The following is a 144179-nucleotide window of genomic DNA, read 5'->3' as shown; positions in this document are numbered from 1 at the left end:
AACTTGAGTTCTGGTAAAAAAAAGAAAATGAATTCTCACAGAATCTAACGAAACTTACACTGAATGTTCAAGATTACAAATAAATGTCATGTGCCAAAATATTTTTGAAGAAAATGTATACTGGCTGAGTAATGAGCATAGAAAGATAAGGAGATCAGGGTAGTACTAGCCCCGACACCATGTGTGTTGTCCCATATACATCTTTCTGTGTAAGTAATTGTTACTTTACCAAGACTCTGCCAAATTTATGATGATTTTGATGACTCCAGAACCTTGCATTACACACCATTACTTACATGCTATATGATCAACTTTTCTGATCCATTCCACACCTTTTCTTTCACAATGCAATCGCATTACCAGTATTAAAGTTTATCTTTAAATGGTCTAAATCGCCAATGACCACCGAAATGTTCTAATTCGAGCATGCATGATTCAGCGGGGCATTCAATACGGTATTGAAGTTGTCTTTGAGTTGATTTATATAAACATAAACGTATTTACCATGCATTCATTCCAAACCAATAGAAAAAGATAACACTCGAATGTATTCCTAAACTCATCAAGGGTGTATTTCATAATTATAGTGCCAAATTGTCGTCGCAATCCACAATAAATTCATCACAATAATTATATCAATTACATATAAACTGTTCATCATACTGTTTGTACTGTTCATTAAACTGTCCATTATACTGTCTATGTTTAACCTGAAGAAGGAAGATGCCTTTCGGAAATATGTGTATTTGAATAATAAACAGTTTGATAATATTAGCAAGAAACTTGCCATAATTCTTATGTCCATTTAATATGATTGATATAAAATATAAATATAAGTGCGTTAATATATACATATACTATCTATATAGCTAACAACCACATGTATAATATGTACATTATTAAGGAAACACATATTGGTGAATTATTTACATTTCAATTTTTGTAGTACTGGCATTAAGGTACATGATTTATACAAATAGTATGATAATAATATGAATGATCCGAAACGCAATACATGACTAATGATACAATAATAATACAAAATACTTTTTTTTTTCGTTCTGAGGGCATTCTCCTTGACAAAGGTTAAACAAAAGTAAACAAAGCAACTGAAATATTGCAGAAATAGAACAATTAATGTTTCTATGTACATTATACATTTAATAACTACCACCATTGTAATTTGTTTTCACTTTTCTTTCTTTTTCTTCTTGTTCTTCTTCTCTTGCTTCTTTTTATCATTATCATAATCATTATCATTGGTATTTTTTTTTCTGCTTCTACTGCAACTCCTACAATTGCTACTACTACTATTACCAATGTTTCTGTGATGGCACTATAATAATCATAATATATTATGATGTCATATTAGGTCTGGGTTTAGAAGTCAATCCCGCTTGAGTTCTACTTTCCTTTTACTGCGAAGCTAGGATATATGTTCTATCACTTTTACAAAAGGAGGAAAAAGGAAATTGCTTTGTTTGGTATTCCTGTGGATCTCACGTCTCCATTATTTTAACATTATTATAGTTTCCAATGCGATTTGTTGTTGAAATGTATGTGGTAAGTTCTAATAACACGGGTTTTAACAGATCTGCTTATTTCTAAAACCATATTTGACCACAGTGAACATTATTTTAAATGTAACATTTAGGATAATCCTTCGTTTTGTTATTTTTTCCTTCTTTTTTATAGTATTACACAGCCGGCGAAATGAGAGTTGTGCTCAAACATTCCTACTGTTTGTCTCACACGTATATTATATTCATTACCTCAATAGACGATTTCCTTAAGGTTCCCGGCTAAATTTGTATCATCACGTATTAGTCGAAATATATTCTTTCACATGATTGGTAATGAGAGCTTCCATTTCATTTTTTTTTGAGGGCCGTTTCCAAAACTGGTCTTTACCTTTAAGCGCTATATAAAAGCTGAATATTAATATGATTATTATTATTATTATTATTATTATTATTGTTATTATTATTATTATTTGTGTTCACTACATTGACTATCATTACACCTAATTTTACGAGAACATATATCTGTTTTTAGATAATTGTTACTATATCTTTGTTTATGCGAGAAGAACTTTGACGTTTAAAGTTGTTCATGCGTGGGCATATATAGTCGTTCATAAATATATGATAGAAACAACTGTATACACTCCTAAAATTATCGACCACATATTTTTAATATAATGCATATCAATAAAGAATAAAATAATGACAAATAATAATGTTACCTGAGTTTCGTATGCAGCTGTTAAGATTAACATAATTGAATTATCACTTACAAAAGCAATTACTATTAGACACAATAACCTAATCTTCAAACACATATTTCATTCTTTTGTATGAACTTCCTGAATGTTTTCGTCACACAAGCCTATTTCCAATACAATAAAAAGTGTTATTCTAATAGCAATCCAAGAAATAGTTCTCCGACGGAATAATGAATAGTATAATGTATATATACATATGATATATACTTATAAAAGGATATACAGTGCGTCCCAGAATAAACGAAACCGAGAATTATCGATGTTTTATCCTAACTAAATCGCAATTATAATTGATTGAGGTGTCATATGAAAGGGCAGAAATTGACTTTCTATAAATGTGATTTTCTCTTTGAAATTCAGATACCGCCCGCCAAATGACTTTTTGGTTTCCTCTCTTCAAATTGTTTTGAATCACTCATGCGTGAAATATGCATCATATGAGTTGCATCAAATGAAAGAGGAGGATCTAAGCTTTCCAAATATGTCTCATTTATTAATTATAATTGCGATTAAGTTATGATGAAACATTGATAATTCTCGGTTTCGTTTTTTCTGGGACGCACTATATAGTACATATAATACAATAGGGGGTTCATAAACAAATTTATTTACAAATTAATAACAAGTACATTAATTAGCTATATGCATTACATAGGTCTCAGTGAGTATAATCTCTCAAACTTAACGGTGATGTGAAGTACTGACGCAATTGCATTACTTTTATATTAATGCTCCGAGAATATAATGAATAATCTCAAACTTAATGCAAGGCCATTAACAAATAGATCGTTCTATAACCATGTTACCTGACTGGACTAAAACCAAAAAAAATAAGACAAATGTACAAACATAAATATTGCACTAAAATACCTCAAAATATTGAACTAAAACAAACATATTCTGTTCTGCAATAACAAAAGCTTACTCCGGTATGATAAAAATATAATTTTAAACCAGGGTGGCCGAGCGACTTTCAAAGTGGGGGTCATCAACAAAAAAGGGCACTTTCTGGAAAAAAGGGCACCTACAGTGGGAAATCTCAAAGCGAAAATATACAATTTTTAGACATTGGTATATACCCCTACATTGTGATTACATTATCAGGGATGATTTCAATATTTGTTTCTCTTCATACATCATACAAGATATCGCTTAAGTATCAAACTTTACAGTTGGGTGTGATGTCTGAATATGCATTTACGAGCGAGCGAAGCGAGCGAGAAAATTTTTAAAGATCTGTGAGGTCGCAGTGCGAAAAATTACATCTTATAAAGAGGAAAAAAGCCAATCGTGATGGGGTTATAAGCACATTCTCATAACGGAAGACTGAAAAGACCTTTGATAAGTAACATAATTATATAATCTTTAAATGCGAGCGAGCATAGCGAGCGAACTTTGGGGGAAACTGCTCTTAGTCGCTTTAAATAAGGGGCACGTTTAATGATTACATGAAAAGGGGACAATTATCGAAAGGGATAAGACACCTATTAGAAAAGAAAAGGAGCACGTGTATAAGTACAAAGGATAATTATAAGAGGTGAAAATGAGGCATTTTTTCACTTGAAAAGAGGCACTCACCAGTGATGAAAAGGAGGCGTTTACGAAAATGGGAAATAGGAATTTGTTGACGGAAAAGGGGCACCCATCAGATTTTAATAGGGTCATTTATAAGAGGTGAAAAGGGGATAGGTCCCTTATTAGAAAGGAAAAGGGGCACGTATCATTATTAAAAGGGGAATTATCAGAGTTGCAAAGGGGCACTGACCAGATATGAAACGGGGCACTTATAATAAAGGAAAATGTGCATTTGTTGAATGAAAAGGGGGCACCGTTCAGATGTTTAAAGGGGCAGTTATGAGAAGGGGAAGGGGAAGTTATGAGAAGGGGAAGGAGCTCTCTCTTTTTAATGGGGGCACTTATCATAAGGAAAAGGGGCACTTATTAGAAAGGGAAAGGGGAAGTTATGAGAAGGGGAAGGAGCTCTCTCTTTTTAATGGGGGCACTTATCATAAGGAAAAGGGGCACTTATTAGAAAATAAGAGGGGCACATGTTAAAATGAAAGGTGCGCTCATCCGAGTTAAAAAAGGGGTAGTTATTAAAAGGAGAAAGGGCACTTCTTACAAAGGAAAAAAGGGGAAGTTGTCAAAGTAAAAAGAGCACCTCTCAGTTTTGAATAGGGCAATCATCAGAGGTGAAGGGGCACTTATTAAAAGTGAAAAGGGGCACTTCTCGTACCTGAAAAGAGGCACTTACTAGAGATTAAAAAGGGCACTTATTCAAGATAATTTCAAGATTCATGAGAATGGAAAATGAACATTTATTGCAAAGGAAAATGGGAACATGTCGAAGGAAAAGGGGCACGTGTCAAAAATAAAAAGGGCACTCGTCAGAGGTGAAAAGGGGAAAGGGGCACTTTTACTAAGTAATAGGGGCACTTGTCAAAGTAAAAGGGGCACCTTTCCTATGTAAAAGGGGCACTTCTTACAAAATAAAAGGGGCACTTTTCCTATGTAAAAAGGGGCATTTCGGGGGTATCTGAAAAAGTGTGGGGGGGGGGCACTGTGCCCCCCCCCCTGCCCCCCGGGAGGGCCGCCTCTGTTTGAAACTGAAAAATGTAAGAATGATTTAAAACGGAAAGGGGGCGCTTCAATAAAGTGGGGAGGGTTTTATAATAGGAACTGAAGTGTATGATGAGAAATCGCATAGCAAATGATTACAGAATCTTGGTACACTTTGGTATTCTCTTCAGACAATATACTCATGTTGAAAAAAAAAGTTGCATTTCACAGCTTTATTACAAGGGTCAACTCCCATTTAATCCGATTTTGTGTTTTTTAAATATTTTTTAATATCACTTGCTTCCAAGATATTCGAAGCTAGAAAACGTATATAAATTTGTAATCTCTGTATGGACATTGTACTGTAGATGTTTTAAGTGAACAAAAGAAGAGAAATTTGCATTTACAACTAATAATTATAGGGATTCAAACATATCCTATTTTATACGCCCTCTACGATGAGTATCATAATTAGTTATCTGCGCTTTGTATTTTGTGCACATTGGTTCATTGTTTTATACAGACTATCACTTTTTGCATTATAAGACAGATTTATTGAAAAAGCTTGATGGAAGGGACCAGTTCTCATGTAAAGCATAATGCTAGCATCGACTGACAGAGACCATTATGTAGGTAGGGTTGCATATTAATTCTCACTTGTAACAATTATACCTGTGTTACTTTTTGCTATACCACTCAATTTATCGATACATTTCTCAAATAAAGTTTATGATGGATTAAACAATATATCAAGAATTTGCCACTCATGCACATTTCGATCAAGGTCAAAGACTACATCGAAAATTTCCATAAGCGTAGATCCACAACAGCTACCAACATGTATTTTCTACATTACATCGTCATCAAAATAATCCCATGTAATATCATGTCTGTATACAAACATTGGGAAGTTCAGTTATTTTATTTTTTTAAATCAAAATACCTTCGAGAACATCAAATAACGATTTTGAAACGGCTGAAAAGTTTACAAAGACCAATAGGAAACGTTGGAAACAATGTGCACATGTAATATGTAATTCTGAAAATCCTCCAAAAAAAAAATCCCAAAACAGTTGGTTTCTTTTACCGAACTGACATCATCGCTCATCAGAAGACTTGATTTATGAAAGTACAAACGACATGACTCTTCATAAGTGTTTATATATCTGAATGTAAAACATCCCGCTGCTTTGAAAACCTTTAATAAGGAGTGGAATTATTCCAATTATGATGATGAAAGTGAAGCATGAGTTACGTTCAATAAATGACAATGTATAAAGCTGGTTGGCAGGAACCAACATTATCTAAACATGAAGATACAATAATTCATTTGATTTCTTCTGGAAGTTAACATGTTGACAGCTGAATTATCATTTTACTCATAGGTTTAATACTGAAATAACCAGGTTTCAGTAGACGATGGGTTAATAGACATACCGCGAGGTATAACAGATATGCAACATGTCATTTTGACCAGATAGTGTATACCGTAGTCATCACTGATACTCAACTAATGTGAGGAAAAAAAATGATGTCAGGTACAATGCAATGCACTGTGTCAGCTGCAGCTATACTGTGGCTCAATCAATGTGGTTAATTGGGTAATACCCCGAATGCGTATCATCAATACCCTGAAAAAGACAACGATAAGATGAATTATATTAGACAAACATAGAAATGTCTTGTTTACACATTCACTGGATTTTCGATATAAATGATGAAATATACATTTTTTCATAGCTCAGGGTTATAATACCGAGAGCTTCAGTCTCTTTAATATTGAAAAGGTTATACTAGGAATACGTCTGGCTCTACTGACCGCCTTGACAAATGTTAGTTTAATTAAAGAAATCATGTTCTTTTTCATATTTCTGTCTAGGTAATGACGTATATTATCGTAAAAGATAAGAAATTCTTCCCCTAAATGCATCATAGCATTCAATTATCATATAGCTGGAGACTCTTGATTAATTATAGATAAATCGGGAAACACTACGCCCCTGCCTGTTATTCATTTTGCTGAATTAAGAGTGTCTTATAAAAGAATGCTCAGGGTGATAAAGGTTTGTTTCATCAGACAATCAACGACTATATAATCTAAGTTTACTAATATAAGAACTTGATATTCATTTTAAGACATCAGTTTACTAAATGTAATGGTTTAAATGCAAGTCCAGGAGGGACATAAGCGGAGGGCCAACGACAGAAAAGAGGGTTTTGCCTGCTACTACCGCACGCAATCCTCACACTACATTAGCCCAGAAATCAATCAGACACAGAGGTCCAGATGTATGGAATTCTTTACCTAATGATATTCGAAATATAAAATCAACAAACTCCTTTAAAAGAGCACTCAAATGTATTATCATTTCACAGATGTAAGATTTTACTTACATTATAATCTATTTATCAGTTTTAATTAAATCTAACATAATTTTGTTGCTAGGCTTAACGAAATTCTTTTTTTTTTCTTTCTTTTTTTAACTTTGTAAATAGTGTAAATAGTTCACTAAAAAACTTTAGGAATTTTATTTGTCATATATTATATATTTGAAAGGTGTTGTAACGATTCAAGCTCTATTTGCTTATGTTTCATCACCTTTGTGTGTTCATTCTTCAAACTGTATATAAGTTGCAACTTGTCTTTGATAAAACAATGTTATATTCTTTTTCACGTGAAGTTAATTCAAATGTATTGTAGAATTGAAAATGATTTGTTATATTGTATTAATTTTTCATGTGATGTTAACTTCAATGAATTGTGAAATTGTGAACATGCATAAATAAATAAATAAATAAATAAATAAAAATAACTAGGCACACCTTGTTTATTCTAAATATTTTATCATAATACACAGTATTTCAGAGTTGTGGTAGATGTTTTTTTTGATGGTCTCCCCGAAATCGGAAATCCCAAAAAGCGGCCCTTTTGACGTAAAATAGTATTTTGTAAATAATGTTTTAAGGAAACCTTAAACAAGCATGAGTTTGGTGTGTTATGAATGAAAAGAAAATTACAGAATCTGTATTTGGATACCAATGTTAACAGAATTAGGGTTAACCCATAGCCTGCCATGAGGCTGCATGCACGCTACCTATTGAGTGCCATGTGCGTGCAAGGGCGCATTCGTAGTAGCAGTTAATTTTCATGATCATTGGGCTGTGCTGTGTGTTTTGCACTCGCCATTCATAGAACCATCGCGTTAATCAGATTATCTGCAAAACAACCTGGCACAGTGGGGATTAGCCCTGTGGCACTATAAGAGTTAATTAACATCGTGATTTTAAGTAAGAAACATATTTTCCATAATATATCAAAGTTGCAGATGTATCTTTATTCGTGAATTTTTATGAATCTGCCCATGTACAAGGAAAAATCTCGTGCGAAAGGAGAGGCTTATATCTCTCTTCAGTGAAAAGTTGTAAAATCCCAAAGTTATTGACTTGTTTTCTACAAAAACGATATTTTCGCCCATATGTGTATCAACTGTATGCATATATCTGTATTGGTGATTTGAGGACGTGTGTGGTGTGTTTAAATCAAGTTGTATTGATTACTTTTTTAGTATAACCTCAATTCACCATTGGTTTAGTGTCATATGACAGATAATTAAAAAACCTTCAAGGTGATTTCAGTTTCATTGAGTTTTGTCAAAGAGTGTGTAAACTATAGATTTTGAGCTGAAGATGTTTTTGGTGGATATCCCCCTAGTACCTTGGTATATTAAAGGTACTATGTCCCATTTGCAGGCCCAAAAAAAAATGAAAAGGTTAATTTCCAACGGTATTTGAAAGATAATACTAATTTATAACTTTTAGAAAATAACGACTATTAGTTGTTGAATCGACTTAGGAGCTTTAGAGCCAGTAAGTAATGGTCTGATTTTCAGACCATTGTTCCGAATGGTCGTACGTGTTATGCTGCGCAAAGATTCAATCAGTTTAATTATGGCCATTACAAGAAAAGGGTTATTGATGTAGACAAATGCTCATGTACCCTTTACAGCTCATGTACCCTTTACAGCTCATTTTATGTTTCAGGGGTGATAGTGAGCACTAAAAAAAAAATAGGTTTTTTGTTTTCCCCTTAACCACGCCCCCTTTGAATAAAAAAAAAAAAGAGGATTCGCAGGAAAAAATGGCATCTAACAACATTCCCCCCTTTCGAGTAAGAAAATTGGGGGGAAAATATGTCAAAATATGGAAGAATAGAAAAAATCAGGGGGAATCGGGAAAATCAGGATAAATAGGGAAGAAAAAAAAAATCTGGTAAAAAAAAAAAAAAATCTGGATTTTTTTTTTTTTTTTTTTTTAATCGGGAAGAAAAAAAAATTCGGATTTTTTTCTTTTCTCGGGAAACCGATTTAAATTGGGTTTTTATCTTCTCTCTGGATTTGCTTTTCATTATTGTCGTTATCATATAAAATACTTCTGGCTTTTCTGAGTGTTATTATAACACTCAGAAAAAAGCATCTTATATGATAACGACAATAATGAAAAGCAAATCCAGACAGAAGAAACAAAATGAACTAAATATGACACCTGAAGAAGAATATATTTTAGAGAAGAAACATGCTTATAAAAAATATGTTATTAAGCCATGTTTCTCTTTTCCGACGAGAATTCGGTTGCAGACAATGGTATCAAATAGAAAATAAAGGAATAAAGGACACAAAATGAGAATGTAAGGGAAAGAGAAAGATTTGAAAACATAATGGAGCAGAAGAAGATACTATTGAAGAAAAGGTAACTCAAAAATGTATGGACTATGGACCAACGAAAATTTAGAATTTGTTTTCGTCTAGAACAAATGGAAAGATAAATGAAAAAATAAACGATAATCAGAAGAAGGTTAGCATCATTTAATACACATGGAATTACAAACACTGACCCAACTTGGAACAACAATAACTTACATGCATGAGAAACACATTGAGTGTGCCGGTATGAAGTCTCGTCAGATGACTTTCCAGTCTACCGCCCGCTGTACTCCCACACCCTTCGAGGCTATGTTTAGAAAAGAAAGTGATGGGAGTAAAAGTAAATGAGTTGAGAGAGAGACAGAGAGAGGGGAGAGATAAACTAGTGAAACTCGTGAAAAGTAATCATTTCCACCAGTATTGTATTGTTTAAACATTGTTAATGAACAAATGATGAGTCATAGATTTATAAGCTGACGGGGGGCGGGGGGGGGGGGGGGGGGTGCCTGCCACCTCCTGAAACTGCCACTGTTAATTGACATGTTCTTTAGCCGATGCACCCGAAAAACAATTGAGAATAGAAAGGGCAGTTTGCCTTTAACGATTTATTGCAGAGCACACAATTTTCAAATGCTCTGTATTTGATGATACTTCATGCAAATACCTTAAAGTTGCAAATTTTAAAGGTAGACTAAAATGTTCAACATGGCACTAGAAATAATGATACCGATTATTAACATGATAGGGACAGTGATAAAAATGATAATAATAATAACAAGTCAAAGCAAAGCGTAGCATCCCTTCGCCGGGTACAAATGGCCTGGGTGGACGGCGCGCCGAGGGTTGACGTGATGGCAACGGAGCAACTTTCCCGCGAGCCAGTATAGAAACAGCCAGTCCTCGAGTATTAAAGCAGTCGATGTGACTTTTATATGCCGATCGTACGAATTAAAACAAAAATCTACCAAGAATTCTTACCTTAGCCTTTTATTGAGTAAAGATTAGTTAAAACATCACAGAAAATCTGAGACACTGTCTGTTAATCTTTGCTAGCAAAATGACTGAAAGTTTCAATCATTTGGGAATCCCAGAAAAAACTGTATGGTGTCCGCGCTCGCACAAAGACAATTTTAACACGTAAACCGATGGGGATCGCAGGAGGATGAGGGCACAAATTAATGGATATTTCCTGTGAGTGGGGCATGGCTTAAATTCACGACTCCAATTTCGACCAATCAGATGGCTAGATTTCTAAAGTGAGGTATATGAAATCATCTAATAGTATTTCAATCTCTTTTATAGAATATTTGAACAAGAATTTACCACACTTTTGACATCGTCTTCACATATCTGCAGCTCCCGATGAGGTGATTCAAGTCTTCCTCGTCTGTGCACTTCACCCCGGACACATATAACTGCTGCATGTTCTTGGTTTGTGCTCTGATCAGAAGACCCAGTCCTCTCATCGTCTCTCTCGATACACTGTTCATCTCTGGTGGGAGTGATGAAGGTGCTCTAATGGTCATTCGTGTGAGCTGCTGTCCTCCAGTCCGACCAAGATCAGCCGTGATCTGAGATATGTCTCTCTCTGCATCACCAATAGTGATATCGATATCTCTCAAGCCAGGAAGCGATGAGAGCAGCCCTTCATTGCTTTGTAACGTCGCTCTCTTTACTAATAATAGCTTTGTGACGGATGTAAGCTCAGGAGGAGATGGAGGGAAACTTAGAGAAGAGTCTGAGATGGTGAGATGTTTCAGTGAGGTGAAGGATCTGAGACAAGACCACATCCTGGTAGTCATCTCAGAAGATAATTGGAATTTCTCTACGACGAGTTGACCGTCATCCTGGAATAAGAAATTTATTTAATACGTTAGCCTTATAATAAACAACAAAAATGGGAAATGGGCAAAATTTAAAGGAAGGCACCCTGTCGATATTATAATGTGGGAATGTGGACTAGTTTATATTAGGGACTTTTAGATTCGCACGAAGACAATGGGGATTGCTACGATCGACGTCCTTTTAATGCACTGCCTTGAATGGACGTCACACCTATCAGTCCATGGAAATCCGAAAGTCCCTATTTCATGTACATCGCGGACTTGTCCGATTATGCAAATTAGTAACACATGGTTTCGCAACACATGGTTGAGGGCTTCAGTGGGTAAATTATTTGCTGTAGACTTTGGGTACGTTTTGATCACATTCTGTTAGAAGTTTGTAACAGACTTAATTGTGTAACTTTACTGATCGACTCTAATAGTGCAGAGTGTTTACATTGAACAGGTATATATTCTGATGTTGTGGGACAATGGGGCAGATTGATCCAGCGTATTATAAATACTTCCGATTAATGCATGCATTTCTTGATTGTCTGATACAAGTATAATCGATGCTCTGATTACCAGATTTACCTTACTGTTTAATGAGATTCTTACAGCTGATTTGATGTTTAGATTTAATTATGTCATTCAAGTAAATGACTATAATATTTGATTTCAGTGATTATACAAGAGAATCAAGATGAAAGAGATTTGATTTGGAGATCAATTTGTAATTACTTTATATGATATTTAATCAAGAGGATAACAATATCTCTGTTTAGTAATTACTTTGTTTTATTTTCATCAAGATAATCCTGTGTTTGTGAAGATGACTTTTATAATTGTTTGAAATACTGAGACATATTTTGTTTTATTATTCTGCCAATTGCAGGGTTTTCGTTTCTGCGTGTGGATACCGAGAAGCAATTGTTTTTTAATAAAGCATCAGTTACACTAACAAATGTCCCTTGGGCTTCATTTACTGTCTCACCACGTACTACAACAATAATTCATATATCTGTTTGGAAAATTGAACTAGTTAAAACTCCTGATACCAGAGAATACTGCCATTATTCCGGAATGTCATATCTACTCTCGCTTTTCTGTCTCGGATATATCTTCATATAGTTCTTATTTGTAACTGCGGTCCATCTATATTTTATCGTTGTGAAATACTTTTCATATCGGACATTATAGGCCTGTTCGCTGTACAAATGTTCAATTCACTTTTACTGTGTATGTGCAGTGAAGCCCTCGGGGACAATCACTTCTTTGTTCTCGTACTTGCCCAGGGAGCTCTTTTGTTGAAGTACTGTGTCCATCCATATGCCTTTCGTGTACTGTGTTAAGTTGTGACGTATATATACGGTATATTATACATTTTTTCCTATTCCAATTATGAACTCTACTGTGCCAGAAACTAGAAATACTTCACAAATGACTATGACTACTCAGGCCACTCAAGAATATGATCATGGTAGCATATTCAAGTACCCATATACAAGATTAATTTCAGGCCTTATAATGTAAAACATACATTTAAAAAGTGGCAGGTTCACAAATTGAGCGAAGTTTACAAATATGTTAAAGATACTATGTCCCTTTTGCAGCCAACATCAAATTCTGTAGAACTTTGCAGGAATTATGAATAGGTCATGTGTCCTATCTGTGAAATTTAAATATTAGCAGTGTCCTGGTATTAAAATTATGCAAGGAAACCTGTTTATACTTTCTATACTTCTCTGTCAGACACTAGCTATTGAGTGACTGACTGACATCTTTTTATCTTGATTAATAACATTCATACACAGAGCTGTAACAGGTACATGAGCATTTGTCTACATCAATAACTACTTGTAATGGCCAAAATTAAACTGATTGAATCTTTGTGCAGCACAAAACATACGACCATTCAGTACAAGGGTCTGAAAATCAGACTATTTACTTAAGTGAGTGCAATCACTTAAGTCGATTTGACAACTTTATGATGGTCATTATTTTCCAACAAAAAGCCATTTTCAAGCCCTTTCGTTTCGATCGGCTTGTAAAAGTCATGGACTTTTCTGAATGACCTAAAGGTTATCATTATGATTGCAGCATGAGCTAATTCCAGGATTTTGTTTCAGAATCTGAGACAAAGTTACTGAGTCACTTAAATGGAATGCCAACCCAGTATTTATGCCAATGTTTAACCGTATATAGCCTGGGGGAGGCTTTAGAAGCCCCCCCCCCCCCTGCATTTTTTCGCGAATATTTGTTTACGCTTAGGGATCTTGCGCTGAAATCTTATGACTTTTTTCTTTCGAATCTTGCGCATCTTTTGAAACATTTCCGAAATCGGACCTACCGTTATAAAGTCACATGACCTTTTGTTTTTGCATGAATGTAAGCCCGAAAATCACTCATTTTCGTGATTTGTGTACAAATCATATGGAAATATCTTTTTTCTAAAAAAGAGATAAAACATTGGTTATTTGGTCTTCTTTATAGTTTGGGTGTTTGTTTTTGGGGTCAAAATAGTTGGAAAAAAAAAAAGAAATACATCAAAAAAATATCAAAAAAAAACATAACACGGAATAACGTTGCTCTTCCAAATTGTTTTGTTTCTACATGTACCTCTCTTCCATTTTATCTGTGTATTCTATAGCCTACATGTACACTTTTCTAGGACATCCGGCCATTTTAGCTGACTCTTGTTTCCTGTATTGAATACCCACGTACTCCATTGTCCCCCCCCCCCCCCTTCCTCTCTTTCTCTCTCTTCCTCTCTCGCTCTATCTTTATCAGCTTTCTTTGCTCTCCCTCAATTTATCCCTATTTAATATTCTCCTATGTAACTCATTTTGCTTTCAACGGCTGTGATCAGTATATGAAAAATTTCATAATTTATTGACTGTAGTCTATGTTTTGTCCATACTACATGTTGGTGGATCCGATGGCTCTTAACATACTGGTCATTCATGTTTTTTGTTTGTGTTAATTTCAAATTTTATTTTCAATATTTAGAAAATGTAGGGTCATCGGCAGTGTAATATTATAATCTGGTAATTAATAAAAGCCCTTACATCCAATATAATATATCAATAAAAGGGATGCCACTATATTTTTTACAAATATGCTATACACACGCTATACATTAAATAAATGTTTGTTATTTCGTTACACTGTCCAAAGATATACTTGCATACTTGTAGCAATCGATACTTAGAGGGTAACTTACATGCAAGGCAATCACCCTGAGTGACTTATTTGACATGTGAAGACCAGTGATGTGAAGTACTAGTCTACCGTCTATGTTTGTACCACAGCCAAGAAGCCTGCCAAATATAAATGAAATATACATTAAGTAAACAAGAGGGAACTTCGACTGCGCGCAGTCGAAAATGATGACGCCGCCATAGAGCGATTTTACAAACCAAAACAGAAGCAATTTTTAATATTCAAGTTTGATAGTAATCCATTAGCGGGTTCTCAGAATATCGTGATTACAAGTTTTTTTTCATATACATGTACATGGCTCTGCAAGATAATTACATGTCCTGAAATTGATAGTAATCCATCTGTCGGTTCTAATTAAAATGCGTTCACAAGCTATTTATATGCTTACATAATGAGCCCCATGACCTTTGACCTAAAACCTTAAAATCTAATCCGTTCATTGGCTCTGCAAGATACATAAACATGTCTTGAGTTTGATGGTCATCCGTCTATTGGTTCTCAAGATAATGCGATCACAATTTTTGTATACATAATAAGCCCCACGATGTTTGACCTTTGACCCTAAAATTTAATCAGTTCTTTGCTCTGCAAAGTCTTGAGTTAATTGTCTTAAGTTTGATGGTAATCTGTCCACCGGTTCTAATGATAGTGTGATCACAAGCTGTTCTTGCATACATAATGAGCCCTGTGACCTAACCTCGTGACCCCAAAATCTCATCAGTTCATTGTCTCTGCAAGATACATACATGCCCTAAGTTTGGCGGGAATCCATTAATCGGTTCTTTAGATAACGCAATCATGAGCTATTTTTGCATACATAATGAGCCCTGTGAACTTTTACCTTGTGACCCTAAAATCTAATCAGTTCATTGGCTTTGCAAGATACATACATGACCCAAGTTTGGTGGTAATCATTCAATCAGTTCTTGTGATAACGTGTTCACGAGCTATTTTTTCGTACATAATTAGCCCTTTGACCTCGTGACCCCAAAATCTAAGCAGTCCATTGGCTTTGCAAGATACATACATGACCCAAGTACAGATTTCAGTAGTCAAAAGTAACAAGAAACTATCATAATATAACGGGGCACTTATTACAAAGGAAATGGCACTGTCCCCCCCCCCCCCCCCCCTCCTAGTTCAAAATAACATTACCATGGTAACTATATTAGACGTATAATTATTATTATTATTATTATTATTATTATTATTATCACCATAATCAATTTTTGTAGAAAAAAAACTCACATAAAATGACGCAGTGTCTTCGCCTGTCCGCAAGACTCTACGAGTTCAACCAAGTCTTTTTCGTCTGTGCATTTAACTCTGGACAGACAAAGCCACTGCAGGTTCTTTGTTTGTTCTCTGATCAGAATACCCAGTCTTCTCATCGTCTCTTTCGATACACTGTTCTTCTCTGGTGGGAGTGATGGCGGTGCTGTAATGGTGATGTGTGTGAGCTCCTGTCTTCCAGACCGACGAAGACAAGCCGTGATCTGAGATATGTCCCTCTCTGCATCATCGATAGTGATGTCGATATCTATCAAGCCAGGAAGCGATGAGAGCAGACCTTCATAGCTATGTGATGTCACTCTCTCGGCTGCTAGCTTTGTGACGGATGGAAGCTCAGGAGGAGATGGAGGGAAACTGAGAGAAGAGTCTGAGATGGTGAGATGTTTCAGTGAGGTAAAGGACCTGAGACAGGACCACATCCTGGCAGTCATCTCAGTAGAAAGCTGACATTTTTTTATCTGCAGGACATATAGCAAAATGAAGAGAGACTAGGTTGTTACACCTACCTATTAAATGATGTTAGGCGAAACCAGGGAGATAACGAGTTACAAGAAATTGAGGATAATTGTGATCTCATGCATAGTGTTTTTTCTTGAGCTGTCCTGCCATCGTGTAAAATGCATGCTGCTATGAATATGCATAGAATGGATACGTTTAGGTTTCCTTGGATAGGGTATGACACATAATAATCTAATTTGACCATAAGGTAGATAAAACCATTGACATATAACTGGAAGTAAAATATGCCAATTAAATTCCTCGCAATTAATTGACATCACGTGATGAGCTGTGGACCAATCACACATTTGTATCTGTAAGAACTATCTATGATTCGATTGCTTGATCCTCAGGAAGAACCATATTAATGATGATGAGGCTACCTGGGTAAAAATGATTATTATCTCTATATATAACCCTATCCCACATACATGTACACATTAGGGCTAGAAAGTATAATGTCTCATTGTCCTTGAGTACCTACAAACATAACACCAATTAACGCCAAGTATAGGTATACATGCCTTTTTGAGTGGTTTTGGGTAGAAGGGATTTTGGAATGTTGAAATTCCATCTCAATTTCCCAATACTTTAGTACACAGAGGAAAGAACAGGTTACTACATGAACAATTTGATGAGGTCATGGGGGGGGGGATTTTTAAACTGAATAATTGGACATAGTTGCACCCAAAAAAAATGTCACAGACCTTTGCGATGTACAAAAGTGATTTGTAATGACTTCCATTTGGTTTTAATCTAACAATCCTACAGATTATAATGCATATTATTTTCATAACTAACAATTCACTGAAATGTATTGGTTCTAAAGATGAAATATTGGCCTACTACATGGATATAATATTGCCAGGATGTGTACAGGATGTATTGATTATAAAAGTTTCAATGCAGTCCTACATTTATCATTAGGGATGTGTTGGAAATTGAATTGAATTGACTTTTAAAAAATTAAAATGTTCTTTCCCACTCCCTATTTCAAAGGTGGTATATATGTTTACTTGATATTAATGTAGCTTTTACATAGTTTGAAAGCCATAGTGTTCCCAATTATAATTTCAAGCAGTTGTATGGGCCGCTATCATGACTAAAGTAATCTTGTTATTGTATTTATGCATTAAATGTTTATTGTTGCTCAATAATCTAAACATTCCAGATTATATAGTATTCAAGAAATTTTTTTGGAGTAAAGTTCCCTGTATTTCCAGTTTTTGTCAAAATTAGCTAGGCGGCAGTATTTAACCGCCTGGATTTCCCGGCCCACCTTGCGTATGGTATACGTTTCAAATATCTTCTTACCTGAACATCTGATTGTCTATCGTAGTCAAAAGACCCACAATCAAGAGACCTATAGTATTTGAAAAAGAGATATGAATGCGAAAGACACTCAAAAAAGAAACCTTCATGACATACCCTTAATATCCGTCTCTGCCTGTTAGTAGCTCATAGTGCAGAAGTTGGTAATAGATTTAAGATTTTGAGTTAAGGCTCTGCCATGTAAAATGATAAGCCTAAAAATATGCCATATAGTTTCAATTTAAAAACTTTTCACTTTGTATATTGATAGGGGATATATATATATATATATATGATTAGGGCTATACACCGATTCGGGCGACTTCTGGTGGAAGTGCGCCCTCATAAGGTGACGCCATAACTGGGGGGCGTCTGACTGCAGCTAGCTAGCTTACATTGCAACGGGTATGCTATACCTATACCGAACCTCGCCCAGGCCGGCCAGGGTCGCTGCTCCGCTAGCTAGTAACCGCTCTCGAGCTCTCTGTACTGTCAGCTGGATCGGAGAAGCCCCCCAGTTATAGCGCCGCCACCGGCGGGAAGGTACATAAAACCCCCAAACCGAATCGGTGTATAGGAAAATAGTATAATGATAAGACACCCACTTCTGTGAAAGGACATAGAACGGGCTGGAGATGAAGGATCAGAGGATTCCCATGTGAACATTATTACATTGACTCTTCCATGTTTCTCGCTCCATCGTTCCTCTAAGCAATTTCCTTCTTTTCTTTTTTCTTTTTCTAGCACATTATATTTTACACACGTTACTTATCTTAAATTAATATTTTTACTGTAATACACAGGCAACGCCCTTTTTGCTCTGATAACCATATATTTTAATTTTTTCGATTTCACAGTTTAACTTTTCTGTTGAGTTTTGTAAATTTTCTGTATATCCAAACTCACTGTAAATGCAGACTATCCAATGACTTTGAATATGCCGACGACTCGACGAGGTCAACCAAGTCTTCTTCGTCAAAGCACCTCATCCCGGAAAGAGAAAGCCGCTGCAGGTTCTTGGTTTGTTCTCTGACCAGAAGACCCACTTCTCTCATCGTCTGTCTAGATACACTGTTCTTCTCTGATGGGAGTGATGGCGGTGCTGTAATGGTGATGTGTGTGAGCTCCTGTCTTACAGACCGACGAAGACCAGCCGTGATCTGAGGTATGTCCCTCTCTGCATCATCGATAGTGATGTCGATATCTCTCAAACCAGGAAGCGATGAGAGCAGCCCTTCATAGCTATGTGTCGTCACTCTCTCGGCTGATAGCTTTAGAACGGATGGAAGCTCAGGAGGAGATGGAGGGAAACTGAGAGAAGAGTCTGAGATGGTGAGATGCTTCAGTGAGGTAAAGGACCTGAGACAGGACCACATCCTGGCAGTCATCTCAGTAGAAAGCTGACATTTTTTTATCTGCAGGACATATAGCAAAATAAAGAGAGACTAGGTTGTTACACCTACCTATTAAATGATGTTAGGCGAAACCAGGGAGATAACGAGTTACAAGAAATCGAGGATAGTTGTGATCTCATGCCTAGTGTTTTTTCTCGAGCTGTCCTGCCTTCTTGTAAAATGCATGCTGCTATGAATATGCGTAGCAAGGATACGTTTAGGTTTCCTTGGATAGGGTATGACACAAAATAATTTAATTTGACCATAAGGTAGATATAACCATTAACATATAACTGGAAGTGAAATATGCCAATTACAATCCTCGCAATTAATTGACATCACGTGATGAGCTGTGGACCAATCACACATTTGTATCTGTGAGAACTATCAATGATTTGATTGCTTGATCCTCAGGAAGAACCATATTAATGATGATGAGGCTACCTGGGTAAAAATGATTATTATCTCTATAATCCTATCCCACATACATGTACACATTAGGGCTAGAAAGCATAATGTCTCATTGTCCTTGAGTAGGACCTACAAACATAACACCGATTAACGCCAAATACAGGTATACATGCCTTTTTGAGTGGTTTTGGGTAGAAGGGATTTTGGAATGTTGAAATTCCATCTCAATTTCCCAATACTTAGTACACAGAGGAAAGAACAGATCACTACATGAACAATTTGATGAGTTCATGGGGGGGGGGGTTGGATTTTTAAACTGAATTGGACATAGTTGCACCAAAAAAAATTGTCACAGACCATTGCGATGTACAAAAGTGATTTGTAATGACTTCCATTTTGTTTTTAATCTAACAATCCCACAGATTATAATGCATATTATTTTCATAACTAACAATTCACTGAAATGTATTAGTTCTAAAGATGAAATATTGGCCTACTACATGGATATAATATTGCCAGGATGTGTACAGGATGTATTGATTATAAAAGTTTCAATGCAGTCCTACATTTCTCATTAGGGATGTGTTGGAAATTGAATTGAATTGACTTTTAAAAAATTTAAATGTTATTTCCCACTCCCTATTTCAAAGGTGGTATAGTATGTTTACTTGATATCAATGTAGCTTTAACATAGTTTGAAAGCCACAGTGTTCCCAATTATAATTTCAAACAGTTGCATGGGCCACTATCATGACTACAGTAATCTTGTTATTGTATTTATGCGTTAAATGTTTATTGTTACTCAATAATCTAAACATTCCAGATTATATAGTATTCAAGAATTTTTTTTGATTATTTCCCTGTATTTTCAGTTTTTGTCAAAATTAGCTAGGCGGCAGTTTTTAACCGCCTGGATTTCCCGGCCCACCTTGCGTATGGTATACGTTTCAAATATCTTCTTACCTGAACATCTGATTGTCTATCGTAGTCGAAAGACCCACAATCAAGAGACCTATAGTATTTGAAAAAGAGATATGAATGCGAAAGACACTCAAAAAAGAAACCTTCATGACATACCCTTAATATCAGTCCCTGCCTGTTAGTAGCTCATCGTGCAGAAGTTGGTAGTAGATTTAAGATTTTGAGTTAATTAAGGCTCTGCCATGTAAAATGATAAGCCTAAAAATATGCCATATAGTTTCAATTTAAAAACTGTTCACTTTGTATATTGATAAGGGATATATATATTTATGATTAGGGCTATAGGAAAATAGTATAATGATAATGACACCCACTTCTGTGAAAGGACATAGAACGGGCTGGAGATGAAGGATCAGAGGATTCCCATGTGAACATTATTACATTGACTCTTCCATGTTTCTCGCTCCATCGTTCCTCTAAGCAATTTCCTTCTTTTCTTTTTTCTTTTTCTAGCACATTATATTTTACACACGTTACTTATCTTAAATTAATATTTTTACTGTAATACACAGGCGACGCCCTTTTTGCTCTGATAACCATATATTTTAATTTTTTCGATTTCACAGTTTAACTTTTCTGTTGAGTTTTGTAAATTTTCTGTATATCCAAACTCACTGTAAATGCAGACTATCCAATGACTTTGAATATGCCGACGACTCGACGAGGTCAATCAAGTCTTCTTCGTCAAAGCACCTCATCCCGGAAAGAGAAAGCCGCTGCAGGTTCTTGGTTTGTTCTCTGACCAGAAGACCCACTTCTCTCATCGTCTGTCTAGATACACTGTTCTTCTCTGATGGGAGTGATGGCGGTGCTGTAATGGTGATGTGTGTGAGCTCCTGTCTTCCAGACCGACGAAGACCAGCCGTGATCTGAGGTATGTCCCTCTCTGCATCATCGATAGTGATGTCGATATCTCTCAAGCCAGGAAGCGATGAGAACAGACCTTCATAGATATGTGTTGCCACTCTCTCGGCTGATAGCTTTTTGACGGATGGAAGCTCAGGAGGAGATGGAGGGAAACTGAGAGAGGAGTCTGAGATGCTGAGCTGATTCAGTGGGGTGAAGGGTCTGAGGCAGGACCACAACTTGTCGGTCATCTCAGTAGATAGCTGGCACTGTTGTATCTCAAGCCTAGCATTCTGCAATGAATAGCACACATAATTGTTTAGGATAAAAGAGGGGAAGATAAAAATCCATATCAGTGAAGTTGAAAATACAAGCTTAACCCTTACTGTACTGTATGTTGAGTATCTCTTTGACTGGGGGGGGGGGCGGGAGAATGTCCGATGAACAAGGAAATTTGCACATTTGTAGATATTCACGTAAGAAACAAGATGGTATAATTAGTTTTTTCCTAATATGCAATTTTATGCAAAATTCTAATTTTGTGCATTTCAGAGAAAACTCTACATATTTGTCTCTAGACTTGTGAAGAATCTTGAAAATGTATTGAATAAATGTTTCCTTCATTTCAAATTCATGAAGTTTCATTATTTTTCTGATATTTGAAATGCATACAGTAAGTTAATTTTCATTAATTATGAATACGCAAATTACGTGATTTTGTTTTTGGTTTTTTGGAAGTATGTTTAGCACTGTGGGGGAAGCCAAAAGCAATAATTTGACCCACTTTCTCATTTTGGAATAATATTTATCCACTACCATCTGCACATCACTACCCATATCCGAAGACAAAAAATTCAAAATTCATCATTTTTATTTCTTATGTACTTTATTATTTAGCTTCCTTATTATATATATTGTTTTATTTTTAATGTATTCTTTTGTTCAGGAATACATCAAATTACTTTGAGAAAACATATCAAAGTAATTTGATACTATTCATATCTCCCACTTATGAAGAAATACCTCTAGACCTGTATTCACACTCATTTCTCCTTGTACATGAATTATGTATGCAATTATAGCACTTTTTGATGACATGTGCATACTAATTGTTATGTAACACCTTACAGGTATATCCGATTTCAACGAAAATGATGTCAAAATGTGCATTAGACTCGAGATAAAAAGTCATAAAACAACAAATTAAAATTCCAAGCGGTTGCAGCACAATCTCCGAAAATGTGGAGGGGGGGCCTCCCAGCCTCCCCCCCCCCCCCCAGTACAGTAAGGGTTAAATTGCACAACTGAAATTCATAATCCGCTAAATGATTTAATACTTTAATATAAAGAAACTATAAATGCAATCGTGTCACAACGATGTGCGTGCAATGACGCCATGTTTCTACGTGTCAAACGAAAGAGCTTCTCCCGGACTATCCAGAGCAATTTGTACGAAGTCGGTAGCTTCTGTGATATTGGAAATAGGTAGGGCGAAAGAAAGGCCTCAACAGTGACCTTGATGGAATGGTAGTGACTATGCCTACGAAGTTTGAAAAAAATTGGGATAGGGGAAAGAACCTAGAAAGGGCTCGCAAGCACTGCTTGCAAAAACCAATGGGATTTGGTGCATGTTCGTCATTGCAATAAAGATCGTTCTGGGGGCCAAAAGCGTGAACCCGATATGCCCCATAGACAATGCGTGTAATGCATGGGCGGAAAGCGTACAGGATCTGTATTATGACCGGAGTTAAATTGTTTTTTTCTCTCTCTCTTTCTGTCTCTTTATGGGCCGTATTTGGTATCATTAGAAAGATAATTTCATGGTTGGTATTGTGAACCACTCTTTTTTTTTCTTTGATAATCCTATCGAAACACGTGATGTAAAATAGATTTATAGGACAAAATGGCGTCTTAAATGGCCCCCTTGACCAATTTCAAAAATCAGGCCAAGAGGTGCCCTGCGTATTGGAACTCGGCATGTCACTGCCAATTTTCAAGGAAAAAAAAGGACGTTTAGGGGGCGAAAAGCAGTCTGAAAAAATGACGCCATAGCCGATATGTGTTATAATATTGGGCGGAAACTCGGCGGAATTCGTATAATGTCCGTTGTTCAAATGTGAGTTACTCAAAATTTTCTGTTTGAACATATACCATACTTGGTATCATTCGAAAGGGCACTTCATTGCGGTTAGTTTGAAACCATTGTCATCTGCGCGCAATGTACTGCACGCATTAAAGGTGCTATTACGTAATGCATAGCAAATTCATCAATTTTGGCGATAACTTTGCGCTGACGTTATTAAAATTTACCAAACTTGGCAGACAGTTGTCACGTATACGGATACATGTGTCTGCCAAGTTTCATTGACGTAGGTATAACGATCGCCATTGTAGAGCAAGCTGAAGTTATTTCTCAATTTTCTTGAAAACTGCATATTTTAAGGGCATTTTTCGCAAAGTCAGTCAGTGTTAGGGTAAATAATTTTGTATATGGCTGGAAAGGGCATATGTTCAAGTATCTAAAACCAAAAAAGGGTACGGGTCTGCCAAGCCATAATGGAGATACGGCCAAAGAAAGAAAGCCAATTCCCAGAACTTTAGAGGGCGCTATTTATGTTTTGCATAGCCATTGGAGCGTAAAATTTGGCATGGCTATGTGCAATTATAAAATAAAGATACTGCGAGAAGATGAGATGGAACGGAATTAGTTAAAGAAAGTTATTGCAATTTTTAGATTTTTAGGGGTCCAGAGGTGCCCTGCGTATTGGAACTCGGCATGTCACTGCCAATTTTCAAGGAAAAAAAAGGACGTTTAGGGGGCGAAAAGCAGTCTGAAAAAATGACGCCATAGCCGATATGTGTTATAATATTGGGCGGAAACTCGGCGGAATTCGTATAATGTCCGTTGTTCAAATGTGAGTTACTCAAAATTTTCTGTTTGAACATATACCATACTTGGTATCATTCGAAAGGGCACTTCATTGCGGTTAGTTTGAAACCATTGTCATCTGCGTGCAATGTACTGCACGCATTAAAGGTGCTATTACGTAATGCATAGCAAATTCATCAATTTTGGCGATAACTTTGCGCTGACGTTATTAAAATTTACCAAACTTGGCAGACAGTTGTCACGTATACGGATACATGTGTCTGCCAAGTTTCATTGACGTAGGTATAACGATCGCCATTGTAGAGCAAGCTGAAGTTATTTCTCAATTTTCTTGAAAACTGCATATTTTAAGGGCATTTTTCGCAAAGTCAGTCAGTGTTAGGGTAAATAATTTTGTATATGGCTGGAAAGGGCATATGTTCAAGTATCTAAAACCAAAAAAGGGTACGGGTCTGCCAAGCCATAATGGAGATACGGCCAAAGAAAGAAAGCCAATTCCCAGAACTTTAGAGGGCGCTATTTATGTTTTGCATAGCCATTGGAGCGTAAAATTTGGCATGGCTATGTGCAATTATAAAATAAAGATACTGCGAGAAGATGAGATGGAACGGAATTAGTTAAAGAAAGTTATTGCAATTTTTAGATTTTTAGGGGTCCATTTTTCAAGAATTTGAGAGATTGTTGACGGAGTCGGTTTAAGATTTGAATTTTGAGTACGAAGATGGCATTTTGAAGGTCAAGTCATCCGTCGCAGATGAAAGAACATCTCTCAGACTATCTAGAGGAATTTGTTAGAAGTTTGTAGGATCTAGGATAGTGGAGATAGGAAGGAAGAAAAAAAGGCCTTAAAATGGACCAGAAACGGACCAAATGGCGCCTGGACGGTTATGCATGAGTGATTTCGAAAATCGAAGAATGTAGTGACCTTGATGAGATGTTAGAGATTATGCCTATGAAATTTGAAAGGAAAAGGACACGAGCAAAGCACCTTACTAGGAATAACAAGCACTACGTGCAAAACGAATGCGATTTTTGGACGATAAGGAAAAGGAGGAAAAGGAGAATATTAATGGGGCAGAATGTGAACGAAAACAAGGCAATGAAGAAGGTCGTCATTGCAACAATGCTTCTTTGCTACAATTTCCTCAGTTCACGGCAGAGGGATGCCCCTATATCGAATATTTGAAAGCGAAATGCATGCACCTATATTACAAAACCTACTCACCCTGACGGCATACTTGTTGTTTAGAGAAACACCTCCACTCCTACATAATTTTGAAAAACGAAATGAGGGTAAGAATGTGATTCAATAAATTCTTGGGAAATGATATGACATCAATAAAGAAAATAAGTGAACTGTTATGTCCCTTCTGAACAGGGGTAATGATCATGATTATGAATAACAACAATAACAATACTGATAATAATAATAATAATGATACCAATAATAATAAGAACATCAATAGTAATTTATTGTAATAATTATTTTGTCTTCACAAGCGACATACAAGGACAAAGTCTGTATTAAGATCTAGATCTACATACCCCAAATTCAAGGACGTTAGTTGCTTAGTCTTGACAAACAGGTCAACCAAGGCTTCCTCGTTTCCGCCCTTTGCTCTTGACACATGCAGCCGCTGTTGGTTTTTGGTTTGGTTTTCAAATAGAAGACTAAGCCCTGTAATTGACTTTGCTGAATCAATCTTTCTGTCTGTGGTGAGTGCTGGCCAGGCGTGTAGTCTGATATGAACAAAGAACTGTTCATCCCTAGCCCTGGTCTGACCCATAGGCACTGATGCTGTGGTGATCTCAAAAGTGTTGCTCGTCTCTAGCTCTGCAACATCGATAGAGACCTCGATCTCTCTCACACCAGGCACCGATGAGAGCACTCGTTCGTAACTCTGTGATGTCAATCTCTCGGCTGATAGCTTTTTGATGGTTGGAAGCTCAGGAGGAGACGGTGAGAAACTTAGAGAGGAGTCTGAGATGCTGAGCTGATTCAGTGGGGTGAAGGATCTGAGGCAGGACCACAACTTGTCGGTCATCTCAGTAGATAGCTGGCACTGCTGTATCTCAAGCCTAGTATTCTGCAATGAAATGCACACATAAATATTGAGGCTGAATGTGGGAAGATATAATTCCACATTGGTAGAGTTAAAAACACGATGATTATATTCACCACCTGAATTCACAATCCGGTAACTGATTGGATTCGTTTATAAAAAGAAACAATGCTACTTTGTTGTAATTTCCTTAGTTTAAGGCAGAGGATATCCCCTTCTTGAATATTCATAAGCGAAGTGATTGCACCCGTATTACAAAATTCTACTCACCTGGACGGCGTCTCCGTCGATTACAGAACCACCTCCACTCCTACATATAATGTTAACAAAAGTAATGAGGGAAAAATATGAATTAATAAATTCTTGGGAAAGTAATTTACATTAATAAAGAATATAAGTGAACTGTACATGTATCCCCTCTTCACAGAGGTAATCATTATGAAAACAACAATAATGATAATGATTATCTCATAAAAGTGATGATATTAATGAAAATAAGAACATCAATAGCAATGCATTTTATATATAGTTTGTGTTCATGTCGTCTTAAAAGACGACATGAACACCAATATCTGTACATGAATTAAGATCAAGATCTAGATCTACATGTACACTGTACGTACCCCAAATTCGAGGGTGTTAGTTGTTTAGTCTTGACAAACAGGTCGACCAAGGTTTCTTCGTCTCTGCCCTTCACCCCGTACACATGCAGCCGCTGTTGGTTCCTGGTTTGGTCTCCAAATAGAAGATTAAGCCTTGCAATTGACTCTCCTGAATCAATCTTCCTGTCTGTGGTGAGTGCTGGCCAGGCGTGTAGTCTGATATGAACAAAGAACTGTTCATCCCTAGCCCTGGTCTGACCCATAGGCCTGGAGGCGGTGGTGATCTCAAAAGTGTTGCTCGTCTCTAGCTCTGCAACATCGATAGAGACCTCGATCTCTCTCACACCAGGTACCGATGAGAGCACTCGTTCGTAACTCTGTGATGTCAATCTCTCGGCTGATAGCTTTTTGATGGTTGGAAGCTTAGGGGGAGATGGAGGGAAACTGAGAGAGGAGTCTGAGATGCTGAGCTGATTCAGTGGGGTGAAGGATCTGAGGCAGGACCACAACTTGTCGGTCATCTCAGTAGATAGCTGGCACTGCTGTATCTCAAGCCTAGTATTCTGCAATGAAATGCACACATAAATATTGAGGCTGAATGTGGGAAGATATAATTCCACATTGGTAGAGTTAAAAACACAATGATTATATTCACCACCTGAATTCACAATCCGGTAACTGATTGGATTCGTTTATAAAAAGAAACAATGCTACTTTGTTGTAATTTCCTTAGTTTAAGGCAGAGGATATCCCCTTCTTGAATATTCATAAGCGAAGTGATTGCACCCGTATTACAAAATTCTACTCACCTGGACGGCGTCTCCGTCGATTACAGAACCACCTCCACTCCTACATATAATGTTAACAAAAGTAATGAGGGAAAAATATGAATTAATAAATTCTTGGGAAAGTAATTTACATTAATAAAGAATATAAGTGAACTGTACATGTATCCCCTCTTCACAGAGGTAATCATTATGAAAACAACAATAATGATAATGATTATCTCATAAAAGTGATGATATTAATGAAAATAAGAACATCAATAGCAATGCATTTTATATATAGTTTGTGTTCATGTCGTCTTAAAAGACGACATGAACACCAATATCTGTACATGAATTAAGATCAAGATCTAGATCTACATGTACACTGTACGTACCCCAAATTCGAGGGTGTTAGTTGTTTAGTCTTGACAAACAGGTCGACCAAGGTTTCTTCGTCTCTGCCCTTCACCCCGTACACATGCAGCCGCTGTTGGTTCCTGGTTTGGTCTCCAAATAGAAGATTAAGCCTTGCAATTGACTCTCCTGAATCAATCTTCCTGTCTGTGGTGAGTGCTGGCCAGGCGTGTAGTCTGATATGAACAAAGAACTGTTCATCCCTAGCCCTGGTCTGACCCATAGGCCTGGAGGCGGTGGTGATCTCAAAAGTGTTGCTCGTCTCTAGCTCTGCAACATCGATAGAGACCTCGATCTCTCTCACACCAGGTACCGATGAGAGCACTCGTTCGTAACTCTGTGATGTCAATCTCTCGGCTGATAGCTTTTTGATGGTTGGAAGCTTAGGGGGAGATGGAGGGAAACTGAGAGAGGAGTCTGAGATGCTGAGCTGATTCAGTGGGGTGAAGGATCTGAGGCAGGACCACAACTTGTCGGTCATCTCAGTAGATAGCTGGCACTGCTGTATCTCAAGCCTAGTATTCTGCAATGAAATGCACACATAAATATTGAGGCTGAATGTGGGAAGATATAATTCCACATTGGTAGAGTTAAAAACACAATGATTATATTCACCACCTGAATTCACAATCCGGTAACTGATTGGATTCGTTTATAAAAAGAAACAATGCTACTTTGTTGTAATTTCCTTAGTTTAAGGCAGAGGATATCCCCTTCTTGAATATTCATAAGCGAAGTGAATGCACCCGTATTACAAAATTCTACTCACCTGGACGGCGTCTCCGTCGATTACAGAACCACCTCCACTCCTACATATAATGTTAACAAAAGTAATGAGGGAAAAATATGAATTAATAAATTCTTGGGAAAGTAATTTACATTAATAAAGAATATAAGTGAACTGTACATGTATCCCCTCTTCACAGAGGTAATCATTATGAAAACAACAATAATGATAATGATTATCTCATAAAAGTGATGATATTAATGAAAATAAGAACATCAATAGCAATGCATTTTTATATATAGTTTGTGTTCATGTCGTCTTAAAAGACGACATGAACACCAATATCTGTACATGAATTAAGATCAAGATCTAGATCTACATGTACACTGTACGTACCCCAAATTCGAGGGTGTTAGTTGTTTAGTCTCGACAAACAGGTCGACCAAGGTTTCTTCGTCTCTGCCCTTCACCCCGTACACATGCAGCCGCTGTTGGTTCCTGGTTTGGTCTCCAAATAGAAGATTAAGCCTTGCAATTGACTCTCCTGAATCAATCTTCCTGTCTGTGGTGAGTGCTGGCCAGGCGTGTAGTCTGATATGAACAAATAACTGTTCATCCCTAGCCCTGGTCTGACCCATAGGCCTGGAGGCGGTGGTGATCTGAAAAGTGTTGCTCATCTCTAGCTCTGCAACATCAATAGAGACATCGATCTCTCTCACACCAGGTATCAATGGGAGCATACCTTTGTAGCAGAATGAAGTCATTCTCTCGGCTGATAGATTTGTGAAGGATGGAAGCTCAGGAGGAGATGGGGGAAAACTGATAGAAGAGTCTGAGATGGTGAGGGTATGTAGCATCGAAAATGATCCAAGACAAGACCATAGTCCATTCGTCACATCGTTATTTAGAGTAGATCCTTCGAAATGCACTGTCCTGACCTGTTGTTTAGAGAGAGAGGATTACAGACGGATTAATTAGACGAAGAATATAACATTAAATATTAAACTTGTTTTGTGTGTTAAATATTTAATCAATCCAGACTTTGGCATGATCTTATCCGAGAATATTCGGTAAGTAATGGAAGCTCCCTCGATCCCAACTCCTTTACATTCATAATAATTTATTTATTTATATTCTTCCATGTTAAATGTAAAGATCATTTGTTTTAAATACGCTACATGCTTTTATTGACTGAATCTCGTCCTTTTATTATGCGCTATATAACAAACCACCATTATTATTATTATTATAATGTTCGTATCATTTTGCTTCATTCTTGAATGAAGTACCTTGATTGAGTCCACAGTTTGGGTGAACATGGAATAATAATGATAATGAGTCATACATGTACATCTTGATCATTATATCATGCAGTATGATGTATCAAGATGCCGTTAATTATAAGTAATTAATGAATAACTAGATGGATCTTCAACTGCGCACAGTTAAAAGCAATTTTACAAACCAAAATGGAAGCAATTTTTAAAATTCAAGTTTGATTGTAATCCATCTGTCGGTTCTAATGATAATGCGTTCACAAGCTATTTATAGGCAAACATAATGAGCCCCATGAACTTTGACCTCACAACCTAAAATCTAATCAGTTCATTGGCTCTGCAAGATACTATACATGTCTTGAGTTTGATGGTAATCTGTCTATCGGTTCTCATGATAATCACAAGCTTTTTTTTAATACATAATGAGCCCCGAGACTTTTGAAAGGGATCGGGTAACTTTGTCTCAGATTCTGAAACAAAATCCTGGATTTATCTCATGCTGCAATGATAATTATAAACCTTTAGGTCAGTCAGGAACCACATGACTTTTACAAGCCAATCGCCTGTCTGCCATTATCATATTGGAAATCAAAACCAAATTTTGCGTTTTCCTAATGGTTTTCATAACACTACATTCTATTGGGGAAAACGAGTATGGTAAAACCGGTCACTCAAAGATTTTTACTTCTTTGAGGCCCTGATCTTGATCATTTTGAAGCGCGATTTTTTAGGGCTTCAATATTAGAACATATCACATACACTGATAACACGTAGAGCCGTGCATCTCAGATTTAATATTGTTAAACGATGCGCCTTTAAATCTAATCAGTTCATGGGCTCTGCAAGATACAAACATGACCAGAGTTTGGCGGTAATCCATAAATCGGTTCTAGAGATTACGTGATCATGAGCTATTTTTGCATACATAATGAGCCCTATGACCTTTGAACTTTGACCTCATGACCCCCAAATCTAATCAGTTCATTAGCTCTGCAAAATACATACATCTACATGACCAAAGTTTGGCGGTAATCCTTCAACTGTTCTTGAGATAACGCGATCACGATAACAGGACGTACAGACACGTTACAACGGCCGGACAACTACTACTTTGTAGCGGAGGCATAAAAACTGAAAACTAAATTATTATTCTAAGCATATTTTGTGAAATGAAAATGTACATACCTCACGTTTCAGTTGTGTTGGAAGATTTTTCATCCCAACGACGGTGTAGACAGTTGGTGACTTTAGAATCATACTCCGTGCTGTGACACATCTTTGTACCAACGAAGACACATTTCCTTCAGCACCCGTGGTCTCTGATGAGCAGTCAAGGAGAATGCGATATCGCTCGCTCTCATCCAAAAAGCTGTTTGATAGGAGCGCCTCCATTATTCGTATACAGAGGCTGTTGTCCGTGCCAGCAGCGAATCGGATAAGATTCTCGTAGTCACCGATGTTTGCTTTGATCTTGCGCAGTACTCTGTCCAATTCAGAAATCTTCCAACGTAACAGAAAGTGGTGTGTTTGATCAGCGAGGAATTTCCCAGCCGAGTGTTCTTGGGCGAGTTTGTGATAAAACTCAATGGTAGTGGAAGTGGTTTCGTTGGACTGAGGAAGGCATGTGATGTTAACAGTCGTACTCTTGGATACTATCCCAAGCTCACATGCCCTATCAAGGGTTGCGGGATCTTTACGGAAATCATGAGGTGTGAAGACTAGTTTTTTAGCATCGTCGAGCAGGCCAGTAAGGGCAGCTTTGCCTAATTGAGAAATGATTTTCCTCAACTTTTTTGGTGTGATTTTCACTCTTGACTCTGATCGTGCGTTTGCATGGTGCATTAAAAAAACATTCACCCTGTCAAGCAATTCTGTTTGAGTTGTAATACCACTGGTCAGTAGGCTCTCACTCCATAAGTGACAGATCATGAGACAAAATAGGGGTGTCTTGACAAGTTCATCAATAAGTGGTTCTTCATCAAGATAATCCTTCAAACTTTGTCCATTACAAGGATTCAAAGTCGAAACAAAGAACTTGTCGATGTACTTGCACGAGCTCTCTCGCGAGAATCCTTCGATCCACATCTTTGTGTATACCCTTGGAAGATCATTTTGATTGAAGAAGTTCTCTAGGTGAGGGCGTGTTGTTACAAGGACTCGGCATTCTTTGAATTCCTCCCAACGGATGACACTGACAATATTGCTCAATGAGATGCGCTGTGAAGAGGAAATACCAGAATACTCGTCTAGTCCGTCTAGAATGATGTGACAGATGCCCTGATTCTCCTTAATGAATCTCTCCAGACCCTCTGGTGTGAGATCATCAACATCACTCAAAAGCTGGGATTTGATGGCTTCTCCAATCGTTGTATGCGAATTTGTGTTTCGGAATTTCACAACAAACAGAAGTGGCAGGTGTTCTAATGCTGACCCCCTTTCTCTGTGAACCCAATCGTAAGCCATCTTAGCAACAGCCGTGGTCTTCCCTCGTCCAGCGGGGGCCGAAATGAGGATTCGAACTGGTAGTTCGCCGTCTACTTTCGTTGAAAATATTTCAGAAACAGAACCCTTGAGTATTTCCTTCGTTTTTGTGTCTTTTCCACGACCGTCCTTCTTCACCATTGTGACAACCGTGTGCATATCTTTGAACTCAGCATAATCATTTTGATTCCACGGTGTCATTTGAATTTTGCACAATTGATTTCGGTAATGATTCTCCAACATTTCGCGACATCGCTGAACAGTCAAAGATTCCGAGATCTTCTTACTGTAGATCTTATCTGGAATGATACAATCATATATCACACTAAATGTCTTATTACACTACCACGATCTTATTACACTCCCACGATCTACCATACCCTTTGCAAGGTTTTGGGGTTAATCTTTTTTAAATTCTCGTTGAAATACATGATGATTCTGACGATTTGCCTCTTTCCCATCAAGCAAAGGCCTAGAAAGGCACTTAATATCTTTTATTAGACTGCATAGATCAGTCAGGAAAAACTTTCTCCAAATAGATATTGAAATTCATGGGTTTATTTTCTCTTTTTTTTAAAGATGTTTTTCAAACAAAAATTATAGGGACAGAGATGCACAGGCTGAAGGAAAATGAAATACAACGTTCTTCAAACGATTTACGGGTGAAGGAAGTGACTTTAAGCACATTAGCACTGATAGACCTACCTGGAATACTTGATGTCCCCTTGAGATGTGTATCAGCAAGCATGACTAGCTTAGCGTCAATGAGAGCTTGTTCCAGTCTGAGATGCTGGTCGCAAGGCTTTACGGTCTGTCTCCAGTCAAACAGCATGTCACGTGTTCCCTTGCAAGTTACCCGGTCACCTTTGTTATTCGTGTCAGTGTATCTATTGATAGCTGCAGCTTTAAATCCAAGAGCTCGTCCTAAGGCCTCCATCTGCTCACCCGTCTCGATGTCTTCAGCCAGCTGGAAGAGAAGATTACTGGCAATACCTTCATGTGCTGCCATACCTATGGGGAAAATAAACAAAAGTAAAATAAGATTAAACAACTTTAATTATGAACTATAGCCTCTTATAGTGGGACAGTAAATCAATTCAGTATTTCAGCAGGTCTGCAGTCATCATGGTAATGTAGCAATTTTTCCAGGGGGTGCGGGTGGGGGCTTTGAAATGTTTGTTGTGTTTAAGCAGAGAAGTAGGATCTTGACGATCGAAATGTAGTGAAACATCTAAAACATTATTAACAAAGATTTTTTTTTTTTTAAGAATAGAAGAAAACCAGAGAAAACAAAACATTTCAAGAATTTGAAAAACAGTCCAGGCATGCAATGACCTATAATCCTAATTGTTGCCTTAATTTCACGTAATGATGATTTCATGTTCCTTGATGCATTGCCAGAGGCAGGGCTCCCGGGGGAGGGGGCATATACAGCCCCCTACTTTTTCAAGTACCTAAAAAATGACCGATCATAATTGTGATAAGTGCCCCTTTTACTTTGACAAGTGGCCCTTTCCCCCACTTCTTAATATTGTCCCTATTCACCTTGATGAATGCCCCTTTTCAAATCTATTAAGTGTTCCTTTTTTATATATATGATACCTGTAAGTTCTCCTTGCTACTTTTGATAATATAGCCCCTTTTCCCTTCTAATATTGTCCCTCCCTGATAAGTGCCCCCATGTTTATATCCCAATTGTCGCTTCAAAATGTGCTGTTTTACAGATGTTTAAAGAGCCACGCCTAGCTTCAAGGAATCGGAGCAGCTTTGTGTAGTAACAAGTACCCTACCTGTCAGCCGAGGCAGGCCAGGGCCCGATACCCAAAATATCATATGAATGGCAAATGCAAATGGCAAAATTCAATTGACCTCTGACCCTCCGAACGGTGTAGACGTGAAATTTTTTCGCGGAGCCTTCGCTGTTTTTAATCACCGGAATCTTCGGTTATTTTTCACCATCCGCACCCATCCTCGATATATATGAATCTGCAATAGTGTTTCTTCGATGTTTTATGCTTTTTACGACAATTTGTGATTTTTAACATTGGATATTTTTAGCTAAAACTTTCGCACCCGTGTACAGTATGTATATTCTACGTAGTTGACTGGGCACAGTGCATCACACCGGCAAGCGACGCGACGGATCGAGAGCCCATCTTTCTCCAACGCTATACTTACGGCAGAGGTCTTGCATCGGCTTCGCTAGAAGCTCGACAGCCCATCAGCAAATTGTGTTGTTATTTTCGTACTTTTCGATGTATTTTTAACAGTTTTATAATAAAATAAAAAATTGGCCGCTTGGCCTGGCCGCCATTTTTTACAACCATGCATTCTCTACGTACGCTTACTACCTTAGCCGTCTTCTTGCTTTCTATGTGGATTGAACAGGAATATCATCAATTTGATGACAACAAGGAATTGATTCTGCGCAACAGTAAGGTAGGATCCAACCATTTATTTTCTGGATCAAATTCAATCTTTCCTGGCAACGCTAGCAATGTCGTCAGTAATGTTGTGAATTCATTCAGTAAACAATTTGACAATGCTATCTTGCTGTATTCTTCATGCAAGCTCAGAAAACAACAGCTTGCCAACAGAGGCATATATTCCTCCATGTTGATCAATTTTCAAGCTGGAAAAAACTCAACTACTGCTGCCAATTTACTTTCACTTTTGGGACTTTGTGGTGACGTGCACCCCCACCCAGGGCCTTCGATAAGGAAGTCTAGAACTAGATCTAGAAATTCTGCAAACAAAATAAAATTTCCCTGCACCCAGTGCGATGAAGAGGTTCGTGACAACCAACATGCGCTAAGCTGCGACGGTTGTGGTAGGTGGACCCACACCATATGTAGCGACATCAGTAACGAGGAGTATACTAAACTCACTGAAATAGGTGACTTTGCATGGCTATGCCCTGCCTGCGTCACTGTGAACTCTAACATAGACGACTCATCTTCCAATACTTCGGATAATACTGAAGTTGACGACAGCGAAACACTTAAAACAATTTCTTCTAAAAGGAAACCAACACAGAGTAGACCACTGACATGTGACAACGACACCAGGCCCCAACATCAACGTGACAAAAACCAGAAAAGATCTGGCCTGAAGATACTTAACATCAACTTCCAAAGCATCAAAAGCAAAGTTGAAGAATTTCAAGTTCTACTGGAAGCTGAACAACCCGATATTTTGATATGTACTGAGACGTGGCTAAACGCAGATATAAAGAACTGTGAAATTTTTCCTGATCACTACCAAGTCTTCCGTAAAGATCGCGCTGATGGTTATGGCGGAGTTATGATCGCAGTCAAAAACATGACTGCTCAGATCTTAGACGAACTCTCAGTTAACGCCGAATTATTATGGATCAAACTTGACCTAGGAAAAAACGTGGTTAGATACGTCGGTGCATACTATAATCCAAACTCCTCCACAGAATCACTTGATGAGCTTGACAGGTCGATCTCCAAACTTCACTCCAACTACGGCAGTAACTGTTCTGTTTGGTTAGGAGGTGATTTCAACATGAAAGATATTGACTGGAAGAACACCACAGTCACACCTGGTAGCAATATTTCTACCCAGTGTCATCTTCTTTTGGACATCAGCACCAAATTTCACCTTACTCAGACGGTCAAAATCCCCACACGTCGCGACAAGACCTTGGACTTATTCTTTACTACCAACCCCACTCTTGTGACTCATGTGAGAACTCTACCAAAGTTGGGTGATCATGAAGTAGTTGAAATCTTATGTGATGTAAAACCACGTAGAAAGCTCCCACCGAAGCGAAAGATCTTCCAGTACACAAAAGGAGATTTTATATCTGTGCGTGAAAGCTTAGTTTCCTTTGGGAAAACCACGATTGATAACTTAAACCAAAAATCTGTTCAAGAAAATTGGATTAACCTCACTGAGCACATTACGACTTTGATGAACAAGCATATCCCTACAAAGATGACTTCAAGCAGACATAACTTACCCTGGTTCAATGGCAGGATTAGACGAATGAGACGCAAACTTCAGAAACTGTATAACAAACAAAAAAGGATCCAACTTGAAAGCGACGAACTAGCCTTCAAAGCCCACAGAACTAACTACAAAAAAGAGCTTCGACATGCTCAAGGCGACTATATTAAAAACACTATGTCCGGAAACTTGCACCAAAACACCAAACAATTTTGGAAAATTGTCAAATCAAAACGTATTGACAACGGAGGTGTCCCTCCATTGTCTACCAACGACGGGAATACAACTGACGACAGCCAAGAAAAAGCAGAAATTTTGAATAGCTACTTCAAATCAGTCTATACACAAGAGGACCTTGAAAATATCCCTGATATGTCTGGAGATCCCCATCCGGAAATGCCTTCCATCACAATCACACCAGAAGGTGTGAAAAAGCTTCTGTCTGACTTAAAACCCAATAAAGCATCTGGACCTGATCAATTGCCAGCTAGATTCCTCAAAGAGTGTGCCAAGGAGCTGGCTCCCATTTTATCAGCAATCTTTAACCAAAGCCTTGACTCAGGTGATCTACCGTCTGACTGGCTTATGTCCCACATCACACCTATCTTCAAAAAGGGCAACAAAAACTCACCCGGCAACTATAGACCGATCGCACTAACCTCAATCTGCTGTAAGATCTTTGAACATATCCTTACTAGCAATATCATGTCTCATCTAGATCGACTTGATATTCTTGTGGACTCTCAACACGGCTTTCGTAAAAGAAGGGGGTGTGATACTCAACTAGTATCTACAATCGCAAAACACTTTGATATAAATAAGCAAGTCGATGCTGTTCTATTGGACTTCTCAAAAGCTTTTGATCGCGTTCCGCATACACGACTACTCAAGAAACTCCACCACTACCGGATAAGAGGAAAAGAACTTGGCTGGATTAAAACCTTTCTAACACAAAGAAAACAACGAGTAACACTTGATGGGAAACTGTCTTCAGCCGCAGAGGTTACATCAAGTGTCCCCCAGGGTACTGTCATCGGCCCTCTGTGCTTCTTAATCTACATTAACAACATGCCTGACTGTATCTCCAAAGGTACCAAGATACGTTTATTCGCTGACGATGCATTAATCTACCGGGAAATAAATTCAGAAATGGACCCCCAAACTCTTCAAAAGGATCTCGACGCCCTCTCCAAATGGGGCTCCGACTGGCAGATGGCATTTAACACGGACAAATGCTTTACCATGCATTTCACATCGAAGAAATCTCCAAACATTACCCCCTATAAACTATGTAACAACACTCTACAGGTGACTTCTAGCCACCCCTACTTGGGCATCACCTTCAGCAGCGATCTAAAATGGAACTCTCACATTAACAACATCACCAAGAGCTCTAAGAAGGTACTGGGAGTCATCCGACGCAACTTCAAAGCATGTACTGTTGACGTCAAATCACGACTTTATCTTTCACTTGCACAACCCAAACTAGAGTACGGCACGACTGCATGGTACCCTAGCACACAAAAAGAAAAACATCAGCTTGACATGGTCCAAAGAGCTGCTGCAAGAATGTGCCTCACCGACTACTCAAGAGAATCCAGCGTGACAGCCATGATAACCTCTCTCCAGTGGACTGACCTCGAGACCAGACGAAAGATTGCCCGACTCAATGATGTACAAAATCAACGCAAACCTCGTAGACGTTGACTGGAACCCCTACTTAACCAGACCATCTCGCCAACTTAGACGCACACACCCATCATCCTTCCAGAGACTTAGAACCAACTCAACAATTTACTCAAATAGCTTCTTCCCATGGACTGTTAAATATTCGAACGACCTGCTTCATGACATCCTAGACGCCCCAAACATAGACATTTTTAAGAAAAGGCTCTGCGATTTTTTCACAAACACCAATCGGAAATAATTCCAACAGGTCAACCCCCAGGTCAACCCTCTGACACGATGCGGGATCCCGCTTTGTCGGAGTATAATCTAGAACCAGAACCAGAGAACCAGAAATGAATATTTAAACCATAATACACATGCAAGTTATTAAAGGTATTACAAAGTTTTGGTATGGGGTCATGAATTTGGTTCAAATTAACATATTGGAAGCATATGCGTTCCTACAATATTCATTGATCGTTGTCCCGGTTGAAATCGAGTCTAAAATTATAAAATTATAAGTAATAAACTCTTTATGTTGTATAGCTCCCTCTCAAGGTCAAGATATCAATTTAGCTATGAAACAATGTTTCTTGACTAGAATCGACTGATTAGCTATTCCCGTTTGGAAATTATATATCACAACTACATTTTCTGAGATTTTCATGGTCGCAGCTACCATTGTACGGCCGTAGGCGCTATTTGAAATTTATCAAAATTTACCGGGAGCACCAGTAAATTTTTACATTCAATTCTTCTCGAAAACAGAAATGTTTTAGGAGTTAATTTTTTTAGTGCTTATAATTCATCTACAGGGGCATCCAAATATATCAAAATTGTAAAGATTCACTATCCACCCAATTTTCAAAATTTCCCAAAACTTTGTGTTACCTTTAAAGCTGAAGCACTAATCTTGGATTACGTAAAAGGACAATCTTGAAGATGATCCTTTTTACAATGTACTAATAAGAATATGGGGTTATAAATATATACAAATGACTCATTTCATATTTTCCACTTTGAGATTACCCTATGTAGCCGAGGTCAAAAAAACAGTTGGGGACCGGTTGAAAGCAACTGGTACTGGTACCAGTTCATTCCAGTTAAGTGAACAGGTTTCAATATGGAAATTGGTATAGTGGAATCAACTGGAATCAACTGGTACTGGTACCAGTTGGAATACCAGTTGTCAACTGGTAGGCTACCAGTTAGGACCAGTTGAAACCACCAGTTGATTCCATTTGAGTGAACTGGTTTCAATATGGAAATTGGTATAGTGGAATCAACTGGTACTGGTACCAGTTAGGACTACGTACGGTAGTTGAAAACACCAGTTCTGAACTGGTACCAGTTGATTCCAGTTAAGTGAACTAGTTTCAATATGGAAATTGGTATAGTGTCATAAACTGGTACCAGTTGGAATACCAGTTGTCAACTGGTACAAGTTAGGACCAGTTGAAACCACCAGTTGCGAAGTAGTATACCAGTTGAAACACCGTGAGCAGATATTTCCAGTTGATTTACTAATTGAAAAACAGTTGATCATTTAGTAATGTCCAGCATTACTAAATGTATCATCATTTTTGCATGGCATCTGGCGACCAACTGAACCATATTTATATAGACTATTGCAATTGCTCCATCACATAGATCATTTGAAGTGAATTACAGTTGTGTATATAATTATATGAGTGATGAAGATTTCGTACATACTTATACAAAAATTGTACATGTTTTTACTGGTTATTACTTCTTAAATTAGATGTAAAAACATGATCAGACATATATAATGTATACTTGTCAATGATCGACTAAGAAACTATAAACCACAAAATTGATGTGCATTGTCACATTTGCTTGTCAGATCATGATAATTACGTTTTCTGTGAAAACATGCAAATTAATCATGAATATGCATAAGATACATTGAACTGGTTTTTCAACTGGTTATTCTACTGGTTTTAACTGGCAAATCAACTGGCAATCTTCAATTGGTTTCAACTCAGTGGTAAATCTACTGGTTTCAACTCAGTGGTAAATCTACTGGTTTCAACTGGTAATTCAAGTGGTAATCATATTTTGGTTTTCAACTGGTAAAGCAACTGGTAATCAACTACTGGTTTTCAGCTGGTATTCTACTGGTTTTAACTGGTAAATCAACTGGCAATCTTCAATTGGTTTCAACTGGTAAATCTACTGGTTTCAACTGGTAATTCAAGTGGTAATCATATTTTGGTTTTCAACTGGTAAAGCAACTGGTAATCATCTACTGGTTTTCAACTGGTAAATCAACTGGTAATTATCTACTGGTTTCCAACTGGAATCAGCTGGTATCAAATGGTCCAGTTTGGCCAGCACTGTGCTGCAACTGGAATAAAGTTATGAACTAGTAGATTTACCAGTTAGGCTCATTGGTTTTAACTGGTATCAACTGGTCTAATAATATACCAGTATACGCCTATAGTTTTCAAATGGAATCAGCTGGAAATACCCATTGGGTTTCAATATGTTCCAATCGGGAAAAACTGGTCTCAAATGGTCCACTTTGGTTTTATGGGTTTTAAACTGGAATCAACTGGTACATGTAGATGTACCAGTAACGCCTATTGTTTTTAACTAGTATCAACTGGTGTAACAATATACGAGTATGGTTAACCCTAAAAAGGCCAGGCTATTTGAGATCTTAGTACGGCGGGGGGGCATTATGGCCCCCCTTAAGATCGCGGCCAATCGCCGCGAAAATTTGCACGCATGTCAAGTGAAGTGTATAGAATAATATGATAATTTCAATTTTTGGAAAAATTCACTCATTTTTACTCATAAATCATATTTTATTCATATTTAAGCATTCTTTTTCACTACATATATTCATTAGACCATTTTGAATAATAATACGACAAAAAAAATTGGAAGAGCCAGCTTATTCCGTATGTTATCTCTTGTTTTGATAATTTCTTATGTTTTTCATTGTCTTTTTAACTTATGTATTTTATTGTTTTTGTTGTTTTATTTAATTTCTTACTACAATTCAACTATTTTGACCAAAACAACCACCTAAACTTTAAACAAGACCCAATAACCCATGTTTGATCTGTTTTTAGGAAAAATGACTTTTCCATAAAGTTATGTACCGTACACAAATCACGAAAATGAGCGATTTTCGGGCTGACATGCAAAGTCAAAAGGTCACGTGACCTTGTAACCGTAGGTCCGATTTTCAAAAAAATTCTTTTAAAAGTTGCGCAAGACTCGAAAGTCAGCGAGCGGCGGGGCGCCATCCATATGCGTTCCCGAGCAATCAGAAAAATCGTGGAGGGGGGGGGGACATAATGGCCCCCCCCCCCCCTTGCCTTATTAGGGTTAATTGGTTTCAACTGGAATCAACTGGTTTATTTTCAGCATGTGCGGCCAGTAGAGTCAATGGGTTTCAGCTGGGATATACTGGTGCATGCAAAGTTTTCCAGTTGTGTCAACCAGTTTCAACTGTTTTTTTTTACCTGGGAGGTGTCTATTTTCCCCAATGTGCCCTCTTTTATTGATGCCCCCTCCCCACTTTGAAAGATGTTGCATCGCTTCTGCTACAGTGTAGATTAGTTGTGTGCATGCAATCTAATGTACTACTGATGTAGTGTGGGACTGTGGGTACTGGACTTTCTGGAAATAATTTCCATGTGTGTGTGTGCAGTGACGGATCCGGGGGGCCCAGGCCTCTCCCCTAGCCAAAAAACAGGTTAAAAAAACCCAGGTAAAAAAAAAAACATGATTTTCACATGTTCGGGGGCCAAAAAAAAAAAAAATAATAATAATAATAATTGTGCCCACTACCCCCCCCCCCCCCCCAACTAAACGAAAAGTCGGCCGGCACGATTTCCAAATTTCGGAGGCAATTTTTTGTATAACTCTTGTCACACAATAGGTTTATTTCTAGACTTCTCAAAGGCGTTTGATACATTGACCATACAATTATTCTTCATAAACTGTCTTACTACGGTGTCAGAGGGGAGGCCCTTGAGTGATTTATACCGCTTTCTAACTGACTTCTATCGGAGTCACACCGATGAAAATACCGATTGAATTTTCCTTATGTAAACAAAGGTGAAACTGCAGTTTTTCCCCTGTCGCTTTATAATTGCCGGTGAAATTCACTCGCTGTGGCGACCCCTTGCCGGAAGTGAAGAATTATTGTGTAATTATTAAGCCCGCGCTCCATCTAGCTAGCATGCAGCATGTTCAACCATAAGTCAACCAACACAGCTGGTTACGATAAAGCGCGCGTATACTGCGACCTTTGACCATTTTAATCGCGGTTTTAATTGCCTTTTTCTCCCAAACGATTTCTAACTGGCCGTTTCATCGGTGTCACACCGATAGAATGAGAATTTCTCCTGCTCTTGAGCAGGAGAATTTAATCGCCTATTTCTCTTCTTTTCATCGGCTATTTCATCGCCTTTTTCTCCTCTGTTGCTTTCTAACTGGCCATTTCATAGGATGCATCCGGATGCATCCGATGAAAATCAGTGCAGTTAGAAAAGGGTATAAGAAGCTACCTTTCAGACAGAACTCAATACACCTCTGTAAATAACTTCCAGTCATGAATTAAAAATATTACCTGTGGGTGCCCCAAGGCTCTCTTCTTGACCCTCTTCTTTTCATACTATATGATTTCAAACGATCATCTAATATTTTATCTTTCATATTATTTGTTGATGCCTCTAATATTTTTCTCTCATGTCATGACCCACAAACTCTCCTCAATACAATTAACTTGGAATTAGTTTTGGTTCAAAGTTGGATACAAGCCAACAAACTATCACTGAATATTAAAAAGACAAATTATATGATATTAAGCAACACTATTGATCATCTTCACAGGCCCGTTGCAAAAAACTTACCATTGATGGTAACTCTGCCATCAATGGTAAGGCGAGGCGTCAAAAATAAATATACCAGCCAGCGGCAGCTAACTGCACTTGTGCGTCCTGGCTGCATTTTTTAAATTAGCTCAGCCGGCTACCGCTGGCGGTAGGACCCTCAATTAACTCATGATGTCATCATAATGGTCTCTGAACAAAAGCATGCGCCGGCTGCCGCCTTTCGAATGGAAACCGAGCCTCAGATCCCAGCCTGGCGCAAGCCGGCTGGGCTAATAAGTGAAAAATAATTGCCCCAGCCAGGCTTCGGCCGTAATTGCAGCCTCGATGCGCCAATACGTGAGGCGGCAGCCTGCTGGTATCGATATTTTTGACGCCTCGCCTAACTATCGTGGTAACAGGGCTCAACAGCCAATCGAAATCAAGGTTTCCATGGTAGTTACCATTGAAGGCAAATTTACCATCAATGGTAAGTTTGGGGCAACGGGGCCCAGGTCCTATTCTAATAAATGGTATAGAACTAGAATGTGTTCAAAGTACAAAATCCCTTGGAACTTATGTTGACCACAAATTAATTATTTATGTTAATTATTATCAAGAAACATTGGTATCATAAATCATGTTAAAAATACATTTCCTTTACCGTTTTATCATCACTGTATACAACCCTTATTTTGCCTTACCTAAGTTATGGGATTTTAGCATGGGGAAATCCTTGTAAGACTTTAATTGATCGAATATTAATTTCACAGAAGCGTGCATTAAGAATAATCCATAATGTCTACTTTCGTTCCCACACTAACCACTTATTTTAACAAGACAACATTCTTAAAATTAATGATTCATATTCTTGGTCCCTCGGTATCTTTATGTTCCAACTAATTAAAAACGAGTTACCTCTCCCGATTTCCTCAATTTAAAAAAAATAAGATACATTCATACCTCACTAGACAGTCTCACAACTTCCACACTCCTCGAATGAGAACAGCGTTCGCACAAAAAAACAATTATTTACACCGGTCCAGTATTTTGGAATATCATAGATCCATCTCTTAAACAAAGTACCAGTCTATGATACACATTTTCAAAAAGCTGAAAATTAAATTTTTAAACACATACATGTATGCATAAATGTATGTGCCGTCGCCAGTCAGCTGCATTGTTGATATTGCTGATACGTTGCTATACATGAATCTTGGTTTGTTTGGTTCTCGACTCAATCCCTAATTTCTCCCTCATTCTACTGATCTAACCTCCTTTTTCTAGAGCTTTTGCAACCATTCATTTACCTTCTTTTTTTTAAATCTTCTTTCTTTTTGCCTTTTACTATTTTCCTCCATTTTTTTCCCTCTCTTTTATTATTATTTTTTTCCTAAAAAATGAATAGTTTCTTTGCTACATATTTGTTTAATTTTATTGATTTTTTAAGTACACTTTGTTCAAGATACATTGTAAAACAGCATCTGAGGAACTCTTTTCTTGTGCTATTTCTATATTTTTGTCGTTTCATTGTATATTTTTTTTGTAATATACTTATTCATTGTACAGTATTATATTTTGCATGAGAAATAAAAATCATTTGAATCAATTACCAAGATAAAGCTTCCACTAGTACCAGTGGGGAGGTTAATCTTGAGTTTGCTAAGGTTGAGCTAGAGGAGAGAAGAGATAGAATAAAGGCTGCTTAGCATGAGAGAGAAATGGAACGAAAGAGGTTGGAATTCGAAATGACTTCTCATGGCAGTCAGTCTGGTGAGAGAGACAGGAGGTCAATGAAAGCTGGGTTCTCTGCTAGGGTTAGGCCTGTTCCTAGATATGATGAAAATGAGTTAGATTCATTCTTTCTTATGTTTGAGAGGTTTGCCAAGAGGATGGAGTGGCAGGAATATGAATGGGCATTGCTCATCCAACAAGTGATTTCTTGTAAAGCTCAGTCGGTTGTGTCTGCACTGAGTTATGAGCCCGGCCCCCCCACTCAGGTTTCGAAATGACCGCATGCGTGTTGCCAAAATGTCCTTTTTGTAACAAAAGAAAAAGGTCGACCCATATTGACTTTACACACCGGACTTTTGCTGAAAAGGGGGGTGCTTAAAAAGGCTCGTATACAAAAGAAAAAGGTTGAGCCGTATTGACTTTACACACCGGACTTTTGCTGAAAAGGGGGGGTCGGTTGGAACACGCATATGCGTACCCTAAATAACACTGAGTGGGGGGGGGGCCGGGGTTATGAGCAGGCATTTTAGTATTGGACAATAAAGGATGGTATTCTTCATTCATTTGAGTTGATTCCAGAAGCCTACCGTCAGAGATTTTGTAATCTCAGGAGATAAACTGGAGAGACTTGTGTAGAGTTGCTCGTAGAAAAGAAGTTGCCTTCGATCAGTGGATCAGATCTTTGAAAATAGAAGCCACATATGATTCTCTTAGAGAGATTATGCTCATTGATGAGCTTAAAAGATGTATGTCTCAAGAGCCCAGGACCAAAATCCAATTGAAACCAGTTGAAATCTCCAACTGGTTTCAATTGGTTTCAACTGGTTTCAATTGGTTTCAATTGGAATACAAAATTTCCAGTTGAAACCAATTGCCGAACTGGAAAAAATTGTTATGGGGTGTCGTTTCCAGTTCAAACCAATAAGTACAACTGGAACCAGTACGATAATTTTTCCAGTTACTCAATTGGTTCCAGTTAGAATTCATTTCCAGTTAGAAGTCATTTCCAGTTACCCAACTGGTTCCAGTTAGAATTCATTTCCAGTTACCCAATTGGTTCCAGTTAGAAGTCATTTCCAGTTACCCAACTGGTTCCAGTTGGAAGTTCAACTGGAACCAGTAAGATAATTCTCCAGTTACCCAACTGGTTCCAATAGGAAAATATTTCCAGTTACCCAACTGGATCCAATTGAAACCAGTTAATTTGCATATTATCTTGTGTGCAGATTAATGTTTTATGTAATTTATTTTTATTTAAAACATATTTATTAATTAATTTTCATTTGCAAGTAATGCATTTGTTTTAGATACATTATAAAGATTAATTAGCAATGATAAGCATGTTCATAAATAACATATTTTTTTAAATACAACAGATTAAAAGTTGATTAGTAAAACACTAACCATGGACAAAATACATCAAATACAAACATATAGGCCTATTTCCTTGCTAAGTATATTATATGAAATGGTCTGCATATTATAATGCCCTTTACATTGTACTTAATTTAGACATATAACAATGCTTCTGTGTTGACATGAGCGATAATTACCGGTAGTGCAAGAGCTAATTAACTTATAACTAATTAAGTTTATGCCAACTGTAAGTTTCAATTGGATCCAGTTGAAACCAATTGAAACCAGTTGAAGCCAACTGGTTTCAATAGGGAAATTGGAACAACTGGTTCCATTTGAAACCAGTTGATTTCAACTCATTAAAGCACCTATCGGTCTGTCTTTGATATTAGAAAGATGATGTTCATGCTAACTTTTTATACTTTTGTGTGTGGTTAATTTCTCGCCTTTAGATCTAACTGCTGATAGGAACTTTCTTTTATGTGGGAGATATGTTATGAATATGTTATGAATATGCAAATTATATGATTCAGAATATGATAATTCCAAGAGATGATTGAGATATAGCAATAAAGCACAAATGAAAGGTAACAAATCGTCTTGATTTTGTGTTGTATTAATTTAATTCTGATGTTGTAGGGGATAATCTAAACTAACTGCCCCGACCCAACAACTGATACTTTGACCTGCCCAGTGAAATCAGGGAGCAAAAAAGTCTTGAAATTTTATTGCTTATCTTGAAATTATAAGTATTGGTTTTTTAAGGGGGCTCCCTATTTGTTGTCTGGTGTTTATAAGAGTGCAACCATGCAGAGAAGCAGAGAAGGCAACCAAAGTGTTAATCAAGGTTCCACTTTTACTCTTTACGCTTAATATCCAGAAGAAGGTACATGTAATAAGGAGCACACCAAATCATACCTGGGGTAGTCTGCACTGGAGTCTTCTTGTCGTCATGCAAGTCCTGCTGGTTAGGTAGATATTTACCTGCAAGAGATTCACAATGTATTCTTTTATTTCTTTTACCATAGCATAGGCATGCAGAAACACTTTAGAAATAAGAACTGGATTGTATTAAGGTTCAATAATAAAAATGAAGGAGAGAAGCAATGACTCAAATGATGATGATAATCACTTTAAAAGAAAAGGTAGTTTTAATTGATTTCATTTATCGTTGCTTGAATTTACCTTATTTAAGCCCAGTGATACTTAAAGCATCGACAAAATATACAGGCAAACACGTGACTTCCGTGACGTGACATTGTAGTTTTAATTGGAGTAGAAGTGGTAGAATAGTTATGGTAGTAGTAGTATTAATAGTAGTACAGTAGTAGAAGAATTAGAAGTAGTAGTTCTAGTAGTAGTAGTAGTAGTACCAAATTGAGATTCAAACTGTTATTGCTCGTTATAAATAAATGAGGTGTCATATGAAAGAGCAGGTTTTTCTCTGTATTCCCCAAAAAGGCTCAACTCGGAACTCTAAAAAATTATTGAACAAAACAGCGATTTAAACATCGTTTTCATCGTATCTCCAAGATTTACCACTTTTTTTTTAATTGAGCAGCAGAGGCTTAAGTTGGGCCAGCTGTAAGGAATAATCCATATGCTTATTTTTTTTCTCTAGCCCCAAGGGATCACAAGCGATTACAGTTTGAAAATCCCTTTTCCCCACTTCTTGAATCAGCTAAGTAGGGAAGCGTGACTCTGCTCAGCCCAAATTTATGGTGACAGCGCGTATAATCTGCACATGCATATGTATTTCATGCTCGGTAGCTCACATGACTTTCAGCGGCGCGAAGCAAATTTTGTGCGTACTACCCGTGTTGCAAGCCTTTGTACACATAAGGCGGTGTCACACAGAAAAATCCCGACCCATCTTGAATAAACCAGATTTTAGAAATCTATTTTTTTTCATTTACGTCGGTGACAGACTGGTGACAGACAGGCTACGAATAATCCGGATAACTAAAATCCGGATTTTTGATGGGCCATTGCGCATGTGCCGTTTAGGTAGATAAGGCCTAAAATAAAAACTTGTTGCATTGCCCTTTGCGACCGACCCAAAAATCTGAAAATCTACGGTCGGCATTTTATTTTTTTTATTTTTTTTAACCGTTTTTTTTAATTTTTTTTTTTAATTAATGAATAAAAAAATATGTATTTTGTTTGTTTAAATAGGATATAAATGCATAAAATCAAATTATTCCAAAATTCTCACTCTTGCAAACAATGGATGATTATGAGGTGAAAAAGATATCAATGGAATGATGACGTTGAAACACATGTATTAAAGCATTAAAACTGAGAAATATCAGCCAAAAGAGGACGGAAAAAAAAGAAAAAAAATCAAATCAGAAAAATATCGGCCCAAAGAGGACGACAAATTAAAAGTTTAAAAAAAAAAAAAAAACTTTTCCGACCGACCGACCCATGTTTTGGCACCCAAAGGGCAATGCAACAAGTTTTTATTTTAGGCCTAAGCATTGTGACATCACACGTTCAATCATTAAATGCGCGCTATTATAATTGTGCGAAGGTTATGATAGCGCGTTAAAAACCCTATGCCAGCCAATCACGTTAAACTTACACTGACCTTTAAAGGGATTATTTCAACATTCGTGTCAGACAGAAAAAACCCTTAAAAAAACCCTTCAAAAATCCTTTCAAGAGAGAATTATCTTGCTTCATATGAGGATTTTTGAAGGGATTTTTGAAGGGATAATTGGTGACAGACAGCCAATTAAGAGGATAACTAAAATCTGGATAACTAAAGTCTGGATTTTTGGCCTCTGTGTGACACCGCCTATAGTACTGCATGTGTAATTAGAGAGAGAGAGAGAGATAGAGAGAGGGGAGAGAAAGTTGGAGAGAAAGAAAGAGGAATGAATAGAGAGAGAGAGAGATAGCTAGGGAGAGAGAGAGGGTGAGAGGGGTGAGAGAGAGAGAGAGTTACTAAACACGTGAAAGGGTTACGACAAAGAGAGAGGGGAGGGATCGATACAGAGAAAGAGAGATCAAGAAGGGATACAGGAGAGAGAGAGAGAAAAGGGATACAGAATAGAGGGCTTACATATATGCTAAACACTCAGGTCGCGCTGCGCTGGAAAACACTCGGGTAACGGCTTGCATAACGTCTTCAAATCGGCCCTACACGCTGGTAAAATCTTATTTTAAATTAGCGACTGTTTTTAAACATTTTTCAATGGGGGTGCGTGGGGAAATCTACTTTAAAAAGAAGTTGGAAGTTGCGATTGTTTTTTTTTAATGATAGAAAAATAAGAAGACAAGAATTAAGGCTGACATTAGGCAAGATAAAATACTAGGTGGATATTAAAAAGTGGATTTTAGAGAAAGTGTAATAGGGCCTACTACAAGGGAATATGATAGGCCTATTAATAGGATGGAAACAAGGAAGAATGGAAAGAGTGAGAAGATGAATTGTGGGAAATCAAGAACAAATTATAAAAGAAAAGGGAAAAGAGAGAACTGATACAGAAACATATTATATTATTGGCCTTAATGGAAAATCGTGGTAGAATGCACCAGAAGAATTAACAATTAACATAAAGATGGTTAGATGAATTGCAGAAAATAAAGAATTACATTGTAGGCCTATAGAAGAAAAAAGGAATGAAGGGAGGAATTGAAGGGAGAGAAAGAATTAAAGATGTAGAAGAACGATTTGAAGAAATGGCAAAAGAAAACATAAGATGATAGGGGAAACCAATAAAGAATAACGTAATGATTACATGTACATGATGGAATTTTTCAAGAAAAATGAAGAGGGAATAAAAGGACAAAAATTAATTTAAAAAACTGAGAAACTACGACAGAGGGCAATAATACGATTTAGAAGTTATAACACAAGGAGTTCAAGAAATGGATGGTGGAAGGATCAAAGATATAGATATACATGTACATAAATAAAGGACGATAGAAGAGCTGAAAAGGGGGAATGCGAGGGATGTAACGAGAGGATTAAAGAAAGATTAAAATGATAAAAGATACATAGACCCTTCTATTGTCGATAATTTCAAATCTCTTCTTCAATAAATTTTCCCCCTTATAAAGCCGATTTGAAGACACCATTGAAAAAAAATTGGCCCAGCTAGCCTTGACCTGAGTGTTTTCTTTTATCATTTTCTCTTTCTGACTTTCCCTACGTAATTCTTTGTTTTTTTTTCTATCATCTTTTATGTTATTCTTTGTTTTTTCTTCTAATATAATATTTAATTTTTATATAGCGCTTAATACAAATGTCTCTAAGCGCTTTACAAATATACTATTACCCCGGTCATTGGATTCAGTGCTTGCCCGCACACACTGTGTGCACAATCTCCACTCCCTGGGGAGCATTCCAGCCGGGCGTTACTTGACGCTCACAAGCTGTTTGACCAACAATGACGGTCGCATCCTACCGGGTACCCATTTAACACCTGGGTGGAGAGTAGCAAGTGCAGGTTAATATCTTGCCAAAGGATATTAGTGCCGTGTCGGGATTCGAGCCCTCGACCTTCGCATCTCCAGTCAAGCGCCTTAAACCACTCGACCACGACACTCCCACATCATCTAGCTCTTATGATATTCTTTTTTTTTTCTTCTATCATCTCTTATGTTATTCTTTGTTTTTTCTTCTATCATCTCTTATGTTATTCTTTGTTTTTTCTTCTATCATCTCTTATGTTATTCTTTGTTTTTTCTTCTATCATCTCTTATGTCATTCTTTGTTTTTTCTTCTATCATCTCTTATGTTATTCTTTGTTTTTTCTTCTATCATCTTTTATGTTATTCTTTGTTTTTTCTTCTATCATCTCTTATGTTATTCTTTGTTTTTTCTTCTATCATCTTTTATGTTATTCTTTGTTTTTTCTTCTATCATCTCTTATGTTATTCTTTGTTTTTTCTTCTATCATCTCTTATGTCATTCTTTGTTTTTTCTTCTATCATCTCTTATGTTATTCTTTTTTTTTTCTTCTATCATCTCTTATGTTATTCTTTTTTTTTCTTCTATCATCTCTTATGTCATTCTTTGTTTTTTCTTCTATCATCTCTTATGTTATTCTTTGTTTTTATCATTCTATCATTTTTCTACTTATCATTCCTGTTGCTATTCTTTGTTTTTCCTTCGATCACGTTCTCTTATGTTATTCTTTTTGTCATAAATCTATTACTTTATCTTTCGGTATTTCCTTATGCCATTCTTCATTTCTTTCTTCTATCACCTTTCCTTGCGCTATCCTTTGTTTCTTTCTTCTATCACCTTTTCTTATGTTATTCTTCGTTTTTAATTTTCTTTCATTTTTCATCTTATCATTCCTTATGTTACTCATTGTTTTGTTTTTTCTATCACCTTCTCTTATGTCATTCGTTGTTTTTCCTTCTTTTACCTTGTCTTATGTTAGTCTTTGTTTTTAGTATTCTATCACTTTCGCTTTCTGTCTTTCTTTATGTTATTTTCCTTCATCACCTTTTATGTTATTCTTCATTTTTATCTTTCTATCATTTTTCTTCTGATCGTTCTTCATTTTATTCGCTGTTTTTCCTTTCATCATCTCTTTTATGCTTTTCTTTGTTTTTTCCTTCTATCACCTTCTCTTAAGTTATTCTTTGTTTTTTCCTTCAATAACCTTCTCTAATGTTATTCTTTCTGTCATCATTATATTACTTTTCCTTAGGCTATTCTTTGTTTAATTTTCTATATTCTTCTTCATATCCCTCATTATGTTCTTTGTTTTCCTTCTTGCATCTTCTCTTCTCTCTTTCCATTATCTATTCTTACTTATGTTATTCTTTGTCTCTGTCATTCTGTCAACTTTTCTTCTCATAATTCCTTATGTCTAATCGTTGTTTTTCCTTCTAGCACCTTCTCTTATGTTATTCTTTGTGTTATCATTCTATCAATATCTCTTTCTTTCCTTATGTTATTCTTTGTTTCTTCCTTCTACCACCTTTTCTTATGTTATCCTTTGAATTAATCATTCTATCACGTTATATCACTATCACGAGGAAGGTACCAGGTAATATGATTTAGTGTCCAAACATTTTAGTATTACACTTTGACAATAGTGTTATGTCAGTGTTATGCTGCGAATGCGCGTCCTTATTTCGATTTATATAGTTTATGAAGCCATTACTCTTTTTATTCAATGGAAATTACCATCTATAGTAGTTCACCATTATTTTGTCAGTCAATTAGATTTTGGTTTCAAGTAATATATGTTTAAAAAAAGTTTTATGCAACAGGGCCTTGGTGAGTTGTAAACTATACGCACACTGCCTACAACGGTTTATCATTGAAAATCACTTGGGAAGACGTTCACTATGAAAAATTGTGAGCAACTAGCTAAATAAACGGCCTGATTCAAAGCATGAAACTTTTTTCTCATAATAATATTGGCAGTTTTATAGGACCTATATATATATGTACATGTATTTCTATGAACTTGGTGTAATTCAAACAAAATTTTACCTTCAGATAGTCTATCACCTAAATCAACAAGTCGTAGGTCATGGAGTTTGCTCGCTAGTATGGATCGAGTTTGAGTGCTGTCTGCTTGATTGTTATTCCATTTGATGAGGAGCTCCACCAGGGCGTCATTAACGTTGTTGAGATGTTTGACGAGGTGGGATTGAATTACTGCATAGGAATACCCCAGAGCGTTGCACAGTTTTGAGTACTTGCCCGGAACTACGTCTTCAGCTAGTGATATCAGCTCGATTTCCTGCAAAGGCTCCATAATGCTGTGGAAAATCATGATATATAGAATATACATTATGTGATATCAACTCCATTTCCTATAAAGTCTCCATAATCATTATACAGGCAATACATTGTTTTATTTCTAAAGCAATGATTAAGGCCTATGTCACTTGATCCGAGCATTGGTAAAGAAAGGTGCTCTTATTATTCAAATTACCGCAGAAAATCTTGTCACATTTTTGAAGAAAAAAATGTGCAAAGAGAATAAAAAAAATATAACCAATCGATTACAATCATGGCTGCCATGCTGATGTTTGGTGATGGTGAGGAGAGGCAGAGAAGAATCCCTAAAGTATTTCGCGATAGAACCCAGCCCCTGGAATTCAGAGATAGAGATTTAGAAAGAAAATACTGATTCACTAGAGTAGGCTGCATGACATTAATTGACTTATTAAGTCCAAAACTTAGCCACAAGACTCAAAGGAGCAACTCCCTACCGGGACAGCTACAAATATTCGTAGATCTACATGTAGCTCTTAATTATTTTGCCACTGGTGCAGTTTTGGACACACCGCAACCACACATGGTGTGGACCGCAACATTGCATCCTGCACCATTCACCGTGTAGTGGAAGTCCTATGTGGAATGAAAGAAACGGTGAGCAAAATACAGACTTTCTTTAACTTTCCTTCAGTAACAGCGTCCTTTTTTTAAAGATCATTTGAACCCACTCCAGCATAAACATAGAGAGTCAATACTGCGTATGGACCTTTAGCGCTGTACCATGTGCTAATAGGCAGCAATTTCACATGCGAATAGTCAATAGACTTATAACACACAAATGCACACAATCATGCCGATAAAACTGTAAGCAAGTTTGACAGTGACTCCGGGAAGCTCAGACGCTGATGCCGAAGGCGTCGGAGCTTCGGGTGGTGCATCAAAAAACTTTCTAACAGCGGGTTGGGCAACATTATCTCAAAAATGGCAAAGGAAGTAATTACAATTTTGACTTACTAGGTTGCTCGACTCCTCTGGGCATCTATATCCGGCAACTTGAAATTATAATTTGAAGAAGCCTTCGATGGGAAAAAGGGGGTGATTCTTCGTCCTACCCTGACGATTCTTCCATGTTGTATCGTGGATTCAACGGGCGAAGAAGAAGTATGCACTACCGCGCATGCATACTTTCTCTTCGCCATGTCAAGACTTCTTCAAATTATAATTTCAAGTTGTCGGATAGATTCCCAGAAGAGTCGAGCAACCTTACCTAGAGTGTAGGGTGTCTGATCGTGCACCCGATGTTGTGTGCTAAAATCCTTCCCATAGAGATTGCAAGCATCCCTACCCATAGGAAAGTGAAAAGTATGCCGCAGACCTGCCGCAGACCTGCCGCAGATCTGCCGCAGACCTGCCGCAGACTTTTAGTCTGCGGCAAAGAGTATGCCAAAGTATGCGGCAGAAAGAAACTTTGCTGCAGACTTGCCGCATACCAGTATGCCACAGGAACAGTCTGCGGCAGATCTGTGGCAGGATGAAATTTTGCTGCAGACTTGCCGCATACTAGTATGCCACAGGAACAGTCTGCGGCAGATCTGCGGCAGGATGAAACTTTGCTCCAGACTTGCCGCGTACTAGTATGCCACAGGAACAGTCTGCGGCAGATCTGCGGCAGGATGAAATTTTGCTGCAGACTTGCTGCATACTAGTATGCCACAGGAACAGTCTGCGGCAGATCTGCGGCAGGATGAAATTTTGCTGCAGACTTGCCGCATACTAGTATGCCACAGGAACAGTCTGCGGCAGATCTGCGGCAGGATGAAACTTTGCTCCAGACTTGCCGCATACTAGTATGCCACAGGAACAGTCTGCGGCAGATCTGCGGCAGGGCGAAACTTTGCTCCAGACTTGCCGCATACCAGTACGCCACAGGAACAGTCTGCGGCAGGTCTGCCACAGGAAATCCCATTAAAGTCTAATAGGGCCAATTGAAACCAATCATCTCATGCATATTCATTATTACTTTACACATGTGACAGAAAAATACATTTATCATGATTTGTTAAGCAAATTAAGACAATGCACATCATTTTTGTGATTTCTATTTTCCTTTTGCCATTATTAACCAATAGATTATTTTGTCTGATCATGATGTTACAATTACATTCACGTTTAAGCAATAGATATATTGATTACTAACCAAGAAACTATGATTACTAACCAAGAAACAATATACATATTTAGTATAGATATGTGTACGAGCCTGTGTCACTTTAAATGTTACTCTTGAATACACTTCAAATGATCAATGTGATGAAGTTAATACAATTGAGAATAGAATATACCTAATTGGTAATATCGATATACATATTGGTATTACCTAATTGGTAATATCGATTATGAAGTATCAATCAGTTTATGGCACTGGTTCTTCTACATGCATACTTTATTGCCACGTACTGGATATGAAAGAGTATGCGGCAGGTCTGCAGCAGGTCTATATGAGATATGAATATTCATGACGAAGAGTCTGCGGCAGGTCTGCAGCAAGTCTGCGGCAGACCTGCCGCAGACTCTTCATCATACTGAAAGGGTATGCGGCAGGTCTGCAGCAAGTCTGCGGCAAGTCTGCGGCAAAACTAATTTGCATGTGAAAAAGATGACTGTCTGCGGCAGGTCTGCTGCAGATCTGCGGCAAGTCTGCCGCAGGAGTATGCGGCAGGCTCATTTCTTTCCTATGGGTATGCAGTCTACGTGCATTGCGCGACCATGAAAATTGGTCAATGATTTTATGAAAAAATTTAAATTCATATACCTTTGGGGCTTGTGATCCTGAAGGTGAAACTCAAGAAATGAGGTGTCATATATGAAAGAGCAGTTTTTTTCTACATTCCCCAAAGGAGCACACCCCCGAAATTCTAAAAATATCTTGGTCAAAACAGCGATTGAAATGTTGTTTGCATCCTAGCTCCAAAATTTGCCACTTTCCTAAGCCACGCCCCCGCGGCCTAAGTAGGGCTAGACGTAAGGATAATATCCAGGTGCTTTTTTTTCGCTAGCCCCAAGGGATCATTCGCCGTAACAGTTTGAAAGTACCCTTCCCACATTTTTTGAATCAGCTAATTAGGGAGGCATGAGCTCTGCTCATGCAGTCCAAACCATGGTTATATCGCGCAACATCTGCGCGTACGAACGAAACCTGAAAGTCAATTACACATTATAATCAATGGCAATGACAATGTCAATTTATTCTCATGTCATTGGATTCCTGACTTTTGCGAGCAATATCGCCATTATTTCCGCTTGGGAGTTGGTTTTTGTTGATTTTTGAGTATAGCTGAGACTATATGCTATCTAAAAATCCCCTCATTTTTTCAATCAGATGTCAGTCAGGATCACGCTCGATCACCATCATCATCAATATCAGCATGATGATGATCATCATCATGGTCTGATGATCATGATCATCAACATCATGATCATCTTCATCAGCTTAGAGACATTTGTATTAAGCCGCTTTAATAAGCGCTAGGGCCTATATAAAAATTAAAAATTATTATTATCATGATCAAGATCATCAATATCATCATCTTAACATTATCATCATCTAACATTATCATTATCATCATCATCATCATCATCATCATCGTCATCGTCAAGAAGACCACCTAAAATTAAATCGTCCTCATGTCATGACGAATTTAATTTCTAGTATATTTGTATTATTATTTACACCGCACATCACTAAACAATGTGTAGAGTCTATATCTGCGTACTATTAACTGTGCGCATCAACCCACAGTGCGTTAATCTTCATTTCATGATGAAGTCTGCACTTTTTAGGGAGAAGAAGAACTAGTATCCGCGTACGAGTTCGGGAGGGAGTGCTCCCCCGAAACTAAGGGGCTAAGCTTTACCAGTTTAGGACCGTACGGAGGCATCACTCCAGCAAAGCATAGGCTTTTAACTTGAAGTTGCTTTAAGCTATTGTTAGTTATCGAGCCAAAACAAGAGTTGAAGTAGATTCTAGATTAGTAATAGTAGCGCTGGAGTTGCTTTGAAGAAAAAAAGTCATGATTACCTGTCACTTTCTTCACTTAATTAAGTTCTTCATAGGGTCTAGACATAGTCAATTATCAACCGGGCAAATAGATGATCGGTAACAACTGCATAAAACTTATATTGTGTACATCGTACCGCGGTATCGCGACGTACGGTTATGGCGCGCCATTTGACCAATAACTCAAATATATAACACTGTTTATCGCCGAAAAACATTGTTTATCGAAAGAAACTATGTTTATCGAGTGATAAACACTGTTTATCTGAATTATTGGTCAAACGGCGTGGCGATAAACTCTGCGTATTGATATAAACACTGTTGATAGAAAAGCAGAGTTATTTGTATTTCGCCAGGATCGAGTGGGCGCTTTTCCAAGCACCCATTAGATTCGATCATCCACATATAGGTTTTGCATTGGATGCATTATTATTTGTGCCATTTGGAGGGTCAATGTCAATGACTTACACAATACGCCAATTACTGTTTGTTGATTGGCCATCAACAACATTTTTTTACAATAATGATAACGATAATTATTATAATGATGATAGCTGATACTGCAACAATACTAACAACAGAATAATAACCCCCTTCTCAAATTCCGAATAGCGATGTTACTATTTCGTCACCAACTTATCATTTTATCATATGCCCATGATTATTGCTACAGCAGATTGTAATGCGGCTTCACATATAGAACAAGTTGTTCTTATAATTAGTTGAGTTCTATAAAATCCAGCCTCACGAAGACTCTTATTGTAGATCATAATTAGTGTACCGTACACTTTACATGGTGGCAGCTAGCGGTGGGATTCGAACCCATCGAAACACTTTTACTGCATAAAAATTTGCTCTGCTTACTCTCTTAATACATTTCCTCCTTCTTCCTCATTAGAAAGATGATCAAATCTATCTCGCTGCTGCCAGATCTAAAAAAAAATGCAAGGTCGGACACCAATTACTTAATCATAAGACTCCACCAGCACCATCACACCTCAGTCACACATCATTATGATTACAGAGTGCCATCATAATCGCCACCGTCATCACAAAATTTCACAAAATAAATAAGCTATATGTACGTATTACAAAAAAGAGCTCTGCGTGCAATAACCAACTTTTATCCCCAGAACACCAAGTGATCCATTGTAAATTGCAAACGGCATTATTTATGTACAAATATTTCAACAACTTGTTGCCTGAGGTTTTTAACAATATGTTCATGTTAAACTCTGAAATGCATCAGTACAATACCAGATATTGCAATAGTAAGACCACATGTGCAATTGTTAAAGTATGAGTCGTTTAGACAGACGGTCCGACACTTGGGACCTCAACTGGAATTCATTACCTGATGACATTAAAAAAAACAGCCCATCGCTTGCCTCTTTCAAAGGCAAATATAAACAATGCCTTTTAAAATGCTAAAATTTGTTGATTTTTTTAAATAAATTACTACACAACCTGAATTATTCATGCTCAAATATTCTTTGTGTATACTTTTCCTTTACACAGACCGCCTGTTTCCCTTTTGTTGTGTATACTTAATTATGTTCTGTACCTACCTATACAATATTAATTTATTCCTGGAGACCAGCCCTTGACAGGTTTAGGTGCTTTAAATTCTTTTAATATTGTTATGCTATTTTCTTGTTTTGTTTTGTTGTGTTAATCAGATATTGTATGTTTTTATGAGAAGTGGAAATAAATTAAATGAAATAAGAAAATGAAAAGAAACGAATTAAGCAGCAGTACTAAGTCTTTATATCAACATTTATGATCTCATTTATCAACATATTTTTTCGATAATGATCTTTTTAAATGCAACATAACATATATTACATCGAGACAAGAAAAATAACACATGAGTTGGGGGGGGGGGGGGTGGCTGCTTCTCTTTAATAAACTTAGAAATTTGAAAATTTTAAAATGAAATCCATATGATTAATTCAATTATCAACATCCTATAGAAAGCACAGGTATTTACTGAGTTTTAAGAGTACTTTTTTAACATGACATTATTGTTGTTATTATTACTATTACTTTGTACCATTATTATTGTTGTTTATCAGATTATTATCATTATAGTTATCGTTATTAGTACTGTAAAACAATTTGTTGATTGCGAATCAACAAACAGTAATTGGCGTCTTTTGAAAGGCATTGCTCATAACATTGGCCGTCCAAAATCGTTCAAATAATAATGCATCCCATGCAAACCTATAAAATGTCAAAGGTAACAATTTAGCTGCCCCTCTAGTCCTCCTCCGGACGACATATTTATGTATGATCGAATCTCTTTGAGTGCAACTTGGAAAAGCGCCCACTCCCGACGAAATACAAATAACTCTGCTTTTCGACAAACAGTGTTTATCGATAAACAGAGAGGTAGTCGCCTCGTTGTTTGAACAATAGTTGTTTATAGTGTTTATCTGAGTCAAATGGCGCGCCAAATACGGTACCGGGCCTAGAAAGCTAGCTATACATTCAGGACAATTTCGATGTGCCAATTTGATGCAAATTAATTAATTACCAACAAAGCTTGTTTCAAGAAATATCAGTATGAATGTAGTTAATTAAAACAACTTCCTTTCTAAGTGCTGTATAAAAGAAAACTGGAAAGGAACTTTAATGAAAACAACCCACGAGCTGCATGGCAGCAAATGCAAACAATGACCGGTTATAAGGACACTAAATAGGAGAGTAATGGATTGTAAACAGGGTTTTGTTGATAGTCTTAGTGAATTCTATGCCCGATTCGATGTTCATGACTTTTCTACAGAGAATGATGTAATAATAGATAGGCTGTCAAATATTGCAATTGATTCAAATGAGGTAATTGTCTTTAGTGAACATGAAGTTCGAAATGTATTTGCGAAGACAAATGTAAACAAAGCATCTGGTCCAGACCACATTTCTAATAAGGTTTTGAACATGTGTAGTCAACAACTTGCCTATGTTTTTACACGTATTTACCAATTGATCATGAATGCTGTAGGATCCCTCGTCTTTGGAAATCCTCGATTATTATTCCAGTTCCTAAGATGAAAAACCCTAGTGAACTGAATCAGTAGCCCTTACATGCAATCCTATGAAATGTTTTGAACGGTTATTGTTAAAACACCTTAGAAACCATCAGGTTAATATTTTCGACAAGACTCAATTTGCATATCAGAACAATAGAGGTGTACAAGACGCAGTACTTGTTTTTTTACAGGGTCTGTATCAACATTTGGATACTCCTAGGTCTTACGTTAGGTCTGTGTTCATAGATTTCTCAAGTGCCTTTAATACGATTGTTCCTTACATACTGATAGATAAGCTACTTAATATGAATGTCAAACCATGTCTAGTTAGGATTATCCATAATTTCCTTGTAGACAGACCACAATGGGTTAAGTGTAATAATCTGAACTCTATCATCAAATTGTCTGAATCTAGGTGCTCCTCAAGGCTGTGTAATTTCACCAATTCTCTTCTCGCTCTATTATTAGTGACTATACCATCACCAATAATAATTGTTCAATAATTAAGTACGCAGACGACACTGTGATAACTGGTTTCCTTCAAGGAGATTCCAGCCCATATGTTAGAGAAGTTGATCAATAATTGTAAACTGGTGCGATCGGCACCATCTAGTTCTTAACGTAAAAAAGACCAAGGAAATGGTATTTGACTTTCGTCGTTCCTCTCAGCCTCTTGACTCGTTGGTTATCCATGATCAAAGCATTGAGCGAGTTTCTGAATATAAGTACTTGGGAACAACTGTTGATAATAAACTTAACTGGAATAGGAACACCCAAATCGTAGCAGGCAAGGCGAGTCAAAGGTTATACTTTCTAAGGAAACTAAAGGAATTTCATGTGGATAATAGGATTCTAGTTCTCTTCTACCAATCTCTTATACAGAGTATCCTGACATTCAATTTTTTGTGCACTTTTGGTAATCTGTCAAAACAAAATCGGAGAAAGTTAGATAGACCCAGGAAAATTGCCCAGCGGTTAATTTATTCAGATCTTCCCCCTATCAGTACTGTGTATGAAAAACGTATGTTACTTAAAGTTCACACAATAATGAATGACCCATCACATCCATTACATCATTTCTTTGGATTCAATCGCTCAGGTATTCGCCTACGCGTACCGAGGAGCAACCGCTGTCGTTACAGACAATCCTTTGTACCGAATGTCATTCATATATTATGTTCAATGCTAATGTCAAGCGATGACCCTTTTGAAAGTCTCTTGCAAGCCAGTTAGCCAGTTATATATTTATATTTTCCTTGTAACTCTAACACCTGCCAATTGACCCCGCAATTGACCCACCGTTCAATCTTGCCTCTGCTCTGTTTTTACGCATAATTAGTACCATAAAGCCGGTTTTTTAAAATGTGCAACATAATGGACCAGTTTCGCAGTGGGTTCGGGTTGGGTGCGTGGGTCTTTGTCGGGGTGCCTGGATGCGGGTGGCTCCATTCACCGTTGGGAGTGGTTGTGTTTTGGTGGGCGGGTGTGAGTTGCGTACGTTGGTTGTTGCTAGGTTGGGCGAGCTCTAATGTATTGCCAGCCTGGTAGCGTCTTTCGTGTGCGGCTCGCATTCTGCCTTTTGGAATACGATTGTTCCTGGCGGGTGGGAGGAGTCATTCGTGTCCGCGCACATCGCGGGGACCTGCGCATTCAACGTGGATACACTGCGAAACTGGTCTATTACCTCTCAGATAGACAGTTACATGTGTCGTGTATAACTCGTCCCCCTTCCTTTCCTTTTCTTTCCCCTCCCTCTATTTATACCCTCTTCTCTCCTTACGTCCACCTTTCGTTCCTATCTTTCTCTCTCTCTCCCTCTATCTCTCTATCTCTCTATCTCTCCCCTCCCTCTGTCTCTTTCCCCCTCTCCCCTCTCTCTCTTATTACTATTTTGCTCCTCAGTCTCCTTACGACTTTTTCCTCACTTCTCAATCTTTGAATGTCGACTTCTTTCTTAAGTTTTCCCTATTACTATGTAATTTATACTTATGCTTTTTGTTAATGTCATGATCTCGTGTGAATTTATGTACATTATGTGACATATCAATTATTTTGTAACTACTTTGTATTATGTTTATGTGCTGCCAGTGGAGGCCAATTTTCTATGTTTTTGAATATGGACCAATAAATTATCTATCTATCTATCTATCTACTTATGGCTATTATTCATTAGAAACTTAGATTTCAAATATACCGATCTACACATTTTTTTTTGTTATTAGATCTATACCTTTTTTTTTTATAAGGAGAGAGCTCTATGGTATTTTCAAATCTACTAGTAATCAAAGTAAAAGGTATAAAGAGGCGAAAAGGGGCACTTCACGCACCCGAAAAGGGTTCCTAAACGGAGGTGTAAATTAGCACTAATAAGAAGGTGAAAGGCATTTATTACCAAGGTAGAAGGACACTTCAAATATAAGAGGGGTAGTTACCGGAGGTGAAAAGAGGCACTAATGAGAATGGTAAAGCGGTATATAGGAAAAGGGGCACGTGTAAAATTAAAAGGGGCAGTAATGTAGATGTTAAAAATTGGGACTTCTCATACCTCGAAAGAAGCTCTCGTTAGAGATGAAAATGGGCATTTATTAGAAGGGGAAAATAAGCACTGATAAGAACTGGAAATTATTATAAAGTAAAAGAAGCACCTACAGAATTATATAAGGGCATTTATCATATGTATAAAGGGCCGCTATTATGAGATGGAAGGGGAAGCTGAGAAAGTATGACAATTCTCAAAAGTCGACTCCTTGTTCCGAATAGACCAATATGCAGCAGCCTACGAGGAAGTAATAACATACAGCGTCAGTCTAGTTGAATGCGATCAGGTTAAGTAAATAAAACCAATCTAAAAATTCTTCGCCCGCATGGATTAACAGCATGTAAATGTGCATTCGTGACGTGACAGTGTTGCGCTGTCTCTCGCTTATATTTTAGTGTTTTTTTTTGTGTGTGGGTGTGTACGTGTTTCTTTTTTTGGGGGGGGTGGGGGGTGGGGTATAAATTTGGTGTAAATGCGAACAATCACCAGTTCAGGTATCAACAGCTGCTCACGTACACCTACCGACCCCGCAAGGAGAGCCCCGAATAGGCCAATCATACTTAAACGCTATACGGATGAGATGTTATGTATCACATATCTAAAAGGAAAGAAAAACAAGTAACTATACATGTATAGACATTTCTATGCTTTGGCGGCAATTACTACAGGCTTCATTTGGAAGCCAACAGCCTGCATTCTATTCAGTTAATCAAAAGCCCTGGATCAAGGATAACGTTGGAAAAGGAAAAACTTTAGACGTCAGACTAACATCCTTTGCTAAACCCCTTTTTGGGCAAAAACTTGAACCCTGCTTTTAATTTAATAGGGCTGGGCTTTGAGCTAAATATATTTGTTGGTCCATGGTTGGGGTTATGCATTCAAGTCTGGTATTGGAAATTCTTTAATAAAACTTACATTTGTCAACAATCCCGATACACAGCGGTCAATGGAGCCAGACGCAGTCTCAGCGGAACGATTGTCGATATGAGAGACTGGAGATTTCGGTGAATGCGATGACTACATACTTGGAAAGTTGCCAAAATTGCTTGTTCAAAACAGTTTATGTGTTGAACGTTGACGTGTTGCTCACAACAGCCACACACACTGAATTTGCCCTGCTCCAGGCCGTTGCTTGAATGGTTTCAAGCTGAACCTCGTGTGGAGGCTCTGTTGTTTAGAATAAGTAACCTGGTGGACGACGACCGAATATGGGGTTAGCACTTCGGTACTCTATTGCCTCAGAAACTCAAGATTCGATAGAACATGGTAGTATGGTAAGAAAACTCAGATCAGAAGAAAGACAACGTGATGTAATTATTAACTTATGTGTTCAGATCCAGATGTCATATAAATTCCATATTTCTAAAAGCGGATGAGTAAAATTCCACTCCACATATGTCGTATTTAAAATAATTTTGTTTTCTTCAAACAATAGATTCCAGAATCAAACTCCTATACAAGGGAATACGGTTGTTAATATTTTTACAAAACCTCAGTTACGGTGACAAAGAAATTTGAAGATCACATCGCTTTTTTACGTATATTGGAAAGTTCTAATTATAACACTTTTTGTAATACTTCTTAGCATTTCCATTTGAGTACTGGCAAAAGTAAGTATGGCGATTTTTTAAGTCTTAAGAAAGTTAAACGTAATTAATTTCACATCGGAAATAGAACTACTATGTTAGCATTTCTATAGGCCCTATTTGTTACTCTCATAAGCAGAATTTAAATCAGCGTTAAAGCAATGAATTCAGATATGAATAAATTAATAATTGTGACTGTTTGTACATACATACCCACAACTCTCTTTTTGGTGTCAAAATCTGTCCGTTTTTCTCCATCTATCTACCTAATGGGCTTTTGAGACTATAGAATCTAAACTTGACACCAAACGTGACACCAATATATTTATTAATATGGTTCCTACCTGAAGGAGTAAATTGCCACGTCATGGATGTATTAAAGATTAGATATGGCGAACAATTGCTGCTAAAACTCAGCAACAAAAATGTTGCTAAGATTGCTTTCCCCTAAAAATGACGTTCTACATAAAGCTACATCAAACTATGATCGACAAAAATGATATTATCTTGAAAAAGTTCAGAAAACATTGGAAATAGAATGTGTGAGACATAAATATTATCATGCAAACAATATATTTTGTCTTCATGTTAATCCTCCAGCAACCCAAAACCAAGCAAAACTCGAAACAGATGCAAATAAAGAAATACTTGAAGACAATAATACTATGAAGCCGTAAGTAATTACTTTATCATCCCTGGGTCTGGGTTTTGTTTTAATGGGAATACCCATTCTTTGGAATAAACTAGACAAAGTTGTAAGTTAGTGGCGTAGCTCCAAAGAGCACGTAAATTTACCCATTCGTATTGCGAGAGAGAGAGAGAGAGAGAGAGGGAGAGAGCGGTGGGGGAATGGCCCGAGGTTAGAATTCAGTTTCCTTTCAAATTATTTAACCTGGTACTGATGAATTGCTATGTGACGTAAATGAAAAAAGGACCACATCAATGCCGTTTTTTGGCATACAATTAATATTCAAATAGTATTGTAGAAAATCAAAATAATCGTGACAATATTTACTTCTCCCTCCTTCACTCTATCTCTCTCTCTCTCTCTCCCTTTCTCTCTTTCTCTCTCTCTCTCTCTCTGCTAAATCCTCCGAACAATGAAATCAACAGATTAGAAGGAACTGTGAAACAAAATATTTTGAGTCGTAGCTGAAAGAGGAAATTGTTACTTCATGGTATACTACTAAAGAGCAGCAACGGCGAACGATTGCTGCTAAAATTCAGCATCAAATGTTGCCAAGATTGATTTCCCCTATATGTATATAACCATGTAACGTAAAGCAAGGCAAAAAAGAGTTTATAATTAAAAAAATACATGAAACATTGAAAATTAAAGGAATAAGACATAAAGGTTCAGCAAAATTCACGCAGATGCAAATACTTCATACTTAATTAAGGCCCCACTGCGCTACTTATAGCTGCTTGCGCCTTCTGGCTAATCGGTGCCTGTTGGTCCCCCATGATCCCATTTTTCTTATGTTAATTGAGAGCTGATTTAATGAGATAACCACCTTTCACTGCAATGGCGTACTGATGGGGGGGGGGGGGCTTGGGGCAGTTGACCCCCAAATAAGATTCAAACGTGGTTTATTTATAATTCGATACCAGTGACTTACAAATGTTGATGAAATGACATGATTTTCTGTGTTTTTTCTCTCATTTTTGCCCATAATGCCAGAGGCGGCACTCCCGGTAGGGAAGGGGGTGGGGGCACTGTGCCACCCACTTTTTGTCAGGTACCCACAAACAACCCCTTTTGCTCTCTTTTTATCTCTGGTGAGTACGTCTTTTCAGATGCGAGAAATTCCCCTTTTCACCTCTGATAATTTTGCCCTTTTTTACTTTGACTCCTGTCCCTTTTCCTTTTGAATAAGTGTACTTTTCCCTTCTTAATAAGAATCCCCTTCACTTTCTCTTAAAAGCCACTTTTCACCTCTGATAAGTGCCCCCTTTCCTTTCTAATAATTAGCATATTTCCTTCGGATATGTGCCCTTCTTCCTTTTTTTATATGACCCCCTCCCCTTTTCAAAATGCCCCTTTTAACATCTGATAATGCCCCTATTAAAATCTGATAGGTGCCCTTCTCCTCCAACATATTCTCCATTTCCATTCTCACAAGTGCCCCTTTTCAATTCTGTTGAGTGTCCCTTTTCAGGTGCAAGAAGTGGCACTTTTTTTTTTTTACCTCTGAAGGCTCTGATAATTGCCCTTTTTACTTTGACACGAGCACCTTAATAACTGTCCTTTTCACTTTTAACAAGTGCCGACTTTTACTTTCTCCATAACATGCATCCCTAATTCAAAGCGACTTAGAGCATCTTTTTCTCTTATTTTCCCTAGAGCTCGCTCGCAATTATAAATGTTATAATTATGTTACTTTTCAGTCTTTCTTTATTAGATCAGGTTTTTTGTGGGTCTTCTTTTTAAGATGTAATTTTGCGCACTGGGACGTCACAAATCTTAACTTTTTTGCTCGCTCGCTTCGCTCGCTCGAAAATTAATATTCAGACCATCACACCTAACTGCAAAGTATGTTGCTTAATTAAGCAGTATCTTGTACCACGCAAACATACAAACAAACAAACATTGATATCATCCCCGGTAGTGTAATCACAATCATGACGATGTAGGGGTGTATACCAATGTTTAAAGATGGTGTAGGTTTTGTTGATGTTTCCCTTTGCAGGTGTCCCTTTTTCCAAAAGTGCCCTTTTTTGTTGGTGCCCCCTCCATATTTTGGAAGACGCTCGACCGCCCCTGCATTATGCTACTTGGAGGTGATAAGGATTTTGTTCTGACCCCCCATTTTCGTTTGCTCATTACGCCACTGCCTGTCAGTGACCTTGCAGGGAGGTCTAATCCCCCTGGCAAAACTAGTGCGATTATTTATGTTTTCTACTGTCAAGATATTTAATAAATCAAAGCCAAACGATAAAACGGGGTGGGCGGTAACAATTGGATTGTAGGGCTCTCACGGAGAAAACAATAATGCTGTTGACGCTACCGTGTGAACACCTAACATGACTTCATAATCATTATGTACACGGATTGTACAAATATCAATGCTGAAAACATCTAATTTTTCATCATCAATCCTGACACGGCACTAATATCCTTTGACAAGATATTAACTTGCACTTGCTACTCTCCACCCAGGTGTTAAATGGGTACCCAATAGGATGCGACCGTAATTGTTGGTCAAACAGTTTTGAGCGTCAAGTAACACCTGGCTGGAATGCTCCCCAGGGAGTGGAGATGGTGCACACAGTGTGTGCGGGCAAGCACTGTATCCCATGACTGGGGTAATAGTATATCTGTAAAGCGCTTAGAGACATTGTTTTAAGTGCTATATAAGCGGAATATTATTATCATAGCTCAAAAGAGAGAGGGGGACAAAAGGGAACGTTTAGTTCTTCAATTGTATTGAGAGAGAGAGAGAGGGGGACGGGTTGGCCCGAGGTTCAAATTTAATTTTCTTTCAAATCATTCAACCTGGTTTTGATGAATTTATCTGCCATGCGACTGCCATGTACGTAAAAAATAGTACCACAAGATCATATATTGTCATCAAAACATATTCAAATAGCATTGAAGTGACGATAAAAAACAAACAATAATAATAATACATCATGGGTAATCATGAGAATATTCTTCTCTCCCTCTCTGCTAAATGCCACAAACAGTGGGATCAACTGAGTACAAGAAGTTATTGGTTACTAAAATAGAGATTGCTCTATATTCAGCCCCAATAATCAACATTATGCTATCTCTTCATTAAATATATATAAATAGGGTTTTCTTTTTCATCCTTGTTTCCGTTTCTTTCATTTTTTTTTTTTTTTTTTTTGGGGGGGGGGGGGGGTAAGACCTACTGCCTGGAAAAAGCTAGATAATGTTGTTAATTAGTGGCGTAGCATCAAACGGGGGGGGGGGCAAGAGGGCACGTCTATTTCTCCGATCGTACTGCAAGAGAGAGAGAGAGAGAGGGGGGGGGGGGAGGGGGTATGGCCCGGGGTTCAAATTCAGTTGTCTTTAATATTATTAAGCCTGTTTTTGATGAATCTATCTGCCATGTGACTGCCATGTGACGGTTCTTTATATATATATATATATATATATATACTACCGCAATGCTTATTGTCATCAAAATGATTAAATATCATTGAAGCGACGATGATCACAAAAGAAGGAGATTTACTATGAGGGAAATCAAAAATATTAAGTGAAATAGAGAGAGAGAGAGAGAGAAGGGCCGGGAGACAGACAAAGCAAACAAGAATGACTGATTGGATGCATGACTGAAGGAGGGATAAAGAATAATTGTCATTTGGGTACCATGATGTATGCCAAAAGCGAAAGAAATCGAAATATGTCATGTCTCGAATAGTTATGAAAACGAGTGTCAATATTAAGATATTATCACTACCTCACTGCACTACACAAGAAATCAATTATGCGTGAACAATTTGAAGAGCTATTCATTTCAGGGGACATTGCAGCTTTCGTATTCTTCCACACTTAGGCCAAGTAAAAATTATTTTTTGTTTAACGTCCCCGCAAGCAATTTGTTGTGCACCAACCTCCATTAAAAAAAAAATTATTTGATATTTTTAGTTTCAGATAAAAATTGATTCGGTGGTATCTTAAATGAAGATTCGAAATAAATTTAATAGAAAAAGCATAGCAGTGATAATTTAGAAGTTATGTTTCTTCAAATTTCATTTTATGTATCAAGCTACCATTTTTACGGGTATTTAACTTAATTAAAGTCTCAAAACGTGCATGAAGTTTATCACGGTATTTAGTCTGAATCCATAATTAGTCTTAGCAAGTTGTAGAATATCGCAAATTTTAGTGCAACGTGTTGCCGACGACTCGCAAGCTGCTTTAGCTGCAGGGTTTGGCTTAGATTTTTGTTCACATTCATTAAAACACAACTGCCTCCCTAATCCTCATGTACCAACCAACACTCACATTAACTAACGATAACAAGGCCTTCTAAATTGTTCATAGTATACATGTACTACCATTACTAATAATATTTATTTACATATCATAGCTACTCGTATATAAATAAAAATAGTTGTGGTGTTGTTATTATGTTTTGTCAACTTTTTCGTAACATTTTGAAGACTATCTATGAACTACTTAAATAGATATATTATAATAAAAAATGACTTGTTACAATTAGTTTTATAGTTTAGACTTTATAGATCTATTTTTTTTTTTGGTATTAATTTTGATTTTCTTCTTTATTATTTTTTACCCAAATGATTTGCTATATACCACTAAAAGCACAATTTAACAGGAAACCATGCCTAACATAGTTTGTATGTGTGGCCATCTTATCAAAATATCAGATATACAAACATTTTGAAACACCCACTCCTTATTTTCGAAAATCAGGACGAGATACTAGGATTCGATTTTACATGGCTTATAATAAACAGACCAGATTCTGGTGGTTGTTCAAATTTTACCTTTGATCAAATGCATTCAAGCGCGCTCATCCAACGAATTCAACATTTAAAAAAAAAAGGTGTTTATACGGTCGTAGTTCTAAATACAGCTATTATTACTACTAGTGCTACTGCACTTCAATTAGTAGTATTCTATGATTTATTAGATGAAATAAATTAAGCACTTATGACAATGGAAAAGGGGCATTTGCCGAAAAAAAGGAGCACTTATCATATTTTAAAAGGAGCATGTACCAGTGCTGAAAAGGGGCATTTATGAAAAGGGGAAGGTCTCTTACAATGAAAAAGGGCCACTTGTCAGAATCTTAGTTGGACCCCCTTTTTTCTAACTCACATTATCCTGATCTCGCTCCGATCCCTTTCTCGTTCTTTCCTTCTCTCTCTCTCTCTCTCTCTCTTTCATCACACTTTCTTAAATATTTGTATTAATTTAAAGTAAGTGGACCTATGTTTCCTAGGTTCGCAACTCTTATTGGTCCCCCACACTCTCTCTTCAGCTTGAAACAAACAGGTATATTTCTTTCTAGTCTTTCATCATTTAATGATAAAGGCTACATTCTGTAATAGTTGTTAAGGTGTTATAATCTGTGACATTTATACTTCTGTCTTCAATTGTATTTTTTTGCAGTTATTACGTTAAAATTGTATGAGATATGTAAAAAAAAAATATATAAATAAACTTGAACTTGAAATTTAAAATGCCACACTCGCATGGATTTACATTATAGAAATGTGTATTCGTGAGTCTTTCAAAAGTGGGTTGCACCGATTGAAAAAGGGCGCTCATTGCAAAAAGAAGGGGGAACCTACACTTTTTAAATGGGTAACCCAAAGCGGAAAGAAAACAAGTTTTAGACATTGGTGTACACCCCTGCATCAAGTATGATCTTCAACATTTTCTCTTTGCAGCCCTAGCACCATACTATGCAGATGTTAGTGATTGTCTGAAGATTCATTTGCGAGTGAGCGAAGTAAGCGAGCAGAACACATAGATGATATCCTTCGGTTAAATCCCCAATCCTGGTATATTTTTAAACACAAACTTATAATGAAAGAATTAATAACACCTTTAGAAGTTGTTACTTAATGAGATAGGCACACCATAAATGCAAGCGAGCGTATATAGGCAAGTTTGGGGAAATTCGAGCGAAAAATGCTCTCAGTCGCTTGACATTATTGGCATATGTAGAGCAGAATATGAACAATCTATTGTTTCGGGGAGATATAGGGTATTAAAGATATCTTGTCAAAGCACGTTTGGCAATTATGTCTCTTTTTAACATGAATGACATTGTAACATAATTGCAGATCCCTTGAGTTTGAAAACTCCTTCATATAGGTTTTTAATTAGATCAATTATTCATGTAGGTAGGGTAATTAGTTACGCTGGTATTTTATGAAAGTAAAAATGAAAAGATAAGAGGTTGCAAGATGTTCGTTTTAACAATTCGGTAGAATATGTCATTGCAGATTAAAGGAGCAACCGTTTGGGGTAACAAAAAACATACTTGTTATATTAATCATAATAAGAATGGGAAATAGGCATTTATTACAAAGGAAAAGTTTATTGATTTCACATTTCACATGCAGAAATAATACAGATAACAAAATATACATAAAAGACATATGTCAAAATAAAAGGGGCATTCATCAAAAGTGAAAAGGGGCTTTTGTCATAATAAACGTGTCATGTGTAATATAAAACATTATGAGCTACTCACTTTGATTGTAGAATCAATCAGTAGGCCTGAAAGTGCAGGTCAGTGACGTCATCCACCACCTTTAATGCTTTAGTTTAAGCGCACGAGAGTTGTTTCGATGCAATGATAATTGAGTAATAATTGGCCTATAAACGACTTATTAAGACTTCTAATGACGTAGTCCGTTTAATACTCCGTGTAAAAAAAACTCCGCCTAACGCGTACAACGTTCTATAAACGGCTCAAACTGGTGTAAACTGTGTGAATTAAGACAACTTTAACACGAGTCTTAATTGGAATCATAATTCCAGCCAAATTCAAGAGAGTCCGGACGTGCATTGAAATATCCTCATTCGCCAAATGCGATGTAACTTGTTCGAGTTTAGAAAGTTTGGAAGTACTGTTCTCAAAAGCCACTCCCTGTTCTGAAGAGATCGAGAGATAGAGAGAGACGTACAGCAGCATACGAGGAAGTAATAACACACACCGCCAGCAAGTCTAGTTGAACGCGATCAAGTTCAGGAAATAAAATGAATTCAACCATGTCTTGCTGGCATGGAATGACATTCCAGAGATATGTATTCGTGACGTACACAATCAAATTGAGGAATAATTAAAAATAAATTTAACAATGCCTCGCTCGCATGGATGAACATTAAAGAGATATGAATTCCCGACGGGTTTAATTGAACGAAGCTTAGATCAACTGATTACAATTTGGTATTCTATGAAAGTAAACAGGTGAGTCATGGGGTCAACAATGTCTCAATCGTATATGGAATACATACATTACAGAGATACATGTAAGGATTCGTGACGTTTTCAGAGTTGCACTCTGTCTCTCAGATGTTATATATATATATTAATGGTGGGGGAGGGGGGGGGGGGGTTCAGAAACTAATTGTCTCGATCTCTCTTTTCAACTGTAATTTATGTCAAGCGTCAGACATTACAGGCCTTATGCAGCACAGTTCATTGATACACTGTCAGATATATCATTGCCATATCAGGTGATTCCCCTTCCTAGCCGTTATTGGACACCAAATAGTCCATTTACATTGAAGTTTCAATAAAAATTGATTAAGCATGCAAGCTCCTGATTTGTTAACATATTTTTCTTCTTCATAAAGACCCTAACACTGTAAGAACATTATAGGCCCACGATTTACATCAACAGTTCTTCTCCCGGGTTCAATGTCTGCCATAGTATTGTTTTTTAAGATTCTTTAGAATTTAAGATTAACGGATATGACCAGTTGGGGCCAATAGCCCCGGTCATTTACAAAAGTCATACTCTCTCAAGAAAGAAGTGTGCATATAGGCATACCAGTGCATTTTGCAACTTTTCATTTTTGGCTCTTCCCCTTATTCCTATGTCATACCAAATATAGTATGATTTTAAAGAGGAATACACATCCCTTGTAATGATACTAAAAAAATTGATGATCATGACACGACAAGAGAGATAAAGTAGATCAAACTTCAGTTTCCAAACATTTTGTTTACATACCACGGTACAATAACGATGAAGGAAAGTAAGTTCCAAGACATGGTACAGAACCAGGCTTCCACCCCGCCCCCACCCCATTCAGTGTTATTTAGGGTACGCATATGCATGTTCCCTCCTAATTTTGAAAGCACCCCTTAAGTCCGGTGTGTAAAGTCATTACGGGCCGGACTTTAGTGCGTGAAGAGTACCCCTTTACCGGACATTTTGGGAACACGCATGGTATCCCTCCGTTCACGGAGTGCGGGGGGGGGGGGGGTTGGGGTGGGGGCTTCCACTATAGAAGAAAGACAGTTCCTATGGTATTATCATCCAACCATTGTCTTTAAGGGACTTAATCGTGAAAAGAAACATGTACAATCATGGCGGCGGCTGATCGAGGATTTCCAAAAGTGTGTGTATGCATGGGGGGGGGGGGGGCAACGCCAACGTGTGCGAGAAGCGTACTGCAAGTGTATCAGCGCAAGTCCAGGGGGTGTTTCACAAAGATCCTAAGTAGAACTTAACTCTAAGTTGGACTTAAAAATTATGGACAGCCATTGGAGTCTTAAAATGAAATATATTCAAAAGCAGAAATTCAAGTATTTTAGACTTTTTATAAATTCCACATCCAGAACATGAAATCTCCTTGATGATAGAAAATATGAATGATTTGAATAAACAATTAATGCCTTTCAAAATAACTTTTACAAAATATTTTCAAAGATGCTAATGGCTTTCCATAATTTTTAAGTCCAACTTAGGATCTTTGTGAAACACCCCCCTGATGGGTGGGGTCCATGCAGGGGCCCGCCTTAATATGAGATCCCTGTGATGCAAAGGTAAAGTCCGGTTAGGGTTAGGGGGCGGAACCTCTAGACACTCTCCAGTTTGAGCAAATCAGAACCTCCAAGATTGCCATCTTGGGCGGTAGAAACACACTCTCTAGCTCTCAAGGCTAATTTTTGTACAATAAAGGATTGTATTGGGAATCGCTTCAACAGACCTGCCAACCTCTGGAGTTCAAAAACTGTATTCTTTAGTGTCAAAAGTTGTATTTTACTGACAAAAGTTGTATGCTTGAAAATAAACACGGATTGTTACGCGGATCAATGCTTCTACCTACAGGAAGAATTTTTTTTATTGATCATTGGTTGAATATGCATTATTTCGTCACGACTGGTGTGTTCGATGAACCAATAAACATCCCCAAATTGCCGATGTGAGATGCTTGTAGGATACTTTACAGGACAGAATGGACATTTTGCCACACGCATTATTAAGGAAAATCGTACTTTCGTATTTGCTTCTAAAAATCGTACTAAATACGACTAAATCGTACTGGTTGGCAGGTCTGCTTCAATCTTTACGGATGGGGCCCGTCCATTGGAACGCCTTACGGTCCCCCATGGGTTACAGATGAAGAGCCCCTTGCCGGAGAGAGGTGGGGGGGGGGGGGGACCATGGGCGGAACCCTGAATGTTCTCGTATTCAGTTTTAGCAATTCATAAGCTTCAAGATAGCCGTCTTGAGCGATAGAAACTCTAATCTATTCCTTGAACTTAGCACTAATTCTATGGTATGGCTTTTTTTCGTTGGATATCAAATGTGTCTCTCACATGCACTCTCTCTCTCAAAGGTTACATGATGTGCCGTGAACACATGCCTTATATTCATAAAAAGTAGGGTAAAATCTTCATTCAATTTTGTTCATAATTTCAAATCGAAATATTTATTATTATCATACATGTGTATTCTTACATCTATGTATAAAGAAAATATGGCACATGAACTTGAGTCTATATAACATGAATATCTATAACTTTTAACCAACAAAACAAAGTTATCACACATGCCTACACAAGTCAGGTAGCTACACATATGACCTTTATCATAACAGGTTTACTTTTGAAAAATTATCATAGGATCAAGATACAAACATTGTTTCTCTTTTTTCATAATTATGTGTATTGTTGTTCGTATTGCAATTCGACAGATGTGGGTGTAAACTTTATGGATACTAATAATTAAAAAATGGGATCATGTGAAGTTATTCTGCGCTATATGGATATTTACATTTGATATACACATGTACCATTAAATAATTTCATACAATAATGGGAACATGGATGACTCCCCTGTTGTGTCGTCATAAAAAATATGGAAAAAAGCACTAAGGTTTAAGCAATACCAATAGGTATTCATAATTAACCTTTTCTAGTCGCTTTGTAAGAAAGGGGAAAAAAAGGGAAATGCTTCAATGCACAGAACCGTAAAAACATAATCTTGAAGCCTCTGGTATATTTATCCCATGATGCTTTTACAAAGGGGCAAACAGAGATTATTTGTGAGGCGTATAAAGAGTTACCGTATTTAACATCATAGTAACCTGAAATAATGATGTTGATGTCTGTATTACATTCAGGCCAAAATACCCTGGACTCACCTTAAGCTAAACATTATACAACTTCAACGAGTGATGTAATATTTCATCGAGGCCACAGGCCGATCTTGAAATGTAATGACACATAGGAAACTCTTAATTTGGAGGTGAATATATCTTACATTGAACAACGAAATTCCATTCAATATTTGTTATACACCTGTATACAATTTACGATCCTATGGAGTCAGACCATTTGGATTATATTCAGGTTGCCTTTGCGTCAGATGGACGCAGCTAAGACAATGCAAATAAATGGATACGTGGAGGGAAGAGTCTAATTTACTTTTGTACTTGAAAAAATACCCTGTTTTATTATCAAATTATACTGTCAATTCTAGCTAGATATAACACATTGTACAACTGATACAAACTGATACAAAAGTTCTTCTAAATCACTCCCCTCTTGTGAATAAATAAAAGGTAATTAAAGTCACTGCTGTAGGTCAGACTCCAATGAATTTATAGTTAACAACTAAATTATTCATATCCTACCCAAGTTTCGTCATTTTAAAAGTACAGTACAGTATGTGAAAATTTGGCTTGTCCCTATTCATGTTTCTTGAGAATGTGACATATTAACACTTACATCTAGAAGTATTCAACAAAGGCCTTAATTTAACTGGTCCACCTTTCTTGAATTACAAAAAACACCAAAAAAAAACAACATTGAATTTACAAGGGGTATATGAAGAATATTCATGTAGTTGTTATTATGCTTGATGAACATTTCAAACCGGTTTGCTCATCTTGATGGTATCGCCTGACCACCGAATTTCTTGAAGGTGAAGTCTACCCGATATAAAATTGGTTTTAATAAAAGCAGAAAAAAGAGAGAACAAATTGGTGAAGGTTTGAGCAAAATCACATTAGTTATAGGTAAGTTATGAATTGTTGAAGTTGTGATCAGTGAAACACAAATCGGCACCACTCTGATATAAATAATTAGAGCCCCTCTCCAATTGCTCGTTACATGAAAATGTATAGAACTTTCATTTTTTCAAGTAATGACGGATTGGATTTATAATTTAATTTCATACAACCCTTACAGGGGTTGTATAAAATCATGTTTAGAAAATATTTATATTCAGGGTGATTTGTATGATTTTTTTTAAAACAGGGCGTATTGGATGGGAGCTTGCAAGATACATCACACAGTAGCCAATTTGTATTTGATTGATCGCACCTTCAAAATTTCATAACTTTCTTAATTTTAATCTCTTTTTGCTCAAACTTTCTCTGACATGTTTCTCTCATTCTCAAAATGAACTCAATATCATGGTGGACTTTCCCGAAAAGACAGACCTAGAAATATTTTCAGAGACTGAGAGCCAACCATTTTAGCTCCTTTGATGTGACATCAGTTCAGAACTTGATGTCTGCATTTTATCCAGTGCTTTTTGTCATTATTCTTACATTGCACATAGATGTTATTATCAGCGAGATCTAATTATAGCCCTTCATGACTTAATGGAACCTATAATTTTTCAGGAGCTATTCTCTACATCACCAATATCCATTGAAACATTTGCACTGTGTGTGTTGTACCCACTGTCTACTCCAGCTCTGGTTACATGAGAGAGTAGGTTTACCGAAATAGGCCTCAGAGGAGTTACGTCCGTTTTGCTGATATCCCCTGAGATGAGTCCTTCTTGCACGTTTGTGTTCAGATAGAGTTTCTGATGTACGTTTAGCCTGGATAGACTACCACGTTCTGTGGCGTGACCTATGTTGGAAGTTTCGTTATGGACGGACATGCTACCTTCTTGCATATCCTCCATTGGATGACTCGGTTGAAAGTCGAAGGAGTTGGATCCTTCTCGCATTTCAGCCCCTTGGAGCGGGTCTGAGGCACTTCTCTGAAAGGGATGGGAGTTATGACCCTGTTGCGCTGCAGCACCAAGTTCGTTCACACCACGTTGGAGCAAACCTGCTGGAGCGGTTCCTGCAGATTCCCTTCCGCCAGGAACCATCTCCTGGAGCTCAGAAGACCTGTGACTCTGCAGATCTGCCTCCGACAACGACGTCATCAGCCAATCCTCTTGCACACTCGTGTTCGCTTTCTCCTCTGCATACTTCCGCAAAGAGTCGTAGCTCCTGCTGGTTGTCATGGAGCACGGAACGGATTTCCTGAAAGACGTTTGCATCGAACAGTCCTCGATCCTCTCATAGAAGTCCACTTCATCAAACCTCGGGTCTTTGGAAGACTCCTGGTGGAACCGTCCTCTGGTTGTGCCGGTGGAATGATCTACCTCTTCGCACGTTTGCACGGTTTCCTTCGTAGAAGAAGCATTTGCAATCAAGGAGACTGAACTGAAGTCCATCGATGGGGTGGCACTTTGGACACCTCTTGCAGGCAGTCCAAAAGGTGGATTGGCGGTTGGCGTGCCGTATCGCATCGTTGATGTCAGGCATGTTGGAGATACCATGGGGCTCTGGAGCGGAAACGATCGTTCTCCTAGAAGTGCCTCACCCTTGAGGGAAGAGGAGTTTGAATCCGCTACCCAGCACGCGCTGGAATGGTCACATGGCTCGTATGGCCTGCAGCAGCTGGAGGTGGCACCGTCCCGGATACTTGAAGTTCTCAAAAACATCTTGAGATTCTCAGGAGGATGCCGAAAGGCACCATCCTCGGCTGAATTGGAAACACAATCGTCCTTACATTCATGTAAAAGGGGTGGATCCATACTGTCCCTTTCTATGATATCCTTCGCAGCCGTTTTCACATACTTTTGTCTAAGCTCATCTCGACTTGACTCTAAATATTCCACTTCCTTGTGAACATCTTCAGTTCCTCTTGATACATTGTCCAATAACTTTGACCCTGCAGCATCTTCTTGAGGACTTGTCCTAAAGACCTTTATCATGTTACCAGGACCATCCGTATCTGCTCCAAGATTCTCTACTCTCTCTGATCGATCACCCTCTGCCTCTTCTTGTCCATCAAAAGAAAAGAGACTGGTTTCCATCAACAGCTCTGTGTTGCTCTCATGCACTCGAGATGATGTGATGGGCAAGGTTTGTCCCAAGATGTGGTGACTACCACTCTCTGCACATCGGATGGGGCTGAACTCTGTCCCGATGTGAAAGGAGACCATCTTGTGGCACCCCTTGGGTCGGAAAGACTGGATCTTGACCCCGTCTTTGGTCTCGTCTGCCCCTGCCCTGACTGGGGAGAGCGGTAGGGAGAGTGGTAGGTCACTAGTCTTTGGGATAGGGCTAAGAGCAGTGCTGGCTTCTAATGAGAAGTCACATGGAATATTCTTTCTTGGTGGACTGCTTGCATGAATGTTCTCCCTCAATTGACCTGTATGCAATGAAAAAAATAAAGTTGATAAAAGTTTTTGAACACATGTCAAATGTTTTACTAGTTAAAGATAAAGTTGAGTTCTGGTCATGCGATTGCATTGTGAAAGAAACGTTGTGGAATCAATCAGAAAAGGTTGATCATAAGTATTGGTGTGTACTGCAAGGTACTGGAATCATCAAAATGATAAGAAGGAAAAACAAAAAACAAAACAAAATTGTTGGGCCCTTATTCACAAAGGAGGTTTAAATTTAGCCCATGGTTCAAACCCTCATTTTCATAACCCATGGTTTAAAATTAGTGCAAATTAAACATAACTTGCCTTGCACGCGTCTAATATTTGACCTCTGACTCTGTCAAGCGTATTTTGCACTAATTTTAGACCATGGGTTAATATGTAAATGAAAGTTTAACCATAGGTTAATTTAAACCTCCTTTGTGATTTTGGGCCGTGGAGTTTCAAAGAGAGGCTTTATGACAATGCCCAGTGACTATTGCTTCACAGTCAATACCATGTACTCAACCCTGAACTGAACACAATGCCTAACCCTATAACCCCAAAACATAACCCAAATGAAAATCCCTTTACAACAAAAAAAAACCTAAAATATGTTCGACAAAAAAAGCCCAAGACTCTTGAGGATGAAGCATATATATATGGTTGAGCTCTTAAAGCCTGTCTGCACTAGTTTGGCCAGGAGGATTAGACCTCCCTGCAAGGTTACTGACAGGTCGTTTATCTCATCAAATCAGCTCTCAATTAACATAAGAAAAAGAGGATCATGGGGGACCAACAGGCACCGATTAGGCATTGTTTGCTGTATAGAGGGAACAAGTAGCTATACGTAGTGCAGTGGGGCTTTAAAGAGTAGATGTTGAAGGTTATTTTAACAAAAAACGAAAACAAGAATATACAAAAGATAACATTGAACAAAACCTACCCCTGTTACTCATGAGACTGGTATCCATACTGCTCTCTTCTTGAGTACCATGTAATCTTGATGAGCAACCTGGTTCATCTAGCGTTGAGATATGGTCACCAATCTTCTGTATAGGGCTCAACTCTCTTGTCAAACCAAGAGTGAAATCCTTCCTTCTTTCCATCAGTTCTTCTCCGACATTTTCATCGAACTCTTCTATCGATCCATGATCAAATTCTTCCTCTCTATCACTCCTATCAAACACTTTCATCAATGATTCCCGTCTTCTGTCCATCTCTCCCTCCCCCTCTCTTTCGTTTTCAGAAATCCCTCTCAGATTGGGTGAGAGTTTTGTCCTTCCCTCCATCCCTTCTTTTTCTTCACCGTCTCTCCCTACATCGGCCATCTGGGGTCTGAATTCTAGAATACCCACTTTGGAAAAACTGGTTTCCATCATGTTCTCAGAAGGCCGTGGTGGTTGGTACAGTGAGGTGCCCTTGATGACTAAGGGTGAGATATGGTCACCGTTACTCAGTGATTCAACAGGGCTGTGTGAAATAGGGCTGGGTGGAAGACCTGCACATAATTAGTAAAAGATGAAAATTATTGTATTTCATTGAACTCTAACACAACTGTTATACCATGGATGATATCAAATGAAATTGAAATACACAGGCTGTGGGAAACTGTGAGTTAAGAAACTATAACACAATTGAATCTGAACTTGCTAACAGAAATTATATTTTTTATTGGTCAGCTTTTAATCACCATGAGTGCTTGTGGTGTATGGGGATGTCTACATGCTTGCCGAGGGTACTGTAATACAGAAATTTGCTTACACTTATTACTGTAACAATACCAAGCAAAAGGTTAAGAAATACAAGTACCTGTACCTTGTGGGACTTCTCTTATGGGTGACATCAAGGGAGATTCCATTTTGCCACAGAGGGGTGATGCTTGGTGTTGCACATGAGGGACTGGTCGAAGTGGAGTGGTCCTGAAACGAGCGATAGGACTGGAAGAAAACTGGCTCTATATAGAAGATAAAAATTGGTTCAAGGAGAAGGAAAGGGTAACAGAATTAATAACTTTATCAAAATAGTTTAAGTGTGGTAATTTTATTCATTGCTCATTATTGCAAGCATAACCATTCATCTATCATTAACGGTTGTATCATCAATATCCTCCTCATTACCACCATCATCTCTGTCACTATTACAATAGTTGTCATCATGACTAGCACCACCAGCATCATAACCACAATGATGGAGGTACCATTACAATCCTAGTCATCATCACCATCACAATCACCATCACCATGATCACCACCACTACTATCGTCATCACCACCACTAACCACCGTAAACATCACCCTTCCTCACCCCAACAGAACTTGGTGTCTTTGGTACATGGCCATACTCCGCAGGACTGCTCTCCTGGCTAGACTTGATAGGTGAGATAGAGGGAGAGAACGGTCCGCTCTCTCTCCTGCTAGTTGATAGAGGGCTGGCGCTGAGAACAATATCATCACCATTACCACCATCACTATCCTCCTTCTCTTTATCTTCACCACCACCACCATCATCACCACCATCATCATTATCATCATCATCACCATCATCACCATCATCACCATCATCATCATCATCATCATCATCATCATCATCATCATCATCCTTACCACCACCACCATCATTATCGCCACTACCATAAAGAACATCACCCCTTTCTCACCTCAACAGAACTTGGTGTCTTTGGTACATGGCCATACTCCGCTGGACTGCACTCCTGGCTAGACTTGATAGGGGAGATGGACGGTGAGAACGGTCCGCTCTCTCTGCTGCTCACCGATAGAGGGCTGGCGGAGGGAAGGCCGTTGGAGCTGGACTCACTCTGGGTGAAGAGCTTGCGTCTCAGGGGAGCCACTGGGAAGGATTCCACGCTGGACTTGGTGTACATAAAGCGACCCTTACCTGTTAATCACACAACATGAAAATCAAACATATTTACTCTTGTATCAAAAATACATGTACATTTTTTTTTTGGGGGGGGGGAGGCGTTCCACAAAGCCTTTTTTCAATGACAAATGACAAAAATCTGTGACAAATCTGCTGATAACCAATCAGAAGCAAGGAGTTCAGTAGCTTATAACAAAAACTGTCATTAGTCACTGATGACAAGTTTTGAGAAACGCCCCCAGGGTCTTGTTTCATAAATCTTGTTATTAACAATAATTCACTAGTTTTTAAAAGCTAGTGTAATCAGTTCTTCAATAAGCATGCAAATTTGTCATAGAAATGGGATAATATTTCACTGATAAGTTTAAAGATACAGGGCCTGGATCAAGATTGCACCCTTTACCACCTGCTGCTACACTTTTACTAGTGAAAGGAGCAATTGCTTGGGGTAAATATATTAAAAACTGCTTAAAGGTAAAGACCAGTATTGGAAACGCCCTTACCCCTAATTTCAAAAAATGAAATGGAGGCTCTCATTACCAATCATGTGAAAGAATATGTTTTGACTAATACATGATGATAAAAAATTTGCAGGGGAAACCGCCTACTAATTCATATATTTGGTAAATTTGTTTCTCTCATGGTCTGTGGGAGATATAGGGTAGTCCCATATACATCTTTCTGTGTATAGTGCTTGTAACTTTACGAAGAATGGGCCAAATTTCTTATCATTTTGATGATTCCAGAACCTTGCAGATGCTAGATGCTAGATGATCAACCTTTTCTGATCGATTCCACAACGTTTCTTTCACAATGCAATCGCATGACCATAACTGGTCTTTACCTTTAAGGCCACCCAAGGAAACAGGAAACTGGCCACTGTAAACAGGTGGCCTTTCTATACAGGTTCTACTACACACATTTGTTCTTAGAGGGAGCCATAAAACATGAAAAGTTAAAAGAAAAGTGGCTGCTACAACTAATTTGACTGTAATTCAATGGTAACACTAATCAAACCGATTTATTTGTAAACTAAATCCCCCCCCCCCCCCCCACCCACTTGCTGTTTATGGAGAACATATTCATCATCATCATTCAGTGTCCTTCTTTATCCTAAGCTTGTGGGGTTGGATGTTTCACATCTATGAAAATATTTTGTAAAAGTTATTCTAAAAAGCATAAAATGTTGATTCCAATTATTCATATTTTCTATTATCAAGGTGATTTCATGCTCTTGATGTGTAAAAAGTCTAAAATACTTGAATTTTTGCTTTTCAAAATATTTTATTTTTAGACTGCAAATGGCTCTCCATAATTTTTAATTCCTACTTAGACTTAAATTTGACTTCAGATCTTTGTGAAACACTCCACAGGTTTTGCGATATCTGCCAAGGTGCTATGAGCCGTCAACCTAGGAATTCATTGCTTTCTAAGCCCTGCTGAAGCTATTAAGATCAATTATTATAAAACCACTAATCATGATATGACTTTTGATAGGCTTATGGTAGAATAGTAATGTGTTTACTTACCGAGAAAGGCCTCTAAATCAAAGTTGAGAGGAAGCGTGATGGCAGTCTGACAACTCACTACAGAAAGAAACAAAAACAATTTCAATTCAATTCAATTCAAATGAGGTTTTATTCAAGACTTGTCAAAAAGTCCAAAGATTAAAAATGCAAGTTTACATCAAACATACAATCATATAAAAAAGCATTAAAAAAAATATATATATAAAGAAAACATAGCAAATGAGAACAAATATATAAAAATGAATAAATGTTTACATCAAAATATCAAAGCAGTAAAAAAAACTTTGGAAGGTATTTTGTTGTAATTCACTGCGGTAAGTCTACATGTACATTAACTCAAAAAGGGGTTGGAGCACCAGAGTCTGCTTGGGAAAACGATTCAAACAGCGGGTTGGGGCACATTTATTTGAAATGTTAAGAAATAGTAATTACAATTTTGACTTACAATATTATATATAATATGTGCTGCGTTACTATTGCGCATGCATATTTTCCCTTGGCAGTGTGGAACTGACGATATACAACATGGGATGAATTGGGTTAGGACGAGGAGTCACCCCCTTTCCCATCAAAGACTCCTTCAAATTATAATTTCAAGTGGTTGAACGGATGCTCAGAGTAGTCGAAAACAACACAAAATTTGTAGATTGCTTCTTGGGATTGCTGAACGAAATATTTATTCTGCTCATTGATTAAAAACTGAATGTCTTCCCCTTGTATGTTCTTTAATTACCCCAGAGATAAATTATACTACAAAAGTACAAAGAAATTAATCAGTGTAGGTTATGTGCTAACTTGAATTAAAAGGTAACCAAGGTAATTTATGTATCTACAGCATTTAGAAACTAAAGCATTACTTTGCAGAGAGAGGCGCGATAGCTCAGTTTGTAGAGCAGTGGTCTAGTAATCCTGTGACCCGGAATTGAAACCAAGTCGATGCGAGTACCCTTTGGTAAGACAATAATCCTCATTACCAGGTGCCTCGGAAAGGACCTAAAGCCGTCGGCCGTCTGGTTGCTTACTTACAAGCATTTATGCTTTCTTAGCAGTCAGGTAAAATAAACACCACCACCCAAGTGTAAAAATATATTGATATAATTACAGTCAAACCTGTCTACAGCGACCGCCCAAAGGAAACACAAAAAGTGGTCTCGGTAGACAGGTGGACTTTGTGGACAGGTTCCTTTAGTACATGTTTCAATGAGAAACCATTTTCAAAGGAAACAAAAAATGTGGTCCTTGTAGACAGGTGGTCTTTGTAGACAGGTGGTCACTAAAGCAGGTTTGACTGTACAATGCAATATCTTCTTCATATTGTTTTCTTACCATCGCATTTCCCAGATACATTTCCAAGGAAGGATCCATTCGTTGACGAGCAGACAGAATTCTCAGCAGAGTGCTCACTCAGTACTGAAAGAATTGTTGAAGAAGGGGGAAGATATGAATTGAATTCTTAAATTGAACTGGTTTATTGATGAAAAGAAAATACATTTAAATTAGCAGCCAAATTTAAAACAAATTGAATTTACGAAAGATCAAAGAATACATCGAACAACAATTCATTGAGAATTTGTTCAATAAAATACAGTAGTATGCATATATGTACATGTACCGTATATAGGAATAATATTGCACAAAGAAAATCAACAAGGAAATGGAAAAAGACAGAAGTGAAAAAGACAGACAAGATAAAGCTTGTGAAAGAAGAGGTGAAGTGATCAAAATAGTTCAACGCAGAACAATTCCAAATTATGTTTACACAGGTATGAGAGCTAAAATATATGACTGGTTTTGAGAATAATATGACTGCTAACTGATGGAGGTTACACGATACAAACAGCTTCAAGTACTTTACACACACATAAAACGTGATTTGAAATGTTGAATCGCTCATACTTACTGCCAACTGATGGAGGTTTAGGTGAGAACGTGACTTGCTCGATAGGTTTAGACTGAGACCATGGAGATCTACACAATCTGAACAGCTTCAAGTACTTAATGAACACATAAAATGTGATTTGAAACGTTGAATCGCTCATACTTACTGCTAACTGATGGAGGTTTAGGTGAGAACGTGACTTGCTTCATGGGTTTAGACTGAGACCATGGTGATGGGACTACTACTTTCTGAGAGAAAAACTGTAAAATGGGAGAAAAAGAAGTGAATAATGAACGTTTCACTTCATCATAGCTCTCTTTGAAGTCAGAGTAGCACGATTGTATGTCAGACAGAAATATTTGAGGTAAGGTCAATCAAACATACCGTGTACAGCAAATTGATTAGAAGGCAAGCAGAAAGAATAAGAGACACGGGTTGGTAAACGTTTAAACAAAACTGATTAACATGAAATTTATGAATTTTAAAGATATATGTAGCAGTTCACAACAATAGTTTGAAAGTAGCAAAACAGGAATCATTCCTCCAAAATAAGAATAGATGACAATTGATTGTTGTCCCCCCCCCCCCCCCACTACCCTAAAGTAAGTTTACTCCACTTCATGGGTAAAATAATTCATTCACTAATTGCAAAAATTGGATAAGGCCTAGAGATACCATACACATCAACCTTTCACAGCATAAATTAGCAATCACTCCAGGGAAAATTAGGAATACAATCTATTTTCTTTACTCTTTCACATATAATATTTCAGAAAAAGATAGGAATCTAGGGTTCGAAACAATAGCTTGAAGGCCAAAAAACAGGAATCATTCCTCCAAAATAGAAATTGTCGGGAGCTATGAGATGCTTGAACTGACTAAACTGATTTATGGCCAGCAAAAGAATCTAGGTTTCAAAACAACAGCTTTAAGCCCCCAAAATAGGAATCATTCATCCAAAATATTAAATATGAAAATTGTTGGGAACTATGAGATGCGTTTGACTAACCTGATTTATAGCCTCCTGTACTTGCTCCTCTTTCTCTTTCGGGATGAAGGATGCGTCCTGTTGCTGTGGTAACTCGTCAATATCAGCCGGGTAGAGCAGGGACATCTGATCGATGGACCAGCGGAATCCACTCTTCTGTTTTCAATACAGTGGGAAAACAAGCCATAGAATACCAAGTTAAATACTTGTATTGAATGAAGACAACAATTGTACTTCAGAATCCATAATGATTTTTGTTAGTGTATCCGGTCTGGTCCAGATTTCAAAATAATGTGTGTCATTCTCAGGATTCTTTTTTCCACTTTCTATTTATCAAGAAAATTTCTTGCGAAATTTGTTCTTGTACAAATTTTGATCGGGAAAAAGAAAGGGAAAGAAAAATTCTGAGCCATTTCAGCAACATTCATGACAGTTGATGACAGTTGAATATCTTTTAAAAAATTTTTTTGACAAGGATGAAAGTAACATTTTTTCAAATCGTTAATGGAGACCTAATACTAATGTTGACAGTGGTGGCTTCTTGCATAGTGCACATGTTCGACATGTTGTGATGCTCCTACATTATTACCCTGGTCATAGTTGGCGGCCAAATATGTAAGCCCTCTGGCATATCCGGTTAAGTACCCATTTAAACCTGGGTGGAGATTGACAAAGGTCAATTATTGTCTTGCCAATGGGTGTTAGTGCCAGGCTGGGATTTAAACCCCCAACCCTTGAATTGAGAATCAAATGAATGAACCACTATACCATGTCACCTCCACATGTCTGTGCAGTGGGCACATCAGGCCCCTGTTTAAATTTTTGAGGTCGTAATTCTAATCGTGTTAGAATGGATCGGACAACTGCGCTTCTTGTTATATGCTATGTAAATCATGTTTAAACTTTGGTGGCCCACCTTATTCGGAACAATACCCCACCACGAAACTTGACAAAACGTTTGTAGGGTAGTACTACCAAAAACTTCACCAATGAAGCTAAATCTCAGGACTTAAGCTTTTTAAGTAACACTAAACCTAATCCTAACCCTAACTCTAACCCTATCCCTCGGTCTTTGTCATTTTACATTAACCCTATTGGTGGGGTATTCTACAGTTAAGCCCATTAAGGATTGATGCATCTGAACACATCCTGTAGTTTCTACATAAAATCACCTTCTTGCTGCAGGGTGTGTCCTGACTGGGCTTGAACACCGATGGGCTGAACGCAGGGAGATGCATGCTGTCCAGGCTCACAGTGTCGAATGGATTCACAGTCAGGTTCGCTGATGATGTCATCGACAGAAGCCCCTCCTCCTCTTCCGCCATTGCGATGACGGATCAATGAAAAGTTCAGGAGCAAATTGGACTGGAGACAAGACTTCGACCTGAAAAGAGACAAAGAGCATGAGCAAGGTGGGTCACTCACATTTACATTTTGTTTAAAATAAACTTTATATCAAGATCATGATGATCATGCATCACTCTTCACTGTGACCAGTAGGGGTGCTGGTCAGAGAATGAGGATCGCCCTCATAAACGAGGATATCTTCATGAAGGCAGACAAAATGTGTCCTCAACAGCGCTCAAAATACACGGGGGCGGTGGGCGATTCGCCCCCGTGAACTCCATAATCGCCCCGGTCAGGTTGCTTACGGGGGCGATTGCAAAATTAAAAATCGCCCCCGTGGAATTATAAAATAAAGATTATCTTTTCTGATATAACTTTAACACAATATTGAGTATCAATTTTCAAACTTTAAACCAATGAAATGGAACTTAGATGGCGCTTTCTCTCCCATCTCTATGAGTATTACCAATGCAAATGACAGAAGCTCGCAGTGCAGCTAATGCGGTCGTCAGCAGTGGCTATACTGCTCCGGTAGTACCGGTGTGCACGCTGACGCCCAATATCTGTTGGAGCTGGAGAGGATCGCGCAAGGAATAAAACATGGAGAATTTTTTAGTTGTGAAACGTGTGAATCCTCTGAAATCTGTTTTTTCTAAAAGACCAGCAAATAATGAAACTCGACCAGTAAATCAATATTAAGAAGAAGAAGATCACTAAAGATGTTGCAGGGGCGGATCTAGAGGGTTTAGGGGGTTAAACCCCCCCCCCCCCAGGAAAACATCACTTTTAATACGAGGGTTCAAAATAGCAACAACAAAAATCGCCTCGCCGCTACGCGGCTCGTGGACGATGCTCCACATCGTATTTGGGTTACCCCCCACCACCCTAAGCAAAGAGCTAGATCCGCCCCTGTGTTTTGGAAGGATATGGTAAAGACTAAAAGTAAAGAAAGGATGTACATGTAAATAAGGTTGCTCCCAATAATGAAGAGGAAGAAAGGAGAGAATGTCATTACGGGGATAAAAGTCAATAACAGCTATGAAACAAGTAAATTTCTAAGAGGGAAAATGACGACTTAAATAAATGATAATGATCAAATACCAAGGAATTTAGGAGTTTCATGGGTACCAATTCAATGGAAATTTGTATTAAAATATGAGCCCCCGTCAGCACTAAAAGAGCCCCATGAGAAGGCTCACAGGGGCTCTTTTATTTTTGGAAGAGCCCCCGTGGACAAAAAATTAATTTGGGCCCTGGTCCTCACAAAATAAGGATTGTCTGCATTTTCGTGAACATTTTTTTTATCTGCTTTGCGGGTTTTGGATTAACAGTTAGGTCCTACTAAACCGCCCGCTGGGGATGCGAAAAATGGATTTATAGGTTGTCCGTCTTCCCAAGGATTTATCGCCCATAGATCTAAATAGAATCTATGTGAAAGTCTCTGTAGATCTACGAAGACGAGTAAAAAAATGTAAAAATCATCGCGGAATTCCTTTTTTCGCATCGCCAACATGCCGATCCAAAATATGAAACGTTTGCGAAAAAAGAGTACAAGAAGATAGACCTGGAAGCTCGACTGCTGTTTCAGCATTCTTCCAGATTTTGCGGAAAAGGTAAAGAAATGTAAAATGCGGACGATCGTTATTCTCGGACCAGCGCCGCGCCCTGGGCCTGGCTGGCATGCTACATGTACGCCTGCGCCTGCAGCAGCGGCAGTGCTGGTTCCAACCGTTCCGTCGATCAGTTTTTGTCACCTCCTTATCAAATGCACCCCAACCGGCCCAAGCCCAAACCCAAACCCGTGTAATATCACTAAATTGATTGAATTTTCTTTCTTGACGTGATCCGAGGTATAAAGCACACTCACAGCATTTATAACAACCTCACAAAATTATAAATTAAATCATGTCAACAATAGAAAATAAGTTATTTACCATCCGTTGTTTACCTCTCCGATACAGTTATTTTGAAAGCGGCGCTGAATATTGAAACGTTTACTACTCGTAGAGGGCAGCACACAAATATCCAATCTAAAGAAACGGAGCACAAAATCCGCTGCGAAATTTGACATTTTAAAATCTCCACGTAAGGCAATGGAAGAGAAAATTGGATCAATACCTGTAGCATCTGCTAGAGAAGCGCTAGATAGTGAGTGTCGTTCAATTTAGAATGTAAAATCGTGTGAAATTTTAAAGCAATTGTGTGACGAATTGCTGTAATTCAGGACCCTTCTGCTGATCATTTTTCGGCCGGGTCTAGCGGCGTCATCTTGAGTTAGATCTTGTGCATGTTTACCACTCCATAGCTCCAGTGCTGGTTTGATTTTGAGTTTTGACTAGGAAATAGGCTCCAACCCCCAAAATAGACGTTTAAATTAAAAAAAATAATAATTACGTGAGTGAATGGGCAATATTTGCTTAAAAGATGAAATCTGTTTTTGGAGATTGTGAAATGATTTTTCTTCGGCCCCAGATTTGCCAGAAATGAGAATGAATGAGAAAACGATGCGATGTACAAATTCAGAAACATCATCATCACTCCATCATTCATGAACAAAGTGTCTTGTCCTGGTAAGGGGCTTAGTTTGGGCCTGGGCCTTGATTGATCCTAGAGGCAAGACTCGGGTCAAGTCCTAGACATACTAGATTCTAGACCCTCTAGACTAATTCTTAAAGTTAATGCATTATAAAAAAAGCCGTTAACTTAACTCTTATCGCGCCACAGGGCTAATCCCCATTGTGCCAGGTTTTTTCGGAGATAATCTGATTAACGCGATGGTTCTACGAATGGCGAGTGCAAAACACACAGCATAGCCCAATGAGCATGAACAATAACTGCTATTACGAAAGCGCCCTTGCACGCACATGGCACTCAATAGGTAGCGTGCATGCAGCCTCATGGCAGGCTATGAGTTAAAGGTATTACAAAGTTTTGGTATGGGGTCATGAATTTGGTTCAAATAAACATATTGGAAGCCTATGCGATGCTACAATATTCAGTGATCGTTGTCGCGGTTGAAATCGAGTCTTGAGTTATGAAATTGTAAGTAATAAACTCTTTGTGTTGTATAGCTCCCTCTCAAGGTCAAGATATTAAGATATAAAAGAATGTTTATGGACAAAAATCGACCAATTAGCTATTCCCGTTTGAAAATGATATATCCCAACTACATATTGTGAGATTTCCATGGTCGTAGCTACCATTAAACAGCCGTAGGTGCTATTTGAAATTTATCAAAATTTACCGGGAGTACCGGTAAATTTTGATTTTCAATTTTTCTCGAAAATAGAAGTGTTTTAGGGGCTAATTTTTTTAGTGTTTATAAAACATCCACAGGGGCATCTAAATATATCAAAATTGTAACGAATCACTATCCACCCAATTTTCAAAATTTCCCAAAACTTTGTATTACTTAACGCTTAAATATTATTAACTCGCTTGTTATTGTTGAGTTTTTGTTTCTATGGGATGGAAATGGAATCCGATGGATATGCCAATAATGTATTGAAGTTTATAGTATCACAATAATTAACAAAACTTCACTGTAATTTCTTTGACAATTTGTAGCTGTGAATCAGATATCTGAGCTGCTGGAGACGGGGCTTGACTCTGAGACCTTGACGATCTGTGTGCACCTGTGTGAGCTAGGCGTCAACCCTGAGGCTCTCGCATCGGTTGTCAAGGAACTAAGAAGAGAGATGGGGGCTTATAAGGTAAATATTATGAGTGAAAAACACCTTCTTCTTTTTTGCATTTATGCAAATTTCTTGTTTTATCTAAAGGAGTATCTCCAACTGAAAACAAAAAATTATTGTTTCCTGGGGTGTATAAGGTAAACCATCTCATGGGTGACCACAAAGCGCCATTTGTTTTTTAATTTATTGGACTTCTTGTTTATTTGCAACATAGAACTGAAATTACAATTTCTTATTCTTGTTTCCTTTTCTTTAGAAAAAGAAGGAAAAAAAATGTTTTCTTTGTTTGTTAACTTTGATGATCTTAAAAATAATATGTCCCAAATGGTCACTGATCAACAGATCAAGTGAAATTAACACAAATCATAGCATTAAAATGCAAATATTATATCTTTTCAAAATGAACAAATCTTTGTTTATCATTTGGTTTGTGCCCGAGTGAGAGTTTGAAAAAACAACACTATTATTTATTTATTTAGCTAAAATAATGTACCGATTTGAGCTTTTATAACGTGTCAAAATAGTAGTGAATTTCATCATGATTGTTTTTCAAATAAAACTAAATTTGAATGAACATGAAATTTGATTTCACACTTTTTTACCAAAATAATGAATAAATATTTGTTCATTTTTAAAATATAAACATGTATTTATGTTATGTTAATAATGCTGTTGTCTTGTATGCTCTACAGTTTTTCTTTCATTTTCATTTTTTCATTTTCATTTTGCAGGCATCTGTTGAACAAGGGTAGTGCCTCAGACATACGCAACATTTATTGATAATAAAGACTGAAAGCGCTACATCCTGTCCAACTAAATGACCCTCGACCTGCAGGTGATAATGGTGGAATGGATTTTGTTTGGGAGACACAGGAAATAAGAGATCTGAACATCAGAGTCGAGAAACATACTGATGAGGAGTAATTGTTTCAGACTTTTTTTTTGAAGATGCAAATCCAAGGAGAATGAGGATCATACAGGATTCATGCTCAGCCTAGGCATGCCTCCCTCCCCAACTCCTACCCCCTCTTGTTTTGTAAATTTGGATGTGCCTTTGACAAGATGAATGTGACGATTAGCATGTCCATTTTGTGTGACAGCCCCATTAAAAAGAAAATTATGTGCATTGTAATAATATATAAAATAAAAGAAAGTTTATCTAGCATCCTGTTGGCTAATAGATAATGAGTAATTTAGTATGGACAAAAATAAAGAGTATCATAAACCCAGCGCATGGGACCCAATTGGAACCCGGGTTACATGCGACTGCATACAATTACAATGTATCAAGTAGTCTACTCATGACTCCTGAGTTGCATTTATATTGAGAGGGTATTCAAACTTGCTCTCTTTACAGAAGTAATATATGAGCTTCATATAATATAGTGATATGGAACCCCTAACATGCTAAGCCAAATATTTTAAGATAATTTATTTTTATTTTAAGGTTAACCATGCCGAGTGTAGGCTTAAATGAGACCAGTTGATCTGCATACAGGTGTTTGTAGAAAATATTTGTTCATTCTGTAAATGTTGTACATTATTGTAAATAAAATTTGTGAAGATCTTTGACAAGAAAAACTTCAAAAATACAATTGTGCAGTTTATGTGCTCTTGAAATTTGTTCAAATGGTTGAAAATAGAAGTGGAATATGAAAGAGATTTGATATACATGTAGGACAATGGAATTGTATTTCTGGGCACTATCCTGAAAACGATGTTATCTTTTATGTTACAAAAATGATGGTGATTGTCGTACCAAATCAAAATAGGATAATAATTCTTTGGTTAATGTCTGCGCAACGCTGGCTTCGTGCACGATAAAAGAGACATCTGTCGACGGTCTGTGCAAGAACCAGTGATCAGTGCCAGTTGCTGTTTATGATAATTAACGTCATTTTTTCCCCCAACACCATTTTGAGCATACAGCCCCTGGATATTTTTTTTTTTTTAAATGAAAACGCTCTCTGCATCATCCTGTCATTTCAGACAAAACCAATATTGTTTCCAGGAGATTATTAAATGCGGGTAGGTTGAATAGAGAGTGTGGAGATAGTGTGTGAGAGGGGGAGAGAATGAGAGAGACAAGTGAGAAAGAAAGAGCGAGAGAGAGAGCAGAGAGAAGGACAAAGAAGAGAGAAATAATGAGATGAGAGAGAAGAGTGAGAGAAAGAGGAGAGAATGAGAGAGAGGTGGGATAGAATGTAGGGAGAGATTGTGTAGAGAGAGTAATATTGATGAGAGATGTGAAAGATACAAAAATCAAGAGAGAGGGTGGTGGAGAAAAGAGAAATGGGGAATGATAAACGCTTTTTATTTAAGTATGGCAGCCATGCTTTAGCCAAGGTTATAATTGTTTTCATAGATAAAATGTTACACCACCTGATTATATGGAAAAATATCACACACAAATTTCTCGCTGCTTCAAAGCATGACTACCGTTGCAAAAGTAGAAACTTTTTAATGACATTGCCTCAGAAAAAAAGCCCCATACCGGTAATCAAAACACAATATCCAATATTAACGCCTTTAGTGTCAATTTACTTGAAAAAGAATTTTCCACTCAATAAAATCAAAACAAAACAAAAACAATGATATGTTGTATAATTTCAAGATCTCCATTGTTGTGATCTTGTAAGGCTACCGGTACCTTGTTTAATAACAAAATTGTCTGATATAAATATATCTTTATTGTAAATCAAATCAATTTCACAATCTTAATCGTGAACAAATACTGTCCAATTAATACAACTGCTTTGCTGTAATCCTTGGGAGCGATAACATTGACTTTGTTTGCTATTTCCTTCATAAGGCCTTCCATACTCTATAAAATGCTCACAAATAGCAGTACTGTACTTTACAGTAGCAATATTCCACATTCTAGAAATCAAATATTTAAGGCTTATTCAGATATGTTGCTGTAACCTGACACAACAAAAAATTAAAACGGTCTTGTTGAAAAAAAAACTTGTAAATGAAAGGAATATTCACTGAGCTTTGTGTGAAAAAATACAGAAATGTGAAAGCGTATCATTACAATGAAAAAATGCAGGGCAGTTTAGCTGCATCATATCTGGAGGAGCCTTTAGTGATCCTTAAAAATACAAAAATACTGCATCACTTCAGATTTGTTGATAAACTGCAATCCTGGAACAACATTCATAGACTGAATAGCACACACTTTCTCACGTTCCGAGTCCTTATTGAGGTTTTCAGTCCTTTATTTCTCCTCCGTAATTCTGCACAGTGTTCATGGACCACATTTCATCTACAATAATAATAATAATAGCTCGTTCTTATATAGCGCTTTTCAGGACCGGAGGCCCTCTCAAAGCGCTTTACAGATAAGTATATTATTACCCCGGTCATTGGATTCAGGCTTACCCGCACACACCATATGCACATTCTCCACTCCCTGGGGAGCATTCCAGCCAGGCGTCATTTTTACAAGCGCACACTTGCTAATCTAACCACATTAGCTTTCGCATCCTACCGGGTACCCATTTAACACCTGGGTGGAGAGTGGCAAATGTAGATCAATGTCTTGCCAAAGGACATTAGTGCTGCGGCGGGACTTGAACCATGGACCTTGTGATCCACAGTCCGGTGACTTATCCACTCATCCACAACACCTCTACAATGTCCTCCCGCACCTATCTCTCCGCATCTCATCTTGTGTGCTTCTTCAACTTTAATTTTGGTACAATGTGCAGAGACTGAAGTTCAAGACATACAATGTATCTGTCTTTTGCTCTCACTCTGTGTATTTCTTGAGCCGTAATTTTGGTATGATGTTCATCGACTGGAGTTCCTGACAGAGCAGTTTGCTAATGTGTACTGTCTTCCTTCATCTTATTATGTTGTTAGTCCTAGACTAATTAAAGGGGGTGCAGCATGGCAAAAACTGGTTAACGCCATCTACAACTTCTTTTGGACAACTGCACGTAACCGAATGGAATTGATTAAAATTAAAACAGACCAAGTTCTCCTCACGCTTCGGTTTCGCGTATGTTGCACGCACAATACTGCGGTCGCGTCGTCCATATTTGTATTATAACCGATTGTCCCCAAGTTGGGCCACAGGAAAGACATGTAGTCTTGTCATGCTACAGCCCCTTTAATAGTCTCCACCAATGCTCGTGTACTACTCAAGATTTACAAAGTCTTTTATCTTTAGTATCTCTTTTGCTGATCTCACTCTGTGTATTTCTTGAGCCGTAATCTTGGTATGATGTTCATAGACTGGAGTTCTTGGAAGAGCAGCTTGCATGCATATGGTATCCTCAACGAGGAGATGTTCTGAGAGCAATGGCAATACGGGCACCTGAGCAAAATGAGACAATGTTTAATAAGCTGTTATCATTTGAATTCTTAAATTTCTATACTCATAACATGAATTTTCATAACAAAGCATTAAAGGCATTGTTTAACAATGTTTCCAGTTTTACAAATCTGAGATGCATGGCCCTAATTGTTATCAGTGTCTATGATATCATGGTGTAATATTAAATCCCTAAAAAAAATTGCGCCTCAAAAGAGTACACATTTTTGAGAGACCGGTTTTACCATACTCATTTTCCCTAATAGACTGTAGTGTTACAAAAACCATTGGGAATTCCAATCATAAATATCTTGATAATCAGACAAGCGATAGGGTTGTAAAAGTCATGGGATTCCTGACTGGCCTAAAGGTTTATAAGGCTTCAATATTACACCATATCATAGACACTGATAACACATAGTGCCATGCATCTCAGATTTAACATTGTTAAACGATGCCTTTAAATCTTTGTCTATAAAGGCCATGCAAGGAAAACTCAGATTTGTAAAACTGGAAACATTGTAAACAATTCATTTACAGATAATGACTCAATTAGTAGAGAATGTGTCACAAAACCTATTGCCGTTATTACTTTTGTATAGGTGATTTCTCTTGCTTTAAATCCTAACTACACTAGTTTGGCCAGGAGGGATTAGACCTCCCTGCGTGGTCACTGGCAGGTGGTTATCTCATCAACGCAGCTCTCAATTAACATAAGAAAAAGAGGACCATGGAGGACCAATGGTCACCGATTAGACATTGTTTTCTATATAGAGGGAGCAAGTAGCTGCAAGTAGTACAGTCCTGCTTAAACTCACCATCCCGAATGACCGATAAGCCCGCAGTCTCCGCACACATCCACCTGGAACTGGTCGCTGGAGATCATAAGACGCTCCAGGAGCAGCATGCTGGCTCCGTAGCCAATCAGACAGTCACGTTCCATCTCACCCAATCGCAAGCCTCCATCCCTGTCATGTGACAATGATAATGAATGTGTGAAGATTATTAGTTGTGAAAGTAAAGAACAAGCTAAATTTTCATTTCTTACAAAGGACTTTCAGATGACTGTAAAATATCACACATGCTATCTGAATGATTATTTTGAATGCTTGCCAAGCAAAAGTCTGCAAAAGGGACTTCCTGCTTTTAATGTTTACTAGACTACCAGCCCTTGGATACTTCATATTAAAGGGAAAGCCCCTTGAAACAGATGTACAGGCATAATAATGATTATAATAATCATCTGGATTTATAAAATGCTGAATACGAAATACCATCTCTAAGCACTTTATAGATATTATCATCCAAGATGTTGAATTCATTACACACTGTAATGTGCACCATCTCCACTCCCTGCTGAGTATTCCTACCATATGGTCACCATGGGGGCATATGTCAATTACTAACACAAAGGCTTTTTTCATTGTACCAGGTCCCCATTTCTCTCTTCGGCATGTAGTGGCAAATGTAGATCAATCCTGTGCTAAAGGGCATTGGTGCTGTGTCGGGGATTGATCCCACGACCTTTGCTTAAACCACTCGACTACGACACCTCAACGACTCCTACACAATCAGGCATACATAATCTGACAAACAAAATGACTCACACTAAAATAAATACAATATATAAATATCTCCCTTACCTAGCTCTTCCTTCTGTAGGTTGTCTGGTCAGTACAGCTCTTGGTCCTTTGGCTCTGGCGTGCATCTTGTCCAAGACCATGTGCTTCAACTTCTGGTAGTAGACAGGTCCGAAGTAGATGTACGCTGTCAGAGGCTCTCTGTAGGTGTATGCAAGCAAAGTTTCATTTCATTTTTCTAATTTTATTTAGAGCCCCACTGTCCTACTTGTAGCTACATAGTACTTGCTCCCTTTATGTAGAAAACGTCCCCAATCGGTGCCTGGTGGTCTCCCATGATTCTCTTTTTCTTATGTTAGTTGAGAGCTGAGTTAATGAGATAGCCACCTGTCAGTGACCTTGCTGTGTGGTCTTATCCATTCTGGCCCAGTAGTATTGACGGTCTTTGAGACCAGGGGAGCGTTTCACAAAGACTACGATCGACTTTAAGTTGGACTATCTATGGCAGGCCATTCATGCCACTAGTTGCCCATACCATTGGTCTCTCAATTTAATTATGATCTTTAGATAATATATTTTCCTTCAATAATGAACTATCAACAAATGTAAATCCTGTAGATTTTTTACCATGATTTGTACGTCCCTTGAGAGACCAATGCCAGTAAATGGTGAAAGCAAACAGTGGCATGAACAGCCTGTCATAGTTAAGTCCAACTTAAAGTCGATCTTAGTCTTTGTGAAACACCCCCCCCCCCCCAGGGGTCCTACCCCAGCCTGAGGAATGTTCTTTTCTTAGGGTGGCGAGTAAATTTAAAAACAGAACACACAACATTAAGATAACTTATATACAAAAATAATATTAATGAATGAAATATTTACAAGAACAAACATGTAAATAATAAGGGAAAACAAGAGAAGAAAATAAAAGAAGAAAAAAGAAGAAAACAAATACTGCACTCCTGAATGTCTCTTGATTCCATGTACTTATTCAGGTTACGATAGAAAATCACACAGGATTGAGTTCCAACATTTAGCACCAAAATAGCTGAAACTGTTTTTCTTAAAACATGTTCTTAATTTCGGCAATGAAAGATTGTTAGTTGATGCAAAGCAAATGAAATCTGACAAGAGTATGTCTCTGAATGCATTTCCTTACCCTGTAATACCAGATGTTAGGAAGTCCTTGCCAAGATAGTTAAAACCATGCTTCCTCAGATCCTCGCAGATGTCGACAACCTTGTCTCCTCCAAAAGCTGCATTGGAAGAAAGAGGACGTACATTTAATAATATTATCAATCGGATCGTGAGATAATGAGCCAGTTCACAGATACTATCTCACATGAGAAAACAAAGGTTAATTCTTCCATAACCCTTTCAGGACAAGATTTATTTTTAGGGCTTGATTAATTACCACCTGTTCTTTGAATTGGGAACAATAATATTTTTCCTTTATTTTCCTCCCGCTGTAATCCATAGCGGTTTACTACAGATTACATAAATAAACCTTTCAAAAGGTTAATTGTTTGCTTACCTGTGCCGTAATGAAACTTTCCTTCCAGTACACCCGCCTTGCCTGCCAGGAACTCAATGAGCTTGCCCACTGTCATACGGGAGGGGAAACCATGAGGGTTCATGATCTGAGGGACAGAGAAGTGACAAAAATATTTCCATACTATACTTTCTTCACAGCAAACAATATTCAAATGATCGTTTTATCCATTGACTGTGGTAGTGAAAGTTACAATGCAAAACGCTTAGATATTAAATAGTCTTCTTCTTTTTCTTCTCCTTCTTTCTTGTCCTTGTCCTTCTCATCCTCCTCTTTTTTTCTCCTTCTCCTTCTTTTTCTTCTGCTTCTTCATTCATCGCTATTTCCTATTGGAATAAGATTTCTATTCAAATTGTTAGTTATGAATATCCGATGTGAAATAAAGACCTGGGGGGTGTTTCACAAAGATCCGAAGTAGAACTTAACTCTAAGTTGGACTTAAAAATTATGGACAGCCATTGGAGTCTTAAAATGAAATATATTCAAAAGCAGAAATTCAAGTATTTTAGACTTGTTATAAATTCCACATCCAGAACATGAAATCTCCTTGATGATAGAAAATATGAATGATTTGAATAAACAATTAATGCCTTTCAAAATAACTTTTACAAAATATTTTCAAAAATGCTAATGGCTTTCCATAATTGTTAAGTCCAACTTAGAGATAAGTTCTACTTAGGATCTTTGTGACACACCCCCCTGGATAAACTTCCACAATTGACTCTTTCTTCTTTGGAAAGCAATTACCAGAAGGGAAGAGATAAACAGTAAGACAAGACAGAAAAAAGAAAGGAGAGAGAAAGACGAGAAAGAAAAGGTGATGAGAGGACATATCATGGGGAAGGAGCTTTATCAATCGGAAATAAATATCTCTTCAATAAACTTGAGTGTAATTGATGTGCTGTACACTAGCTTGAAAAGAGTGATAATTGGCAGAGGTATGGATGATTTCATAATGAAACTTACGATATCTGGACAGATCCCCCTCTCATCAAATGGCATGTCTTCTTGTTGAACGATAAGACCACACACTCTGGAGAGAGAAAATGAAAGAAGTAGTGTGATGAATGTATAATTCCTCGTTATAATTACGAATGGCACCATAATTATAGTTTGACATTGAATTCATCATTGTCATCGTATTAATGATCATCAACATTACAATCATCATGATCATCATCACCATCCGCCCCTTCGTCCTGCTCTTGTTCTTCCTCATCATCATCATCACAAGCACCATCCTAATCACCACCACCACCACCACCACCACCACCACCACCACCACCCCCATCCCCCATCTTACCCCTTCTGTCCATGCCTGCTGCTGAACTTGTCTCCAATCTCCGGTCTCCTCGTCTGCCTCAGGAGAACCTTGAAGAGAAATGCTTCTTCCGGGTTAGATGTGACCAAGACCTTCTCAATGTAGGAGTCGGCAGTTCCCTTGTACCTACAGGATGAGAAGAAAATTTATCAGAAGATCTGGGGGGGGGGGGGGGCTTTTCACAACACTTGTCGTCAGTGACAAATGACATTTTTTGTTTATAAGCTACTGAAATCCTTGCTTCTGATTGGTTATCAACAGATTTGTCACTGATTTTTGTCATTTGTCATTGAAAAAAGGCTTTGTGACATTGATAACATGTAGGGCTGTGAATCTCAGATTTAACATTGTTAAACGATCCCTTTAACCACAACGATTAACACCGTTATCAAACAAAGGCCAATCAATGAGATCCTGGACTTACGTGATTGGGACCTCTCTGTAGTCATGTTGCTGAGGCTGGTTGGTTGGGCTGGCTTGAAGAGGATTCATGTTGACCACTGGCATAGACTTATTGAGCAAGACCTGTTTGTTGATCACTCTCTCTCCTACATGGAGGAACAAATTCAAAGACCACTTGATATGCATGTTATTTTTCCCTATAAAACATACTTTGTATTGATACTTAAAAGGGTTCCACTGGAATTAGTATGATATATTTCATTAAAAGCTTGGAACCACTTGTTCCTAGAAAGAAAAATAAATTCTAGAGACTCATTGCTAGTTGTGGGCCTGAAGATTACTTTAAAAAAGTATGAGACGTCAGAGTGTTGCATCTTCTACTTAACCTATTCAGCCAATTGACCCACAGCCAAATTTTGTGAAGGACACTCACAACAATGTGGCTGTTGAGGTTTTCGGTCTGCAGTAAGTAAGGACTGAAGAGGGAGAAGGTGAAGGTGAACAATCAAGAAGGAAAGCTCCTTTTAACACAATAAATGATGCCACATATTGAGCCTTACTAACCCCTTCCATTATAAAAGCCCCCTCCCCCTCAAAAAAAAAAAAAAAAAAATTAAAAAAAAATGAAATAAACTAGATAGAACTCGAAAATGATGCCTCCGTCATAGAGCAATTTTACAAACCAAAATAGAAGAAATTTTTCAAATTCAAGTTCAATTGTAATCCTGTAACAGGTTCTCAGAATATCGTGATTACAAGCAATTTCTCATATACATATATGACCTTTTGATCTTTGACCTCATGACCCTAAAATCTACTCAGTTCATTGGCTCTGCAAGATGTCCTGAGTTAAATAGTAATCCATCTGTCAGTTCTAATGAGAAAGTGTTCACAAGCTAATTTTGCATACATGAGCCCATGACCTTTGACCTTATGACCCAAGAATCTACTCAGTTCATTGGCTCTGCAAGATGTCCCGAGTTAAATAGTAATACATCAATCTGTTCTAATGATAATGCGATAACAAGCTATTTTTGCATACATAATGAGCCGCGTGACCTTTGACCTTGACCTAATGACCCCAAAATCTTATCAGTTCATCGGCTCTGCAAGTAACATACATGACCTAAGTTTGGCAGGAATCCATCAATCGGTTCTTCAGATAACGCGATCACGAGCTGTTTTTCATACATAATGAGCCCTGTGACCTTTGACCTCATGACCCCAAAATCTAATCAGTTCATTGGCTCTGCAAGATACATACATGACTTAAGTATGGCAGGAATCCATTAATCGGTTCTTCAGATAATGCGATAACAAGCTATTTTTGCATACATAATGAGCCGCATGACCTTTGACCTCGTGACCCCAAAATCTAATCAGTTCATTGGCTCTGCAAGATACATACATGACTAAAGTATGGCAGGAATCCATCAATCGGTTCTTCAGATAACGCGATCACAAGCTGTTTTTTTCATACATAATGAGCCGCATGACCTTTGACCTCGTGACCCCAAAATCTAATCAGTTCATCGGCTCTGCAAGATTCATACATGATCAAAGTTTGGCAGGAATCCATCACTCGGTTTTTCAGATAACGCGATCGAGAGAACGGGACGTACGGACGGACATCCCGAAAACATAATGCCTCCGGCTACTTCGTAACGGAAGCATAAAAAAACACACACTCAAAACAAAACAAGACAAAAAAACAACAACAACAACGTCTGTCCTACCTGGAGCACAAACTCCATCTGCATCCAGGATGCGGTGCCTCCAAATGGGTTGCCGTGACAACGGATCAAGCTTGGGTCCCATCAGACGATCGAAAGACTGATTAGCATAGCGCTTCAATGTACACTTGGTGTTACGGTACACCAGACATCTACCAAAACCTGCAGCAAACAATTTGTTGGAAGAGAAAAACAGAAGCGAAATGTTTCAATCTGCAAGGTATGGAAATGTCTTTCTTTGGATATTGTTTAGAGGGATAAGATAAGGTAATAAAGAGTAATTGAGAGTAATTGAGAGTAATAGATCATCATAGTCACCATCACCATAAGCACCATCATCACTATCATTGCCACCATCATCATCATCATCATCATCATCATCATCACCATCATCATCACCCCCACCAGTACCACCATCATCACCACCAACATTACCACTACCACTAAAATCACCAGCATCAACATCACCACCACCAATACCGTCATCATCATCATTATCATTACATTATCTTCATCTCACCATTATAATCATCATCTTCATCGTCATCATAACTATCATTCCATCAATTTCAATTTTCAATTTCAATTTTCAATTTCAATTTATTCAGCCAATCATTAAAAACAATTTACAATGACACTGTTACTGGAACAATAATTATAACATGATGACAGGCTACGGACCCCTGAGAAGCAGAGCTTGTAAATGGGGCCCATTAACATAGAATTAAATACAAATATAATAAAAACATGCTATAAAAAGCAAAAAAAAAAGAAAAAGAAGAGATACATATATATTCATACTTATTAAAAAACAATTACAAATATCTTGCAAACACACTCAGCCATACTCACTCACACACCCACACACACACACACACAATGCAATGTACTTTAAAGCATATTATAAGAGAGAGAGAGAGAGAGAGAGAAGAAGAAGAAGAAGAGAGTAGAATATTTAAAAGACAAAGGAAGAAGAGGTGACACATGAACAATGTGAAATATGAGATTGAAACTTATAGTCCTACCCAGTTTTACAAATGACCATCACCACCATCAGTACCATCATCATCACCACCAAAATCACCACCAATACCATTATCATCATCCTTATCATCATCATTAGCACCATCACCACCACTACCATCACCATCATCACCATCATCTGGCATTGTTTGTTACCTCTGTCGACAGAAGCCTTGTTGAGAATGAGTGCGTCCTCTATGTCATACCCACTGTAACTCATGACAGCTACGACGGCGTTCTGACCTGCTGGAAGCTTATCAAACCCAATCAAATCTATTGTCTGCATGGAAGAGAGGGGAGGGGGAGAGGGTGAGGGAGGGAGGGGGAGAGAGGGTGAGGGAGCGAAGGAAGGATAGAGGGAGGGACAGAGGATGAGGGAGGGAGGACAAGGGGAGGGAAGGGAGAGGGAAGGAGAGGAGAGGGAAGGAGAGGGAGGTAAAGGGAAGGAGAGAGGGGGAGGGGGAGGAAGGATGGAGGGAGGGAGAGAGGGTGAGGGAGGGAAGGAAGGATAGAGGGAGGGACAGAGGATGAGGGAGGGAGGACAAGGGGAGGGAAGGGAGAGGGAAGGAGAGGAGAGGGAAGGAGAGGGAGGTAAAGGGAAGGAGAGAGGGGGAGGGGGAGGAAGGATGGAGGGAGGGAGAGAGGGTGAGGGAGGGAAGGAAGGATGGAGGGAGGGATAGGGAGAGAAGGGAATGGAGAGGGGAGGGAAGGGAAGGAGAGAGGGGGAGGGGGAGGAAGGATGGAGGGAGGGAGAGAGGGTGAGGGAGGGAAGGAAGGATGAAGGGAGGGATAGGGAGAGAAGGGAATGGAGAGGGGAGGGAAGGGAAGGAGAGAGGGTGAGGGGGAGGAAGGATGGATGGAGGGAGGGATAGGGAGGGAAGGGAGAAGGGAAAGCGGAAGGAGGGGAGTAGAGGGGTAGGAGGGAAAACAGAAAGAGATATACATTAGCATTTGAAATGAAATACATATTTTTGTGCGGTTCAAACTCTTGTTTTTTTTATTACTCTAGCTTCAATTCTACACACAAATCATACCAGTAAATCATTTGTAATGAGAGCAAAGAGTGTATTAACTGGGTCTAACACACATTTCAATCATATACAATCTATATCCAGGATCTGACTATAAATGTCTTTGTAGGTGACGACAGAGAGCTGATCTTATGACAGCACTACAAGTTGGGTTGACTATCCCAAGTCTTCACTGTATAAAACTTTCTTCCATTCTCAACGCATTCAAAATGATTGATACCCTTACCTTGGATTTGACAAGCGGTGCCATGGGGTAGGCCAGCAAGTACATTAGTGTGTCTATGCGATTCCGCTGGTTGTAAGCTATGGTACCTGTAAAGAGCAAAATCGGGATAATAAATCTATAGCATACAAGTGATGGATCAGTGGTCTTGTAACTGGGAGGTCCCAAGTTCGAAACTAAGTCGATAAGTTTGTGCCATTTGGTAAGGCATTACTCCTTATTCAGAGATGCCAACCCTATCGGATGGCTGTCAGTAACATTTACCACATTTGTCCGCAACAAATGGGGGTCTTTCCGTAACGCAAGACACCGCAGCATAATTTTCGTGGAAAACGTACACAAACACCCAATCACTCTTACTGCATTTCGAACCTACCATTTTTAAGTCCACAATAAAGATGTGCATAAAAACGTTTTTTAAAATCTGTTTGCAGTCAAAGGATCTCCTCCTTGGGTACTCGCTCTTTTGAATGAATCCATGATAATATTCATGAAGAATACACCTCGTTCAAGCGTCAAATGGCAGAACTCTTTTCCTACACACGCACGCGTACATTCACCAGTACCACAGACACACCAGCCCAGGCCGCTAGGCCCGGCGTTCATGAACAACCGCACTTGCAATGGGCCCGCTGAATCACCAAAGTCTTCGCTACTATACTATGAATGGTTATTGCGGGCGCCGCGCGCACAATCATCTACCTCCATGCCCCCCCCCCCCAAAAGGCACGGCCGTACGTAGCATACTAGTATCAAAACAGTAATAATGGCGCCCGTGTTGTTTCGGAATTAAACAAGATGGCGGCGGACGGACCATGTGCGCGAAAGTGCCTATCCAGTGTAGTCAAATTCAGTGAACTTATGATTATATGCGTGCGACATGCAGCGGTGTGCACGGAGGCTATGTAATAAGGCGGCATTCGCTATAATGTACTTTTGATTATCGTTTCCCCGTAACCTTTTGATTGTTTACCGTAACGCCGTAACAAGAGCATTAAAACCGTAACAAATACGGCGAAACCGTAATGGTTGGCATCTCTGCCTGGGGAGTATTCCTACCATATGGTCACCGTGAGGGCATATGGCAATAGCTAACACAAAATATTTCGTCATCCTACCAGGTCCCCATTTCTCTTTTAGGTATATGGTGGCAAACATAGATTCATGCCTTACCAAAGGGACATTAGAGCCACGTTGGGAAAACAAGCCCACAACCTTTGCATTTCAATTCAAGTGCTGAAACCCCTGGACTACGACACCTCTATCTATAACCACCCCTACATCCACCACTGGCCACTGAAAAGAGAGGTGAAAAGCTTGTCTTACCCATAGCTTGCTTGCCCATGGCACACTGGTAGGTATTCCTGGGCGACTGGTTGTGATGGGGGTAGGGAATCAGTCCAGCACACACACCAAGAATGGTGAACGGTTCTATCTCGAGGTGAGTTGTCTCTCTATTGGGGATGAAAGACAAGAAAGATAGGATCACCAGTCAAGGTAGAATGAAGAAGAAGAATGGTAGATAATCACATCTAGATAATCACATCTTACACATGAGGTACATACATATGTACGTACCGTATTTGCCGGCGATAAGGCCGCAGCGCCGTATAGGCCGCACCCCCGATTTTGACATTTAAAAAAAAAAAAAAAAAAAAAAAAAAAAAATCTTTTGCCAAAGTCGGGATCCGATCTCATGCGTACAAATGTTGATTTGACTAAAATCACCGCCTTAAACCGCTCGGCCATCCTGCACTGATACTATACACTGCAGTTTTCTGTAATGTAGTCATTGAAATGGATTGAAAATGGCGATTTCGCGCGCTGGATGCTTCGCGGCTGCTCCGTTAAACAGGCCCTTCTTTTACTTTTGCAATGCATTGGCACAAACTTACATGTAGATCAAAATCTATCGGCAGATGTTGTTTTTGGAAGTTTATTGCAATGCAAGATAAAATTGTTGGTAAGATGTGTGGAAATGTATAGTTATTGTACCGTCCGTAGATCTAGTCCCATACGTACAAATTTGTGCTGGTTTTGACTTTTTGTTGTTGTTGTTTTTTCTGTTTCGCCGTAAACGCCGCACCCCAACTTTTTGATATTTTCTCTTCCAAAAATACTGCGGCCTTTACGCCAGCAAATACGGTATGTATTGGTACAGCACACACACCAAGAATGGTGAATGGTCCTATCTCAAGGTGAGTTGTCTCTCTGTTGGGATGAACGACATGAAAGATATGATCACCAGTGAACAATGAAGAAGTAGAGTGGTGAATAACTGTTTTTAAGACGGGGCCCAGGAATGGTAAATCGCTCATTATTAGCTGTCTCTGTTATGCTGAGAGACGTTAACATTCATAAGTATTGGAGAAGGTACACGGCAGATAGAGAGAGTAGCATCACTAAAGTAATGGAATCAAAATTTCAGATATGACAGCACCCAACTTGCCACGCATTACAAAGAGGAGTTTTCATTCAAACAAATATAATCTGGGGGTGTTTCACAAAGATCCTTAGTTGAACTTATCTCTAAGTTGGACTTAAAAGTTATGGAAAGCCGTTGACATCTTTGAAAATATTTTGTAAAAGTTATTTTAAAAGGCACAAAATGTTGATTCAAATCATTCATATTTTCTATTATCAAGGAGATTTCACGTTCTTGATGTGGAATTTATGAAATGTCTAAAACACTTCAATTTTTGCTTTTGATTATATTTTATTTTAAGGCTTCAAATGGCTCTCCACAATGTTTAAGTCCAACTAAGAGTTAAGGTCAACTTAGGATCTTTGTAAAACACCCCTATGAGCTCCTTGACTCACTTTGACGGGGAGAGAGAAGGAAGAGAGAGGGAGTGAGGAAGAGAGAAGAAGAGAGAGATGACGATAGAAAGAGAGAGGAGAAGAGATATAGGGGAGAGAGGGGGTATAGAAAGAGAGAGGGGTGGGGAGAAGGAAGAGAGAGGGAGTGAGGAAGAGAGAAGAAGAGAGAGATGAAGATAGAAAGAGAGAGGAGAAGAGAGATAGGGAGAAAGAGGGGTGGGGAGAGGGAAAGAGAGAGAGGGAAGGGGATAGAAGAGAGAGAGAAAGGGAGAGAGGGAAGGAGAGAGAGAAGCGAAAGAGAGAAAGAGGGGGGAGATATAATTCTGAGCGCCTTGACTCACTTTGAGATGTGTGTTTCGTAGAGAGCCACCAAGCTGTCATTTTCCTCGTTGACGTCAAGGTACTCAACCAGCCCCTCCCTCAAGAAGTCCTCGAAGCATCTGAAGCCTTGCGAGAGCTCTGTCATGTGCTTGTCCAGCACCCTCGGTTTGAGATTCTCAACAATGATGTAAGGTCTAAATGATCAGAAGGTACGCAAAGTGAGAGACAAAAATGAATTATGTGCATGTATATGTTTAACTATTAAAACTACTGCCATCACAGTTAAAAATCAACATGAATACACTTATGTTACTTGCCACTTATGCAACAATAACATTCAAACAATCATCACCACAATCATCCATTCACTGCTTTGGCCATCACCAACTCTAACACTTTTGTTAGCTCTACCACCAATAGTCATCATCATTACAACCGTGATGGCATGGTGGCTCAGTGGTTAGAGCGCCCGCCTCATGAACGGGAGGTCATGGGTTCAAACCCTGGCCGAGTCATTCCAAAGACTTATAACAATAAGACATTCTGCCTTCTAGCTAGGCGCTCAGCATATTAGATTGGAGAAGGGTACTAATAACATATTATGTTATGCAGGGCCCGCTGGAAGTGGCTACCCTGGGTAAATAAAACGTTATTATTATTATTATTATTACCATCACAAACACCATTAGCATCATCATGATCATTACAATCACCACCCGCAATATCACCACCATCCACATCATCATCTTTAGTATCATCATCATCATCATCATCTTTAGTATCATCATCATCATCATCATCTTTAGTATCATCATCATCATCATCATCACCGTTGTTGTCGTCCCTATCATCATCATCATTATCACTGTAATCATCATCATCATCACCATTACCATCATCACCGTCATCATCATCATCATCATCATCATCATCATCACCATCAGGAGTGAACACCGTCATCATCTCCGCCAACATATCCATCATCTAACTTACCTGCACACCCTCCCTCCATCTGATGCAATGGTGACACATCTCTGGGCGTGGTTTGGACAGATGGAGACAAACTCACTGATGTACCCCGCCCTTCTCACCAGACGGAAGGTACGCATCAACCTCTTGTGCTCTCTGACCACACCCAAGATGTTACCTGTCAATTTCATATCAATAATCAATATTTTATTTAATGGTTCCACTATTGAAGAAGACAGAAGATTTCAATAATAAGGGATATTCTTTTTTTGCACCAACAGAGTTGGGAAAGAGACCCACAAATATTGAAGCCTGTTCAAGATAAAACTTGGAACAGAGCAACGAGGGATGAAAATAATCTATTCCCCTCATCTTTTGAATAATTTGCTTCATGACATGAATTCCCAAAAATGGTTATTTATTTTTAACCACTTAATAAACTTACGTCATTCCTCATGTTACAACCTCTCTTTTTTAGGGGGGGGGGGAGAGAAAAAAAAAGACATTGTTTCTAACTAGTAAAGTAGTGACAAAAATTCTTCAAGTCAACCAATATTCACTTTGTATTTACAAGATTTATACCTTCAATTCTTTTTCTTGTTATCTCTTCTGTCAAACCTGCTTCAGCGACCAGCTGTATAGAAAGACCACCTGTCTACAAAGACCACATTTTTTGTTTCCCTCGAAACATGTAATAAAGGCACCTGTACATAAAGACCACCTGCCTATAAAGGCCACTTTTCTTATCTCCTTTGGATGGTCTTAAAAGACAGGTTTCACTGTACTAGCCAATCTTACCATTGAGGAAGACGACGTAGACATCTTTCATGCTAAGCTCCTCCCCCGACATGAGATGCACAGGCTCCACCCCCAAGTTGAACGCTAACTTGACAATGGGGGCCTCCTCCATGTCCGTTGTGATGTGGGTCATGAGCGCAAGGTTCTTGATCAATCCACATCCCTTAAAAACCAAAAAAATAACATAAAAACATTGATAGACAGTTAGAAGAACAGTCACATAGTCAGGGATATAACTGAGATAATATTAATTGATTAAATCAATGATGGAAAAATCTTCACTCTACTAATTTGAGTCCCTTTCATTCTTTATATTTTGTATGAATTGATTTAATGTACCTTGTATAAGATTCACTAGTGACCAGGTTTCTTGAAGACTGGTAATCATTTCTCTTACCTCTCCTTCAGGAGTATCAGATGGGCACAACATACCCCACTGGGACGGTTGAAGGGAACGGGGACCACTCACTTTTCTGGTCTTCTCAAACTGTAGGGGAGAAAGAAATATCATTCTAACATGAACACTGTGCATTATCATTATAAGCTTGTAAATATCATTGTAAGTGTCATGGTAAGCTTGTAAATTTCATTGCCAGTAGCTGCATTTACACTGCAACCAAAAACCGTTGGTTTTTCTCACATTCCAGTGTTTCGCCGGTAGTTGCATAGCATGAAAACAAACTGACAAATCTACATCCAAAAACCCCCCTCTGGTGTGTGTTTTTTTCAACACCAAAGTTTTACAGGTTTATTTGCAATTTGTAAAAGCAAACTTTGGTGAGATACCGATTTGTTGTCACGTGACTCTCCTCACTTGCAGGGCACCAACGAGTGCGCATGCGCACTTCTCAACAACAAAAAAGGTATGAGCAAACTTTGACAATTTTCCAGGAGTGTGAATGGTCTTTTGGATGTGTAAATGGGCCTAGTGTCATTGTAAATGTCATTGATGTTACCTGACTGGATATCCTTGTCATCATCCCTAGACATGAGATGTAGGAGAGTCTGGATAGAACCTGCGTCACTCCGGCTCTCTCCATCTTGAAACGCTTCACTGACCAGTTACCCTACAAAGAAATAAATGAAATACAGTTTCATATTTACAGTTTTTAATATTCAATATATTCTCTGATGTCAGTTCATTCAAAAGTATGCCAATTTTTGTTTTCATCTGTAACATTTTCATTGAATGATAATTAATAGTACATAGCAATGGACAAAGACAAGAATAGAGAGAAAATCTAGCAGCTGTTTATGTCTATGGTGCAAATACTACTTACCGTGGACAAAGCTGTGATGAATCCCTTTTTGATCTGGCCTTGTCTCATAACCTTGATACCGGTAATACTAAACCTCACCTAATCCTTATTCCACAGTTAACAACACTTCTACAAGTCTTCCTATCGATATATTGCTAGAACTAGAAACGTTCGCGACATGAAAATTCATGAATTGCTAATGATGGACATTTTCATGAATAGACATTTTTGCAAAATTGTAAATATTCTATGGTGTACCAGTTGTGATTCGATTATTTGTGGCATAACGTTTGGGTGGTTCTTAAACACTAATGAGCTTTGAAAATGTTTGTGCATGCACAAATGTCTGGTTTTACAATTTGCTCTGATCATCGAACCACCAGACTAGTGTCTATAGATAGATATACAGTCAAACCTGCTTTAGTGACCACCTGTCTACAAAGACCACCTGTTTACAAAGATCACATTTTTAGTTTCCTTTGGAAATGGTTTCTCATTGAAACATGTACAAATGGAACCTGTCTACAAAGACCACTTTTTGTGTTTCCCTTTGGGCGGTCACTATAGACAGGTTTGACTGTATATAACACATTCTTACCGTGGATATCGCTGTGATGAGTCCATTTGTGATCTGGTCTTGTCTCATGTATTTGACGATATCAAACTGAGCGGCCCTGGGTCTGGGAATGTTCTGATCAGCGTACTTCTTGAGTTCAGAGTTGAACTTCTTGAAAAGATCCTCAAAGAGAAGAGCAATAAGCTGTCAAATTGATGAGAAAGAAGAAAATTATGATTAAAGCAGAAGTCAACCGTGATATCAAGTAGATTTCAGTAAAAGCAGATAAATGAGAGGAACAGGTTATTGAAAGTTAAGCAAAATCTGACTAAAATAGGACGTTTATACATTTTTGAAGGTGAGATCAATTAAACTCAAATTGGCAACTCTGAGACGAATCTTGCAAGGTCCTCTTCAATTTGCTCATACATGGTAACACTATCAAGTTAACCGCTATGTGCTTAATTCAGTCATTTCCCTACCTTGTAAAAAAAGGGGTCCTCAATTGCTATGCCCTACATGTACAAACCTCTGTAGAGGTGTCGTGGACGAGAGGATATGTCGCCGGACTGTCGAACGCAAGGTCCGCGGTTCGAATCCCGCCACGACGCTAGTGTCCTTTGGCAAGACATTGATCTACATTTGCCACACTCCACCCAGGTGAAGTAAATGGAGACCGGTAGGAAGGAATTCCTTGAATGCTGTGAGCACCAAATACGGTAGCCTAGCAGAGCCGGGGTAATATTGGAGCGCTTTGAGCACCTTGCAGGGTGGATAGTAGCGCTATATAAATATCATTATATTATTATTATTACACACAAAACCTGTACCTAGTTTCATTGCAAGACACAGCAGCATATTCTTTCCTAAATATTTGCTCTTACCTGGCCTGCCAGCTCCAATCTCTTGTTGCCATAGTAATCCCTATCATCCACCTTGACCGCATCTCCTTGTGCTTCTATCACCCTCCTCACCATCAGCGCCAAATAGATGCTCTTGGCTCGGAAATTGAACTGGACGACCTGTGGATTCAAAAAAAGGAGGCAGCGTATTTTACTGACATCAAAACCACCGCTGTACTGGCGCCATTGTTCGTTAAAGGCATATATAGGGCCGGTTTCTGTACCCAAGCATCATCAGCTGGTGATGCATTGTAGGATGTGGCTGTTGGCACATCAGGACATTGTGAGCAGCAGATGGCAGTATCCGTAAATCTGAACTAGTGTGAGTAGACTACCATGCCTTTAAGCCTCGTTCAGTAATAAGGCAGTAAACCGCAGCATTTAAAAACAAAAAAAATGAATGAATGGCAAATGGGGATGCTAAAAAGTAGCTGCAAGCAACAAATATCCTAGATATGCATAATCACTATTTATCAGATACAAAAAATGAGGGTAGAAGTCGAGGAGTTACTTACAGGTATATGGGCGAGGATGGTAGTAGCTAGTAGTTCTCTTGCTTCATCAACCTTGGACTTCTTAGAGCCTCCTCCCCACATCCTCCTCTGACGCACTTTCATTCCCATGTACTTCAGAGCCTAGGTAAAAAAAAAAAAATTATATCAATTATTACTTTATCATCCTTTCTTCTTTTTTGTTTCTTCTTAATTTTTCTCCCCATTGTTTTCTCTTCCTCTCCACTATTACTTCTCACTCTTCCCCCTTGCTATCTTCTTTCTTTCTTTTTTGTAAACATATGTCTTCACTCTCTTTCTCTCTGCTTTCAGCAATGTAAACATATGCACCTCCTTTTATCTGTACAGTCAAACCTGCTTTAGTGACCACCTGTCTACAAAGATCACATGTCTTTGTTTCCCTTGAAAATGGTTTTTCATTGAAACCTGTACTACAGGCACATGAACATAAAGACCACCTGCCTTTCTTGTTATCGCTGTTGTACCTACCTTTATACAACTCTTTCGTCTCTATCCTCTTTCTCCTTCTCTTTCCCTTCGTCACACAATTTCTTCTCTGGCTTTGACAGTCATTCTTCTCTCTCTCTCTCTCTCTCTCTCATTGCCATTTTGTCTGTCTGTGTGTCCAACTCGCTGTTTTCCTCTCATTCTCTCTCTCTCTCTCATTGCCATACTGTCAGTCTGTGTGTCTATCTCGCTGTCTTCCTCTCCCGACCCCTTCTCTCTATCTTTCTCTGTTTGTCTATCTCTGTTTCTCCTTCTCTCTCCAACTCTCTCTATCTCTCTTTTTCTTTCGTTTGTTCTTTCTTTCTTTCTTTCTTTCCTCCTTCCTTTCTTTCTTTCTTTCTTTCTTCCTTCCTTTCTGTCTATCCTCCCCGCTCTTTCTCTCTCTTGCTCCTTCCCTCATTCGTTATAGTCTGTCTGTCTGTCTCTCTCTCTCTTTTTCTTTCTCTTTCTTTCTCCTTTCTCTCTCTCTCTCTCTCTCTTCCCCCTCCCTTTCTCCATCCCTTCCTCTCTTCACTCACCTGTAGCTGTGTGTAGACCTGTATTTTATGGCATTCCTCCAGGTTCGAAGCAAAGCTGACCATCGTAGATTCCTCCGTCCCGATGGTCTGGACGATCTCCTGGTCACTCTCCATCCCCATGGCCTTGAAGATCACCACAATGGGAATGTCCTGATAGTGGTCAAGCAAACAAACAAATGAACAAACAAATGAAGAAACTAGATGGAATTTTGACTGCGCGCAGTCGAAAATGATGCCTCCGCCATGGAGCAATTTAAACAAGTTTGGAGTTTAAATCTCCAGTGGTTCTTGAGATATCGCGATAACGATCTCAATGTATGGAATTTCATAAGTTGACCTCTGTGACCTTTGACCTACGTGCTCCAAAATCTAATCAGATTGTCTTCCTATGGTGATACACATTATCATTAAGTTTGAAGTTTAAATCTCCAGTGGTTCTTGAGATATTATGATAACAATCTCAATGTATGGAATTTCATAAGTTGACCTCTGTGACCCTTGACCTACGTGCTCCAAAATCTACTCAGATCGTCTTCCTATGGTGATACACATTATCATTAAGTTTGAAGTTTAAATCTCCAGTGGTTCTTGAGATATTATGATAACAATCTCAATGTATGCAATTTCATAAGTTGACCTCTGTGACCCTTGACCTTTGACCTACGTGCTCCAAAATCTACTCAGATCGTCTTCCTATGGTGATACATACTATCCTTAAGTTTGAAGTTTTTACATCTCCAGTGGTTCTTGAGATATCATGATAACAATCTCAATGTATGCAATTTCATAAGTTGACCTCTATGACCCTTGACCTTTGACCTACGTGCTCCAAAATGTAATCAGATTGTTTTCCTATAGTGATACACACTATCACTAAGTTTGAAGTTTAAATCTCCAGTGGTTCTTGAGATATCATGATAACAATCTCAATGTATGGAATTTCATAAGTTGACCTCTGTGACCCTTGACCTTTGACATACGTGCTCCAAAATCTAATCAGATCGTCTTCCTATGGTGATACATACTATCCTTAAGTTTTAAGTTTAAATCTCAAATGGTTCTTGAGATATCGCGCTAACAAACTCAATACAAGGAATTTCATAAGTTGACCTCTGTGACCTGTGACCTTTGACCTACGTACTCCAAAATCTAATCAGATCGTCTTCCTATGGTGATAAATACTATTCCCGAGTCTTAAGTTTAAATCTTAAATGGTTCTTGAGATATTGTGATAACGGTCAAACGGGACGGACGTACGGACGTACGGACGTACGGACGTACGGACGGACAACCCGAAAACATGATGCCTCCGGCACCACCTTCGGTGGCGGAGGCATAACAAACAAATAGTTAGAAGAATATTTAGTTGTGACAGTTCGCTTGAGCTTGTTAAAGGTATCGTTAAACAATGTTAAATCTGAGATGCACAGCCCTATGTGTTATCAATGTCTGTGATATGGTGTAATATTGAACCCCCTAAAAAAAATTTGCTTCAAAATGATCAAGAAGTGCCTCAAAATAGTAAAAATCTCTGAGTGACGGGTTTTACCATACTCGTTTTCCCCAATAGACCGTAGTGTTAAGAAAACCATGAGGAAAACGCATTTGGTTTCATAATATCTTCATGTCAGACAAGCGATTGGCTTGTAAAAGTCATGGGGTTCCAGACTGACCTAAAGGTTTATAATTAACATTGCAGCCTGAGCTAAATCCAGGATTTTGTTTCAGAATCTGAGACAAAGTTACCGGATCCCTTTAAGAGTTGGGATCTATTTCATGAAACTTTCTTTCAATAACAAGTTACAATATCTGTTTTAAAGGCACACTGTCCTACTTGTAGCTACTTGCTCCCTCTATATAGAAAACTTCCCAAATCGGTGCCTGTTGGTCCCCCATGATCCTCTTTTTCTTATGTTAAATGAGAGCCGAGTTAATGAGATAGCCACCTGTCACAGTGACCTCGATGGCTCTCTGGGTGGTCTAATCCCTTCTAGCTGCAGTAGTAAAGCCTCCCTTTAAGCTACTGAAATCATGGCATATGATGGGCTGAGAGCAAATTTACCATAGGAATTTAGCATTTGTTTTTTATGAAACAGGGCCCTGGTTTCACAAGTTAGGTAGAACGAGCCATGAATCCTACCTCAGTGAAGGTGTTGTGCTTCAAGTAATGCTTGCCCTTCTTCACGATCACAACCGTTCTACTCTTCCTCTCATGGGTGGAACTGAAGAAGACAAAAAAGAATCTCATGAATCAACTGTTTAACGATAAAGTTGAGTTCTGGTCATGCGATTACATTGTGAAAGAAAATGATGTGGAATCTATAACAAAAGGTTGATCATCTAGCATATAAGTATTGGTGTCCACTGCAAGGTGACCACACAGGGAGGTCTAATCCCTCCTGGCCAAACTAGTGCAGATACAATGTAGGCTTTGAGCACCTAATTATTATGTGAAAAATGGGGTTACCTACTACTATGCCCATCTCACACACAAAACCCTACCTGTTTGCATTATAAAACAATCTCGACTTATGAATAGTTGGGTCATTCAATCATATCACTATTACATGTTTGTGAAAAAAGGGTCATCAATCACCATACCCAGTACACACAGAAAACCCTTACCTGGTTACACTATCAAGTTATCAGTAACATGGATAAGCGCTGTTCGGTTGCAATCGTATCTCGTGAAAAAGGGGTCATCCATCACCATGCCCAGTACACACAAAAAACCCTTACCTGGTTACACTATTAAGTTATCAGTTACTGGATAAGCGCTGTTAGGGTGTGATCCTATCTCGTGAAAAAGGGGTCATCAATCCCCATGTCCAACATTCACATAAAAACCCTTACCTGGTTACACTATCAAGTCATCTGTAATAGAGATATGCACGGGTCTGTTGTGATCTTATCTTGGGAAAATGGGGTCATCAATCACCATGCCCAGTGTACACACAAAAAACCCTTACCTGGTTACACTATCAATACATCTGTAATAAGGATAAGCGCTGTTCGGATGTGATCCTATCTCGTTAAAAAGGGGTCATCAGTCACCAAGCCCAGTACACACAGAAAATCCTTACCTGGTTACACTATCAAGTTATCAGTAACATGGATAAGCGCTGTTCGGTTGCGATCGTATCTCGTGAAAAAGGGGTCATCCATCACCATACCCAGTACACACAAAAAACCCTTACCTGGTTACACTATTAAGTTATCAGTTACTGGATAAGCACTAGGTGTGATCCTATCTCGTGAAAAAGGGGTCATCAATCCCCATGTCCAACATTCACATAAAAACCCTTACCTGGTTACACTATCAAGTAATCTGTAATATACAGTAGATATGCACTGTTCGGTTGTGATCTTATCTCGTGAAAAAGGGGTCATCAATCCCTATGCCCGGTATACACAAAAAACCCTTACCTGGTTACATTGCAGGACACGATACCCTTCCGATCCACCTCTACTATCATCCTGTTCTTGGAGAGCTGTTCCTGAATGAGGATGACCTTCTCCGTTCCCCTGACGATGAAGTAGCCTCCGGGGTCAAGGGGGCATTCGTTCAGCTTGGCCAGTTCGGCCGGAGACTTGCCGGTCAGCACGCAGTTGGAACTCCGCAGCATGATGGGCATCCTTGAAAGGCAAACAAGTGAAGTGAATGTTAACATGTTGACCACTGAATTCTCTCATTCAGATAGACTTACTACAGGAACTACCTGGCTCTCGTAGGCAAAGGGTTAAAGTGACTCAGTATCTTTGTCTCAGATTCTGAAACAAAATCCTTGATTTAGCTCATGCTGCAATCATAATCATAACCCTTTAGGTCAGTCAAGAATTCTATGACCTTTACAAGCCGAGCGCCTGTCTGCTTATCAAAATATCTATCTATGATTGGAATTCAAAGTTTCAAAAACTGTTTTCCCCAACGGTTTTTATAACACTACAGTCTATTGGCGAAAAGGTATGGTAAAACCGGTTACTCACAGATTTTTTACTTTTTTTGAGGCTTTTCATGATTATTTTGAAGTGCTGTTTTTGTTAGGGCTTCAATATCACAGACACTGATAACACGTAGGGCCATCCATGTATCTCAGATTTGGCATAGATGGTTAACCATTGCCTTTTCACTGTTGAGTACTGAATTCTCTCTCAATACAGAAGCCATCTAGTTCTCATAGGCAAATTGAAGTCTGTGTATAGTTTTGGTTTCAGTTGCTCCCTTCCCATTTGGTCAGAATTCTTTCATCTAGTGATATCAAGATACTGTTGATAGGTCAAACTTAGACTAGTTATGTTCATATGTGTTATGACATAATTATTCTGATGCAATTGACTGATAAGAAATGAATGTTATACACCTTAAAGTCTGTGCATAGTTTTACTCTGACTTTTTATTCCTTTCGTTTTTGTCATAATTTCTTAATCACATCAATGAATAAGAAGATCCTTTCATCTGTTATTTTGATAGTTCTATGACAGTATTTTTACATTGTTGGATGATAAATAAATAAAATTGAAATTGAAATTGAATTGAATGTCTTCAAGTTCTCATATCTCATGACTGCAGTCAGATTATGTATGATATGAGCTATAGACTCAGATTTCAGATCTCATATATACCTTCCTATCGGCAAGTTATTTCTAATGACCCTCTGCTGCCCTCTAGTGTATTCGATGTCGACGGTGATGGGGGCGGAGTAGGTCATGTCACGCAGACGACACTCATGGGGCGAGGTCGGCTTGGTGATGTTGAAGCTCTCCTCGACATCAGGGCTCCCAACGTAAATATTCAGATATCTGAGTGGGAGATGAAGGAGAGTTTATTTGTTATAAATTGACAAATTCAATGATATTAAGTGTTCTCGCTAATGCCAAGGAACCTCTGGGAATTTATAATTATTATTATTGTTATTGTCATTATTATTATCAATCATTTTATCATTATTGTATTATTGTTATTTCAATTATCATTTTTTCAAATTTTATTATTATTACCATTATTATTATTTAGACATACCGTAAATCTCTGTGTATAAGGCGCATCCCTATTTTTTAGATTAAAAAAAAGAAGAAAAAAATCAGCGTGCGGTTTGATGATGCAAGGAATTGGGAAGGAATTTTTATTTATTACGACTTTACAGTCAAAAAGTCAAAGTAAAAAAGAATAGTAACAATGTTGTTCTTAAAACTAAAGATGACAGCTAGTCCTCCCGAGTCCAAACCAAAATTTAGACAGGCTAGTTTTCGAGTGGTGATTCGATATCCCCAGTGTGAGTGAGCTGCATGATACAGGTGAGTGAGCTGGAGATACGGGAGAGCTTCGGCCGGGAAAGTGCTTTGTAAAGGGGCAAAATTCATCGAGACTGAAAAAAAAAAAAACTCTCTTCCCTTCAAATTAGGAATGTAGTTTAACTTAAAATAGTAGATCCTCTTCTTTATTTCCATTATGTAATTCATGTTGAGACACAGAGATTTTCGGAAACCATTAAAAAGTAGCATTTTGAGAACTCAAAATATCCTGTACCTGTGTATTAGGCGCACCCCCGACTTTTGATTTTTCCCCGACGAAAAAAAGTGCGCCTTATGCACGGAGATTTACAGTATAAAGATACAATGCAATGGCAAGAGAAAAATACATATTAAGAATATGAAGAAAAAATATGTATAAGGATTAAACGCAGCAAGTGGGTCAAGGTACACAAAAGTGAAATAAAATTCCACTACATCAAATATTGCATATAAGTGAGAATTCACTATCGTCATTTTGCAAAATATAGTACTTTGAGTATAATGCACTTCACACTTGTATGTGTCCTACACTTACGTAACACTTTGTTTTCCCCCTCCCCATACCCCTCCTCCCTTCCCCTTCCCCTTTAATATGTACACTTCCATCATATCTAATGTATCAACAATGCTGCTTTGTATAATTCTGTAAATAGTTGTGAGTATTTTTGCACTCTTTAATTATTTTTCATTTTTGATCAATAAAGATTTGGTAAAAAGATATCAGGTTTCACTGTACTTACTTCATGTAGAACGTTTGATCAGCATCACTAGTAATCTTCTCATTTGCTATCATGATCTTCTTGATCTATTCAGGGGGAAAAAAACAGAACAAATTATGAAAATATCTAACACAGCAATCAGCAAACATGCTACCTTCTATGAATTGAAACATAGAAAACCTCATATGTTGCCGTCTTCAGAGTTTTGTTTAAGATGCACTTGTTTTCAGAAGCTTTGGATAGTTTATTTGTATAAATTGTATGTCTGTAAAGTGTTATCATTATAATTATTATAAAAACTTTTCACTATATTTATTCATTCATTATTATTAGAAGTAGTATCATCATCATCATCATCATTATCATCGTCATCATCATCATCGTCATCAACATCATCATCATCACTATCATCATCATCATCATCATCACTATCATCATCATCATCATCATCATCACCACCACCACCACCACCATCATGATGATCATCATCAACATCATCATCATCATCATCATCATCATCACCACCACCACCACCATCATGATCATCATCATCATCAACATCATCATCATCATCATCATCATCAACATCATCATCTGATGCCATTATTATATTTCATTTTAGTTTTATTTATTTTTTATTTTTTTGGAAGGGGGGGGGGGGCACCCTCATGCTTCCTAAGAGCAGTTCCCCTTTGTAAAGCTCCAATGGTTACATTTAACATACCTCGACATTGATGAAGTAGTTGAAGGAGTCGATGTGCTGACGGACCAATCCGCGCACCTTGAGGAAGGCTGGCAGAAGCTTCCATTTATCCTGCGGATCAAAGAAATAACCAGAATTAGATTTCGAAGTTTGTGTGATATTCATGTAGCTGAATAAAACATTATATATGTTTATGGGATCTGTGATCAAATGTGAAAACTTCTGTTCGCTCATCAGATAGGGTCAGCAGACTTTTTTGGTTCTAGAGAGGGGGGGGGGGGGGGTGGCCTAATTTGGCTCAATCTCAACCCAATTCATAATTATAAATGACTGTAAGCAAAGCACATGAAATGAAATGCACTTTTAGAATTTTATACAGTCTAGACTCGTTTCTTACACTCTAGCTTCCTCATCTCCATCTCCTTTCCCATTATTTAATTTTTCTCCTTTGTTTTCCTCAAAATCTCTCTCCTCCTTGTTGTTGTAGTTTTTGTTTTTAGGCATGTATCATTTACCTAAAAACTAGAACAACAACATAGAGAAGAGAGAGATTAAAGCTCTTCCTTTGATTTGTCTCCCTCCTTCTCCTCTTTTCCTATACTATTTTAGCTTGCTCTTTTCTTCTCCCTCTTCCTCTTTCTTGTTCTCCTTCTCCTTCTTCCGTCTTCATCTATCTTCCGCTCTTTCTTCTTCTTCCATTCCTTCCCTAATTCTCCACTTTCTCTCTCCCGGCCCTTCTTGTTCCTCCACCTCCCCTAATTCCTCCATCAATCTTTTTGATATTCTTTCACTGATCTAAAATAGGGGTCTAGAACTAAATCATAAATGTACTTAATCTTATTCATTGTTATATTCTCTTTATAAATCCTTATCCTGCTGATGCTTAAGTTTTCAACCTTCTTCTTCAATTCTTCCTCTCCTCTTCCTTCTTCTTCCCCTCTTCCTTCCCCTTCTTCTTTTCATGTTTCTTCTCTAGCTTCTTCTAGCTTCTTGCCACAGCACAGCCTAATTGATAACACTAAATCAAATACGTGGGACAAGTCTAATGTCAACTGAGAAATGCCCAATTATTGAATATTTCTTCCTCACCTTAACAGCTTTTATTGGAGCAGACAGCAACTCCTTGTCAATCTCCATCGCTTCTTCATTCTCAAAGTCTTTTTCTTCATCTTTCACATTCTTTTCTTTCGATTTCGCACGGGAAGACATTGCTACTTCTTTTCAGTCCCACACACGTGTTTTCGTGTTGACGTGTTAGTCTCCTTTCAGCCGCGCCTACTGCTATTAATGATACGCGGCGAAGAATTTATCGTGAGTCGACTGGCGGAAAGATTCTGTGCGAAATTCCACTTTTCATAGTGTTCTGTGGACTGGAGATGGCTAATTTCAAATGTGAATGCGAGACACTTGATCCTCAGAATACTATCCTGAAGGTAAGGTATTGTCAGAGCCATGAAAATGATGACAAAATCGGGTCACTACATTCTCACTTTTTAAATATTCTGGAGGAGGACATCGGGCTTTAGCCCATCGGCTAGTCCGCTGTGCCCGGCGTCTGGACTGGCCCGCTTGGCGCGGTATGACTAGATGACTGAGCTGTGACTGAGCTTCAATCCTTCATCATATTCATAATCTATGTCAATTGTCATGTATGTAATGATTGATGTTACTCTGATATACTGCAGAGCATTTAATATATTCTAAGGATAAACTTTGAGTTTGAGATACAATTTTCATTTTAGTTTTTACCTCTGTTTATTTTGAAGTTGAAATGATGATTGAATGATCATGTATTGTTAAGCAGGATGAGAGATTATGATACGAAGGACGAAAGGATCGATGTTATGTATTTTCAATTTCAAATTCAAATCAAGATGAGACTAACAAAGTTGAGTCAAGACTTATAGGTTTAGAAACCATAATATGAGAAACTAAGATAGTATTTGTAAGAAAGTCCCTTGGATAGGATGTTAAATGGAGGCCCAGTGTAGAGCAGATTCAGTACCTTTGCACGTATAAGAGTAGGGGGAAACCCCGCCCCGGTGTAGTGGTCCACCTGCACACACCCCAGTATAGTACGATAATACTCTGTAAAGAGGTAGATCTAGACTATATGTACTCAAAATGGAAGAAGAAGAAGTTAAAGTGATGAATGACATGAGTCGAAACCAGAGTTACTCAGCTTTAATAGTCAGTTAGACAGAAATAACTGTCTGGTAATTTGAGAAATTCTTTAATAAAACTGACATTTACACTGAGCATTTACAGTTACACTCCAAAAACCAGTGTAATTTTGAAAAAAACAAAAACAGACAGTCTAGACTAGAGGCAGATGCAGAGGTGAGTTTTTCAAATTGGGATTTTCGTCATACTCATGGATAGTTGCTTGTGTGAGATAAACAGAATGCACTTTACTCTAAATGCAGGTATTTCTCATTTGAATTAAGGTAAACTCTTTGTAGAACATAAAAAGGAAACACCCTCCCCCAAAATGGAGACTGTCTGACAAATAGGCTACCAAAAACCTTGACAAAAGTTTGTGACACTAAGAGAGAGTCTCCCAAATGGAACACAATCTTCCACTTACTGTTGGTCATGCGCCTCTACTGCTTGTTGGACTTGAAGCTATGCTATCATATCATATCGAGGGGTCAGTGACACAAAGACGTAACTCCCTTTTGGCCATTTTGAGAAAAAGTGGTTTATGTGTCACTTAGCACTTGAGCCTTAAGGAGTTAAGTCTATGTTTCACTAGCCATTGACTTCAATGGGGGTGTTGGGTGGAGTTAAGTGTTTGTGTTTCCTGGAAAGCCCATATTTTTCTAAACATTTTGATATCAAATACTGGTACTCATTTTGGCAAAATATGGAGTTACGTCTTTGTGTCACTGACCCCTCGATATTCAGTTTTCTATTTCTATTCCATTGTCCTACCCATCCAGGACTACTTGCCGACGGGATACGACTACAGGCTGTGTCTCTTCGAAGCTCCAGAAGACAATTCCGAGAACTTCAAGGCCAGTTTTCGGATCAAGCTGTCGACACGTGACAAGGTGGAGGCCTGGTTCAAGGCCCTGCAGGAGAAGTCAGCTACGACGTGGAGAGTGAGGAAGACCTACCCCTGCAATCATGGCATTGGAGCTAGGAATAAGAATATATTCAGGGTATGACTGTTCACTTTTACTTAACCTCCATTTGATTTGGAATTTTAAGAATTTTCTTCTTCTATCAATTTCTACTGCTCCCTTTCTTTGTCCGACCTCCCCTTCCACCCCCTCCCCTCCATCCCCTCCACCTTGATTTTTTCTTCCTCTTCTCCTGCTTCTTTCTTTCTTCTCCTTTTTTTCTTCTTCTCCTGCTTCTTCTTTTTCTTCTTCTTCTTCTCCTCCTTCTTCTTCTTAATAATCTCCTCTTTCTCCTCCTTTTCCTCCTCTTTCTCCTCCTTCTCCTCCTTCTCTTTCTTCTTTCTTTTTTTCTTCTTCTTTCATGATAGATGAAATGGGATTGATATTTTCCTGCATTTTTCCTTTCCTTTTAGTTGGACTACGGCTGCCATCATAACACTCGTCCCAAACCCAAAGGTGAACCTAGGAAATCCTCCAAGCACACATCATGCAGTGCTACAGTTTACCTCGTAGTAAAGAGACAAGCCGACGAGAGAGGAAGAGTCAGGTATCTATAAAATCAATAGAGTTTATCCAATCCTCTTGTAGTCCTGGACACTGTTTCATAAAACTTGTTATAAAAAACAAGTTACAATAACTGTTATAAGCTACTGAAGTCATGGCATTTGGTTGGCTGAGAGCAAATTTGCCATAGAAATGTAGCATTTGATAATGAAAACAAGTTTTATGAAATAGGGCCCTGATGTGGTACCCTTTTTCCCTAGGGATTCAGTCACATATCTTTTTGGAAAGGAATTTTTTTAAAGGGCGAAATTGATCCCCATCACTTTTTTAAAATGGCCGCAAGTTTTTGTATTGTTATGTTGTACTAATTGTTGTAATGTCACTGAAAATAATAGACATGGGTATAAGTTTTTGTTTAAAAGTTGAAAAAATAACCAACTTTTATTGAACCTTCAATATGTTGCCGATTTAATATTTGTTTTCGTTGGCATCAAACTTAGCAGTCATGTACCAAAAATGAACCACAATCTTATTTTGATGATGGATATAACATGAGAAATTCAGGCAGCTACATTACTAAGTTGAGCTTACCAATTTGTTTTCATTTTGATTTTACCTAATCTAGTCGGTCAGCAGACCCGCACATTCGCATGGGCTACCTCACGAGGTGCACGATCAACAACTCCTACAACCATGCTCATATTCTTTTTATGATGTAGATAACAATTAGAAATTCAGGCCACATCATTACTACGTTCAGCTTCTCTCTCTCTCTCTCTCTCTAAGTGTCATATTGATTAACTTTGGCGATTATGTTGTTCCACAACCCTTAGTTTCTCGCCTTCTCTATTAGTGCCACTCCCAGTTCTTTCACTCCTCTCTCTTCCAACAATATCTGCAGACTGTCTATCCAAAGTATCCTCCTTCTTTCCCTACTCCTCCTTCCCACATTTTTCCCTGTCAAAGCAAGATTCTCTAGGCCTTCTTTACGTGTAATGTGACCCATGAAATTGGTGCACGATCAACAACTCCCACAATTGTAGGAACATCAGATGTTGCTGTCACGTACCAAAAAAAGGACCATGAGAAATTCAGACAGCAGAGATACTATGTTAAAATATTAAACCAATATAATTATAATTCTGACTATTTTTTCACATTATCTAGTCGGTCATCAGACCCGCACATTCGGATGGGCTACCTCACGAGGTGCACGATCAACAACTCCCACAACCACGCCATTAGGAGCGCAGAGGCGATGCGCAGACGTGACGTCTCTCAGGAGACCCGTGGCAGGCTCCTGAAGCTCTACGAGGAAGGGTATAAGCCCTCGGCGGCCCTGGAGGCCCTGAAGCTACGACTGCAAGAGGAATACGGGTCAGACTATGCTCAGAAGTCAGCGGATAGATCGGTGTGCCCTGATGTTCAGTACTGCTTTAGGTAGGATGTCACCAGGGCCCCATTTCACGAAACTTGTCATCAGTGAGAAATTACATTTTTGTTATAGGCTAGTAAAATCCTTGCTTCTGATTGGTTATCAGCAGATTTGTCACTGATTTTTTTTCATTTGTCATTGAAAAAAGTTTTGAGAAATGGGGTCCAGAACTTTTCTGGAATTGTTAAGCCTTGTTCAGATATGATGTGGCAATACCATGTCTTTAAAAAAAAATGATGACCTTAAAAAAAAAATTGCTATCGGAATTCCACCATTTTGTGGCATCAATTTGTGTGTACCTTGATCACTTGGTATCTTGGTTAATCTGCAACAGTTTCTTGCTCCTTAAAGTTTCTCTGTAAATTCAACTCTATCTTGTAGGATTTTCCTCATATTCTTATTATTCTCAGGAGATTTAGTCGCAATTAAGTCATACTGATTCCATTAGAATATATGTTTGCCGGTGCATGTAACAGGTTTTCTTTTCAAGGTCAAGTCTTTTCATACATTGGATTGATTCAAAGAATGACCTGGAATTGTTTTTCTTCTTCAGGTTGTACTACTCCCTGTACAAGCAAGATACCCCTAAAAAGATACGAAAGACTCTTCTAAAAGCGATTGAAACAAAGTTGCGACTCAACGACATCAACGACAACTACTTCAAGATGGCTACCACGGCGGAAGGTCATGCCGTCGTCGTGATCTGCTCCGCCTCCATGCAGAGAGTTCACGAGTTCTGGCCGACCAGCAAAGAGCTGTGCTACCTGGACACGTTCGAAGGTCTGGAGAGGCAGAACTGGAGGGTCACTGTCCTCCTGACACCGAGCCCCATCGGGGAACTTCCTCTAGGGATTCTGATGTCTTCCTCAGGGTCTTCGGAAACACTGTCTCTAGGGCTGCAGCTCCTGCATAAGCTGTTGCCGAAGTTCTCCTACTACGAGCGCGGACATAGCGGACCGAGCGTGGTGATCACCAGAGAGGATGCGGAAGAGCAATTGACCCTGCATAAGGTGTACCCGACGGCGGAACTGCTCGTCAACCCTCAGGCTCTCATCCAATCCGCAAAGGACTGGTTGTGGAATCCGGTGAACAGTGTCAGCAAGGCTGATCGCCAGGAGCTTCTGCGACATCTCAGGGCCGTCATCGAGGCGAGGACGCCAGACGATCTGAACTCCATCTATGAGCTTGCGAGACAGGACGCGGAGAATCGGACGCATCTTAACTTTGTGGAGTTCCTGGACAATCTTTACGAGCGCAGGGAGATGTGGTCTTTGGCCCTCAAGAGCAGTCCTGCCTTGTTGAACAACCGTGTCTTAGGGACTGTCAAGGTAGGCATGTTATGGTTATAGGGTTCTCAACAATGCCTTACATAATAGACCAGTTCACAGTTAGCACATGTCCCAAATGACTCCGAAATCTTCAACGCATGAAGAGGTCCCACTTTGTACATTTTTAACAATTCACTCCTACAGCCATGGAGGTGCAACATATACACGTAAATACCCTTTCTTTCCCCTTTACCTGTGTATCATGGAATGCACTGCTTGTGAATAATGATAACGCAACTTTCATGAGCATGTATCCAGTCTTTTGTCTCCGTGTATTTCACAATTTGGGCTGCAATGACCTTTATCAGCTCATGCTTGGACTGCAACTGTGAACTGGCTTATTCAATACAAAATGTACCAGTTTTCTCTTGTTTGTAATTTTAAATAAATAATTTGTTTTTCTATCACTAAATGAAGACTTGTCGATTCTGAATCTATGTAATACTGTGTTGTATATTTTTTGTATCCATTAATATTATCAATTTCCTTATAAACTGCTCAATTCATAGACATACCTACATGTTCATGTACCCTAATTACTTCTGATGTTAAATATAATCATAATGAAATATTTTACTCATGAGCTTAAATTAATTAATTTGAAAATGGGTAATGGTTTGCTTGTAGCACGACTTTAAGTTGCCGGACTAAACTATGGCAGGCCGCTCATGCCACTGTTTTCTCTCACCATTTTAATCTTTTGATAATATGTTTTCCTTCAAAAATGAATAATCAAAATCTTTGAATTTGTTGCCATGTATGTTCCTTGAGAGACCAATGCCAGTAAATTGTGAGAGCAAACAGTGGCATGAACGGCCTGCCATAGTTAAAGCTATGGTCACAAATCAGAGCAGCGACCGACTGATCAGTAGCCTGCTCGGTCGCTGCTGGAATTGGGCATCGCCCATCGTTTAGGTCGGTGCCCGGGCGGCGACCGCCCAGGCTCCGAGCGTATTTTGGGTGGCGAGTGAAAAGTGAGCAGGCGCCGCCCAAATTTTATCTCCGTGCTAAGACTTCAGCGGCGACCGAGCGATGCCCTAAAAACGAGCGGTGCCTGAGCGGCCGCCGCTCGGTGGCCGACCAGCCACCGGGCAGAAATGGTTAAAAACTCGCCGCTCGGCCACCGAGCAGGCTACTTTTAGGTAATGTGACTATAGCATTAGTCCAACTTAAAGTCGTTCTTAGTCTTTGTGAAACACCTCCCAGATTCTACAGTTTTCATTGACTTTGTGTACATTATTTCTACCTTTGCTATCTACCTTTTTGTATTCATATTTGTGTTTAAAAAATGTTACCATGGAAATGCTCAGGTACCTATGGAGAAAATACTGCAGAAGGTCAAAGGTTACAACATCCTGCGGTTGGTTGATGACCTGCTGAACCGTCTCGGTCCTTACTACGAGCGCAAGCTCATTGACGCAGGAAACAACGGGTCGGAACGAGTCACCTTTGCATCGTATCCAACAGACTTGCTCGGCCCGGAGACCACCGTGAAGAAGGTGAGGCGATCGATGCTCTATTGACGTCCCTCTGACGCATTGTCTTTCGCAGAGGGTATTTTAATCAATGATTTAAAGCCCTGGATCATGCCGAATTGCATCGAGGTTTAAATACAGCGAATATTATGTTAGGGTTAGAAATATTTGGGTTAATTTCCATTTCTTAAAATAGAAACATTTCTTTTAAACCAGACAGTTTATGAACTGTTGTGAAATGTTCACGATGCACAATCATTTTACAGTGAGAAATTTTTACTTGACAAAATGAATTGTTCTGTTTCATTTCTTTGGTTTTATTACTAAAGGCCTCACCATATCTAGATTATTTGCAAAACCCTCCAAACTTTTAGGTTTCATGAACATTCAACTGCAATATCTGTTTTGTTTGGGTTGCCTAGTTAGGTTTGAATCTTTTTACAAATTACCTTTATCTGCTAATGCTCAGATGTTAACTTTCAGTCAGGACTTTTGTTACCAACAACTCATTGTCAGAGTTAACTGGCTACTGTAGAGGTGTCGTGGTCAAGTTGATACGCCACCGGACTGTGAATCACAAGGTCCGCGGCTCGATTCCCGCTGCGGCACCAATCTCCTTTGGCGAGACATTAATCTACATTTGCCACACTCGACCCAGGTGATGAAAATGGGAACCTGGTAGGAACCAATTCCTTGAAATGCTAGAGCGCCTTAATGGCAGCCATGCTAAAGCCAAGGTAATAATTTCCAATGTGATGTGCGCTATTCAAGAACCGAATATTATTATTATTAATATTGAAGAGATGATTGGTACTACAAAATCGGAGAATCGCGTTGAAAAGAGCATTCAAGAACCGAATATTATTATTATTAATATTGAAGAGATGATTGGTACTACAAAATCGGAGAATCGCGTTGAAAAGAGCAATACTAAAGCTTTTCAACGTGCACTCATCAGAGTAAAACACAAGAATGAAACAGAAAGCCGAAATCGAACAATATATAAACAGAAACTAAAAGGAACAAAGTGCGAATATAACAAGCTCTGATTGGCTGTCTAAGGTAACGGTAAATTAGGCTTAATGCCAGCCCGTTATACTGGGATAATCGCTAAAATATTATTATTATTATTATATACCCCATTTTGCCGTAGGTGAATGAGATAGACTACGAAGTCCTCGTTGACACGTCAAACGGTCAGAACCTATCCTGCTTTCACATCAACATGGAGCATGGTCTGTGCAGCTGTCACGAGGAACAGGGGCGTATCCCGTGTCTACACCAGATGGCGGTGTACAAGAAGTTTGGAAAGAACAGCGGGACCTTCTTCCCGACCGAGCTAAGGTCCTTGTTCACCAAAATCGCTACAGGTACGTTGCTTGTCATTTAAATTAATATGAACCATTCTTCTACAATGAGTGCTAGGACCGTAGGCCCTCTCAATGCACTTCAAAATTTACGGTTTACAGTCCTGTGGTTTCAGTTTGATAATTTAAAGGGATCTGGTAACTTTGTCTCTGATTCTGTAACAAAATCCTTGATTTAGCTCATGCTGCAATGATCATTATAAACCTTTAGGTCAGTCAGGATCTCCATGACTTCTACAAGCCGATCGCCTGTCTGATTATCAAGATATTAATGATTGGAATTACAAATTTTGAAAACCGTTTGCCAAACGGTTTCATAACACTATAGTTTACTGGGGAAAACGAGTATGGTAAAACCGGTCGCTCAAAGATTTTTACTTTTTTGAGGCACTTCTTGATCATTTTGAAGAGCAATTTTTTTAGGGCTTCAATATTACACCATATCACAGACACTGATAACATGTAGGGCAGTGCATCTCAGATTTAACATTGTTAAACGATGCCTTGAAGTAATGTTATGTGAATTTTTATACGGGATGCTACGCTTTGCGTTGACTTATTGTTATTATTATTAAAACCAAATTATTATCAGGGTCCATAATTGTTAAGTCCAACTTAGAGATAAGTTCAACTTAGGATCTTTGTGAACACCCCCTTAAACACTTTACAGTGAATGGTTTTCCTTCTTTGTTGACAGGTAAAGAGACGCAGGATGACGTCTGGTACCAGCCATTGAATGGTTTTCCTTGTTTGTTGACAGGTAAAGAGACGCAGCATGACGTATGGTGCCAGCCATTGAATGGTTTTCTTTCTTTGTTGACAGGTAAAGAGACGCAGTATGACGTATGGTACCAGCCATTGAATGGTTTTCCTTGTTTGTTGACAGGTAAAGAGATGCAGCATGACGTATGGTACCAGCCATTGTATGGTTTTCCTTGTTTGTTGACAGGTAAAGAGACGCAGCATGACGTGTGGTACCAGCCACTGAATGGGTTTCTTTCTTTGTTGACAGGTAAAGAGACGCAGTATGACGTATGGTACCAGCCATTGAATGGTTTTCTTTCTTTGTTGACAGGTAAAGAGACGCCTGATGATGTATGGTACCAGCCATTGACTGTGAGCAGGGAAGTTCAGATCACATCCGATGGCAAGCAAGAACTGCCTCTTGAGGACATCAAAGTGCAGGAGGCCATGATGGAACTGTCCGCTGTCCTGGAACAGCAAGCCGCCTCAAGGATGATCAATGACGATGACAGCAGCGATGACGACGAAAGAGGGATGGAAGAGACGGTGGGGTACGTACCCCGCGAAGCGCATCAACAGCTGCAGGAGGTCTTTGCCGATTTGGAAAAGAGGCTGCTTGATGATCCAGTGGCCTTTGAAGGACCCGTCCGAGCCTTTGCAAAGAACTACCTGGAGGCTGTTCAACAGGGAAGGTTGGCTTCGGCAGTGGGTTCCTTTGGCCAGAGCAGGAGTGTCACTGGGAGCAAGATCAAAAGGACAGGTGAAGATGTGGCTCCAGACACGTCCCATCTGCATGTCATTGCGGAGACAGAGGAAGTCCATCGCAGGAAGATGGCTGTGAAACGTTCATGACCACAGAGTCCGGCAGTGGGTTCCTTAGGTCAGAACAGGATTGTCGCTGATAGCAAGATCAAAAGGACAGGTGAAGACGTGGCTCCAGACACGTCCCATCCGCATGTCATTGCGGAGACAGAGGAAGTCTATCGCAGAAAGATGGCTGTGAAAGGTTCATGACCGCTGAATCCGGAACATTATAGTCGTGTATCAGGACTATTGACCAGAAGCTATTAAGGGAACATCCCATTTGCTTGATATGTGAAACAGGGTATGAAGGTAGAGCTTAAGGCTGAAGACTTGTGATTGAAAAGCAGCATCCTGGAGCAATGGCAGCATCACATTGGGATGTCATTGCAGAGTTGATTGAGCTCCACAGTTACGAAAGTCGAAAGCTGAAAAATTGTATTGCAATCCTAAGGGTGTTCCGGCCCCTACATCATTGGGCAGTGTGTCAGTTGGATGTCAGCACAGAGCTGATAAAGATCTATTGCAGGAATTGTAAACTCGTTCTTAGCGTGTAGTCTAGACTCCACAGCTGAAGAGTTGTGGTAACATTGTCCAGTAGCTAGGGCGTTGCAGTATCATCAAAGAGTTGGTCGTGGTCTATTACAGGAACTCCAAGAAAATCTTAAGGATGGAGCCTGAAGCTGAAGATTTGTCCAGCAGTTGGGGCCGCATCACATTTGAATATCTTTCTGTATGGAGGAAACAGACATTACGAAAAGCTTTTGTTAAAAATATACCCCACCACTATAGCACAGAAACCAATGTAATTCAGGTGGGGTATCACAACCCCCATTTTGTTTCTCTCGTTAAAACTTGGACAGAGCCTTGCAGCTCTGCGTAAGAGATTATGGTATTGGATTGCAGCTGTGCTCTACATCGTCGTACTTATTAAATAGTTTAAACAAACTTTTACTGGGGCTCTGCCTAAAAGGAAATGAGAAGTAGGAAATATACATTTACTTGTTTTAAGATATTTTCATGTCCAAAAGTCACTCCTAATTTAGATGAAGACCATAATGAAAGCTTGTAATGTTATGAACCAGAGGAATATTACACTGAGTTCCCATAGGAAATCTATTTATTCAGATGGTCATATCTCAGCCAATACTTAACCTATTCAATTGGTTTCCAACATTTGGACGTTATTTGTTATGCTTTTGGAAAATGAAGAAAAAATGAATAAAAATTGAAAAAATAGAATTTTATTGACGTCACACTTCACCACTCTATAGAGTGCCAGATTAATATTTTAGAGGTTGATTTTATACAATCTAACTACATTTTTGTATACAGATATTATTTTTTAGGCAATTACTACACTTTAAAACCACCCATTGGAAGCAATTTACCAATGGATGAATAAGGAAAACAAGTACCAGTAGTCTTTCTTTGAAGTGGTATTGTAAAACATGATATTTGATAGGATTCTAAGACTGTAAATGTGTCATGTATTGCTTGTTTCGAGCCAGAAGCTCATTATGCAATTGTAGTTAATACTTGGAAAATACATTTCAATGAGTGATTTTAAAGGCCAATGTTTTGATGCAGTTCATGATTGTGTGTGCGTGTGTGTGTGTTTTACATATTACATAAAAATGCAACTGAAGTAAATGATTGAACTAAAATGTTGTGCCACTAAGCAAATTGAAAGAGTTTGCGGAAGTATGTTTCATTACGTTTCATTTGGACTTATAGGGAGAAATGAAGTGGCTAGAGAGAGAGAGAGAGAGAGATAGAGAAGGGAGAGGGAGTTTGAGATGCAAAGAAGAATAGGTTTTGAGAGAGGCTGAGAAAGAGGGGGAGAGAGAGAGAGGGTTGAAGGGGGTATACAGGAAGAGAGAGTTTGAGGATGAAGGAAGTAGAGAGAAGAGCTGAAGAAATAAGAGGCAAGATTTGTAGAGGAACTGGTTTTGAGAGAGATGGAAAGAGAGACAGGGAGAAGGATGGAGGGGAGGGGATATGAAGGAGGAGAGATTTTGAGGATGAGGAAAGTAGAGAGACAGAGAGTTGATCTGGAGAAAGCAGAGAGGAACAGGATTTGAGAGAGAGGGGGATATGGAGGAGGAGAGATTTTGAGGATGAGGGAGCTAGAGAGAAGAGCTGGAGAAAGAAGAGGGCAGATGCAAAGAGGAACAGCTTTTGAGAGAGAGAGAGAGAGAAGGAAAAAGAAAGGGGGCGGTGTTAAAAGAAAAAGATAGAAAGAGGAGACAGCCAGAGATGGATGGGAGATTTAAGAAAGCAAGTACAATTATTTAGGTTTGGCAGATACGAGAAGGGAGCAGGTTTCAGAGAGGTAGATAATAGGTATAGATAGAAAGAAAGAAAGAGGGAGACATGCAAGGAGCAGATTTGAGAGAGATAGAAATAGAAAGAAACAGAAATTAGAGCAAGCAAGAGAGAGATGCAAGACAGGTGTGAGATAGAAATATAAATACAAATGAGAGAGAAAGAGAGAGAGATGTAAGGAACATGTTTGATAGAGATGGATACCGAGAGAGGGATAAATGAGAGAAGGAGAGATGTAAGAAGATAAAGGTAGAACAAATTGAAGAGGAAGAGGGGAACCAAGAGAGAGAGAGGGGGGGGGGAGATGTAAGGGAAGACAAAATAGAAGTACAGCCAAGGTGGAGAAGATGGAAACATGGTTTTAGAGAGGGGGGGGGGGGGGGGGGGGAGTGGTGAGGCGGTGGCGGCCAAGTCTACAACCCGACAGTACAAGGGCATTTCAAGACAGAAATACGAGCACAAATTTCTATTAAATTGTTTAATTCTCGGCACCGATCAGATCAGTATAAGGGTATTTTCTCTGCCTCACTGAGTTTAAATACACTGATCGACTTTAATTATCATAGCAAATTAAAGAGAAATATAGGCTTATTATATAGGGGCAGGAGGGGAGGTATCCACAACCATCTAGATCTCGTTAAGGGTTAATGTTTCAAATTCGCCTCGTTTGGGAGAGGGCCAGTTCGCGATGCCGCGATGTCGATCTAATGCCCACCGAACCGACCAGATTTCGGGAAATCCCCGAAGTCTTGCGCATGCGCATTTGCTGCAGCTTATTAAAACATGGATGGGCTGAATACATCGAGCACATCTGAGATCTCGGATGATCAGAAGAAATCTACTACAGTGGCTGATCCAGAGGATTATCATGCTTCTCATCTCTATGGCTTCGTTGAGCAGAAAACAGACGTAAGAAGTTTCAGACTTCCATAGTGTTAAAATGTCGCGATTTAATAACGCGATTGTCGTATTTGTTTTTGTGTGGGTAGACTAATGTTTGTGTGTTGATGATGCGAGACCGAGTAAGTGAGTGAGAATTAGAGTGAGGTCCTATTTTTATTGTATGACTACGACTCAGTCCGAGTTCTCTGACCGGGATCGTATCACGAGAAAGTCATTGACCCATTGAGCACTTCAATTTTTTTTTTTTTTTTTACTCAACAGTTTCAGTTGTCGCCTAAAATGATCATTCTAAACAGCTAAACATTCAATCTTTTGAATGCATTTGTCTAGAATTGTGACCCTTGTATATCCAATGCAGAATGTCAATTGTACCCTGTCTGTTTCACTTTGTTTTTTAGACTGATCTGCCAGACTACTTCACACCCTGGTCAGACCTCGCCCATCAAACAGAGTCCCTGGTGCAGGGAGGTACACTCAGGAAACACGTTCAAAAGGTGACTAATTGTAGATAGGTCGCAAGGAGGCGAGTTGGCTCAGTCGGTAAAGCGTCCGCCTGTCGAACCAAAGATCCCGGGTTCGACTCCCACCCACGCGGATGACTGAAGCCTGTGTTGTGTTATAACGTGCCCCTTCCCTTGTTCATAGACGCGGGTTATGTTAAATGGAAAACACTCTGTCCCTCGGATAGGACGTTAAATGGAGGCCCTGTGTAGAGAAGAGTCACTACCTTTGCACGTTAAGAACCCACTGCACTATTCGTATAAGAGTAGGGGGAAACCCCGGTATAGTGGTCCACCGGCCACCTGCACACACCCCAGTATATTATACAAATAATGAATGGTTATGAGTTCAATAGTGCGAATATTTTCATGAGTTGAAAGATTAACATTCTATTCAACGAGGCGTCAGCCGAGTTGAATAGAATTAACGTTAATCTTTCAAGGAAAATATTCGCATCATTGAACGAATGAAAAACATTCATTATTTGTTTTATACAACATTGAAGAAGATCTAATAGTACGTTAATCAAAAAATTATGCTTTACCCCTTATATTAAAGATAAATTAAAGTTTGAGTCAAGCCTTTTTGATTACATTCAGATTGCCTTCGCGTCAGATACACGCAGGGATACGCGCGCGCACGGCTGAGAGGTACGCAGTCTGCATATAACCAAAAATGCACGCCGCATATAACCAAAAATGCACGACCGTGCAATATACCATCTATTGAATATCATGTGACCAACAATTCCTCCAATCAAATGACAAGGATCCACGTAGGTGTTGTATAAAGTACGATAATACTCTGTAAAGAGGTCTGTACTCAAAAAGGAAGAAGAAGAAGACACAAACTCTAAATTAATTATACATATTATTTTGTGGTTTGTTTAAATAAATATGATTCAGAGCCCTAAAAAAATGTCAGATGCATTAGTGGAAAGGGCAAAAATGTCTGCACATGCTGCATCCATTTAAACAATAAACTGCATTTCGTGCCAGGAATTTGAAAAAGGAAGGAAAGCTTTAAAATTGTGAAATTGGCAACATGTTGGGAGATTAAAAATCATTGTTTTCTACCAAAATTTGCCATTTTTTCCAACTTTTCAATTATTCTTGATCATGTACTTTATCAGTGACATATTTTTATTTTAACAATATATACCAACAAAAAAATATTGTTGTTGCCAAATTGTATATCGTATGTGGTCAATTCAGCCCTAAAACTGAATCCTGTCTTGAAAGGGTTAAACCATTTTTTTGTCTGTTCTCTTTAAATTTCCATTCCCATTGCAGCTACCATTATTGGATCACGCTAGACTAAGCTCACCCACCGAGCTGAAGACGGCTCTTGTGTACCTGACCTGCATCACATACGGCTATGTGTGGTGCGACGGAGAGGAGGGCATACCTGAGGTAAGTGAGAAGAACAAGATTTTCATAACTTCTTCTTTTTTCACACCTTTTTTTCATCCAAAAGTGATCGCTTTCAGAGATTTAATCTTTCTTTTTTTGTTGGGAGCTGTTTGTCTCATCTTCCTTGTGAAAATGTGTTGTTGTTGTTGTTGTTGTTTTAGTTTATAGGCGTTTGTCATTCAGAAGTGAATATTTACGCCTCTTCTCTAGAAGTCTTTAGAGTTGATGTAGTCTTTGTAAGGGCTTTAACAAAATTTAGTGAGATAAAATGAAAATGTGCTGATTCTCCAATTTCTCCAAGCTATGGAGCATGGGTAGATAGAATTAGACATTTATGGGCTGATATGGGGACCGAGCGTTTTCTTCTATTACTCCTCGCCTGTGGAATTCCCTCCCATCATCTATTCGCGAAATGACAACCTGGACCACTTCAAAGCTTCTCTCAAAACTCACATCTTCCTTCAGACATATTTTAAATGCTAATTTTATTGGAGGAGCTCGCGCCATTGAATGTTTTCTGAAACAGATATATTGCGCCATACAAATGCTGTTCATCATCATCATCATCATCATATGCAATGGCTACCTTTCATTGTTTGCCAGTGTGCATTAATGGACACAATCGTTTTGACCTTTTCTCCCCATATCCCAGGTTTTACCCGCCTGTCTTGCTGTACCCTATGCAGCAGTTGCAGAGAGACTTCAGGTCCCTCCCTCCATCAGCCAGTACAGCTTCATTCTACTGAACTGGAAACTCAAGGACCCCCAAGGCAAAGTGGAACTAGAGTAAGATTACTACAGTCAATTTTTTTTCAAAGCATCAACTCTTTCAGGGTGATATCGGTCACACGTTCTTCAAGTTGGCAACAATGTTATTTTTCTTTCATCTCTACAGTGATAGAATAAAATGCAATGTCTCTGAAAACAATGTGCATGGGTAAGAATGTTCTTGAAAAGTTTTTAAAATGGCAAATTTTGATCAAAACATAATGATCTTCAATCTCTAAAAATTCTACCAATTTAAGGATTTAAAATTGTTTAAAATTCCTAACGTCAAATGTAATATAGTGATGAAACCAAAATGGATGCGGTGTCTGCAGAAATGTTTGCCCTTTCTACTTGTGTATCGAGTATATTTTTGTAAGGCTCTGAATCAAAACTTATTGAGCCAAATCTTAAAATGTGTAATGATTGTTGGGAAAGGGTTTAGGTCGACTATTACCCAGCTTTAGCATAGCTGCATCATGGCGCTCTAGCATTTCAAGGAATTAATTACTACCAGGTACCCATTTACATCACCTGGGTTGAGTGTGGCAAATGTAGGTGAATGTCTTGCCAAAGGACATAGTGCCACAGCGGGACTCGAACCACAGACTTTTCCACTAGACCACGACACCTCTAAATAGGGAGAAATCAATTTTTCAAAAACTTTTAAAGAAATATCAAAACTTGGTAAGGGTGTGAGTAATTCAGTTGTTTTTGTTATTTCAGCAATATGGAATCCATTGTCACCTTACGTGGTGGTAAAGACGAATCGTGGTTCTACTGTACAACAGTGCAAGTGGAGCTAGACTTTGCTCCAGCCCTCTCCAGTGTTATTGAAGCCCAAAAGGTAACGACCTTCATTAAGTTAAAGGGATATTCAGCCTTGATAGCAGACTATTCCAGAAGGAAGCAGAAAAATGAGAGAAGCAGACTGGTATATCCTCCGGATGAAATCTGACCAAAAGAAAAAGACAAATTTATGAATTTTTGAAAGTTGTAATCATTACACCTATGGAAACTTGAAATTTGCTAAATCAAGTTCTGGACAACTTTCCCTGTTTTCCACAACGCACAAAATGTCTAAAATATCTTATTTCAGAATGTTTGACAAGGGGGAAGGGGGGGGGGCTTTCCTTTTACGAGGCTTGTAATGTTAGCCACTGTATATTAATTTGATCGTAACGTTACGTTAAGTCACCTTAAGTTTCAACCAATGTACATGTATCTCCACCTTGTAATTCTTAAAGGCTGTTTTAGATGGATCCTCACAGCGATTGGTGAAGCATCTTAGGACTATAGAGGGAGCTGTTCATAAGATGAGAAATACCTTGAACAGAATGTCCGGTGAGTTGATTTCATTTTGAAATGGACCCTAACAATGCTTGCTACAAATCATTGGGTCATCGCGTCTGGTCAGGTGGTCGCATTTTGTGAAAACCCTACAGCAAATCTACGAAAGGTTTTGTGATCTTTCTGCTTTCGTTTTACGAAAGGTCATGTAACACGCCCACCCAACCGGGTGCAATGATTCAATGATTTGAAGTAGGTATTGAAAAAGCCCCATAGCACTGACTGACACTGTAACCTTCACTTTGATATTTACAATGTACTACATTTTTACTCTTCTAGAAATTAGTAAAAGCAATCATAAAATAGCAGTAGTCATCGGGTTAACACTTCAGTCGCATTCTTTGCCTCTCTGCACTGTCGCTTGTTAACCACACATGTTATTTTGCACAAAACCGTAGGCACCAATTGAGGGAAGGGATGTGCTGTGCTACACAAGGGCAGGGCAATATTATCCTTTTTAGGAACCTTCCTTATAAAGAGTTGCCACTGATCCAAGTCAATCGCAAGTCCTCCAATCAATCGCAAGTTTGCTGCAGTCTCCTACATGTATCTCTTATGTACAAAGTTGCAGTTGATATCAATCACAAATAGGTTGCGATCAATATCAACTCTTTAAAAGATGCGGGTGCCCTGTCTTGATGAGTTCAATCACAACCATTTGAATAATTTTGAAGCCTTTAGTATATCTATCCAAGGATAAATACAATGTGGCACTGGGAGATTATTTGTGTGGCATATAAACAGTTAAAGTTCATATCCGCAAACCCTGATGTTTTTTTTCTTCTGAGAAACAGAGGGCTGTCGGCCACATGTGTTCTTCAATGTTTTCAGACCTTACATTGCTGGGTAAGTTTTTTTTGTAAAAAACATGTTTCGGAGCCCATCCTGCTTGTGCTGTTTGTAACCCTCGCTATGCTGCTTCCTTATAGTCGTGGGCCTTGCATGACACCCCAATGTCATCATTATAATGTATTTCAACATCTACAGTCTGTAGGAAACTTGTTTATATAATCCCCCTTTTCTGCACCCATGAACATTAAACTAGAAACTGCTGCTCCTCTGCAAATTAAATAACAAAGTAAAAAGAATCATTAGTAATCTTTTTACCTGTAACACATTTCATTATACACTGTAGCTGGGACTCAAAGCCATTCAAGAAGAAAAATCTGAAAGGTCTGATCTACGAAGGAGTCAGCAAGGAGCCGTTCAATGTGAGTATATAAGTCTTGAAAGTTTTATTGCATAAACACAATTTTTTTCTTCAAATCCTATTAAATACTAAAGGTGAGAATGACTGTATAATTGCTTTTGACTAGGTACTGTGTTTAGATATTGGGATAGCCCCCACCAACTAGCAGTTTATGAATTATTTCTCAATAGAAAACAAAAAGTATGACGGGAAAATTCTCAAACTATTGAAATGATTAATGTGAATACTTGGAAATGCTTAGATCATTATTGTCTCTATTGGGATCTTCGATTACGACTTTTTGTTTTCTTCTTGACTATACTATTTTTAAAAAATTTTGTTTGAGTTTCAAATTTTCTTGTTTTTCACTAGAAGACATATTTGTCTTTCACTTGGTCAACGTATTTACTGTAAGCCCCCAAAATAGAAGAAAACAAAAGAAGACAGTGTCTACACAATACATAATTTAGCGTTCATGTAATTTCATCATTTGTGATGGGTTTCGCTGTTTAGTTTACAGGGCTAAGTGCTGCACAGAGCTCAACTTTGCCATGTCTTGATGCAGCTTTCGGAGTAGTGCACAAAGAAAAAGAAGGTACAGTGAAACTTTTCTATAAAGACCACCCAAGGGAGACAAGAAAAGTGGTCTTTATAGGCATGTGGTCTTTATGTACAGGTTCCTTAAGTACATGTTTCAATGAGAAACTATTTTCAAGGGGAACAAATTAAAAATATGGTCTCTGTAGACATGTGGTCGCTAAAGCAGGTTTGACTGTAGGAAGAATGAAGGGATTCTAGAAGTGATGCTTGATGGAGTCAAACCTGTATCTGTAAGACCACTCAAAGGCCACACTAGTTGTGGTCTTTATAGGCAGGTGGTCTGTATGTGCAGGTTTTCTTTACACATTCTTCAATGACAAACACAGATTGTGATTCCAGGGGAACTTAAATTATTGTCTTTCTATATATAGGTAATCGCTATTTACGCAGGTTTGACTGTTGTATTATGCTTTTTCAGAAGTAATGATCTCAATATATACATCGTTCGGTAGAAATGTTGGTAAGCCCTGCAAACATCAACCTGATAATCAGATTCATTCGAGCACACAGTATATGCACTATTTCCACTCCTTGCAGGGTATTTCTGCCATTTTGCCACCCTAAAGGCACATATTAGTGCATACCAATCACACCATCTTTCTTGACCATTCCAGATCTCTATTTCTCCCCTGGGTTAGGAGTGCATGGCAAATGTAGATCAATATTGTGCCAAAGGACATCACTGCCCTACTGGGAGTTGAACTGATGACCTTGGTATCCTCAGTCCAGTAATCAAACCAATTGATTCTGGCATGTTGTCAAATGCAATAACAATGCCATTTCCATGCAGTCATCTTTAAATCTTTCCCACTTCAACTGGTCCTTCAATTTTATTTCACATCTGTAGACAAGTCGAGACGATTCTTCCAAGATTACATGCCGAAGCCTCACAGAGACTTGATAGCAGCCATTACATCAGGACCATCCATCAAAGACTACAGTAAGACTTGGTCTTCCTTAAAAGCCCCACTGTCCTACTTGTAGCTACTTGCTCCCTCTATATAGAAAACTACCCTAATCGGTGCCTGTTAGTCCCCCATGATCCTCTTTTTCTTATGTAAGTTGAGAGCTGAGTTAATGAGATAGCCACCTGTCAGCGACCTCGCTTTGTGGTCTAATCCCTTCTGGCCCAGTAGTATTGACAGTCTTTAACCCTTTAATCATAAAAGGGCTGGGAAGAGGAATGCACCCCTACTATATGTTTGCTCGTAACATCTTTTCATTCTTTTGCACCACAAGCTTCTGTGACTGAATAGCCTAGAATCTTGCAATAAGTTACCATGCATCGTCAGAATTGCAGAGTGGCCAGAATGGGCATTACCCCATATGTATTGTACACAGTGAAGGACTGTTATCTGCTAGGAGCCAGAAGGGCGTTAACTCATATACTTTGACTTGAGAATTAAGGCCCTTCTCTCTGTAAGTAATATTAATGATAATAATATGTCTTGTTTACCAAGGGAAGTCTCATCAGTATTAATACTGTTCTCCCTGAGGGCCCTGCAATCATATAATTACCCCGGCTCAAGTATTCAAGGAATTTCTTCCCACCAGGTAACCATTTACATCACCTGGGTGGGGTGTGGCAAATGTAGATTAGTGTCTTGCCAAAAGACATTAGTTCCACAGCCGGACTCGAACCCCAAACCATGAGATCCACAATACGGTGATGTATCCACTAGACCATGAGAACCTCTACTAAATAGATAATACATGATTATATTCATTTGCAATAATTGCCAAAACATTTGATACATAGGCATGGAACTCATCATGCCTTATTTATAAGATGATTATCTTATAAAAATTATTGAAAATTATCAATCCATTTTAAAGTATTAAGCTATAAAATACTTCATGAAAGGGATTCTTCATCAAAATAATAATGAGCTGTGAAATATTTTCATACTTTATTTTTCCTATCAGTACATTCATCAGACTCACCTGAATCACTTGAGACGTACAACGATTGTCTTCAAGCCATGAAGTCTTTCAGAGACTCTCATCTACAGATTGTGACCAGGTATATTCCTTCTGAGCCCCATTTCACAAAACTTGTCATCAGTGACAACTAAATGACAGTATTTGTTATAAGCTAGTGAGATGCTTGCTTGTGATTGGTTATCAGCAGATTTGTTACTGATTTTTGTCATTTGTCATTGAAAAAAGGCTTTGTGAAACGGGTCCCAATTATCAATTTTTAGTGCAGCAATTGCTGCCAACTTTGCTCCAGCGACAAATGCTCTGGGCTTCATGTTGCCAAATCTAAAGGGTTCGGGTTAGGGTTAAGATCAGGCTTTAGGTTTAGTGTTGGGCAAAGTGTTGGTACAGTGTTTGAAAAGAGGAATTTGGTTAGGGTATGAAACTACTGCATAGCAGTGTACTGTTGAACCCTCCTGTTCAAGCCAGGGAAACCTTTAGAGACATGCATCTACAGGTAGTAGCCAGGTAAAATCTACCTTCTCCTATATTCACTTTCTGTTGACAATATAACTTGATTGAAATCTTCAACTGGACGTAATGGAGTTGCCCTTGGACTTTAAGCTAAATTTGAATCTTGTTTAAACACCTGTTCAGATATTAAGCATTTAAACCTAGGTGTTTTCTTTTTCATATAAAGTGTAAACAAATGGCAACTGTCTGCAACAAAGGTTATATCTGGGGGAGGCTTTAGAATGACCAATTTTGATCATGTATTTTGTGCAGGTTTATCATCAACATGGCTCATCAGAAGACTGGCCCTGGATCATCAAGCAAGGGTGCTACAGGAACAGGGGGAACAGGTATGAACTTTGATGAATATATTGCAATTGATTAGGTCAATTTGAATTTCCCATTTGCATGTTGATTACAACTTTTAAAACAAATCATAACTTTCTATCTTACTTTCTGTCCAATTTAATTCAGACTTTCATTTTTCTGTTCAGTTCAGTTGTATTGGAAATGCTTGCAATTGCACATAGCGCCTAGTGCATAGGTACTTTCTTTATGGTAGTGACATGAAACGGGAGAACCATGGTAACCGTGGTACCGAGAACCAAGGTAACCTTAGTACCAAGAACCATGGTAACTGTGGTATTGATAACCTTGGTAACCACATGTGGTGGATGGTAATTTGGACAAAGAATCATGGTACGGTACAGAAAACCATGGCTACCATGGTTCCTTGTCCAAATTACTATCCACCATAAGAACCATCGTAACTCCTCATTTTTTTTTCTCGCTTAAAAATCTGTATCTTAAGACCACTACCTAGAAATACCACTTTTCATGTCTCCCTTGAGTGATCTTTATATATAGGTTTCACTGTAGTATTTCTATTTCTTTTCAATCTCACCCTAGATTTAATGACCTTTCTGAAGGGACTGCGAGACTCCACCCTTAGGGCTATGCTGCGCACCACCAGAGGAGGAGATGGAGAAGATGCCTCCGAGCATCTCGTTCCTACGGCAACCCCTCCAGGATGGGTGAGAGGAGACGTGAAGAGGGCGCTTCAAATTACATTGGTGTTTGTTGCCGCTGCAGCCGGTACCATGCTTGTAATGAGGAAGTTTTCACGATGATGGAATATCCTTGTGGTCTGTGGAATATGACTGTCTAGAAAGGGTTCAAGATAGGGTGAAATTCAGGGCCCTATCTTACAAAGAGTTACGATTGATCCGAATCAGTCGTAATAATAATAATAATATTTAGCTTTTATATAGCGCTTAATACAATGTCTCTAAGCGCTTTACAAATATATTATTACCCCGGTCATTGGATTCAGTGCTTGCCCGCACACATTGTATGCACAATCTCCACTCCCTGGGGAGCATTCCAGCCAGGCGTTACTTGACGCTCAAAAACTGTTTGACCAGTATCAATCGTATCAATCTTAACTCAGCGTAAAGTTCCAATTGATTTACAATCAAGCGCAGCTTATAAGAAATCCATCGTAGGCTTGGGTTGCCTTCGGTACACCCAATCAATTATTACAATCATGGCTGCCATGCTAATGTTTGTTGCAGAAGGGGAGGATCAAGAGGAAGAGACAATTTCATAGGGTGTTCCGTGATCACACCCAGCCTCTGAAATTTGGTGACAGAGACGTCAAAAGAAAGGATAGGTTTACGAGACAAGGATGCATGACCTTATAGAGCCAAAACTAAATATCACAAGGCAGGAAGAAGTGACTCCTTACCAGACCAGCTGCAAATGTTATAATAGTTGCTCTTAACTTTTTTGCGACTGGTGCACCCTTATAAAAAAAGTACCATGGTTCTTGGTCCAAATTCATACACAAAGAACGTTTAAACACTTTTTTATTTTAAGTTTTACCTTAAGATTTTTCTTTTTTCTTTTTGAGGCCGCCATCCTAGTCAAGCTTCGCTTATGATTGCGGTCTTCTGCACTTTTTCAACTGATAGTTTGGATAATACTTTAAATTTATAATATTATGTTATAGAAATATTAAGTTTGTTATTATATGTACATATGTAAAAAAAAATTTAAAAAAATTAAAAAAAAATTTTGACATGAAG

General features: G+C 38.5%; 6 protein-coding genes and 2 long non-coding RNA genes across 9 annotated transcripts; 4 read left to right on the top strand and 4 right to left on the bottom strand.

The window, feature by feature from the left end:
• Positions 1-6293: 6293 nt before the first annotated feature.
• On the bottom strand, positions 6294-21610 carry LOC105440311. Its single transcript, XM_030981248.1, has 9 exons — positions 21092-21610; positions 20459-20507; positions 18597-19105; positions 17694-17742; positions 15837-16339; positions 14590-14686; positions 10867-11390; positions 9760-9850; positions 6294-6474 (listed from the first exon to the last, which is right to left on the bottom strand). The coding sequence occupies exons 1-9, from the start codon at positions 21571-21573 to the stop codon at positions 6424-6426; spliced, it is 2355 nt and encodes a 784-aa protein (XP_030837108.1). The 5' UTR covers positions 21574-21610; the 3' UTR covers positions 6294-6423.
• A 3747-nt stretch (positions 21611-25357) lies between these two features.
• Positions 25358-57039, bottom strand: LOC105444385. The gene is made up of 14 exons (XM_030980975.1): positions 56905-57039; positions 52593-52864; positions 47045-47110; positions 33249-33554; positions 31248-32842; positions 29182-29723; positions 28828-28867; positions 28040-28581; positions 27687-27726; positions 26899-27440; positions 26546-26585; positions 25758-26299; positions 25438-25477; positions 25358-25381 (listed from the first exon to the last, which is right to left on the bottom strand). The coding sequence occupies exons 2-14, from the start codon at positions 52858-52860 to the stop codon at positions 25358-25360; spliced, it is 4587 nt and encodes a 1528-aa protein (XP_030836835.1). The 5' UTR covers positions 52861-52864; positions 56905-57039.
• A 19598-nt stretch (positions 57040-76637) lies between these two features.
• LOC100892267 lies at positions 76638-89092 on the bottom strand. Its single transcript, XM_030980967.1, has 10 exons — positions 89013-89092; positions 86904-87115; positions 85753-85887; positions 84910-85003; positions 84191-84274; positions 82865-82921; positions 81112-81350; positions 80271-80409; positions 79399-79953; positions 76638-78457 (listed from the first exon to the last, which is right to left on the bottom strand). The coding sequence occupies exons 2-10, from the start codon at positions 87054-87056 to the stop codon at positions 76638-76640; spliced, it is 3276 nt and encodes a 1091-aa protein (XP_030836827.1). The 5' UTR covers positions 87057-87115; positions 89013-89092.
• Positions 89093-94318: 5226 nt separating this feature from the next.
• Positions 94319-121064, bottom strand: LOC577662 (DNA-directed RNA polymerase III subunit RPC2). Its single transcript, XM_030981223.1, has 27 exons — positions 120922-121064; positions 119854-119943; positions 119151-119215; positions 117742-117918; positions 116545-116754; positions 115259-115340; positions 113119-113268; positions 112097-112216; positions 111564-111701; positions 110722-110883; positions 109821-109931; positions 109262-109351; positions 108865-109027; positions 108091-108244; positions 107118-107291; positions 105283-105410; positions 103960-104045; positions 102859-102982; positions 101683-101841; positions 99969-100092; positions 99527-99670; positions 99190-99256; positions 98206-98311; positions 97831-97927; positions 96738-96875; positions 95913-96062; positions 94319-95097 (listed from the first exon to the last, which is right to left on the bottom strand). The coding sequence occupies exons 1-27, from the start codon at positions 121039-121041 to the stop codon at positions 94968-94970; spliced, it is 3459 nt and encodes a 1152-aa protein (XP_030837083.1). The 5' UTR covers positions 121042-121064; the 3' UTR covers positions 94319-94967.
• A 94-nt stretch (positions 121065-121158) lies between these two features.
• LOC115922342 lies at positions 121159-132297 on the top strand. 2 transcript variants are annotated; one of them, XM_030981231.1, is made up of 9 exons: positions 121159-121265; positions 122775-122996; positions 123371-123504; positions 124629-124901; positions 125450-126224; positions 127535-127723; positions 128853-129069; positions 129764-129783; positions 130162-132297. In XM_030981231.1, exons 1-9 carry the CDS (start codon positions 121209-121211, stop codon positions 130660-130662), a joined length of 2388 nt encoding a protein of 795 aa, XP_030837091.1. In that variant the 5' UTR covers positions 121159-121208; the 3' UTR covers positions 130663-132297. The 2 variants fall into 2 exon arrangements, with proteins under 2 accessions (XP_030837091.1, XP_030837099.1); XM_030981239.1 differs by lacking the exon at positions 129764-129783 and having other exon boundaries at positions 130142-132297.
• A 1432-nt stretch (positions 132298-133729) lies between these two features.
• Positions 133730-135751, top strand: LOC115922265. The gene is made up of 3 exons (XR_004063391.1): positions 133730-133848; positions 134241-134336; positions 135636-135751. It is a non-coding gene; the product is annotated as an uncharacterized LOC115922265 (long non-coding RNA).
• A 662-nt stretch (positions 135752-136413) lies between these two features.
• On the top strand, positions 136414-137858 carry LOC115918501. The gene is made up of 3 exons (XR_004063389.1): positions 136414-136541; positions 137247-137367; positions 137768-137858. It is a non-coding gene; the product is annotated as an uncharacterized LOC115918501 (long non-coding RNA).
• On the top strand, positions 137858-143222 carry LOC577419 (indoleamine 2,3-dioxygenase 1). The gene is made up of 8 exons (XM_030980961.1): positions 137858-137864; positions 138665-138716; positions 139006-139081; positions 139573-139654; positions 140507-140599; positions 141586-141682; positions 142366-142442; positions 143002-143222. The coding sequence occupies exons 1-8, from the start codon at positions 137858-137860 to the stop codon at positions 143220-143222; spliced, it is 705 nt and encodes a 234-aa protein (XP_030836821.1).
• Positions 143223-144179: the final 957 nt, after the last annotated feature.

Source organism: Strongylocentrotus purpuratus, unplaced genomic scaffold (genome assembly GCF_000002235.5).
Source record: "Strongylocentrotus purpuratus isolate Spur 01 unplaced genomic scaffold, Spur_5.0 spur5_contig_821, whole genome shotgun sequence".
Taxonomy (NCBI): Eukaryota; Metazoa; Echinodermata; class Echinoidea; order Camarodonta; family Strongylocentrotidae; genus Strongylocentrotus; species Strongylocentrotus purpuratus.
Note: the sequence above shows the minus strand (reverse complement) of the source record. Positions and strands in the feature narration are given on the sequence as shown.

Bases quoted from the DNA above. Each gene is read 5' to 3' on its own strand.
- LOC105440311 (XM_030981248.1), bottom strand. From the start codon at position 21,573: ATGACCGACAAGTTGTGGTCCTGCCTCAGACCCTTCACCCCACTGAAT. The intron at 19,106-20,458 runs GTAAGAAGATAT...TATGTCCTGCAG, and splicing joins ATAGACAATCAGATGTTCAG to ATAAAAAAATGTCAGCTTTC. The intron at 6,475-9,759 runs GTAAGTTATTGT...TGTCTTTTTCAG, and splicing joins TCAATGTGTTTCTCATGCAT to GGTATTGATGATACGCATTC.
- LOC105444385 (XM_030980975.1), bottom strand. From the start codon at position 52,860: ATGGAGCCTTTGCAGGAAATCGAGCTGATATCACTAGCTGAAGACGTA. The intron at 29,724-31,247 runs GTATGTACATTT...TCTAAACAACAG, and splicing joins CAACACAACTGAAACGTGAG to GTCAGGACAGTGCATTTCGA. The intron at 26,300-26,545 runs GTGAGTAGAATT...ATTTCATTGCAG, and splicing joins TCGACGGAGACGCCGTCCAG to AATACTAGGCTTGAGATACA.
- LOC100892267 (XM_030980967.1), bottom strand. From the start codon at position 87,056: ATGGCGGAAGAGGAGGAGGGGCTTCTGTCGATGACATCATCAGCGAAC. The intron at 85,888-86,903 runs GTGATTTTATGT...TATTGAAAACAG, and splicing joins ACACACCCTGCAGCAAGAAG to AAGAGTGGATTCCGCTGGTC. The intron at 81,351-82,864 runs GTAAGTAAACAC...TGTGATTAACAG, and splicing joins TGATTTAGAGGCCTTTCTCG to GTAAGGGTCGCTTTATGTAC.
- LOC577662 (XM_030981223.1), bottom strand. From the start codon at position 121,041: ATGTCTTCCCGTGCGAAATCGAAAGAAAAGAATGTGAAAGATGAAGAA. The intron at 119,944-120,921 runs GTGAGGAAGAAA...TTTGATCCGCAG, and splicing joins CTCCAATAAAAGCTGTTAAG to GATAAATGGAAGCTTCTGCC. The intron at 98,312-99,189 runs GTAAGTTTCATT...TCTGTCCCTCAG, and splicing joins GGGGGATCTGTCCAGATATC to ATCATGAACCCTCATGGTTT.
- LOC115922342 (XM_030981239.1), top strand. From the start codon at position 121,209: ATGGCTAATTTCAAATGTGAATGCGAGACACTTGATCCTCAGAATACT. The intron at 122,997-123,370 runs GTATGACTGTTC...CTTTCCTTTTAG, and splicing joins GGAATAAGAATATATTCAGG to TTGGACTACGGCTGCCATCA. The intron at 127,724-128,852 runs GTGAGGCGATCG...ATTTTGCCGTAG, and splicing joins CGGAGACCACCGTGAAGAAG to GTGAATGAGATAGACTACGA.
- LOC577419 (XM_030980961.1), top strand. The intron at 139,082-139,572 runs GTGAGTATATAA...TTCGCTGTTTAG, and splicing joins TCAGCAAGGAGCCGTTCAAT to TTTACAGGGCTAAGTGCTGC. The intron at 139,655-140,506 runs GTACAGTGAAAC...TCACATCTGTAG, and splicing joins AGTGCACAAAGAAAAAGAAG to ACAAGTCGAGACGATTCTTC.